Here is a 142,077-nt window from a genome sequence, read left to right on the forward strand (position 1 = left end):
ACAAAAATTACAAAGACAACAATGAAACCGAACTTAACGAATAACCTGACAAGTACAGAATCAAGTCTCTTTCAGGAATTTGGATCCAATCCTTATGATAGAGCCATCTTTCCACCCATTTTTCTCGCAACACTTTATCTCTTGGTTGGTTCCGTCGTCTACCAGTTTCGCATTGGGAAGAGTTCAAAAACAATCAAACTGACCAACATCATGCTTTCGACAACCATTGTCACTATTCTTATAAGCGAAACTTGTGTGGCTGTAAACCTATACTTCAGTGGTTTAGGCTACCTCTGGTGTGTGATTTACTATGCGCTTCAGACGATTATTTTCATCCTCCCCAACCTGTTTCTGTTTTATGCGGTTTGGTTGCGCCAAGCTTCTCTCAACAAGGACATCAAATTTGAGAAACCTTGTGTGATGAAAACGATAACTGTGATCAGATACGCATCTCTGACGTTGGTTACAGCCAGTCAAATATTTACCATTGTTGTCTCCCTAACAGGAGTGCACATTGCTTCAAATGGTACTTGTGATTATGTGGACACAAAATCGGGTATTTTTATTTTTTTCTCCGCTGTAACATACAGTCTGTGTCAATTGTTGATCTTGGCTCTTTGCATAGCTCCCCTTACTAGACGAATCGAGGATCCGAAAGTACGAAGAACTGTTGTCCGAATCAGTGTGTGTACAGCCATGGTAATTTTCTCCAGAATTCTTTCACTTCCCATCTTTATTATGAATGCAGCTCAATTCAACAACTGGGCATCTTTATCTTTTAAAAGTCTCGTTTACAACGGCAACAAGCTCATCAATGTCCTCTTTCTGATTTTGTCATTTTGTGATTATCGCAAACGTCTCTTCCCGAGTCGAAGCGCGTTTCTGAAAGTTGCACCGATGAAAAGGGAAGAACAAAGTACGTCGATTCCCCGCCAAAATCTCGCAATTTCACCTGCACAAAGGGAAAAGAAAATTGACTCCGGACAGAACAGCAAAAAGGTTTAATCTTTGTCAGTGTGTGAATGACACTTTGATGCCCTACTTGAATTTAGTTTATCGCTGCATGATTGTTTTACACAGCCGTGTTTTTCGAAAAAATACGAAACGATTTTTTAAATAAACTGTGCATATTGTACATATGATTTATCTTCTTGTCCGATCGTTGTGTTTCGTTTTCGTTTACGATTTGACATACACTTTCGTAAATATCTGCAGTTGTACAAGCAAATACAATACGGGAAAACAATTTTGAATACTGATTTGCTTTAAAAAAATGTTAAAAGTAGACATTGGTTAAAGTCAGTGCAGCAAGGTAAAAAAACCCGTTTCATACACAAGATCTCCAGAAGTTTACATCAGAATCAAAATTAAAAAAAAATCAATTTTTTTTTAAAATTCCGAATCAATGTTTTCTTTTTCCGAATTCAGTGTAAGTCGGTTCGGGGGTTGTGTAGAAAGCAAAAACGGGCTGAAATAAAAAACAAACAAACAAATAGGTGCTAAAAAACTTACTCTGGCCTTGAGCTGGACGTGGCAAACATTTGATCCAATCGTGTTACCGAGTTGACCATTTTTGCCACGAGTTTCTTGGAAACACAGTCACGCTTTTCCAACGCTCCCACGCGAAAAGATTTACTAACCGTGGCTCGTTTTACCAGCCACCATGCAATACCGCCCTCCCGTGGTTGTTGCACGCCCATGGAAGCAATCTGGACTCCAATTGGCTCTTGAAGCCCTGACATCCCAATATATCGATTAACATAAACCGATAATTGCATTAAAGCTTGGGAAGCATAAAAAGAACTTATGAAGCAAGTATAACGCGTTAATGTTGACGATACAAACCTTCCGGTAAAAGCCATGTTTTGAGGTGGAGACATGTTGCTATGTTAATCTGTTGATGTAAGTCTATCATATGTTCAAACGTAAGAAAAAATCAAAAATATTGATTGACTTGTGTCCTTTTGAACTTCCGGTTTTGTGTGTGGCAAGGTCATGTTTAAATAATTATGTTTTTTTCCAAATACAAGCATATCATTGTTTTCAAATGAATTGAAGCCAATATACATAAGCTTTCCAACGCACCCCAGTTGGAAAAAATATTCGCACTAGTATGAGTTTTATCGCTGTTTACAACGAGGCATGTCTCGATGAGTATTTATGCGCCCCGCAATTAAAGGGTAAAGTCAAATACCACAAAGTTACGGCTTTCATAACACAAAAGGATTAATGATTAACGTTTCTGAACATTGCTGGTTGGGTTGTTGTAAAGGTTGTTGAGTTGATCCAGTTAGTTGGCATTGTAGACAGGTAGCCTAAAAATCAGACAAGCAGAGGTTGTTTCTCTACCTTTTTCCGTTTGAAGTTAGTTCCTCCGTATTCAACCTATTTTGAAATTGCTTAATTTTAGAATACAGTTGATCCACGTTTATGTATATTGTGGGACAACGTTCATGATTTTTTTGGCTATTTGAACAGTGGTTAATTTAAAGTTACTAAAAATGAATATCCAAATAGGAGGAGAAGTTCATCACCACAACATTACAGGTAAAAGTTTGATGTTAAAAACGTTTTCGTAAATTAGGAAACATTTTTATGGGTTTGTAGTTGTACCACGATATTCTGTTGAGACATTCATAAATGACAAAATTCAAAATTGTTTTCCCCTTTTTAAGGGCTATCAAATAGAATTTTAATTGGGTTTTGCCGTACTATTTCAGTTTTAACCTGATTTTAATCGATCCTGCCTCGTATCGAAAATCCTAACCGTGTTTTTTTTAAGCTGAAGAAAATATTGCCCCCCGTACATCGATTGACAACGTCGGCCATGTTACACCACATTTCATCGAAAGCGAATCTTACCTAAAAGCCAAGAAACATTTGGAAGACAAGATAATTTCTGTTCTTCATCTCCACGGGATGCCTGGGTCAGGAAAATCAGAGATTGTTCGAAAGCTCGGGGCCGATTTTGCCAACACTGTTCTTCTTGTAAAATATCACATCCAGTGCTCCGATAAAAACCACAAGGTAAAAACACAACTGAAACAGCTTGTAAATTTAATGGTGAAGAAAGGGTTATTGGTGGCATCAGATGCCGCTGTAAGTTCTGCCACCGATAATATGAACGAAGGCAGTTGTAAAGAGTACGTCAACCTTCTTGCTTCAAGTAATTGTCCCATTCTTATCATTATTGAAGACCCGACTGGAGACAAGTTCCTAGAAGGCCTTCTGATGTCGGTCACAGGTATTAAGGACCGAAAACACAGGTTCCATATTTATATCACATCGCATATGAAGACCACTTGTACCTTACCAACGTCAAGCGCATTTTACATGCAAGAAGTTGCAGGATTTACAATTAGTGAAGGTTTTGACCTGCTTGAGGTCACTCAATCGTGCCAGGAGGAAGAACAAGTGGCGGCCAAACAAATAATATCAAGGTTAAGCGGGTCTCCATTGGGCTTGTGGGCTGTTAAAAAGGCGAGGCTACCACTGTCATACGTCGAGTATCTTAGACACATGGAAAGCAAACCTCTCTTTAATATAATGCTTGAACGCGAAAAGGAAAAACTTGAAATAAAACACCTTTACACCGCTATTCTTTTTTTGCTATCCCCAAAGGAGAACAAACCAATTTCCGTAAAACATTGGCAAGCAATCTGCGCACTAGCTTTTCTTCACAATGGCAACGTTCCTCAAATCCTCATAGGAAGGGTTATGCAGTACATAAGGGAAGATTGCTCCACTGAAGAGGACATCGACACTTCTCAGTCTTTGAATCGATGGGAATCGGAAGATTTTATACAAAGGCTTCTGGATTACGGGCTTTGCAAAGTAGATGGCACACTTTACATCGGTACCCGGGTAACATTTCATGCTGTAGTCTTTAGTGCTGTAAAGATTCATCTGCAAACAAAACCGGATATTTACAGTTCAGCAAGGGATTGTGTAACCAAATGTTTAACGGGCATCGTGCACAAGGATTTAAGGCTCACTCAAAACCATTTGTTTATGATTGAGATGGTTCCACACATTCGCTCTATTTTGGAAGAAGAATGGAACGGGGATTGTAGTCTAATGATGCAATTCTGCTACGCACATCTCTATGAAGTTAGAGGGGCAGTTCTTGCTAAGCAACCGAAAAAAGCTTTTGAGGCTGAAGAGTATCTGATCAAATCTGTGGGCATATGGATTACCGTTATTCGAAGTGTAAACAAAAGTGATATTTCCCTGGGACTTGTTACTATGAACATTAATGACACAACATTACAAAAACGTGTACAAGAAATCGTCGATGAAGGCGCAAATGCAGGAAGAAAGCTTATGGCCTGCAACTTTGACATCGAGCAGTACATTTCGTTGGTTTTGCAGCCAAAGTCCAATGAGCTTGACTTCTATCTAGAAAAATCGAACGAGGAAGTGAAAGCGTATCTTCAAAAAGCTCTAACAAGTAGCATCCCCCTACATCCATCCAAACTACGACAGTTTACCGACATGAAAATGCAGTTGTTTTTAGACAGAACAAAGTTGTTTGAAACTTATATTGCTGAGAGAATTACCTCTGTTCTGCACACAATAAGTCTCTTGATAAAAAATAACCGTGATCATATTACGGAAGAGGTAAGAAAGAAGAGTGAATTCTTTTCCAAGTTTGCTATTGCTATTTGCGATGAAGTACAAAAAAGATTCGAAATAGCACCACTTTTTATGCTGTTGTCTACTCGTGGCTCAGTCAGAATTAAGTTGACGACGACTAAGCTGTTTCAAGGCAGAGAGAGGCGAAATTTCGTCGTGGAAACAAAGAGGTTTATCCAAGAAAATCTAATGGAAAACAAAATCCGGCAAATGTTCTTCTACGAGCACGGCATCTGCAAGCAACCACAGGAAATTGACTACCTGCGTCACCAACATCAAGTCACTAGAATCAACACAAAGCTGATTGCTCTTGGTCCGGAAGAAGACCTCGACGTCGCAGAAGCAGATGAACAATGTGAGAGTTTGTATCATAGAGCCATGTCAAACAAAAAGTGGAGCATATGTATCAGATGCATTGTCTACTGCGGCAAATATTGGGCTTCTCGGGGCGACTTCGAAAAAGCTGTTAAGATATTTGATGAGGCTTTAGAATGTGACGGAATTCGTAGTCCATCTGAAGTTGTCAGATCATTTCCATGGGTTTGTTTCAACCACGCCAGGGCGGTGTTGGAAGGGAAAATGGTGAATCGGGCACTGAGAAGTAAGGAACTCTGCGAGGAAGCTCTGAAAATGTGGATGTCCTTTTTTCTTGATCTTAAAAGAAATTTGGAAAGGATTCTAACTAAACTTGATGAAATGATTTTGGCACATTCAGATAACATTCAGGTTGCAGAATAAACTTCAGAATGGTGCGACTTTTTAGTGACGCTATGCATACGTAGTACGTCTGTTGATTTTTCGTCCGTCATTGGTGTGTGGCAAGAGTTTGTCACAGTGCTCTTTGACCTGTATTACTCTTCCGCATCCTTTAGAACTAATTACATACCAGATTGCATTGATGTTAATTAGATTAATTGTCAGGCTCAACAAACTTTGCTAACTATTCTTTTTGCTTGTTGAACTCAAGCAATTAATTGCCTTGTTTCAAATGCTTGTGTTTTTTTATTTCAACAAACACTGCAGTAATATGTAAAAAGTAATTTGTTTAGGTTAACGTTTATCATGTGACATAAATATAACTTTGTAAATAAACTTTTCGTTTTTATGTATATTCTTCATTAGCATACTTTTTTAAATATTTTTGTTAGTTTTATTTTTCTTTATTTTTACCGAACTGTTAAAAGAACAGAAACTGACATAAATCTGCAGCTGCAGGACAATCCTCAAAATCCAGATTTGCTTTACAATTATAACCAATCTTTGGCACACGAAGCGATAACAACAAAAGTCTCACTGTATCCCACTATTTAAAAAAATCCCACTATTAAAATATGTTTGTATACAACAAGTAAGATAGCAAAACATTTGCACGCACATGGAGCGTGAGTACACCACTTTTACATATTTTACAAAACATACCACTGATTGATGCGCACAAAAAGTATTTGGAAAGCATAAATTTTACAAAAATGTTTAAACAACAACGATTTACAAGACATAATGTATACACAGAAACGACTTAGAAAAACATATTACTACACCTTAACTAATTTACAAAGCATAATGAAAACCATTAAAACTAGGTAGGTCACTCGTTTTTCAGAGTTTGATTAACTATCATATTAGCCAATTCCACAAGTACGTTTTCAATATCTTCTAAAAGCTTGTTGGAAATAGATCTCCGATTTTCTAAAGCCTTCTCGCATAATAGTTTACAGCGTTTTACACGACCGCACATCTTACCACGAACGACTGCTCTTGCGAGGTTGTAGCAAGCCCATGGGTATGACCTTGAAGCTTCAGGTCGACCTTGTGATTGCAAGCAGGCTATGGCCTCGTCAAAGATTTTCACAGCTTTGGCATATTGACCTCGAGAGGCCCAGTATTTTCCACAGTTGACAAGGCAGTTTGGGGAAATTTCCCATTCTTTGTTGTCAGTGGCTTTTTGATACAGGTCTTCGCACGCTAAGTCAGCTTCAATGATGTTAACGTGATCACCGGGGCCAAGGGATACCAGTTTTGTATTGATACGTACAATTGAAGATTTGTGCTTTAAACCCTCGACGGCATCTTTTTTTAACACCATTGAAATGCCGTGTTTGTAGACAAAATTCGGAACACCATTTATCTCGATGAGACTCTTTTCAATAAATGTTTTGGTTTCTAATAAAATGTCTCGACGTCTATCGGCATCACGGCGTTTCAGACTCTTAAGACTTAAAATAATCGATCGGTGTGCAGTAATTCACAAGAATATCAGAGTAATTCCACACCGTCTTTGTACTTCTTTGCAAATTGCCAAACCAAATGTCGCAAACTGTTTGAAACGTTGTCTAACCTCTAAGGCTTCAGAACCGTGATATGATTTTATTAGTCCACTCATGGTATGAAGGACTGATGCAATTCGCTCCACAAAGTAGGTTTCGTACAACTTGTTTCTTGCAAGAAACAGGTCCTCGTTTTTATCCCTTAACTGACGTAGCTTCATAGGATGTAGAAATACAGTGCAATCAATAATTTGTCTGAAAAATGTTTCATCTTCTGGGCTAGATTGTTGGCAGTAGTAGTCGATATTACTTTGGGTTAGTTGCAAGACAACACTGATGTATTTCTCGATGTCAAAGTCTTTTTCTTGCAGGTTTTGTCCCGCCTCAACGCATTCATCTACGATGTGTTTTGCCCGCACTTCCAAAGTTTCTTCAGCTGATGGTTCATAGACTATATTGTGGGAAATGTTGCTGTTGTTTATCGAACGTATTATTTCAAACCAAATCTCGATGGACTTCGTCAGTTGCCTCTCAGCTTCTATTGCGTTATCATCATCATCTGCTGATTGTTTTCTTATAGCTGCTCCAAAAACCTCGTAAAGATGAGCGCGACAGAATTGCAAGAAAAGGTCTGGGGAACAAATTGGCTGCTTCAACAAGGCGCGCATATGTGGCAACATGGATGTCATAAACTCATGAATTTGAGGTTTCCTTAAATCCTTATGTATGATGCTGGCTAAACATTGAGTCATTGTATTCTCAGCAGAAACAATTTGTTGTGTTCCTTTCAGGTAAAGTCTCTCAGCAGTAAAAACCACCTCATGAAATGTAATTTTTCTTTCCATATATTCCCTACCTGTCACTTCACACAATCCGTAATCCATAAATTTCTCAATAAAGTCATCGGATTCGGCTTTGTTGCCCATATTGCATTCCAGGGGGCTTTCTTCTTTCATTCTTAAGTGCAGCATGACTCTTCCTATGAGATGCTGTGGTATGTTGCCATGGTGAATAAGTGCAAGCGACGCAATTGCCGTCCATTGTTTCAAGGCATCCAGGTCATCACTATTAGGCTCCAAAGGAATTAAAATTGCTTTGTGTAGGTGAACTTTATTGCCTTGTAAAGATGTTCTTTGAAGGTGTTGTTCTTCTCTTTCGATGGCTCTTTGAACAAGGCTGTCGTCTTGTAAATTATCAAGATAATTTCTGAAGCTAAAAGAGAAATTTTTGGCCGCTTTGACTGCAGTTAACCCCAGTGGAGATCCACTTAATTTTCGGATAATTTGTGTTGCAGCGTCTATCTCTTCATCAGAACAGAGTTCGTTTACCTTTAATAGTTTTAGACCCTCTGGTATTGTGAGGCCATTGATCTGTTTCTTAACAAATCGGGTTGTATTCGGAAAGTTACAAATTTTCTTTGATTTGGAAGTTACATAAATGTGAAATTTTGTATTCGCCTTGGCTTGAATACTGTCGATGCACAAGAAGAAGTCCTCTAAAAAGGGTCGATCCTTTTCTTCTGGGTCTTCCAATACGATGAGAATAGAAAGATTGGTATAAACAAGAAGATCCACATACTGTTGACATCTATTAGCCATTAAATTATCAGTGGAGCATTTTAAAACAGCCTGTTTTTTCCGCAAAATTTCGTGATCGACCAAATCGTCCAGTAGTTTCTTTAGTTGTGTTTTAATATCATGGTTTTCATCGTTGCATTCGATATGCCATTTTACAAACACACGTTCTTGGCCAAAAGGGAAATCTTCAGCTAACTTTCGGACAATCGAAGACTTTCCGGATCCGGGAATCCCCTGGAGGTGCAGTACCGATACGTTTTTTTCCTGAATGTGATTTTTTGCCTCATGATAAGATTGGCACTCGATGAAGTTCGGGGTCACCTTGCCTACATTGTTGATTGAAATTCGGTTGTCCACCGCTGCAGTTTCTGCCATTGTAAGTATGATTTTATGGACATGCCAACTACGTTCGTTATGTAATCAAATTACGTTTGCTCTGGTACTAATTTTGGTTGCTTACTGTGATAATGGAATACGGTAAACACGGTTTAATTTAATAGCTTCACATAAAGCACATAAGTTGAGTCTGAAATTTACTTTTCGCTTCCTAATTTCAACGTTTGCTATGTTTTCGAGACATACTGTAATTAGTAAAGCACTTCGTTGCAATAAAATGAATTTTTTTTTACATAACGTTCGAATGCAAATCCACATACATTAACTGTGAATAAGTTTGATCTTAAAAAAATCAATGCTTATTCAAAAACATTTTTTTCTAAAACTATAATACAATTATATACATACCTGTATTTGTGGAGTTGGTTGAAGCATTGTCTTCCACCAAAATATTACCAATGTTTGAGTTGTAAATGTTCGTAATGTTTGTAACTTGCTTTGCGGTAGAATTATCTGCGGCAAACAGATTGTGAAACGACATAGCCTTTTCAAAAAGCTTTAGAGTAATCATGGGAAATACTGTGGTGTTTTTTTTACAGAAAAATGATGTTTAATGCTTCCACAACTATTTGCATATCATAATCGCGCAGACAATGCATGTAATGTCAAGACAAAGCTAAATCGCGGAAATTAACACGTCATGGTCACGTATTTTAGATCAGAAAGTTATTATTGTCGTTTGCTACTGGCTTGCTCAATAAAATTATGTTGGGGTCTTGATGTTTATCCCCTTCATTCATGGCTTAGTATTAGCGTATAAAAGCAAAACTGTTAGGTCAAAGTCTTGTAGATATATAACGATTTTTAAGTTGCACCTTAAACTATATGGCGTCCTGCGAATGTGTTTATCATACCGTGTAATAATATTAAATTAACAAAATAATTGCAACAAAAATTACAGACATTGGCAATGAGTGTCTGTACTTGTCACGATTTAAAGACGGTTCGCAGACAAGGTAGTGCGTCTACCACATAACATTTCTGATTGTTTCTTTATTGTTATTCATGGAAGCAAAACATCTTGAACAAGTGGGCCTAGTCAATTACATTCATAGTAAGACCAAAACGAAAACAGACATCGTTAATTGGAAAATATGCAAGATATTGTGATGTAATTCTGCAGACTGCATCTGGATTATTTTGCAAATTAAGAGAAACCGCACCATGCCTACGACTTTCCATCAGTATAAAAAACAATTTTCAAACATTGCAAAGATGCATATTACAAAGCACAAAGCTCTTACCATGATCCATGGTTACAAAACAAAGACATTTGTGCTGCTGTTTGAGCTGCAAATCAAGCTGTATAATAAGTACCTCTTACCGAACAAGTACACAATGATTAGCATTTTCTGTCTTTGAGCCAGCTATTTTTGTCAGTTCGTGCAAATCGCACAACCGTATATAAAGATCATACTTTTAAGAAAATACTGCAAAAGCAATATATTGGTAAGTGTTGGGTTACCGTATTTTTGTCATCTTAATTTGGTATACAACAAAATAAAGAACCAAGAATAAAGACTGAAGTTGTTCAAAACAAAACAAGACAAAGGCAGGGTATATCAAATGTTTTGTTACTGAGCACTTTATAGAACAACTTGTAACCCTATTTGAACATTTTAATATAGTTAACGTTGCTCAAATAAAAACAAATACTATGAAACAGCAGTTCCACTTCTAATTACACAAAGCAGGTAAAACAACGTGATCTATGTTGAGAAAATCATTGTAATTGTATCTTGTTTTGTGCAGCAATGTGGTTTGCTTTAGGAACATCTGCTTTTTCGGCCAGATATTTAAGTAAGCGTGCAAAATGCCTGACAGTAAAAATCATTTACAACTCATAAATTACTAAGCAAAGCAAAAACAAACGAAAACAGTAAAATAATGTTCTATTAAAGCAGCGGTTCTCAAACTTGGGTCTGCAGTCCCTTCGGGGTCCGCCAAGCGATTTCAGAAGGACTGCAAGGAGCAAAAAATACTTCTACATTGGTATGTAATTTCAGCTGTTGCAACAGTATGAGCGAAAATTTGACAAATAAATTACTGTCCCGTGACAAAGGATTTTTCACTTCATTTTCATGTAACAAAGAAAGCGTTTTTTTTTGCGTACAATTCTACTATTGTTTTAGTATTGTTTGTGACGTAATAAAATTTCCTTAAGTTATTCCCACGCGAGGTATTAACTAACGAGACTAAACACAATTCATCGTATATGTTAATATGATGTGGAAAAACTTCTTTAAGGAATAAATAAACTTTTAGTTGTCAATTCCAGGTTTAATTTTGCAAAAGCACGTTTAGTTTTACAAATATATTTAGCTTGGACCGCGAGTGCTCGAGAACATTGCAAAGGGACAGTTCTGACAAAAAAGTTAAAAGGTTTACCACAGTTTTAAGTAAAAAAGCGCCATTACATAGGTCATAACGCCATTACAATGGTGTTTAAGATTGCAGGGCACATTTAGTAACGTATGGTGCTTAGCAACGTATGGTACACACTGAAATAGTATTTGAACATTTTGAATATCCAATGGTAATTCAGTGGTTTTACAGTGCAACAGTACCACTTCTAGAACTTAAAAACCAAAATTACATTGATACACACAGGTAAACAAACGTGACCATTTGAGAAATCCATTATAATTTAAAAACCCGTTTTTGTTTTCTAAAATGTGCTGCAATTTGTTTCGCCACGTGGATGCACTCACACATATGGCCTATATTGCATTTATAATCGGGCAAACAAATCAAGTGTCTTATGGCCCTATTCTGGCATTGTGCTGGCAGTGGCCAACGTTTGATCCAATTGTGTGACCGAGTTTATCAATTTTTCCACTAGTTCCTTGGAAATGGAGTTACGCTTTTCCAAAGCCTTCTCACAAAAATATTTACTATCCACGGCTCGATTGACCAGTCGGCCGCACAATACCGCCCTCGCGTGGTTGTTGCAGGCCCATGGAAATGATCTGGTGGACTCTGATTGGCTCTTCATGCTCTCGCACCCCAAGGCATCGTCGAAACTTTTTACTGCTGCTTCATAATCCTTTTTGGAAGCCCAGTATTTTCCACAATAAACTAGGCACTTGGAAGAAATTCCCCACTCTTTGTTGGAAAGAGCACTGCGCTGTAAATCGTTGCAATTTCTGTCGGATTCAGGAAAAGGAAAATCTTCCTCTTCTTGGAGAAGTGCCACAAGTTTGGCGTTGATTTGAACAATGGAGCGCATGTGAGTTAAGTAATCAAACTCTTGTGTTATGACCTGTTTCAAAATGCCATGCTCGTAAAATGATATCTCATTGGGTAGCTGATTTTGACAACTTTTCTCGACAAAACTTTTTGTCTCCTCAAGGATACTCCGTTTTTCGCCAGAAGAAAAATGCTTCAATCCCTTGAGTCTAATACACACAGAGGCTGATGCGGTGATGCGTAAAAATATTGGGGCAAACTGGAATTTCTTTAGTATTTCTTTACACAGCGCCAGTGAGATTGTGGAAAACCATTCAAACTTTCTTCTGTGAACCAAGGTTATTTCGCCACTATAATAAATAGGCAAGCGGGTCATAGTATGCAAAACAGATGCTATTCGCTCAACAAAGTACGTTGTACATAGACTCTTTTTATCCAGAAATAATTTGTAATTTTTCTTTCGGAATAGCCCAAGCTTGTTTGGGGGCAAAGGGATGGATTTGTCTGCAGCCTTGCATAAAATGCTTTTTACTTGCTCGTCAGAATTTTCAAGGTAGTGTTGTGTTTCGCTTTTCTGGGGCTGAAGTACAATGGATATAAATGTTTCAATGTCAAATTCACTTTCGTTAATTAACTCCCCTGCTTTTGTAAATTCACGAATGATGGTTTCGACTTTTTCTGCAATTCTTTCTTTGATATCCTGTGGAGCAGTTACAGTTTCAACTGGAATATTACATCCAGTTAGGCTTCGGACGATACTAAGCCAAATTTTCAGAGATTTGAGCAGATGTTTTTCTGCTTTGGAAACAGTTTCGCCTGTTTGTTGCTGAGTGCTAAGAACTATTCCCAAGACATCATGAAGATGCCCAAAGCAAAACGGTAATAACTTTTTTTCTTTACATTCATGTTCGTATTCCAACACTGAACGAATGTGCGGAACCATGTTCCTCATGAACTCAGAGTTTTTAGGTGTTCTAAGATCCTTGTGTACAATACTTGCTAACGCTTTTACAGCAAGACAAATTGCTCCAGATTGTTCATCGTGTTTGCTAAGATGTAACCTTACGGCGATGAATATTACTTCATGGAAGGTTGCTGTAGTTTTCAGGTATTCAGTGCCATCCAACTTGCACAGACCTAGCTTTTGCAATTTGTCAAGAAAGTCGGTAGATTCGACTAAGTTTTTATAGGAACTATCTTCTTGACTCTCATCGCTGTCTCTAAAGTATTGCATGATTCTGCCAACGATCACCTTTGGGATGTTTCCATGATGCAACAATGCAAGAGAGCACATAACTTTCCACTGTGTTTTGCTGACGTTGTCGTTTTGCTGACGTAAAAGGAACAAGATTGCTTTGTGAAGGTGAACATTTTCAATGTTTTTTTCCTCACGTTCAATGACATTGTGAACCAGCGCCTTGTTTTGCAAATATTCGAGATACTCCTGAAATGACATAACATTTTTTCTCGCCCCTTTCACAGCCAAAAGTCCTAACGGAGAACCACTTAAGCGCTCAATAATTACTTTTGCAGCATCTTTTTCTTCATCACCTAAGCCAGTGCATCCAAGAAGTCTTAAGCCTTCTTCGATCGTGAGACCTTCTATCTGTTGCATGGCGAAACAAGACAAAATATCAAGTTCAGGGAACATCTTTGATTTTGAGGTGATGTAAACGTGAAACTTGTTTGTCGTTGTACCCATTTCAATAAGACTGTTGATGCAAGAAAGAAAATCTTGCAAAAAAGAACGACTCTTTTCATTTGGATCCTCTAGAATAATGAGGATTGGAATACCTGACGAAGCAAGAATTTTGACATATTGTATGCACCTGTCCTTTTCCATATTCGTGATAGAGTCTTCAATAACCTGTTCTCTCGATGCCAACATGTCATGAGCTACCATGTCTTTCATCAGCTGTTTCAGTTTCGCCTTTATGTCATGTGCTCTGTCGCTGCATTGGATATGCCACTTTACAAATAATGCTTCAGAGTTGTAGGGAAAATCGGCTCCTAGTTTTCTAGCTATTTCAGACTTTCCTGAACCGGGCATACCGTGCAAGTGCAACACAGATACAAGCTTGTCTTGTTGATGTTGTCTGGCTCTCAAGTACGACGCGCTCTCAGTGAAGAAAGGTGTTACTCGGCCGACGTTGTCGATTGAAGTAACTGGATCTGGTGTTTTATTGTTCACTGAAATAAAAAAAACATATGGTAGAAGGGGTTTTGTATCACTAGTTCCATGTCTGTTTTGTACCCCCTATATACAGTTAAAATATGACTATAATCCGTGCCTACGTTTGTTTTTGAGAATGCTGATATAGGATGTTTCACTGCATAAAAAAGGTATAAAGGTGATGTTTCACAGCTACTTCTGTCTGTACAGTCTAACAAACAGTGCCTAGGTTTGCTTTCTGCTAACTCTAAAAACAAACGTGTGTATCTTTGATGTAGGTATACATTACTGACAGCAACCCGATGAACTGCATTGTTTCGTCCGCATTCATTTAACAAATTATTTTCGATTACTATAAAGTATTAAGCATTACTTACCTTCACTTTGTGTAGGATATTCTGTGCTTTCAGTCCCAAAAGAGGTATAAGACATAGAACGGGTAGTAATATTGTATACATTGGGTGCTAAAAGAAAAAAAACAACAAAATATCACTGCATATTTTAAGCAACAATGATTAAAGAGGATAAGTATTGTTTTTCCCCGAAATGTTTTTGTTGCATATTACGCTACTATGGTAGTCTATTGAACTAACCAAATAAGATTCAGATAAATTTCATTACATTGTGTATTTCTTGAAAGTCGAAACGTTTGGAAAAAACAGAAACACAACAACGTAAGATATTCACTAACCTTACACAAATAGATAAAAGTAAATCGTTACCTGTAGACTGTTCCATTGCTCAAACTGTTGTGGTAACAACTGCCGAAACAAAAATAACAACTGCACACAACAAGTAGTAAACTTTGATATCAAAACGACGACTTATATTTCCTGTCCAAAAAACATCAGGCTGAAAATGATGATAAAATGACATTATCGTTTAAGGGTAACAAGCGCCTTTATAATGCAGATTAGGTCTACTCGTAGTAATTAACAGTAAATGCCTGTTTTTAGCAGTTAAATGTTTCTGAATCTGCCAGCATATTGTGGACTCAGCGACTATACTGTAAAAGACTTCTCGTTTTCAGTCAAGCAAGTGTACGTAAAAAAGGCGCAGAGATACGAGCCGGGCTACGGTAACTGCTGCACAACAACTTGGTTCTTTCCAGTCTACTGACTGTGAAACCGCACGGCGCGGGCCGAACCTCCTTTTAACACAAAGCATCACGAAAACTAACACACACGGGCACGTAATCATTAACGGAATGAATTGTCGAACTCGGTAACAGTAGCCTCGTAAATTGAACTAAGAGAATCACAGTCAATTAAACGTTCAACCCTAAACTGTTACATTTAATTGGCGAAGCGTTTAAAAATTAAGTCAAACAGCTCTGTGCTATGTTTAACACAAATATTGTTTTTGTCTCTGTTCATCCCAAGCTTTATTGTCTGACGGCATTGTCCATGGCCATGAACCGAAGCTTAAAGGGAAGTGTAAATTATTTGTTAATAAATGCATAAATCGCTCTAAATAGAACGAAACCAAAACATTATAAGCCGGTTTGGCATAATTGACATTTAGCATGCGTTTCAAAATACAGTTTTGACGAGAATTTTACAACTCATAACAATATTGACATTGGGCATGCCATGCGTAGCCAATCGTATTGTTGGGTTGAGTTAAGTTTATTTCGCCGGGTGGAACAAATAGTAGCTGTCATTGCACTAAACTATTTACCAAGCAAAAATATAACTATGAACCGTTAGGTTTGATGAACGCTTCACAAGCGGAAGGCACATTTGGGGATAAACGCGCAGCAGCTATTTTTTTGGAATCACAGGCAAATATACTTTTTATTAACCACACATTCACAGTAAGCAATAAAAATGAAGCACAAAGAGCGACTTTTTTTCATTTGCAAATTTGCATACAACTATTTCATTTTTATTTTATGTGTTAAATTATTCGATCCTTTTTAGAATGATGTATGGAACTAACAAATTGATCACCCAAATTTTATTTGTCCCTATTATGGTACCACAACTAATACTGGTAACATATCAATATAATATTACACTAGTAAAGAATTACAGATGTAAAAAATAAAACGTCTGTCCTAAAATTATTTGTGTTTTCATCCCATTGTGACCGTGCTGAATTGTGGGTCGTTTTCATACATCGGCAGTTCCTTTTTACTTCAGCTTTTCGCAACATCAATCTCAAATGTTTGATCGCATTGTCGATCATCACTCTGACTTCTGGTTGATAAGGATTTGCAATCTGGCGGGAATCTCTTTTCGCCGAGCCTTGAAGATCTTGACTCAAGCAAGCTAGTCGCTCATTCAAATTTTGAGGACGAAGAGCCGAATTGGGAACAAACTCAATTATCTGTTTAATGGTTGATATCGGATCCACTACCAAGTCTTCATAGTAGATAATAAGGAAGGGCTTTCCACTTTCAATCACTCTTTGTGGAACAAGTGTCCAATGATCAAGAAGTTTTCGAATCTTCTTACTTGTGAAAGCTGTTGAAGTAAATATACTAGGTTTGTTGTTTTGACGTAGGCGGCTTGGATAGGGAGTTTGAAGTAAATTTCCACTCTTGATATAGTTTAGGAACATTTGTAATCTTCTTAATGGTGAATGCTTAGATGCATATAAGTTAATATGTGAGCTAATCGCAGATGGTTAGAACACTTGAAAATAGAACCACCCAGCTAGTTTCTTGATCGATGAAGACTATATGGTATACCTTGTCTATTGATTCAAGCTCATGAAAAATACAAGAATTTAGGACGGTTAACTTATTGTTTTTCATTAATGTTAAACCGCGGATACTTGACGTAGAAAATGTTGTTATTCGCCTAAACTTAAAAGCGCACAGATGGCTTTAAATGATTGAATGAAGTTACTCTTTTGTGGATTAGTTAGGCTGAATTGTTGCACAGATTGTAGAATATGTTATGCATCATCATCATACAGTTGACTATCGGTTGCAGAAACATGTACAGTTTAATAGAAGTGGAGGTATGTAGTTCGACATTACAACCCAAATAATAGTTTTTCACAACTGACTTTTATTTGTATTAACTTTCCATATTTTTAATTGAATTTTAGGATAATTTTAGACTTGTTTTCGAAAGAAAAACTGCTACGGGTCAAACGTTGGGCAACAATTTGCAGTCTGCATATTCACTGAGGCTCTTTGGTGCCTCTTCAAGCCGAACAGTAATACAGAAAAAGAAGTTTGGGGTTTGTTTGAGATGCTATTCCTTTCGTTATTACAATTAAACTTACCCTTGGCAAAGACCTCTTGTGGTGCCATCCCGATATGTGGATTAGCAGTGGTGCTGTGAATTAAGTTAAAGTGGGATATAAATGCGTGGTATGGATTGCGAACCACAGCTACTGCAGACTTGCACATGTTTAATATGTCTGTATTGGCTTGAAAAAAGTGGTCTTTTGTAAGATCTGTGCGAGCTGAATTGACCAACATCTCTCCAAGAAAACCTACAAAGTAGAAAACAATTTAAAAATATACAAGTTCGTGATATTAACGTTTTTCGTTTCGAAACAAACCTACATTATGCAAAACTAAAAAAAAACATTTATTGTCTAAGCTATTCTAACCTTTGACACTGGCATAGTTACGCTTAGACGCTTGGTAATTAAAACTGCTTTGAACTACTTTGGTCATAACCCTTAAGGGAAGTTAACGGAAAAGCTTTGTAATGAAAACTATTTTTTAAATCTCTGATTGATTGCACACAAAAAAATCTTAATTAAAACCGTAAACAATAGATTCAAAACTCTATTTAAAAAGTTACGACTAAAACTCATACGTTACCGTTGTTTAGCAGCACCATGTCCCCATATATACTTCCTGTATAAAACCCTGTTGCTTTTTCCAGCATGAAACGTGTCCAGGTATTGCCTGAGCCAGGATAAGAAACGAGAGCAGTTTTAGGAAATTGATTTGGTGGCAAAAATCCGATGTTACCACATCTTAGATCTTCTACTGTTGTTTTGAAAACTTCCACGTTTGAACGGTTTTCACAGTTTATTACTTTGTGTGTCAAATTAAAACTGTAGATTGAAAGATTATGTAGTATATCATGATTCGCCATTGCCTTTGACAAACCGTTGGTAATTAAATTTGTTCATATAATTTAGACAATTTGATAAGGTTTTGAACAGATTTTTTATTTTGTACTATATTTTTTATTACTTATACTTACGATGCTAAAGTTAAGATGATAGAGATATTATATTCCATTTTTAAGTGGATTTGATGGTGATATCCGTTTTTTTCACTCATTGAAGATTATTATTGCTAAAAAATGGTAATAAATAATTATTTTGCAAAGCTATTTCTGTTGTACGCAATCATCCGTTTGTCCTGGGGTTCGCCTAAACTGCTAGATCTTCAATGAGACAAAATAAAGTTAGTAGGTATTTATTGGAAACCGTTATATATGAATTTTGCAGTCTCCGCGCCAGTTTAATTTTCTATTTCCTATTATCACTTGGTATGTTCTTACCTTTCAGACATGTTTCCACAAAAGCAATCATCAGATTTCCTGTACACTGCTATAGGATGGCGTTCGCGTTCGCAAGCCACAATGCAATCAGAGGTTAACCCAACGCGTTGGTATTGAACTAGATCGTGTTTTTCCGGAAGTTGAAAACAACCTTGGCTTTTCTGGGTGATGTACGAATCCGAAAAAGGTGCTGCACGCAAATATAAAATTCATGTATGACAATAATAAGAATTTTAGTTTTTTAACACATTTTATCGGAAATGTTCCGAGTTGTAAGCAGACCAGACATTCGGACCCGAATCGACCCAACGCCGCAAGGAAGTGCTTGACACCCGGGTCCTAGCTAAAAAAAAATTAAAGCCCAAACTAGGTCCGCGCTGGTACTAAATACCACATGATACCGCATGTTACCACATGACATTGCATGATACCGCATATGACAGCATGATACCGCAAGGTATACGGTTTAATAAGCAGTTTTGATGGACACACATGTACAGTATGTATATATACATATATATTACCGCAAAGATATATGTATACGTAGATAAATATATATACGCGTGGACTTTTGGAAGCGCTGACGGGTAGAGCTATTTGGGTTGGAGTGAGGGTTTCTAATTAAAATAACACTACAATCTGGTCTTATTTAATTTTGTTGGGACTTTTTCTCTCGTCCCTCAAACAAATCATGCAGCATACTATGTGGTATACCGCGTTTACCATGTTGTTTACCATGCGGTATATCATTTAGTACAACCCCTAGGCCCGTAGTTAGAATTAGAATTTCGGTCGCTATCAAGTTCGAGTGATTCAATCTAAACCCAAACCGGCAAAAACACATTTGAACCGGATAATCAGTTCAACTTGCGACATTGATATAGTCATTATAATTTTTGTCTCTAAAACACGAAAATAATGATTTCAAAACAGAGAATCAAAATTTTTGCACCTTGGATAAAGTCCTACAATATTTTGTCCTTGTTTGTATTTAAAACTTTAAAACGACAAACAAATCACAATTTTATCAAATACTTGCCTTGGGCGCATTGTCCCTTGATTAAGAAAACGTCAACTTTATATTTTCCCCCGCATCTTATTGTTTTATCCCCACCACAAATAAAATCACAGCCTGTCCACAAGTCCAAGGTCTTTGGTACGGCGACTTCAGTGAATTTCTCGCTGCATGTGCATGTTTTTCCCCGCTTGATGGCAGCAAACGAACAGTTGCATGAGTTTCCAACAATAAAATCAGCATAAGTTCCAACTGGGAGAGAGTCGGCAGGAAAATATTGTATTGTAGAATAGAGGACGGTGGCGTGGAAATGATAGACCTAGAAGCCTATGCAAAATCACTTCGTTTCTCCTGGATACGGAAACTGTTTGATGCTGACTATGTTTCTTATTGGAAAACAATTGAAACTAGTATTACTTCACTAAACGCCATGATCTGCATTGCAGCCACCAATTTAAAACTCTCGCACAAAGAGGTCACTAAACTAACTCCCCTCTCGACATTCTGGTCATCGATTGACCTATGGAAGGAATGTGTAACCCAATTTTGGAAGCAGAACACAGTTTATAACTACGGTATCTGGTTAAACAACAAAGTATTATTCAAACGAAAACCCATCGCCTTCGAAAGTTTTATAAACGCTGGTATACTAAAGTACCAACAAATTATAGACAACAATTTAGACTATCGCAGCTTCAAAAGCGTTTGCGAAAATTACCAATTGATAAACAACAATCAAAACCATGCAAACTACCAGTGCCTTATTGCGGCAATTCCAACAGCTTGGGAAGCATACACACCTGACAAACCAGACAGAGAAACAGTCCTGGACAAAATACGGACAGGAATAAAAGACAAATTATCCACAGCCAAAAATGCGTACGAGTTCTTTGCTTCGGGTAATAAACAGCAACCGATCAAGCAGCAACAAAAATGGGAACTAATTCTACAAGGGGCGCCCCTAAACTGGCCAGATATCTACAAAAACTTGCACGAATGTACAATGGAAACTAGACTGCGCTCCTTCCAAATTAAATTCAACTTAAGAGCCATTGTTCTAAACGATAGGCTTTATGGATTTGGGATTGCGGAGGCTGATGTGTGCACATTTTGTGGTGTGTGCAGAGAAACCATGTATCATTTATTTTGTGATTGTATTCATGTCCAGGTATACTGGGAAAGCGTAAGTGCCTGGATTGACAGTGCCATGTGTAATCGAATCGACCTTAACAATTGTATAAAACTCTTTGGAATCCACACTGAATGCTTTGAAAAAGGTTTTTTGAACTTGATTAACTGCTTGCTTTTGATTGCTAGATTTGTTATTTACAAAAGCAAGATTCAAAAACTGAGGCCAAAGGTGGAAATGTTTGTTTATGAGATGAAACGTTGTAAGTGCAATGAAAAATTTGTTTCTCGAAAAAATGATACTATGTGGAAATATAGAGTGAAGTGGAATGCCCACCTGCGCTAATGGCTATATGTGTTTGCTCGTTATAATCGTCTTTTTGTCGTGATGTTTATGCGCAATAAAAAAAAAAAAAAAAAAAAAAAAAAAAAATCAGCATAAGTTACAAAATCTAAAATGGGAGATGATTGTGTTTGTTATGTTACTTCATTTTTGGTTTTAGCAGATTAACTTTATCTAAAACAAACTTAAATTCCACTTTATTACAAAACTTTTACTAAAATGGTCATCATATAGGCAATAAACTATTCTGTACATATGTTGCCCTAACACAATGCAGAAAAACTCGATCGTACATTAAATACTACGACACTACTAAAACTCGGCTATAAAAAGGTACTACAGTGCCCCTTATTTCGTTATGCACTAAGTATAGGTTTTTAGTGTTTACTGTAGAGATATTTTTTTAAATAACCCTTCAGTTGTCTAGATAGGCAATATATCTCTGTTATTTACATTTTGCAAATGGGATACATTCTCCACCTGATAACAGAATATATCACTGTGGTTTCGTAAAAGAGTTATTTTTAGAAACAAAAGATGTATATTTTCCAGAAACTTACTTCGACTCACAAAACGCAACACACCAGTTGATTGTCATAAAGTTGTATTCCACAGTTAACGTTGATTCGAGAGGTGGGACATCGAAGCATCCCAAATGTGAGCCTGAAATAAAGTTACGTAGCAGCAGGGAAAAAATTTTAAAACTTTTTTTGCCAACAAGTTTGTTTCGAAACACGGTTGGATTTCAAACTGGAAGAGCACACGGGAAAAATCTAAGGAACAGTGCGATGGGTTGGCTGCGTTAATAGTACCCGGGCAGTCAATACTTTGAAATGAAACTTAACAGGTTTTTAGTACGACATGGAAGCTCGAAAGCTTTTATTTTTAAATGTTATTTATGGCGCCGTAGATTGTAACACGACTGTACTCACTTTCGCAGAACACTTCCACGTGATTTGAAATAGGAAACGTCTTCTTTCTAAAACCACAAAATATCAAAAAGAATATAGCAAACTTTTCAATCCTTTTTATTATTCTTACCTGCTGTCTTTGGGGACTTTGAAAACTCCATTAACAGCAGTTGGTGATGTGTAAAGTACGGTAGTCACAACGAAAAGTAGAAACACAAGGCAATAAAACTTCCCGTTTACAACGTACATGTCTGTATAGGATTACGCTGCCCAAAAAAAACATAATATTTATGCAACCTATCCCCACCCTAAATCAAGATATTGTTAATCCCATACCATAAACTGTCGTTCCACACCTATTTTCTGGTGACAAATAGTATACATAACTACTTTGTCAATTAATTGTATTTCGAAACAGCCGTAAAAAGATGTTTAGGGCCAGGAACGAGTATCAACCGAATAGGCATATGCGTTGACTTTTTGTGCGCCTATTGTGTTCAAACAATGACAAAACGCAGGCGCCACAAGCGTCACAATATGTATGATGCCTTCATAAGCAGTTAATACCGATCGCTATGCAGACTGTTCTGCTCGATCCGGTGGTGCGCCTACCATCAGTGGTGCGCGCGGAATTCCTGGTGGTACGCGAACACCTTTCCGTATTTTATTATTCCGTATTTTACACCCAAATCGCTTATTCTGACATGAAACGTTTGTTACTTAAAACACCGGGTGGGGTATCACTTGCTATGGCCTATGTCAGTGCGAAATTAGGACCCTATTAACTTTTTATGAGCACAATACTTTGTATTAAATTAAAATTGAACTATAGACAAAAACGATTATGCGCAAACCAATGAACTAGTTTTATTGAGGTGTACTACAAGTGCCAAAAATCGCATTGAGTGTATAATATTTTTTAATTCTTTTGGTACAATGTGGAAGCTAAAACATGACTTACTAAATATTGTGTCACGTCATGGTTTTTCTCGACCTAATTGCCTGATGGAAAACAAGCAGTTACAGATTGGGCATTAGTGCAGATTTGCGCACAAAGTTCTTCATAGTACTACATTTTAAAAAGTGAAATATCCCTTTAAGGGTGGTGTACACGGTGACCATACTTAACCCTAAAGTGGTACGCGACCACAGAATGGTTGGGAATCATTCCACAAAGGCCTGTGACCAACCGACGACGAACGAAACAGCAAAATACATGTTCTGTGTTCAACCTCACCCCATAGTTTTTTTATACTATTTTCTTGTTTTTTTGCATGTTACCGTCTCGTTCAGGACACAACAAATAATTTATCTAAAAAGCAAGCTACAAAATATACTAACACCTGCCGGTTAAGCTACTTAATGCTGATATTCGTGTTTTCTGAAAACAGCTTGCATAGAGATATCACTGGTTTTCTTTTTGAAAAAAACTCTGTATCAAGGCAACAACATTACATTGCACAACAGTTCGAAACGTCAACGCAGACATAAGCGTTGCTTTTTTACCAACGAATAAACAGACGGCACAGAAAGACCGGAACTATTCATCGCATTGTCAATTGTCTATCTGTGACATGTTAGGCGATCTTAATTAGCGGCAACAGTTGGTAACGGAGTGCGATTTGAAAACAGGTATCTAATGCTGTCTTTTATACTTAAAACAAAATGTGTTAAACAGTTTCCGAAAAAAATACCGTTTTCATATTTAGTGTTTATCATTGCATTAATAGAATCAATAACAATTCCATTACAAAGGCCATATGGGGCGGTAATAAACTTAACACTGGAAATATATGTCAAACCAGTGGTTCCTATCGTTAGGTTGAGAAGAACTAAGTTACATCAAATTTTCAAAAGGTGTTTCGAATTTAGGATTGGCACCGAAAAATTTCTGTTAAAGAAACGGTCACAACATATGTTGATAAATCTGGCGCCTCTATTATCACGCTTTTATTTATTGTGCTTGCTCACAGAGATTGTATTTAGTTAATGATTGCAGCGTATGGATTTTTGAATGGACGTGTTTATCAAGTCGGTGCATTCAAAAAGTTTAACTTTCAGGTGAGTTTTAGCTGCACAAAAATTGTGTTAATTGTCATACTGCTGGCTATGATTAAATAGTAAGCACATTTAACATGTGCTCAGAGCGTCAAACTTATATTTTATGGCTGAAGTTAATATTGTTGTTTATGTTCACCAATTGTTATTTTTACTGTTGATATTGTAACCCTTTTTTGTGAATGTAAATATTGCGGCTATCCAAGCAGGCTTATTTTTAGCTTTAAGGTTCGCTTTGCTACTGTAGTGGTTGTCATGCAAAAGCATTAGATTTAACATCATAAACTTCTAAAATGGCCCAAAGCCATTTGCATTTAAACGTATAGCGTCTTTTTGTGTGTCCTAAATTTCATGTTTGTGCGTTGGGGATTAGGCCGTCGCAATTTCCCTTTGTTACGGAGTCAGGAAGTTTGTGTTTCCAGCCGTGTGCCTGCAAATGTGATTTAGTGTTCCCTGCTGAATTTCGTACCACGTGTTTTGTGCTATATAAGGTTTTGCGTTTCGTTCAATAAAACACTCTAAACTCCGGAGTCTAAATACTCTAGACACTCTTCGTTCTGGAGTCACGACACTCTGTGCTTTGGAGTCTACACTCCGCACTCTACGCTCTGGAGTCAGAACTGGGAACACACTAGACCAGGAGCGGGCAACTTCTCCAGTCGGCGGGCCTGTTATGGGAAAATGAAGTACTTGGCGGGCCGGATTCCTGAATCGATACATTAATCGCGTATTTATCCAGTGATTTAAAACGGATTCTTGACCACCTAAACCAGGGTTTGCCAACCCGCGGCTCCGGAGCCGCATGCGGCTCTTTGGTTCCTCCATATCGGCTCAGGTTTTGAAATTACCGAATGTTTGAAACATTTGATTTTAAAATCTGTGACGGTTTTGCCGGACACACCGCGCTTCTAAAAAGAAGAAAGCTGGCGGCGCGCAAGTTCTTAAATACTGTTTTGGTTTGCAGTGTGTGTGCCCGCGCAATAACACCTGTTTGAAATTGTTATGACACAAACGTGTTAAACAAAGAAATAAAAATTAGCGTCTGAAGAAAACAGAACATTTAACGCTACATGGGGAGATTAATTTGCTTTCACTGCTGATAAGGCTGGTTTACCAATGTGCCCAATAATATGCAATTAAAAAACGCTTATGAAGTTGCATTTCATTTCATAACGACTTTGTGGCTCCTAGGGTTTTATTTACTATGTAAAACTGGTTCGAATGGCTCTTTGAGTGGTAAAGGTTGGCGACCCCTGACCTAAACCAAATACAATTAAGAACGTCACAATTACAATACAGTCCAAACAATCTAACTGATATAACATAAACTTATTCACCACAGCAAATTTAATGCATACACCACAGACTTAGGTACTGCCGAAACACTAACTGGGCTACACGTCAGGGTTGCCAGGTACTGTCGGCTGGATTCGGACAGTATTTGTCTGAAAATCGGACATTTTAGGACAAAAAAAAACGAGAGCGTAAAATTGCTAACAAGGTATCAATATCGAGGTGCCAACTGCCAGTTTTTGTGCGTTTACGCCGAGTTTTACACAAATGCAAAGTGACGGACGTAAAATATGACGTCACTTATACGTGCAACCACTAGAACTGAAATCCAAACTTGAAGCCCAACAAACTTCCCATGTTGGAAAAAAACGATATGTTTGAAATAATATTTAGTTGGCAATTGCAACACGTTGCTGTAGTGTTTATCATTGGTTTCGCACCGTTTAAAAATGTTTCGTCAACTTGTTGCTTCATGTCACCTTAGATAACCACAACAATGGCCAAACATTCACTGGCAGACAATTATGTATTTAATGTCATAAACAAGGTACCAAAACAATTTGCACTTTTAAACCACGTTTTGTCGTAAAAAAGGGTTTGCAACCTTCAAAAAATAGGAAGGAGACAAAAAGTTATTCAATCAGCAAAATTCGGACATATTAGGACAAAAAACTAAATGTCCTAATGATTTTTAGGCGTCGGACACAGCATGTGAAATTAGGCCAATTTATCGTTTTTTGTCCGATTTTTAGGCTACCTGGCAACCCTGGTACACGTGTGGAAACAAAGGAAACCGTGAAAGCAGGCCACACACATGGTTGGCAGTTATGTCGTAACAATGGACGTATGGTGCAATGGTAACAACGGCGGGAAAGTTTATTATTATTGGGGAGCGTTACTGTCCGTTACAACTATAATTTGACATAGTAAGCAAGTAGTGGGTGATTGTGGCAGACTGTGGCCGCGGGCCACATTATCATGTAAGATCGGAAACTGTCCGCGGGCCGCTGAAAACCCCGTCGCGGGCCGGATCCGGCCCGCGGGCCGTATGTTGCCCGCCCCTGCACTAGACAGTGTGGACTGGGAACACACACTGGCTTCAGTCCACCACAGTCGCGACGGGCCATGATGTCAACAAACTAAAGTCCCCCCCAACACTACCTACTAACCAAACAATGTCTAACTACCAACCATCAAAAGGCTGGGTTTCAATGCCCCCTTACAAGTTTTGGACAGCATTATTAATGCCAACACGCTAAAAGGATTGCACTACCGGTATTGCATTACTAGGTTATTGCAAAAATATGCCAATTCAAAGGTTTTTTGTGTCATTCATCAGTGACCATACTGAATTGTGGGTCGTTTTCATACATCGGCAATTCTCTTTTTACTCCAGCTTTTCTTAACATTAATCTCATATCCTTGATGACAATGTTGATCTTTATTCTAGCTACGGGTTGATAAGGATTTGAGATCTGGTGAGAATCTCTTTTTGCCGAGCCCTTAAGATCTTGACTCAAGCAAGCAAGTCGCTCATTTCAATTGTTTGGATGAAGAAAATGATTGGGAACAAATTCTACTATCTGTTTAATGGTTGACATCGGATCCGCTACCAATTGTTCATAGTAGATAATAAGGAAAGGCTTCTCACTTTCATCACTTTTTGTAAGATCCAGTAACCAATGATCAAGAAACTCTTGAATCTTTTCAGTGGTAAACGCTGACGAAGTAAATATATTTGCTCTGTTAGACGCAGACGCTTCGGAGGGGTGTTGAAAGTTAATTTCGGTCCCTGATGCAATTTAAGAACATGATTTCGGAATGCTTTGTGGTGCCAAGTTTTTAAAAATAACGTTGGGTCGAAAAAAAGTTTAGATTTGGATCATGGTGTTTAATCTTTTTAGCCAGTACCCCAACTAAACCACAGTGCCCCTATTTATTTCCCTTGGGTGGTGGTATGCTTGTTAGTTTTTAACGTGAGTTACGATACAACTTAAATCTGCTCCTTCAAAGTAGCATCAAATACGAAAAACGTTGGTTTAAATAAAAACCAGGACAATTTATAGAAAACGGTAACAGAATGTATGCAGTTTCGGCAAGAATGGGTAAAATATGCACAATTAATCTTTATAAATTAAACTGCCTACTTAGAAACAATGAAACTCACTCTTGGCCGGGACTCCCTCCGATGCTGTCGCAGTATGCGGTTCCTCGGTTTCGCCGTAAATTAAGTTAATATGAGAAATAAATGCTCGGTACGGGTTGCGAACTATGACTACAGCAGATTTGTAAACATCTAATAAGGATGAGTTGCCGTTAAACCTGTAAAGGACCCAAAAGTCAAGAAATTAAAGGTTGCTGTTGTTTACGATGGTGATGAATGAAAAACAGAATATTGCAGTTAAAACATAAACTTATTTCGCGAAAGCAAAGTTAAAAATCACCCTTCCAAAGTTTGTTGGCATCTTAAACTTATACCTTACATGCAATATTTTTAAGAAGAGCGACAGACGATTAGCGCAGTTTTTTTTAGTTCCGCCTTATTTGAATGGAAAGTTAAAGATTACACTGAAGCTGATCATCTGCCGCTCCTCATGGGTATTTTGAACACTTGAAATGTGAAGATAAATTCGTCGTTCACTACCCTGTAACACAGACTCCTATAGTCGATTATGACAATAAACTTAGGCCTTACCTTCATTTATGAGCGCTGGGTCCCTATACATACTTCCTGTGTAATACCCGTTTGCCTTTTCCAGCATAAAACGAGCCCATGTATTACCCGAACCGGGATACGAAACCAAAGCAGTCGTTGGATATGACTTTTGTGGCAAAAGTCCAACGTTGCCTCATCTTAGATCTTCTACTGTTGTTTTGAAAACTTCCACGTTTAAGTGATTGTCACAGTTCAATGCTTTGTGTGTTAAATTAAAACTGTGAATAAAACAATCCTATAGTACCGTTTTTTTCTTTTTCAATTTTTTTATGCTAAAACAAAATATGCCAGTAAACGGTATGTAAAGGGTGCAGATTCCGTGTTAAAAACCGTTTTCTCAAGCATTAGGTTTGTCGTGTATATAACTTATGTTCTCTAAACTGTATTTGAAGACCAATGATGACAACAATTTTTGGTGAAATAGTTTTTCTACAAAAGAATTTTTGTACCAGTTAAATCTGTTTTTCCCCGGTATGTATATAGACTACGCCGGGTTTTCAGGAAATCCATGTATCAAACCATCATGCTGTTTTGATATTTTATTTTGTACGTTTAAATTATTTGGTTATGGTCTTACCTTTCAGACATGTTTCCACAAAAGCAATTATTAGATTTTCTGAACACTGCGATAGGATGGCGTTCGCGTTCACAAATTAACATGCAATCTGAGACGGTACCAATGCCTCCGTATTTAACTAGGCCGTGTTTTTTCGGAAGTTGAAAGCAACCTTGGCTTTTCTGGTTGACGTACGACTCCGAAAAAGGTGCTGCATGCAACTTCATGTTGTGATTTATTTGTTTATGAAATAGTAAATACTTGCACCATTCACGATTTTTAGGTCACTAAGCTGACACATTTGTATGGCTATTCGTGTCCTAGTCATGTACGGAAATATGTGAATTGCTCTGTCTTTGTGTGTGGGTATGAAAGTTATTACGTATGATAACCAAAGTATTTAAAATGTAAATGCATTTTTGTCATTAGAATGTCACAAATAATATTGATAAAAATCTTTGAAAAACTCCAAGGTGTTAAAAAACGTCTACACATGTAAGGTTTATTTTAACAAACAGGATCGATTAATTAAAATTTACGCAAAATGCCAGTATGCCTAGATAAAAATCTTTCTTAAATAGCCTACTTACCTTCAACGCACTGCCCCTCAGAGTTGCAAGTCGGGCCGGGCTTTTCGGGCCGGGTTCGGGCCGGGTTCGGCCTTAGGTATTTGTCAGAAAACGGGCTCAAAACGGGCCTGACTTTACGTTCCGTTTCCGTCATTTTTTAGTAACAATTCTCTCGCTTTGATCGAATGCCCACCCTGGTCTAAAACGTATTGTTTACCCCATTGTCTACTATTGTTCATTGTGTTTGTTGTCTTTTCTCTTTTTTTCTTTCTCATACTTTGTTGCAAGGCTTTCGTGGATAGACCTGTCAATCAAAATTTCGGGCCTAAACGGGCTTCTCAAAAACGTTTCGGGTTCGGGTCGGACTTCGGGCTTATACTTTCGGGTTCGGGCCGGGTTCGGGCTCAGATTTCGGGCCCGCTTGCAACTCTGCTGCCCCTTGCTCAAGAAAACGTCTACTTTAAATGTTCCTCCACATGTCATAGCTTTATTCTCACCACAAGCGGAATTACAGCCAGATCGTATATTCGAGGTATTCGGAACTGCCAAGTTAGTGAATTCCGTGCAGCACATACACGTTTTTCCGCGCTGGATAGCAGCAAATATGCGATTGCTGGGGAAATATGTTGATCTTCGTTATCCATAGGTATAGCTTTATTGCTTTGCCCAATGGTCTGTAGAGGTTGGACCATATACTGACATAAAACTAAATAGAAAGCAACGTGCAACAAATTAACAGTTTCTTTTCTGGTTTACGGCTATTGGTTACACAACTGCCATAGTTTAGTTTCACCAATGTAAGTCAGTTCAGTGCTGCGGGATTGCAGATAACACAGTAGTAATAAATATTTTGCAACACATTGTAGGCCGCAAAGTGGGCATTGTCAACAAACACTTACTTGGTCTGACAAAACGAAACACACCAGTTAACTGTCATAAAGTTGTAATTAACAGTTAACTCCGGTTTGAAACGTGGCACATCGAAGCCATCAAGAAGTGTGCCTTTGTAACAATGGGTTGAACGGACTGGAGAAGTGCGCGGTAAAAATACAAAGCCTAAGGACGGTGTTGAATAATATTCATTCTATATATGCGACAATAAATTTGTACCACCGTTGTACTCACTTTCGCAGTAAATGTCCGACTGATTTGCTAAGGGAAAAGTTGTTTTTCTGAAACAAACAAATGTAGCAAAGAATGGACTATACATCTTTCTATTCATTATTCTTACCTTCTGTGAACGGGTGTTTTAAAAAATTTACTAACAGCAGCTGGTGATGAGTAAAGTAACACAGTCATGACAAAAAGCAGAAATACAATGCAATAGAATATCCTGCTCAAAACGTGCATGTCGATTGTACAATATTGAGCTGTTAAACCTGCTGGGCAGCCTTTCGCGTACGGCCTCTGCTAAAGCAAAAACAAGTATAATGGAAATTATATTTTCAACATTACTTAAAGCCTTACTTGGAAATGCAATATTTTTGTACTATAGCTTTATCCAGGGCGCAACTTTTTAAAATTGATTTTACAACTGAAAGATAAAGCTACAAACAACTCCTTGCTGCTCAAAAAATCTTTCTTGGAGATACTACAGTTACATGAAGAATACTGCTTGGTTTTACAAGTTAATTTCTTAGATAAGACACCACCCTTAATATTAGACGCTCAGTCACTAAATCGGTGACACTAACACAGAAACAAAACGTTTTGGCATAAATCGCTTTAATAGACCGCATTTGAGAAACGGAACTTCTTGACTCGACTGACTGCATTATGTCTATTGTTCTTTTGCGACGGGTTTCCAGATGTGAATTGTAGAACAAAAGTTGTGAATATGCCAACAACTTCAATGAGCAAAATATTTGAAAATACGTTATGGTTTTATGCATTTACAGCAGAATTGGCAAATTCAGTGATAAAACGTAAAACTTTTATATATTCGTTGTTGTTACCATTGTTACATTGAACAAAAAAACGAAGTTTGTAATCGTATGCTGTGTCATGCGTCCTGTGAATGATGCTAAATGTACTGGGTATAATTCGGTTCTGTCTTAAGATCACAACCGACAGCACCCGTATGCATTAGGCGGTTGCAAATCAGGTATCAAATTACCAGGCCTCAATCCAAACCACAATAAAATTCTACAGTGCTGGCATCAAATTGGTGCAGAAGTTTCCAGAATCAAACCAGTAGAATCCGGTTAAAAACATTAGAGCTGCCCACAGCATACAATCTCTCCCAAAAGTTTCGTGATAAGGATAAGTTTTAGAAGGTTGTCACATTGTCTATGTTACATTTATGTTTATTTTACAACATACTTGAGTGGATATAACAGGCCTATTGGACCAAGAACATTTTCAATATGTATTGGCACAATAAATGCACATAATGAGTTAGTGAAACCTATTAGTAAGCAGAAATTTTCATTGCAACACAGAATTAACTCCTTTCAAACCGACCTATATTGCTTACGCGTGCACCTTTTTATCTAAGTTGCCGTGAGAAATTGCACCACACAGGCCCTGTTACGTAACAAGGCCATCATTTAGTTCGAAAACAAAGGTCTTTGTCGCCGTTTTGTACTGCTGTCCTTTGAGTACTGTTTCTGTAAAGAAGTGGATATTTATTACATTTTTGGCGACTTGCAGCTGTTATATAGCATGTGGAACTCACTAGAAAAGATATCATCACAGGTAAGTTGCAGACATTTGTTTTGTGCGATGTCAACAATATTACATCCTATAGAGCAGTTTTGTTTTTAATGGCGGTGAAACCATATTTTCTCAATATGTGTGGTACTACATGTGCAAGTTTGCACGTACAATTGTTTTGGACATGTATATATTTTTGAGGTAATAAAATAGTACACAAAGTCATGACATTTTTAGTGACAAGCATTTTTAGTGACCAAGTACTACCTCATATTATTATATTACCATGTAACAATATTACCCGCATGTAATTTATTATCCAATGTCAGGTTTATAGGTATGGAACTTTCTGGAGCCAACTCTATTACGTACTGGTTTTTGTGTTTCGGATGATTATAGTCGTTACAATTGGAGCCAAAGGTTTGTACACATTGCAAAAGAAGCTATGAAATACCTAGTTTTGAGCTCAACTGTTTTGCCCTGAAATAACAGTAATACATAAAAGTATAACATTTCATCCAACAATGCTTGCCTCATGTTGAAATGAAAAACAGCGCAACATTTGAAGTGCATATTTAATTAAGTATTGTATATACATGCAGTATATGACGACGAACAATCTGCCTTCAAATGTAGTGTGAAAATTCCTGGCTGTGTGAATCTTTGCTACGACAAGTTCACCAACATATCGCACATGCGATTCTGGTCCTTCCAGGTAACGACGCGATATAATGCAGAGCTTTTCAACTTGCTTTTCAATGTTAGTAGAAAATGCTTTGGTTTCTTAACAGATGGTTGCTGTTATTTCACCGACAGTGTTGTTTTACGTCTATGCCACCTATGTGAATGGAGAAATTGAAAAGCTTAAAAAAACTGAAGCCCACCTGCGAATGATGGAAGACGGTGATATCGAGAAATTGCGACTGTCGGTGAGTCTGGCGCAGGCGCAAAATGCTTTAAAGTTTAAATGCTAAGTGCGCTTTTAATGCTCTGCTTCGTAAGTTAGGCAACCAAGGCACTTAACTGACACGAACACGTGTTAGAACATGGAAATACATTTGCACACTTTACGTGTGTGGGCTCGTGTAGCTTACAATACAACAAACTTGACTCATTTGTTGTTGTTTTTACTTAAAAAGAAAGTTAAGATATTTGAATTTCTTTCATTTTTTCAAATAACTAATTTTCGCTTTACTGTGGATAGGGTGACTCAGTTTGTGACAAAGACTTTCGCAAGTTGACTAAACGGAAGCAGACTATTGGAAATATCAAAGTTCGAAAAGTGTATTCCAACAATGAACTCATTGAGGTAAGCCGAGTCCGAAAAAAGTACAAGCCCTGAGATCCCGAGTTTTTTATAATAAAGCTCGAATTACGGGTACATCTAAAATATACAGGATCGCTTGGATCAGTTGGAGGCATCGTTATAACACAGGGGTCACCAAACTACGACCCGCGACCACATTTCATGGTTTACCAAATCGTATTGATAACTTTGTAAAATTCAATAATTAATCTACTCCTCACGAAAGTTTCCTGTCGCGACATGTAGAATTACACTACCTAACTTTATAGGATTAAAACACCCAGGATTGATCCAAAGTCAGTTTGTTACGTCACAGACAAGACTACAAGTGTGGATTGTGCGCAAACAATTGCCTTCTTTTGTTACTTGCGATACAAGTATTGCTCGTAAGATGTGAGGCGACCTATACAATTTGTGACGTAACACTTATAGACCTACACAAAGATTTTAAATGGGATTGTAGAAAGACCATATCTTAGAAAATACTAAGCAGGCGTTTCGTCCACCAGGTTGCATATTTAACAAATTTGTCGTTCAACTGGTGTAATGCTAAACAACATACTAGTTGTTGTTTCGAGAACTTGTATTTTTGCTAACGTTTCGCCCACCAGAACGGTAGGGCTTCTTCAGAGCTATGAATGATATTGCGAGCACAACAAGCGAAATGCACAAGCGCAGCGGGATATAACGAAAAATAATTACATCTTGGCGCAACTAGAAAAATCGCTTCGCGGGCAATGTAAACTATGCGGCCCGCGCGAATTATTTTTAAACTTATCCGGCCTGCAGTGAAAAAAGGACCCCTGATATAACACTTGGCGACCCTTTATATCGCTTGGTGGACCTTTATATCGCTTGGTGCATATTTATATCCCTTGGGAAAGGTGCACCTAGCATTATAAAGGTGCACCAAACGACATAGATGTATACCAAGCAATGTAAATGTGCACCAAGCGATCCTGTATATTTTAGATCCACCGCCGAAATACAGCCCTGACCCCGACATGGTTTTATAAATACAACTGGATACATTAGGTGGGTTTGGACGTATATGAAACGAAAATTTTGTGCTGAATTTTAGGTTTTGCCATTTTTAATATCTCTGCTGACCATCTTTAAAGGGAAAACCGCATTTAACATGAAAACATAAATTACAGAAAAAATGTTTATATAAACACCAAGACGCCGTTTTACCGACGATGTGGTCACTTGACTTGCAACCGTTAGATATTACATACAACATGACATATTATTTCTCAGGTACCGACAACCAACAAAGTTTACCTTGCATTCTACTGTTCGCTACTTCTAAGAATGGGAATCGAAGCACTGTTTATGTTTATCGGCTACCAGCTGTTCTTTGTCGAGGTGATTGGAACTGGTTTTGCCTTTGACAACACCATTTGACATAAACATGATATCATAGAAGATAAGTTTTAATTTAGAACACCAACCACTTTATCTAACACGATTGGTTAGCTCTTGTAGTGTATTGCAACTTCTCTATGGTCTTCAACGGTCAACCCAGTCGTGTTTACCCACAATGCGCCCTACATACCTTCTTTTTTAGCCTTACCTACTTTTTTGTAGTAGTATTCTTTTAAACATGCGCAGATGATTCTTTTCGGCACTCATCGGCATTTAGCACAATTTTGGCCAAACGTGCGTTATTGTGTTAATAAATTTTACGTGCGTTTGAACTTAGTCCACCAACTGTGTTCTACATATCCTGAAGCGAAGCTTTTTCCAAACTTAAACGAGTGGTTTAGCACGCCTGACCCATACACAGACATAAAAAACCCTTGTCCTCGGGAGTGTCCTGGGTTCGAATCCCGTAAAAATTTAAAAAAAAACTTGGTGATTCTTTTAGTGCATTTGTGTTGCTATATTTGCTTTCATCATCCGTAGGAAACTTAACCAAACTAAAATTACTCCATAATGCTTACAAATCTAACAGGACCCGATTTGCAAGATAAGCGGAACGTGCAGTACCCAAAATACATTCGTCCAGTTTATGTGGTTTAAAGTCAACAAATTTTACCACTGCAAAGGAGATGAGGGAGACGAAATTTGGGCAAACTGTCTCGCGCATTTTCATGACGAAGGAAAAAGTTACATTCCATGTTTTGTGTCAAGGCCTTCCGTAAGTTGAGTTGGATTTTTAAACTTAACGTAATGGTAGTTATGTTCTTTATTAGTCAGGTTTGGTTATAATTTCAAAGTGGTTAACTCTATTTGTTGCCAGTGTGACCACAGTACAAAATCATTCTGCTGCAAAAACGTTTTACTTGTTACCTTTTTTAAACCTGAACAGGGCTTCCCAAATGGCGGGTTGCAATAAACCTTTCGAAGACTCGGGTACAATAATTTAAACACTTAAGTCATTTGTATAAATGGTATTTTTTTAACTTTTCGCACACAAAAGTCAAAATCAGAGCAGCATGCAATCTTATGCTTGGCAAATCGCGAAAGCTTACAAATACAAGCAGATACTAAGCGTTTCAGTGACACTGACGAATTAATAATAACGGGGTCGCGAAAAATATTGTTAAAATGGAAGAGCTCGGTAGAGCTGCTAAGACAGGAACTCACAGACAGGCCTGCTAATTTTCAAAAGGTGGCGCAACGGAGCTTTGGCTTTTGTTTTGACAATAATTGCCGGCTCAGCATATTGCTGAGCGATTGCCATTGTAAAAGCATATGCTCCGTTGCGCCACCTTTTGGAAACTAGCAGGCCTGTCTGTGAGTTCCTGTGTTAGTAGATTTTCCGATAAACTTGCGAGTTTTGGAATACCTGGTATAGATAACAGCTATTTAAACAAAATGAATAATTGTGAGCGTCGCCCAACATGTGTATGAAATCAGCACCCTTACATCCACACTTCTATTCAGGAGAAAACTCTGTTGTTTCGATACATGAACATCCTCAGTGTTATCTGTTTTCTTGTCTCCGCCATTGAACTGATTGTTCTCACATTTCGTCCGGCCTGGAGAGGTCTAAAACCAAAACCTAAAGCGTAAGTTTATAGTTAATATCGGACTAAAGCAATGGTTCTCAAACTTTTTCATATTTTTATCGAAACGGTCCCTTTGCTATTATTTCAAGGGCTCGCGGTCCTTAAGCCTAAATGTGTATTTCAGAAATACGAAAGTTGATTGTGGGAATTTAGCTAGTTTTACAAAATTGCCCATAACAATGATCCAAAGAATGGAGTCGATTCTTAATTATACTTTGATTTTAACTGATTCAGTGTCACAAACCGACGCCAAAGAAGGTTATAAAAGTACCCCAGCCTTTTCGCCTTCCCCCCAAAATTGCCTCACAGACCTAAAGGACCGCGGACCCCAGTTTGAGAACCACTGGACTAAAGGGAGGTAACTTGAATACAGTCAGGGTCCTTTATTATTGGGGCTTCCAAGTCTAAAGTCTATGTATTTATATAATCGTATATATATGGAGGATCTAGAAAAATAGAGAGTGTCCAACACTTGTTGGGGAGTTTCCCAAATTCGTTGTTGACTGACGTTATATAATTCGATTAGGACATTTCCCCTTTCTAAAACGACATAGCCTTAAAAACGCCGATAGACTTATGCAGGCCTACCGAAAAAGCCGTCGGTTGCATGGTATCACTTTGTGAACTACACAGTGCTTATAATGGAATAAATGAATTTAGGGTAAGAGAAAAACTGCTTTACTGATATAGGCGCACAAAACATTATTTTTCAAGTCAAAAAAATAACCAAGTCACCGCCCTGACCGCTTGTGGGTGTTTACACACTAAATTCATCCATGATAATTATATAAGTTAGGCACCGTTCAAGGGGAACTGCAGTTCTTTTTATGTTGCTTGTTTGTCACAGAAGAAACACGAATTATCCAAAAGTGGAACCTTTTTACCCTTCTGAACCTTACGCAATGGCTGACTGCTCCAAACTGTACGTGCCAATTAAGATGACAGACCGTAAGTAAGTTTACAACAGGACTTTTTCAACTTGAGCAGCAGTACACGGTCTTCTTTAAAAAGCACTTCTAATAATGAAACGAATTTAGAAAGGTGGGGCTATTAAGGTTTGGGTAGGGGGTTTGTACAATAACATTATTGATTGAACTTAAATACACATTTTGAGCGTAATATTACCGTTGATATGTGGTTCAAACAGCACCACCCCCAAAAATGTGGAAAAATGCACATACAGTGGTTCTGATTGGTTAGGGTCTGGAACAAATTGCATCGATTGGCATATTATTGTGGCAAACTCCGTTAGTTCTATGATTTAAATGATAAAAGTAGCTTAGAAAAGTCCGCAGCGCACCATCTCGTTTGTAAAAGAATGTGGGCAGATCATGCAAAGGGGTAAAAATCCATTATTGGTAAAAAATAGGGCACTTGTGGGCGATTCAGTCGAGGATGAGATGCCCTGGTCAAGAGTTAACTTACATCAGAAACTCATGCGCCAGATTTTCATTTAAAAATGATTTTTGTGGTGAAATTAGCAGCCTTAACGAAAACCTACTTGTTTCAGTTTTTAAAGCCAGTTATATCTAATCTACTTTAGCCCAAGTCAATTCACAATCAAACTGTTGCTTTTCTCAGATAAAAAGCACGTTCGGCTGAACGACGAGGGACAAATATCTGACACAGCATCCAACAAAAGCTATATATAACCGTTTATGGAGGCCAAACAATCAAGCAGTAATACAAGGAAGATAAAATACACTCAATTTTGACACGCCATGTAAATAGTTGTTTTTGTTTGACATTCAATAAGTTCCTAAATCGCAGTACTGACCTCTGTGCCATTAATGACCTCTGAGGTCGTGGCTAAACAAGTGTAAAGAATCATGTGCGATTTAGTGCACTCTTTTTGAAGGTGATTTCAGAAGTGTACAAAATATATAGTTTAATAAAATGACAAAGCAGATTTTGAAATGGATGAGATATTCGTCAAGTGGGAATTTGGCATTCACATTTCAAACTAGGTTTTGTGTTTCAAGCTAAGTAACTTGTATTTAGCACCAAGACTTTATATTTAGTTGACAACAGTTTTCGGATATTTTTTAATCTCTTTTTGACTTTAGAAAAGAGCACATTTGTATGTTGGCATGTGTTTTACTGCCAAAATAGGGGATTTTAGTGACCTCTAGTTTATTTTACACAAAAGGCACTACTTCTATCAGCCAATGCTTTCCACAGTCCGAATTATTACTTTTGATGTGACTGGGACTCTTATGGGACACAATGATGCAGTAGGAGAGCAATATGCAACTAACCACCCGTGTTAGGGAAAGAGGGCGGGGTTCGACAGGAAAAGAAACCACCGAAAGAAAACCTGCCGGATAGTTTTAAGCGCCGGAAGAAAGAGCACACACACAAAGTACATATTCATGCTATTAGTAGACTTTGAACTAATATTAAGTTATCCAGGCAATTAATTTGAAAGAAAATAATAACTAATCTATTGAATAACTTAGATATTAATGACAAAAATAAAATGATGAAAAGCAAGAAAAAAGTAGTACAATAAAAATAAAAGATGAATAAAAAAACTGCTAGCCAAACATATTATCGGCAGATTGCGTCAGCATTAAATTTATTGCTTAAGTAAACACTTACTTAATTGTATCACTGCTAAGATTTATTTATCTTTATTGAAAACCAAAACGTAACACAACTATTGTGCTATAACGCAAAAAAATATGTACAAATTGCATCGCTTATTTTTAAAATTATTTCGTATGTAATGAAAATAAGAAAATACGGCCCAAATAGATGTACAAAGCGACATGGTTTATTGTTCAACACTAATTTGGAAGCTATAATCACCATTCAATGGTGTTTTTCTGCGTCAAACTATATTTTGAAGCAAATCAGCAATAAATATTGCTTTCCAGTTTTGCCCAAGTATTTACTTGTATTACTGCCCTTTAGGCAAATTTAAGAAAAAACTTTTTGAAAATTATAACGAAACGATCGGCCAAGAAGGTAAAAAAGTATGTACGATATGCACAAAAACACAGCTCAAAACTATCATGCAACGATAAAGGGCTTTAGATTTGTCATTCACAGACTGATAGACATTAACCTGTTCAACTGCTTTGACCAGAATCAATTTTCACTTGGAGCAGGTGAAGTTGCTAGATTTTGGAGTGGAATTGCTGTACTTGGATCTATCTTTTTTTATCGGCGCGACCTTTAAAAATGCGCTTCGACACGGTAAGAGACGTTTGCGATAATCGCAAAATGACTAGATCAGGCAGAAGACACTAAATAGTTGCATGCCGTTGTAAATGAGAGTTTGAAATGATAACGATGCCCAGTTGTTGAGTTGAGCTGCATCAATAGTAAAGAGGGGAAGTGAAATGATTCGGGAGAAAATTACCATGGCTGTACACACACTGATTCGGATAACAGTCCTTCTTACTTTCGGATCCTCGATTCGTCTAGTAAGGGGAGCTATGCAAAGAGCCAAGATCAACAACTTACACAGATTGTATGTTACCCCAGAAAAAAAAACATCAAAATACGCCAATCCTTGTCCACGTACTGACATGTACCATTTGAAACATCGTGCTCCCTTGTTAATGAAGTCCCTGTTATGAGTAGCTGACTGACTGTAACAAATGTAAGGGACGCATATCTGATAACAGTTATCGTTTTCATCACCCAAGGTTTCTTAAATGTGATGTCCTGGTTAAGAGAAGCTTGGCGCAACCAAATCGCCACGAACAGAAGCAGATTGGGCAGGATGAAAACAATCGGCTGAAGTGTAAAGTAAATCACACACCAGAGCCAGCCTAGACCACTGAAGTATATGTTTACAGCCACACAAATTTCGCTGGTGTGAATAGTGACAATGGTCGTCGAGAGTATAATGTTGGTCAGGTTCGAACCTAGGAACCTCAGCATTTTTTTTTTCTTCACCGGGTTCGTACCCAGGACCCTCCCGGGGACGAATCCCGATCAAGGTTTTTTTGTATGTCTGTATGTGGGTCAGGCGCGCCAGACCATTCGGCCAAGTTCCTGCCCAATTTTTACACAAACTGAATTTAAAATATTTCCGTTGCGCCACCTAACGGAAATTAGCAAATCTGTGGTGTGGTGCCTGTGTTAGTAGCTCCACCTTTCCTTACATGTCTGCACAGCAAACCGTGCAGGTTGCCTTTTTAATTACTCGTATTATGCGACGTATTCGTACTGTGGTAATCTAGAACAGTGCTCTTCAACCGGGTATACTGTATACCCAAGTGTATACCGCATCAAAATTAGGGTATACGACCGAAGAAAGGTATACGGAGGGAATACAGCTGAGGTCAGTGTTACTAAAGGTCACTATTGTGTTTTTATGAGCATCGTGACCTATGTGAGACTGACCTGCTTGTTGTAAAAATTATTGCGTCAGTTTGGGATTGTTGCGTCAATAATAATGGAAATTATGAAGCAATAAGCACATATCACATGGGTGCACAACCTTTTCGCTGTAACGGCCGCATCGTACATTCTTTTTAATAGTGCCTGATAGCCAATTTAATTTCTAAGTTGTTCCGTAGAATCTAGAATCTAGATTATGCTGAACAGTCTAAGGATCAAACTTTACTGTTTATGACGTCGCCATCTAAATTGTGACGCCAATGATGCCCGTTTTTGCATTGTTTACCCATAATAGGCTTACAAAACGTCTTAACGTAAGCATGCGGCTTTTGGGCTGTTAGTATTTTTCCAGACCATCAAACTAGTTTTGCAATCACAATATGTACGGGCGCCAGTACATGCATTTAAGTTTACATGTTTCAGCCACAGGTTATGTACCCCTGACTTAGTATCACAATAATTCACGTGAACAGCCAAGTAACTATTAGTTGACTGTTTTACTATCTGTGCATAATTTAATTTTTTTGCTATGTATAGGGTATACAAAGTTGCTTGAAAATTGTAAAAGGTATACAACAGGAAAAAAGGTTGAAGAGCACTGATCTAGAATCTAAAAATCTAAACTTTAGATGTAGCCTACCGTACAAAAACGGTATTTACGACAAAAATCGCAAATTCGAAGAAAGCTATAGACCAGTGGTTCCCAAACTTTTTCATATTTTTTCAAAACGGTCCCTTTGCCATTATTTCGAGGGCTCGCGGTCCTTAAGCCTAAATGTGTAATTTATAAAAACGAAAGTTGATTGCAGGATTTTAGCTAGTTATGCAAAATTGCGCATAACAATCATCCAAAGACAGCATATGACATCGCAAACAGGACAAAAACATTACGATTGTGCGCGAACAATTGCATTTTTGATAGTTGCCATTCAATAAAGGCCATTGTTTAGCAAAGGAGACAGTCGATTCTCAATTCTACTTTGATTTAAACTTATTTAGAGGCACAAACTGACGCCAAATAAGATTATAGAATTACTTTAACCGCTTCGCGGTCCCCCCAAAATTGCCCCACGGACCCCTAAAGGACCGCGGACCCCAGTTTGGGAACCGCTGCTATAGACATTAGCATTAGCCTAAGCCACGTAGGCTTACGTAGAGAATGCACCTCAGCCCCGAGTTTGATTTCAGAAAGAGGCGGCAGAGTTCGCTCTTAAAAGCATAACGGAAGATCAGAGGCATTACTATTTGATTGTTTTACCTGTAAATCAAGACACAGCAATTCGACCTCCAAAAAAAAACACTAAACGACAAGTACAAGGCAATCAAGACAGGACTGGTAAACATTTTTGTTATACGCGCTTACAAAGGGGCATGTATAGTTACTTCACATGCCTCCTTTGCGACAAAATTCCATTTGCTTTAATGGATGACACGCCTACAATACTTGGTTATAGAAAATGATGCTTTGTCCTTTGCTATAAAACTGTTTTTGGAGCGACTGTCGTAATATATACACATACGCCTGAGCGGGAATAAAACTGGCGATGCTGCGGTTCTTGGACGGCAAAGCTGACGCAATGTGGCCAGGGAAACCGACACCCACGGAGTCGGAATTAGCACTTTCCAAACCAACGTACGGCGCCACAAGCTTTACCTCGGCCCGCCGTGAAAAAGTTTGGTGACCACCGCCAAGGGCACGAAGTCTCTTTTCAATACAGAGAATCTAGGTAATGAGCGACAGTTGCACTACCGTCAAATGTGCATACCAGTGTTACTAGGTTGCGCTTTTGTCGCCGAATTGGGCTACTTTTGATATCGAGTTGCGGGTTGCGCCTTTTTGGGCGGGTTTGCAAATGACATTTACTACCGTATGACGAGTAATGATTGCATAATTATTGTGACGTCAAAACGTTGTAAGTTGAATTTTGACAAAAGAAGTAATGAAACTGCCCAGAGCGTCGGGGATTTAACATCCAGCTGAGCAAAAGAATGCTTTTAGTCCATGCAATGCAACGTTCATATCTTTTGTTGTTCCATGTTACACTGTTCTTTTCTTACATAACTTTCAAAAGGTTAAAAACATAACAATTTTACTGCCAAATATTTAGTTAATTCTTTTCTTAATGTAGGAAATTACAGCATTAAGATCAGTTATATGATGTGAAGGAAGGCCATTGGAATGTTGTTGCTTGTCGTTGTCAATCAGTAAAGCTTGTGCACCACATTTTATGGCACCGAGGTAGTCTTTTTCATGGCTGTCACCAATATGTAACAAATGTTTGATAAATACATTGGATTGATTTGGGTTTTTCAAATTATTTGCATGATCGATTGCTTGTTGAAATATTTTTGGATCAGGTTTTTCATATCCTGCTTCATGAGAGGTTATAACAAAGTCAATGAATTTTGCAAGACCTGAAACAGCAAAACAAAGAAATATAAATAATCTGCAGTTTAGAATTTTTTACATACATATTTTGTAAATATAGAACATAAATTTGCTAAAGCAATTCTGGTTAATGACAAGTTCTGTTGTAAAAAAGATTTGCACTTGATTGAATGGAAAGCTTACTAAATTTGAGTGACCATTCACAAGAACCATTCTTTTCGCACTTGCTAGTTGAGTTTACAGGACAAAAGATACCTACTTCTTATGTTCTGGGTACATAAACCTATTGTTTTTTCCTAAGCATGTAAATATTTTTTAGCATTGTTTCAAAACAGTATACAAGCACATGGTAGTGATTAATTGTGCAGTAACCTTTACTGTACAACACAAAATTGAAGCAACAGTTTTACTGAACTACAAACTAAGTGTGAAATCACAAAACAATACTGTGCATTTCATTTAGTTAAAGTACACTTGCATCCATCTTTTGAATTTGGCATTTAAGACACCCGAAAATCCCCTGAGATGACTCTTGTGGGCTTATCAAAATAAAACATGTTAAAATGTTTTTAATACTAAATAAGCAAATTTCATTATTTGTATTGTCGTGCTTTTTAATTTTGTTCTGTCATTACCACTGAGAAGAACCCAATTAATTGCATTTCAACTTTAATGTCATGGGACAAAACTAGTAAATCTAATATCTTCTAAAAGTATTAAATTCCCTCATTTGGGATAGTTACCCCAGGTTAAGAACCAATGCTTTAATCCCACAACCTATTTAAATTTCGCTTGTATTTATCACAAACGATATGAAGACATATGGTACTTAGTTGATAAAAGTGATCCATATAAATGTTAAATTGACACATGTAGACTTTATGAGTTCAAAAGTTGGTTTGTTGAATTCTGCAAAGCTGGGAATCAATTTCTTTGATTAACATTTAATAGATGTTTGGCATATTGTTTTTTATGCTTACCTGCGTTCTTTAAAATCATTGAAATCCGATCATCATTGTTTGAAATTGCTCCAACGGCTACAATTTTTCGTTCCTTTACTTTGTATTCATCATAAATCAGTTTCAAAACTTCATGTGCATGTGGTAGTGCTTCCCATTGAAAATTGAAATAAATATCATTGAAAGCTTTCTCCAGTTGCGAAGTTCTGCTTGAAGTTTTAGAATCGAGTGCTAAGAAAGGTCTCTCAATTCTTTGGTGATAAACATACTTTAACCTAGATTCAGGTATTACATCTGTGGCTAACAAGGTTCCATAAAACACAGATGCCCACCACTGCTTGGCCGATATTCCATGATTTGAGCCAAACAGTGGGCTGAGTTTGACATGTTCTTTGTAGGTTTTTCTAAACGCTTTGTCAAGAACATTTTCACTGCAGTTTACATTGAAATACTTATAAATCACGGTTGCATATTGCTCTCCTACTGTACCAGTGTGTCGCATCAGAGTCCCAGTAACATCAAAGGTAATAATTCGGACTGTAGAAAGCATTGGCTGATAGATGTAGCTCGACCGACTGTATGCGTAACTGTAAAATAAGTTGTGAAGATCACTAAAATTGGGAAATCCCCTATTTTGGCTGTAAAACACATGCCAACAAACAAATGTGCTCTATTCTGATGTAAAAAAGAGATAAAAAGCATGTGAATGCTGTTGTTAAATAAATATAAAGCCTTGGTGCTAAATATAAGCTACTTAGTTTGAAACACAACATCTAGTGTGATTGCCAAATTCCCACTTGACGAATATCTCATCCATTTCAAAATCTGCTTTGTCATTTTCTTGAACTATATATTTTATACATTTTTTACACTTTTAGAACCATTTAAAACAAAGAGTGCACTAATTCGAACATGCTTCTTTGCATTTGATTAGACACGATTAGCTAGTGGCACAGAGGTCGTATCTGCGATTTAGGAACTTATTGAATGTGAAACAAAAACAACTATTTACATGGCTGTGCTTTTACAGAAATCGTCCTGAACCAACGTGCGCTCAATACAGATGATTCAAGTTACGGATAATCATCACTTAGTAACTGAAGCTTTCAGTACACCTAAATCAATCTGTTTTTTTCTTGTTGCAATGTATTGTAAACAAATAATATCGATTTCGCCGATATAATGACATCCTCAGTTCTAAGCAAGAAATAAAATAAAGTTATTTAGGCAATAAAAGATGTAAAAATAATAAAAAAGACTGCTACAAAGACAACACACTACTCGACAGCTAAATCAAACGTTAAAACGGATACAACATAACGACACGAAGAACAAAAAAGCGACGTGGTGGAAAAGGCGATAAGACAAACGCGTGACCGAAAAAAGTGCCTTCCGCAAGCAACCATGCAGAGTTGTTATCTAACCTGTGGTAGGATCATTTTTGCGACGTTTATAGTGGCTTTGATTTTACCATACCACTTATCTTCACATACGTCCAACATGCACATGGCAGGTTGTTCTAAAAATGTGACGCGAAAGCATTGTTCGATGCCTGGTCTTTTGTCTAGAAGCGTCGGGTGAAGTTGGTGATAATGGTGAAGCATTGCCGCCTGTTCTTTTGCACTGGAAAGATCACATGCTTTCCATATGGCTCTGTGCGCGTTCCATCTGGTTGAAAACTTGTTTTTCGTTTGTCCAACATAGTTTTCTTGACAAGTTGAGCATGTTGCAACATAAACTCCATAATTTTTGCACGTTAGGTTTTGCCGAAGTTTGAAAACTCGTTTGTTTGTCTTAAACGTGGTAGTGGGAAACACCATCGATTTATGATTTTTGAAGCAACCACATAAAGCGCAACCTCCGCACGGTTTTGATGTTCCATTTTCTGTGGTAGTTAGCGCCAGGGCGATTTTCCGGTGGGTTGTTAACATGCCACCAAGAGTTAAGGGTCGTTTGTAAACTACTTTGGCATTAGGCTTTAGACCCTGATTTGCTTTAACCAGGTTGGGAAAACCTGTTGCCCAAACCACCGTTTGTGCGGTCTTTATAGAGGGAGTCTGTCTTGGAACACGTTGATCCCATTTCGCAGCGAGGTTGATGACGTCGGTTGTCATCGTGTCAGAAAAATCTGATTTTCGGCACTTTTGGCGTAATCTTACAAGGCTACTGGTGTAGTCTGAAGCACGTTCGTTTAATCTCCTCATTCGAGTAGCTTCAGAAACCACAATTGATTTGAAAACATGTGGCGGGTGGTGCGATAAACCGTTGAGATAAAGCCGGTTTGTAGCGGTTGGCTTTTGATGATCTGTAGTAAAGAAGCCTGGACTTTCGCTACAAGCAACATGAGAAACATCTAAGAATTCTAGTTTTTCACCTACGCAGGTGGTGTTTAAACATCGGAAGGTTAGTGCCAGATTTCTTGAGCCGAAAGATTTTAAAAGATGCGATTTCACACAATTTGTGTTTCTCTCGCCGAAAGATATCCAAATAATATCGTCAATGAAACGTTTAAAAAGGCCAGTTCGTGTCAGCAGCAACCGTTCTTGGTCTTTGACAATAAAATGAACTGCAATATTGGCGATGGACACCGAATGGTTATCACCAGTGACGATACCCTTGTCTTGTGAGTAAAAACTTTGCTGGTACTGTGTTACTACACTTTGTAACGTAAAAGAGATTAGGCTAACCAAAGTTCTGCGGATTGCGGCATTAAAGCTAGACTCATTTTCCAGGGCGTGACATAACGCCTTTTCGACCAGATTGCGGTTAAGATTAGGGTAAAGACTCGTCACGTCTGCCGCCACAAGATACAAAGTCTTGCCTACCTTGCGTTGGTGATTGTTTTTCCATTCCTCAAGCTGTAACAAGTATTCTTTACTGTCTCTGCAGTATTCATTCACCCCAGATTGACAGTACCTGACGCTTATTGGTTTAAGTAGATGTTCCAGAAATGCCGTAACTCTTGATGTGGCAATGTTGCCAGCCGACTGCAATAACCTAACTGGAATGTCCGTAATGTTTGTTGCTTTGATGGTTTCAGGTGCAAGTTTGTGCGTTTTAAACAGTGGATATGCGTACGCAGGGCGCGAACCAGCAAAAAACTTTGCCAACGTACCATGCACGTGGTGGTAATTTCCTTTTTCTTTCTTTATACCAACTGTTCTAAGCAACATTTCGTCATCGATTGCAGCAAAAGCATGCAGAGAAGACATGTAGTTATCGCACTTTTTGCGAATATCATTCAAATGCTTGTCAATGGTATCAAATTTACATGGCGTGTCAAAATTTGGTTCAATTTTTCTTCCTTGCATTACTGCTTGGTGATTTTCATCATGAACGGTTATATATAACTTTTGTTGGATGCTGTGTCAGATATTTGTTCTTCGTCATTCAGCCGAACGTGCTTTTTATCTGAGAAAAACAACAGTTTAATTATGAATTGACTTCTGCTAACATAGATGAAATATAACCGGCTTTAAAAACTAAAACGTTTTTTTTTAGACTGCTAGTTTCACTACGAAAATCATTTATAGACGAAATTCTGGATTTTTTGATACTATTGTTTCTTAATACGTCTTTCTTTTGTTAAATAGTAATCTGTTAGTTACGTTGATAACTGTGCCCAACAGAACGTATATCGACGTATAATCTGTACATGCATACATGATTTGAACCCCAAATAAGGACACCGAATGGTTATCACCAGTGACGATACCCTTGTCTTGTGAGTAAAAACTTTGCTGGTACTGTGTTACTACACTTTGTAACGTAAAAGAGATTAGGCTAACCAAAGTTCTGCGGATTGCGGCATTAAAGCTAGACTCATTTTCCAGGGCGTGACATAACGCCTTTTCGACCAGATTGCGGTTAAGATTAGGGTAAAGACTCGTCACGTCTGCCGCCACAAGATACAAAGTCTTGCCTACCTTGCGTTGGTGATTGTTTTTCCATTCCTCAAGCTGTAACAAGTATTCTTTACTGTCTCTGCAGTATTCATTCACCCCAGATTGACAGTACCTGACGCTTATTGGTTTAAGTAGATGTTCCAGAAATGCCGTAACTCTTGATGTGGCAATGTTGCCAGCCGACTGCAATAACCTAACTGGAATGTCCGTAATGTTTGTTGCTTTGATGGTTTCAGGTGCAAGTTTGTGCGTTTTAAACAGTGGATATGCGTACGCAGGGCGCGAACCAGCAAAAAACTTTGCCAACGTACCATGCACGTGGTGGTAATTTCCTTTTTCTTTCTTTATACCAACTGTTCTAAGCAACATTTCGTCATCGATTGCAGCAAAAGCATGCAGAGAAGACATGTAGTTATCGCACTTTTTGCGAATATCATTCAAATGCTTGTCAATGGTATCAAATTTACATGGCGTGTCAAAATTTGGTTCAATTTTTCTTCCTTGCATTACTGCTTGGTGATTTTCATCATGAACGGTTATATATAACTTTTGTTGGATGCTGTGTCAGATATTTGTTCTTCGTCATTCAGCCGAACGTGCTTTTTATCTGAGAAAAACAACAGTTTAATTATGAATTGACTTCTGCTAACATAGATGAAATATAACCGGCTTTAAAAACTAAAACGTTTTTTTTTAGACTGCTAGTTTCACTACGAAAATCATTTATAGACGAAATTCTGGATTTTTTGATACTATTGTTTCTTAATACGTCTTTCTTTTGTTAAATAGTAATCTGTTAGTTACGTTGATAACTGTGCCCAACAGAACGTATATCGACGTATAATCTGTACATGCATACATGATTTGAACCCCAAATAAGTTAAAATGTTGGAGTGTAGAAATAATTTGTGTATAAAATTAAAATGTAGGGGAGAGTGGGGTAAGTTGTTACAGGGGCGGGTTGTTACAACGCGAATAACTTCGGCAATGTTTTCATGAAACCGCTGGAATTACGCATGTCGATTGGTACATCCGGGACGGCCAGCGCGACAAAATTTGGTTAAATTTGTGCGGGTATTCGCTGACTTCTCAAATTTTGCTATTTTGAGGTGTCTAAAGTAAATTTTTGGACTTAAGCTAAATCGACTCTCCTAAAGCACACAATTTAAAAAATTCTATCATGCAAGTTTTTTTGTCAAGTGATAGTGATATGTTAGTAACTTGTAAAAGAATAAAGTTGCAAACTTTAGTTAATTTTAAGTTCAGATTGGTTTAAGTTGCACCATGCTGGTGGGGTGAGTTGTTACAAGGTGTCCCACATCTGGAACAATGATTAACATATGGGCCTGAGAAAGGTAATACTTAACTTTTGTAAATAAATAATGTGCTTAAAATGTTGTTTGGTGACAATATGTTGTTATTGCAAGCTCTTTACTTTCTAAAAAGTTAATTATGTGTGTAAAATCCAGGTTTTGGACCAAGTTTGAAAACTTACTACTATATCGAGGACAAGAAACTGTAAGGAATATAGGATGTCATTCATTCCATGGTTAAAGTTATGTCAAAAGTTGAAGTTTGTGAATTCATTGACATAAAGTACTTTAAAAATGAATTTGATTGTAAACTGTGTTGTGTTCGTTCTATAAACCCTTTGATCTGTTTTGTTATTTTAATAAACAACATGATTTGTGACATACAATGATACTTGATATTACAATACTCACACTGTACATGCAAGCTTGTGATGTGACTTCTATTTTATGAAATAAACTTAAATGTTGGTGCAAAACAAAATACTTGATATTGCTACCATTCCAAAAAGTTTACTTTTGGACTCTAAACAACTGTTTTGTTCACTTTAGAAACAAAGATGTCACCAATTTAGCAAATTTGGATTGGAATTTCTGAATCGTGATGAACAAAATTGTATAAATTGATTATAACTCAAAATAAATAGTTAAGATGAGTAAAAGTGGTTTTATTATATTTATGTTACAAAACACACAATAAAAGAAATAAAAATTGTCACATTTGTGGATGTGGAAACCTCCCTAAAGTACTGTAACAACTCACCCCCACCATGGGGTGAGTTGTTACAACAGAGCATCAACCAGAAAACATGAAATATTTTTTTTTACAAGTACCAATTTATTTTGTTGGTAACATGTTTACTAGACTTGGGGGCATATCAAACTCCATACAAAAAATCAGGATGATCTGAATAATAATTCAACCCCAAAATTGCAGCGAAACAAATTTTGTAACAACCCACCCCACTCTCCCCTACGCCGCCCTCGATTGTAAGCCGCCCTCAATTGTAAGCCGCCCTCGATTATAAGCCGCACAAACGGCAGGTAAAAAAACAAACAATATAAGCCGCGGCTTACAATCGAGTAAATACGGAATATAGAATGAATATTATCTAAATCTAACACTGTACTTAGGTTTTGTATTTTTACCGCGCACTTCTCCAGTCCGTCCAACCCATTTTCACAAATGTGTTTCTGGAATGTTAAAGGTCTTTTATTTTAGGCACACTTCATTGATGCTTTGATGTGCCACGTTCTAACTAAACCAGTGGTTCTTATCCGGTGGGAAATTTCCCACTAGTGGGAAATTTCATGTTTTCGGAGGGAAATTATGTAAGCTTGAAAAGAGCAAACTCGCGCTCGAGGGTCGAATCCGGCTTTGAATTAACCATTGAAAGTTACTTTACTAAAAATTTTCTGCAACAACATGTATGATTAATTTTACTAAGGTTTACAAGACACATACAAATCCAATGGACGGGTGTTACATCACAGACAAGACTAAAACCATCAATGACTTTGCTATTGTGCGCGAATAAAAGCCTTTCCTTTGTTGATTGTGATGCAATAAATTAATAATGCAAGCAGAGCACACTCTTCAGTATTCCAAATAATTTAATCTCTCACAGAAGCACTATTTAAACTCAAAAAGATTGCAGTATACCTTTGGAGTTCCAGACCAAATCGCTCCACAAAATTATTTTATTTAAAAAATATTTTTTTGTTAACGTAGGGCACAAAACATGATTTAAAAAAAGGGGGGAAATTCGAAGTTGGTGATTGACGTTAGTGGGAAACCACACCAAAAAGGTTAAGAACCACTGAACTAAACCAATGTAAACAGTTAATTACAACTTCATGACAGTTAACTGGTGTGTTTCGTTTTTTCAGACCAAGTAAGTGTTTGTTGACAATGCCCACTTTGCGGGCCTACAATGTGTTGTAAAAAATATATTACCATTTTGTTGTCTGCATATTCCGCAGCACAAAACTGACTTACATTTGTAAAACTAACCAGTGATTTTCAACCGAGGCTCCCATGGTCGAATGCAACTCCCAACTACCTATTTTGCGGCTCACCAGGCCTCAGAAAATCACTAAAGATTATTATTACCATAAAAGCTGCCAAGTTTCCAAATTTGCTATTTTTAAAAGTTTTTAATACTGCATATTTCAACATTATTCAACCCATTCAATTTATTACCGATAATAATTACGTACAAATAATTTTTGGTGGTATTGTGTGTTATCAATCAGAATAAGTGAGCTTTTTGCAGCTATTCAAAGTTATGTTGTTAGCTGTTATCCTGCATTTTCATAATTCGTTTTTTGCGGCCCCTTCCTTTGAAAATATTTCCTTTTGTCCCCGACAATAAAAGAGGTTCAGAATAACTAAACTGAACTATGGCAGTGTGTAGCCAATAGCCGTAAACTACAGAAAAAGAACTGGTGATTTGCTTAACGTTACTTTTATTTAGAAAAAAATGTTTATGTCAGTATATGGGTCAAACTCTACAGACCATAGGGCAAAGCTATAAAGCTAAACCTACGTATAATGAAGATCAACATATTTTTACTAGCAATCGCATGTTTGCTGCTATCCAGCTCGGGAAAATATGTATGTGCAGCATGGTATTTACTAATTTGACAGTTCCGAATACCTCGAATATACGGTCTGGTTGTAATTCCGCTTGTGGGGGACATAAAGCTATAACGTGTGGAGGAACATATAAAATTGACGATTTGGGCAGGAACGTGGCCGAACGGTCCGGCGCGGCTGATCCTTTTACAGACATGAAAATCCCTGATCGAGATTCGTACCCGTGTCCTGGGTTTCGAAATACTGCAATACAAATGGTGCGATAATTTTAACGTATTGGCATTATATGTAAATGTGCTACCGTTCAAAATATGTCCTGATATGCATGTCCGATCTGCGTCAGACCAACTAGAGGTATTATAAATATTTTGATTTTTCTCAAGTTGTAAGGGGGCATATATTTAACCCTGGCCTTTTCATGGTTGGTAATTAGACATTGTTGGGTTAGTGGTAGCAAAGCGAGCCTTCAAGCTGCAATCATCAAATAACTACAATCCCTGTAAGCCAGCACAATAAAACCGTGATAAATGAGGCGCAATATTTATCAACATGTGTTGTAATCGTTTGTTCAACACAACTGTTTCGGTGCCGAATCTTGAATTCCAAACGCCTTTTAAAAGTTTGATGTTGTTGTTCTAAACCTAACGATAGGAACAACTGGTTTAACATACATTTCCAGTGTTTAGTTTATTAACGTCCTATGACCTTTGTCATCGAATTGCCATTTATTCTGTTTCCGTCTAATGCGGGGCTGCACAACTTGCGGCCGTGAAAATGTTTATCAAACTATGTATAATGGCGGCCGTGACGTATATAAAACTCGTTTGCTAAATATTTTGATTTTTCAACTTCTCTAAATAGATTTTGTGGGACTGGAATGAGCATTACCAGCCTAGTAGACATATGCTTTAGTTTTTTGTACGCCGTTGTATGCAAACAATGCGATGAAACAGGCGTCACTGCGTCACAATATAGATTATGACGTCATAAACAGTTAAGACTGATCTTCACACTGTGCAGCTCAATCTGTGCATCAAGTTAGAAATTGATCTGGGCTTTTTAAGCCCTATTACAGGGTATATATATGATTTAAACTTATCTCTTTAAATCAGAAATTTTGGAATAAAAACAAGCAGGTAAATTGGCGGCCGTTGAAATAAGGATCTGCGATGTGGCCGTCGTAGCGAAAAGGTTGTGCACCCCTGGTCTAATGATATTAAAACTAAATGCCAAAACGTTAATTTATCTCCGAAACTGTTTGACATATTTGTTTAAAGTATATAAGACTGCATTGTAAACCTTATTCCAAATCGTTTGCCGACTCTAGCTGTTGCTATTAATTCAGGGCCCCGAAAATGTCACAGATATACAATAGACAATGCGATGAATAGTTCCTGTCGTTAAATGCCGTCTATTGTTTCGTTGATAAACGCTTGTGTTTGCGTTGACGGTTCGACCTGTTGTGCAACGTAATGTTGCTGTCTTGACAAAGACTTTAATTCGAAAAGAAAACCGGTGATATTTCTATGCAAGCTGTTGTCAGAAAACACGAATATCAGCATTTATTAGCTTAGGCAGCTGTTAGTATTTTTACTAACTTGCCCTTTAGATAAATTTGTTGCGTTCTTTCGTTGTCGGCTGGTCACAGGACATAATGCAACGATTCCAAACCTTATCAAAATGTAGTACTACGAATAGCTCAGCAGTCAGCGCACTAATGCCCAATCTGTAACTCAGGGGTCTTCAACCTTTTTAGCTCAATCGCCCCCTTTCTAGGCACTGGCTCCTAATCGCCACCCTATGAGATTGTTATTTGTATAAAATTTCTGCCTTTTGAGCAGATGTGGGCGGTTAAATCTAGCACAACGAAAGCTTCAGTCAACACCTAATTTAATTGCAACACGCAAGGTCCATTTCACGCAATTCAAACGCATCTGAGAACAATTTGTTAAATCATAGACAAAACAATATTACGATTGTGCGCAAACAATCGCTTTCTTTTGTTGAAAACAATAGGGTATTACTCGGCAGAGGTGAATCCTAAATGATGCAAATACTTCGCGGTTTGGGAAGCGCTTTTAGGCCCATAGGTAGTGTATAAGCGAAAAAAGTTTGAGGTAAAGTTTGATACCGTTGTAAAAGTATGGCCTGTCACCATACATAGCCACAATAAAGTGTCCCCTGTGGCTGATTAAATGCCTAACCTTGGTTTCGAGATCACAATGTATTCAAATAGCAGCATGTTTAATTTGATGTGTCCATTGTCCCTGGTGTTTGTTTGCAAGACGAATTATATCTGCTTGTAAGTCAAAGTTAGCTGAGTCTCACAGTTATGGTACATATTTATACAATCAGTAATGTTGAAATCGCCCCCTTTTGAAGTCAAATCGCCCCCCAACTTCCAAAATTGTCACCATCGCCCCCTCGGAAGACGAAATCGCCCCCGTTGAATAACCCTGCTGTAACTGATTACTTCCATCAGGCAATTAATGCGAGGAAAAAACGTCGACACAATATTTCGCAAGCCATGTTTTAGCTTCGACATTGTATTAAATAAAATCAAAAATCTAATACATTCAATGCGATTTTTGGCATTTGCAGTACACCTCAACCAAAAACTAGTTTAATGGTTAGCGCATGATCGTTTTTGTATGTAGTTATGACTTTAATACCAAGCATTTTGCTTACAAAAGTTACTAGCGTACTAATTTTGCACCAACATAGGCCATAGCAAGTGATACACAACCCAGTGTTCTAAGTCAGGAGTCGGCAACCTTTTTTGCATTGCAGACCGTTTTTGAAACTAAAATTTTATCGCGGACCGGTCTTCAAAAAACTACAAATATTTAGCAATAAAAACGCCTAAATTAGTTTATCATCCCCGGTGTACGGGGGCAAAATGTTTTATAGCATTTAATCTCAAAAAATTATACGGCCCGGTAACGAACTCCTCGCGGACCGGTACCGGGCCGAGGACCGGCGGTTGCCGACCACTGTTCTAAGTAACAAACGTTTCACGTCAGAATAAGCGAGTTGTGTGTAAACATACGGAGTAAATAAAATAAGGTGTTTGCGTACCACCACTAATACAGGGGTGCACAACTTTTTAGCTATGACGGCCACATCGCAGAAACCTTATTTTACCGACGGCCGCAAAGCGTTTTAGCGTTTTTGCTGCAATATTACTTATGTGAAGAAATAGTTTTATCTTATATTTGTGTCGTCTAGTTGTGCCTTAAAAGCCCATAATAATTTCTAACTCGATGCATGGGTAAAAACTAGAGATGTACCGAATATTCGGTTTGCCGAATTTATTCGGCCGAATCGGCCACTTTTGCAAAGATTCGGTTTCGGCCTAATAATTTGTTGCGATTCGGCCGAAACCGAATCTGTTACGAACGCATATTTAAAGCGTTAAACGTGTCTTTTCTGCTTAGTACCAACGAAAATCGCGCCAATCATTATCTTTTTTTACACATTATCGTTTTTACCACTGCACACAAGTAATCAGTAATTCATTGTCGGGTTGGCAATCATGCTTGAGGCAATTTTAAACCCCACAGAACTAAAATAGGGACTAAACACAACCATTCTGCACTAATTGCCTGGTAGATAAACATATATTTTCATGTCAAACGCATAACGTACGACTTCGCGTGACGTCATAAATGATTCGGTTGATTCGGCCGAATTTATTCGGCAAAACCACCGAATATTCGGTTTCGGCCGAATCGAAATTTTGCCGATTCGGTACATCACTAGTAAAAACCACTATACCTTAATGTAAAAAAACGACTGTGCAGCAGAAAATATGTATGGAACGATAGTTTGATTAACATGATTCTGGTTTAGGGTAGAGATAGGTCGCACAAATATCATGTTTAATGAGCAGCCGGGTTCTATACATTAGACATGTATGTTATACACGGAAATTTTTATTGCCTAGTGTGTCTGCTTTTTGGTGTAACAACTGCTGTTAATGGAGTATTTAAGGTACCCATATACTCAATATGCGTCGGGCCTACTAGACACAAGTCTTTCTGTGCAGATCCTTGAATTCAAAACGAACTTTGTTAGTTTAATGTCGTGGTTCTCGACCATGCAAGGGTTTGTTCAGCCTCTCAGGTCAAAAATATTAAATTTAGTTTAGCTTTAGGTAAACTTCGTATAATAGACTATAGAGATTCGAAATACTAATAAATTACTAAAAGGGGTCCTAAGCTACCAGAACGTAGGGAACGTTTGCTTTATAATATATTGGCAGTGATAAATTTATTACCCCCCGATCTCTTTTGATATCGAATCGCCGTTTATTTTGTTATAGCGACAAGCAGGTAACATCGCTTCTGGTATTATCCGTCTGATGATATTAGAAGTAAATGTCAAAGGGTTAGTTTATTTCCGAAACAGAGCATAAATTTTGCTCGAAGTATATAAAACTGTGTAGATTGTGAACCTGTTTTTTAATCATTGACTGATTCCAGCTGTTACCACTTATTTCCAGTGATTCAAATTTTTGTCACCCGGTTCTATCACAAAAGTCATATTTTTCAGCCGGTTCTGTTACAAAAAGTCCATTGACCGTAACCAGTACTGTTACCCGGTTCGCTGATCTCATACAAATCGTGAGACGGTTCTATAGAACCGATGCGATTGGGGACATGTCGCAGATAGACAATAGACGGTGACAGGGAATAATTCCCGTCATTAAATGCGGCCGATTGTACCGTTGGATGAACACAACGCCTGTTTCTTCGATGACGGCTTGACCTGTTGTGCAGTGTTTAATGTTGCTGTCTTGATAAAGACTTTATTCTGAAAAGTAAAACAGTGTTGTTTCTATCTCTATGCATGCTGCTGTCAGAAATATCGGCAATTTTAAGCTCAATCGGCAGTTGCGAGTGTTTTTGGTAGCTTGCTTTTTAAGTATTTTTGAAATTTTGTAGTTTTAGAAAGAAGTCGTTTCCTATTGCAAATCACACGGAAGTTTTTTGTGAAAGTGAGTACAATCGTGTTATATTCTACCGTTCCTTTAATAATATTTAAAAATAAAGGTTTTCGCGCTTACATGTAGTACAAAAAAACTTGTTAAGTTGAGTTGGGTTGAGTTTATTTCGCTTGGTAAAAGACGACATAGCGACATAATTGCACTAAAACAATAACCAAGCCGGAAATAGCTGCGCAACGTTGAAACATTATGGAACGCATAAAAGTAGAAGGCACAACTAGTGGATGGGAGCCAAACGCTCTCCAGCTACACCGTCATTGAAGTTAAATTTCAAAGTATTGACTCGAGTTTGTTATCTAGCCGTGTTTCGGAACAAAATTCCGTTGGCAAAAGAGTTATGTAATTTCCCCCTACTGCTATGTAACTGTATTTCAGGCTCACATTTGGGATGCTTCGATGTCCCACTTCTCGAATCACCGTTAAGCGTGGAATACAACTTTATGACTGTTAGCTGGTGTGTTGCGTTTTGTCAGTCGAAGTAAGTTTCTGGAATATGTCAATCTTTTGTTTTTAGAGTAATTCTTTTACGAAACCAGAGTCATATATTCTGTTATTAGGTGGCTCCTGGAGAAGGTCTTTCATTTGCCAAATGTACATATTGCCTATTCAGACAACTGAAGGGTTATTTAAAAATTTGTCTGTACAGTAAACACTAAAAACGTATACCTAATGCTTCACGGAAAGGGGCACCGCAGTCCCTTTTCTATAGCCGAGTTTCGGTACTGTCTTAGTATTTAATGTGCGACTGATTTTTTTGCACTGTGTCTGGACATATGCACGGAACAGTTTATTGCCTATATTTTATGACGATTTTAGTAAACGTTTATAATAATGTCGATTTTAAGTTTGTTTCGGACAAGATTAATCTGCTTAACCGAAACATGAAACATGAAGTAGCATAACAAACACAATAATGACTAATTTTGATTTTGTAGATTGTGCTGGTTTCATTATTGGAAACTCATTAAAGTTATTTTCACAGCAACTGCTCGTTTGCTGCCATAAGGCGGGGGAAAAAGTGCTTGTGTAGCAAGCAATTCACTGAGGTCGCCGTACCAAAGACCGTGGACTTGTGGACAGGCTGTGATTTTATTTGTGGTGGGGATAAAACAACCAGATGCGGAGGAAAATCTAAAGCTGACGTTTTCTTGATCAAGGGAGAATGTGTCCAAGGCAAGTAATTGCTTGTGATTTGTTTTAATCGTTTCAAATTTTAAAATACAAACAAGGACGATGTAAGATAGGACCTTAGTTAAGGTGTAAACAGTTTTGCTGTGCGTTTTGAAATCATTATTTTCGTGTTTCAGACACTTTTAGAATTATAATGACGTTGAACCGGATATTCGGTTCATGTGTGTTTTTGCAGGTTTGGGTTTAGATTGAGTAACACAAACTTAATAGCGACCGATTTCTAATTGTAACTTCGGACTTGGGGTTTGTACAAAATGATATACCGCATGGTAAACTGTATGGTACACTTCTCGGCATACTATGATACATCATTTGTGGTACCAGAAAATATAGTCCCGACAAAGTTGAATAAGTCCAAAATGTAGTGTTATTTTAATTAGAAACCCATACACCAACCCGATACCTTGCGGCATCATGCGGCAACATGCGGCAACATGCAGTATCATGTGGTAACATGCGGTATCATGTGGTATTTAGTCGCGGTTTTTAAACAAATGTTTAGCTAGGACCCGTTTTTCAAGCATTTACTTTCGGGGTTGGGTTTAATCGGAGTTGAGTGTCTGTTTTACTTACAACCTTGAACATTTTCAATGGAATATATTGCAAAACTAAACGTCTTATTAGTTTTGTTTTTTATATTTGCGTGCAGAACCATTTTCGGATTCGTACATCACTCAGAAAAGCCAAGGCTGTTTTCAACTTCCGGAGAATCACGATCTAGTTAAATACCGACGCGTTGTTTCAACCTCTGATTGCATTGTGGCTTGCGAACGCGAACGTCATCCTATATCAGTGTACAGGAAACCTGATGTTTGCTTTTGTGGAAACATGTCTGAAAGGTAAGAACATTTTAAGTGATAATAGGGAATAGAAAGTTAAACTGGCGCGGAGACTGCAAAATTCATATATAACGGTTACCAATGAATACATACGTACTATACATTAAAGACCCAGTGTATGCGAAACACAGGCAAAACAAAATAAACCAGTACAGAAATAGATTTGCGGAATACGTATTTTACTAACCTTGTATTAAGATTATTAATCCATTTCAAATTCAATGGAAAAACGGCTATACCCAGCAAATGTATTCTTGTGATCGATTTAAACATAGAATATAATGTTTAGATCGGGTTTAACAGTAGCATCTTAAGTTTAAGTGATAGAAAATGTAGTATAATACTAAAAATCTAAAGTTTTACCTGTCTGTTTTAAAATTTAAAAAAGCAGCAAGAAAATACAATTACAAACTTAAAGAAAAAAATTTATCGAGATTTTTGACAAAGTAGCAAAATATACCACTAAATTTTTAATCTACAGTTTCAATTTGACTCACAAAGCTTTGAACTGTGAAAACCATTTAAACGTGGAAGTTTTCAAAACAACCATAGAAGATCTAAGATGTGGTAACATCGGATTTTTGCCACCACAACAGTTTCCCAAAACTGCTCTTGTTTCTTATCCTGGCTCAGGTAATACCTGGACTCGTTTTATGCTGGAAAAAGCAACAGGGTTTTATACAGGAAGTATATATGGGGACATGGTGCTGCTAAACAAAGGTAATGTATGTGTTTCAGTCGTAACTTTTTGAATATGGTTCAAATCCATTGTTTGCGGTTTTAATTAAGATTTTTTTGTAATTACCAAGCGATTTACGAATCAGTTTTTTAACCTTGGCATACTGTTCTCATTACAAAGCCTTTACGTTAAGTTCCCTAGGGGTTAAGACAAACGTAGTCCAAAACCGTTTTGTTACCAATTAAGGGTCCGAGCGCAACTATGCCAGTGTCACAGGTTAGGATAGCTTAGACCAGGGTTGCCTGTGTTACGCGAAGGATTTTTTTTATTAGGTGGTACGGGAGTAGTTTTCGTTTTTTTTTTCACAAAAAAACTGGATTCACAACTTCATATATTTTTCGACCAATTGGTGGACAAAAAACAAAAACAAAAATCTTATGAAATTTATGCTTTAGTGTGATTTTAATGGACCAATATTTTTCTTCTAAATAAAATATGATTCGACCAAATCAGTTGTTCTGCAAGAAGTGGTCCGAGATCGTAAAAAGGTTGGGAACCCCTGGCTTAGACAATAAATGCTTTTTTAGTTTAGCATAATGTAGGTTTTTTTCGGAACGCAAAAGTTTAATATCATGAACTTGTATATTTGTGATATGTTTTCTGCTTTATAGGTTTTCTTGGAGAGATGTTGGTCAATTCTGATCGCACAGATCTAACAAAAGACCACTTTTTTTACGCCAAAACAGGCATATTAAACATGTGCAAGTCTGCAGTAGCTGTGGTTCGCAACCCATACCACGCATTTATTTCCCACTTCAACCTAATTCACAGCACCACTGCTAATCCACATATCGGGATGGCACCACCTGACGTCTTTGCCAAGGGTAAGTTTGGTTAGCTCACATATTAACTTATTGTATCTGAGCATTCACTAAAAAGATTCGAAAAAAATATCCTAGATACGATATGTTCCTAAACTACAGCAAGGGGCTAAATTAACTTTAAACTCCCCTTGCGAACCGCCTGCTTTAAAATAACAAACCCAGTTAACTTGCTTCAATAGATTTCACAACTGAGAAGATTCGAAAACTTCTTGCTCATTGGACACTGGTCCCACAAAAAGTGATTGAAAGTGGGAAGCCTTTCCTTATTATCTACTATGAAGACTTGGTAGTGGATCCGATATCAACCATTAAACAGATAATTGAGTTTGTTCCCAATTCTGCTCTTCGTCCTCCAAATTTAAATGAGCGACTCGCTTGCTTGAGTCAAGATCTTCAGGGCTCGGCAAAACGAGATTCCCGCAAGATCGCAAATCCTTACCAACCAGCGGTCAGAATGATGATCAACAATGCCATCAAAGATTTGAGATTAATGTTAAGAAAAGCTGGAGTAAAAAGGGAACTACCGATGTATGAAAACGACCCACAATTCAGCACAGTCACAAATGGATAAAAACACAAACAATTTTACGACAGCCGTTTAATCTTTTACATTTTTATTTTAATACTAGTGCGATATTAAATTGATATGTTACCAGTATTACTGGTGCTGCCATAGACGGGACAATCTAAATTAGGGTGATCAATTTGTTAGTTCCATATAGCATTGTTAAAATGTTCGATTGATTTAACATCCAGAATTCAAACAAAATACTTATAAACGAAAATAAATGTTACAAATAATAAAATGTCGCTCTTTGTGCTCTAATTTTGTTGCCGACTGAGAATGTGGCGTTAATAAAGAAGTATATTTTCCTGTGGTTTTGGCTGATTGTGCAATAACACATAGTTTAGTCGTCATTCCGTGTTTCTCTTATTTCTCCGATACACAGTTTTAGGCACGGCGAATTCTATTGGTAGGCTGCACAGGCTGTATTTTTATTTTCGTAATATTTAAATAAGATCAACATTTTTGTGACTTGTCTGGTTTCAAAGAAATGGTCTGATAAAGCAGGGCCCAGTTGTCACACGATAGGCTGAAACAAAATTACCACTTACCTCTCTTGTAGTGTTGGTATGTACCTTGCTTTTGTCAGAAACCGAAGTGGTAGAGTTTATTAAACCAAGATATGTACTATATGCCATACTGTGACTAATAATCTAGAGTCTAGACCGGTGCTCTTTAACCGGTGTGCACGGTGCATCCCAGGGTGAACCAAAAAAGTACGAAGAGGTATACATGTGTGCATCACAAACTTTTAATAAACTATTATTATATAACTTTCAGGATATTAGAAAAGAGATGTACGTTTCAACTGATGTATAACCCAACTTTTTATGATACGAATCTTTTACCAAGAGAACTTTATTCGCAAATGTTCCTTTTTCTTCAACCAGAATCTTTTGAACTACAAAATAACTGAAATTGCGTCAACCACATTTTATTCAAACGCCACTTTGTGCAGAAGCACTCCATTGCATGCTCACAACAGGCCGTATAGAAACAAATGTTTCACAAATGTTTATCAAAATATTTTAGCAAACCAAATCAAACTAATATGGTTGAAAACAAAATACTGAACCAAAGTGAGGACGGTTGCAATGTACTTTGTTTCTTCTGTTTACATTAGGTTCGTTATGGTGGACACAAAATTACATGCAAAAGTGCAAAAATAGAACATGGCATGGTCCATTCCATGTAACGCATTACCAAGGAATATGTACAGATGACACCACTTGGGAGACACAAGTGTGCAAAAATTTGAAAACGAGCTTTGGCTCCAGGAAGCATGCTTTGGCAAATCATATCAAAAATAACAAAGGTTATCCAAACTTAGCAATGAGCAAAACCGGATGAAAGAGAGGAGCTGGTAGCAAAAAAACTCGCAGAGACCTGAAATGTTTTATGTATTATTACAGACGGTTCGGTTCATTTAGATTTGATTCAAATGCTGGTAATTTATTTTCGGTGAAATTGTCGTATTTTTTATATGTTTACACTACCCCACTTAAACCATTTTGGAACCAATGTATACATATCAGGCTGCCGCAGGGCTAAAAATAGTTGTCACCTTCAAAGAGAGTTAATTATTAGTTAAGCCGTTATTTTCTCTTCTCGTGCAGTTTTGGGTCTGCGTAAAGTACGTATTGACAACATGACTTGGGGTTAATTTTTAACGATGCTAGCAAAGAATTATTATTGCGTTTTTATATTTGTCTTAATTTTCTGTAAATGATTAATTAAGGAGCAAATGCTTCTGACTCAAAATGAGTAGACACTGTGTTGGTATATTCGAGATATATATTTCACCTAAATATATATCTCGAATATACCAACACAGTGTCTACTGATTTTGAGTCAGAAGCATTTGCTCCTTAATTAATCATTTACTGAAAGAATTTTGACTCAGTGATCGTGGATATTAACATGCCTACTATTAGAGGGACAGATCCTGTGAATAGCATTTATCTTAATTTTCTGTGGTTTTATGTTACGCAATTGTTTATTATTTGTGTTACAATAATCAAACATGTATGTATTTCAACGATACGATTGCATGTTGTTTTTACGGACAGTACAGAAAAAATAGGCCTAAGGTTAAACTATAGGTATAGCCTGTAGAGTTGTTTCGTGTAAAACGTCAAAGGGTTTTTCGTTTCTCTGTGCCAATTCATGTGCGAAGTATAAATGAAAGTGGAGGGGTAATGCGATCATCTGGTGAAAAATATTGTGCTTAAATTGTGTTTGCATGAAGCGCAATCACGGTTACAAGTATGTGACATAGCATGTGAGCCAGTAAAACCTTTCAAAGGCGTTTCGAGATTGCGCAAAGCACAGTTGTTTCAGTTAATATTTGCGACGTAGTTTCATAGTTGCAATTGGTATTGCAAAAGAATGTACGGGGTCGAAAAATTATTCTTTTGATTTTGTGTGTGTGATAATTGCATGTCATGTATAATAGGTTACAATGCTGTTACAATGCAGAAATGTTTTTTAGCACTTATTGCGTTTTATTGTCTTTTGATTTGTCATTTAAAGTCTTTAGCAAGCTTTGTTTTATTTAGAACCAAAGGTTTAGCCAACGTTTTTATGAGCTGTAATTTTCCCGCATCCACTTTTGAGAAAATCATTGTAGTTTACCGTAAATTAAGTCGAATTCTATAGTAGAAGTTTGATATAATGTTACTAAAACATTTCGGCGGGTCTAAAAACCTACCTACTTAATTCGTAAACGGCCCGAACCCTGAAATAACAGTTTACCACTTGAGCAAAAGATACCGAACACTGGTTTAATTTATGGGCGCGGAAATATTTAATACCGTATAAAAATCACGCAGCGTACAACAAATAACCGGGCACTGTTACACGGCGTCCATCAATCACATTTAATCGAAGGTGCCACAACAAACAATAATTAGGGTACCACAACGAAAGGGTATAAAAACCTAGACGTGGCGGTGACATGACAAGAAAACAAACATATACATGTATAGAAATATCGCCACAAAATCAATATGTCTTTTTACAAAGGTTGTGAACATACATGTGAAATGACTTATTTTTCGTGCTTTGTTTGTACAGCGACACTTTAAATTAAACCAAGATCATGAAAGTTGTACTTTTGAATAGGATGTTTCTAACCACTTATCTTCTAGCAAAATATGGATGACAAAATTCCTTGCAAAAATGAGCTATGGAATGGACGCTATTTTACTTTTAGGCTCGTATAGGAGTGTGGTATATTCCCGGGTGGTATACCTTAAATGAGCCCCGAAAGTGATTTACCAATTCATATTCCATTTGTTAGCCATATAACAAGAGGCCTTAGTTTTGTATCATTAAGTGTGTATGAGAAGTTGCGACAACAAGTGATATCAAGAGCTATTAAATCAGCTTTTTATGGATCGTAATGATCAACCCACAAAACACCAGATTTAGACCAGTGACGTGGTTGGTTTAACTTTAAACAGGTTACACAGTAATTGGTGCAATGCGTTTCATTAGTTGAATAAAACATTTAGGAATAACAACGAAGTCTGCTATTGGTAAAAACTACATAAAGGCGAAATAACTTGTGAGGTAATTCAAAACCCCCGAAAGCAGAATGCTATCAGTCGCCGAATGCGTCAATATTTGACTGTGTAACCAAATGCAGCGAGGTGTTTATTCGAGGTACATCGTAATAGAACGACACAACTTGCGAATACGCCGCATAAGACGAGAGTCAGAGAAAGAAGGCAATCTGTCCGGTTCGCTGTAGTATGAACGCACACGATAACGGTAGTGAGAGAGGCCGCTACAGGCCTACATTTATCATACAGATCTTACAAAAGATCATTTTTATAACGGCAACTCATCGTTGTTAGATGTTTGCCAATCTGCTGTAGTCGTGGTTAGCAACCCGTACCGCGCTTTTATTTCCCATTTTAATTTAATTTACGGCGAAACCGAGGAACCGCATACTGCGACAGCATCGGAGGGAGTCCCGACCAAGAGTGAGTTTCATTGTTTCTAAGTAGGCAGTTTAATTTATAAAGATTAATTGTGCATATTTTATCTATTCTTGCCGAAACTGCATACATTCTGTTACCGTTTTCTATAAATTGTCCTGGTTTTTATTTAAACCAACGTTTTTCGTATTGGATGCTACTTTGAAGGAGCAGATTTAAGTTGTATCGTAACTCACGTTAAAAACTAACAAACATACCACCACTCATGGGTAATAGATAGGGGCACTGTGATTTAGTTGGGGTATCAAAAAAGGTCAAAAAGGTGACCCAACGTTATTTTTTTAAAATTTGGCATTACAAAGCATTCCGAAATCTGGTCTTCTATAGGTACGATATGTTCTTAAATTGCATCAGGGACCGAAATTAACTTTCAACGCCCCTCCGAAGCGTCTGCGTCCAACAGAGCAAATATAATTACTTTGTCAGCGTTTACCACTGAAAAGATTCAAGAGCTTCTCGATCATTGGTTACTGATAACACAAAAAGTGATTGAAAGTACTATGAACAATTGGTAGCGGATCCGATATCAACTACTAAACAGATAATTGAATTTGTTCCCAATCCGTTTCTTCACCCAAACAATTTTAATGAGCGACTTGCTTGCTTGAGTCAAGATCTTAAGGGCTTGGCAAAAAGAGATTCTCACCAGATCGCAAATCCTTATCAACCCGAAGCTAGAATAAAGATCAACAATGTCATCAAGGATATGAGATTAATGTTAAGAAAAGCTGGAGTAAAAAGAGAATTGCCGATGTATGAAAACGACCCACAATTCAGTATGGTCACTGATGAATGACACAAAAAACCTTTGAATTGGCATATTTTTTGCAATAACCTAGTAATGCAACACTATTATATTAGTGCAATACCGGTAGTGCAATCCTTTTAGCGTGTTGGCATTAATAATGCTGTCCAAAACTTGTAAGGGGGCATTGAAACCCAGCCTTTTGATGGTTGGTAGTTAGACATTGTTTGGTTAGTAGGTAGTGTTGGGGGGGACGTTAGTTTGTTGACATCATGGCCCGTCGCGACTGTGGTGGACTGAAACCAGTGTGTGTTCCCAGTCCACACTGTCCAGTGTGTTCCCAGTTCTGACTCCAAAGCGTAGAGTGCGGAGTGTAGACTCCAAAGCACAGAGTGTCGTGACTCCAGAACGAAGAGTGTCTAGAGTATTTAGACTCCGGAGTTTAGAGTGTTTTATTGAACGAAACGCAAAACCTTATATAGCACAAAACACGTGGTACGAAATTCAGCAGGGAACAATAAATCACATTTGCAGGCGCACGGCTGGAAACACAAACTTCCTGACTCCGTAACAAAGGGAAATTGCGACGGCCTAATCCCCAACGCACAAACATGAAATTTAGGACACACAAAAAGACGCTATACGTTTAAATGCAAATGGCTTTGGGCCATTTTAGAAGTTTATGATGTTAAATCTAATGCTTTTGCATGACAACCACTACAGTAGCAAAGCGAACCTTAAAGCTAAAAATAAGCCTGCTTGGATAGCTGCAATATTTACATTCACAAAAAAGGGTTACAATATCAACAGTAAAAATAACAATTGGTGAACATAAACACCAATACTAACTTCAGCCATAAAATATAAGTTTGACGCTCTGAGCACATGTTATATGTGCTTACTATTTAATCATAGCCAGCAGTATGACAATTAACACAATTTTTGTGCAGCTAAAACTCACCTGAAAGTCAAACTTTTTGAATGCACCGACTTGATAAACACGTCCATTCAAAAATCCATACGCTGCAATCATTAAATAAATACAATCCCTGTGAGCAAGCACAATAAATAAAAGCGTGATAATAGAGGCGCCAGATTTATCAACATATGTTGTGACCGTTTCTTTAACAGAAATTTTTCGGTGCCAATCCTAAATTCGAAACACCTTTTGAAAATTTGATGTAGTTCTTCTCAACCTAACGATAGGAACCACTGGGTTTTTTTTTTTTTTTTAAACGTTTGAGAACCGCTGCCTTGGACCAACCCTAGTAGCCCTAACCGTCAGTTTTTTTTTTTTTTTCACGGGGTTCGAACCCAGGACACTCCCGGGGACGAATCCCGATCAAGGTTTTTTAATGTCTGTATATGGGTCAGGCGCGCCAGGCCATTCGGCCAAGTTCCTGCCCAGGAACCACTGGTTTGACATATATTTCCAGTGTTAAGTTTATTACCGCTCCATATGGCCTTTGTAATGGAATTGTTATTTATTCTATTAATGCAATGATAAACACTAAATATGAAAACGGTATTTTTTTCGGAAACTGTTTAACACATTTTGTTTTAAGTATAAAAGACAGCATTAGATACCTGTTTTCAAATCGTACTCTGTTACCAACTGTTGCCGCTAATTAAGGTCGCCTAACATGTCACAGATAGACAATTGACCATGCGATGAATAGTTCCGGTCTTTCTGTGCCGTCTGTTTTTTCGTTGGTAAAAAAACAACGCTTATGTCTGCGTTGACGTTTCGAACTGTTGTGCAATGTAATGTTGTTGCCTTGATGCAGACTTTTTTTCATATTTCTATGCAAGTTGTTGTCAGAAAAAATGAATATCAGCATTAAGTAGCTTAACCGGCAGCTGTTAGTATATTTAGTAGCTTGCTTTTGAGATAAATTATTTGTTGTGTCCTGAACGAGACTGTAACATGCAAAAAAACAAGAAAATAGTATAAAGAACCAATAGCTTAAGATTGCAGACAAAACATGCATTTTGCTGTTTCGTTTGTCGTCGGTTGGTCACAGGCCTTTGTGAAATGATTCCCAACCATTCTAGGGTTAAGTATGGTTGCCGTGTACACCACCCTTAAAGGGATATTTCACTTTTTAAAATGTAGTACTATGAAGAATTTAGCAGTCAGCGCACAAATGCGTAATCTGTAACTGCTTGTTTTCCATCAGGCAATTAAGTCGAGAAAAAACATCACGTGACACAATATTTCGTAAGTCATGTTTTAGCTTCCACATTGTACCAAAAGAATTAAAAAATATTATACACTCAATGCGATTTTTGGCACTTGTAGTACACCTCAATGAAACTAGTTCATTTGTTTGCGCATAATCGTTTTTGTGTATAGTTCAATTTTAATTTAATACAAAGTATTGTGCTTACAAAAAGTTAATAGGGTCCTATTTTCGCACTGACATAGGCCATAGCAAGTGATACCCCACCCGGTGTTTTAAGTAACAAACGTTTCATGTCAGAATAAGCGATTTGGGTGTAAAATACGGAATAATAAAATACGGAAAGGTGTTCGCGTACCACCAGGAATTCCGCGCGCACCACTGATGGTAGGCGCACCACCGGGTAAAAAAACACAGTAAAAAAAAACGACTGTACAGCAGAAAATATGTATGGAACGATAGTTTGAGCCTTTAAGGTATGAGATTAACATGATTCTGATTTAGGGTAGAGATAGGTTGCACAAATATCATGTTTTATGAGCAGCCGGGTTCTATACATTAGACATGTACGTTATACACGGAAATTTTTATTGCCTTGTGTGTCTGCTTTTTGAGGTAATAACTGCTGTTAATGGAGTATTTAAGGTACCCAGTATACTCGATATGCGTCGGGCCTACTAGACACAAGTCTTTCTGTGTAGATCCTTGAATTCAAAACGAACTTTGTTAGTTTAATGTCGTGGTTCTCGACCATGCAAGGGTTTGTTCAGCCTCTCAGGTCAAAAATATTAAATTTAGTTCAGCTTTAGGTAAACTTCGTATAGACTATAGAGATTCGAAATACTAATAAATTACTTAAAAGGGTCCGAAGCTACCAGAACGTAGGGAACGTTTGCTTTATAATATAATGGCAGTGATAAATTTATTACCCCCCCGATCTCTTTTTATATTGAATCGCCGTTTATTTTGTTATAGCGACAAGCAAGCAACATCGCTTCTGGTATTATCCGTCTGATGATATTAGAAGTAAATGTCAAAGGGTTAGTTTATTTCCGAAACTGAGGAATAAATTTTGCTCGAAGTATATAAAACTGTGTAGATTGTGAACCTGTTTTTTAATCATTGACTGATTCCAGCTGTTACCACTTATTTCCAGTGATTCAAATTTTTGTCACCCGGTTCTATCACAAAAGTCATATTTTTCAGCCGGTTCTGTTACAAAAAGTCCATTGACCGTAACCAGTACTGTTACCCGGTTCGCTGATCTCATACAAATCGTGAGACGGTTCTATAGAACCGATGCGATTGGGGACATGTCGCAGATAGACAATAGACGGTGACAGGGAATAATTCCCGTCATTAAATGCGGCCGATTGTACCGTTGGATGAACACAACGCCTGTTTCTTCGATGACGGCTTGACCTGTTGTGCAGTGTTTAATGTTGCTGTCTTGATAAAGACTTTATTCTGAAAAGTAAAACGGTGTTGTTTCTATCTCTATGCATGCTGCTGTCAGAAATATCGGCAATTTTAAGCTCAATCGGCAGTTGCGAGTGTTTTTGGTAGCTTGCTTTTTAAGTAAAATATCTGTTGCGCACTGAACGAGACTGTAGATGTGAAAAAAGAAGCCACAGTATACGAGTACAGACACAACATACAATTTGCCGTTCCTTCCGTTATCGGTCAGAGAGGTTATAGTGAAAACGTTGTGCAGAAAAAGTGTAAAACGGTTTGGTACGCCTATTGGGTAGAGAAAGAATGCATTAACATTATGTTGTTTGATAAGCAGAAACCTAAAACAGGCATGCGCGTTTTGAACAGGATTTTTTATTGCCTTGTGATACTGCTTTTGGTTGTGACTACGATACTTTACACAGTTTTCAAAGCACCAAAAGACAGCAGGTAGGAATAATAAAAAGTGTTAAAAAGTCTGCTATGTTATTTTTGATATTTTGTAGTTTTAGAAAGAGGTCGTTTCCTATTGCAAATCACACGGAAGTTTTCTGCAAAAGTGAGTACAATCGTGTTATATTCTACCGTTCCTTTAATAATATTTAAAAATAAAGGTTTTCGCGCTTACATGTAGTACAAAAAAACTTGTTAAGTTGAGTTGGGTTGAGTTTATTTCGCTTGGTAAAAGACGACATAGCGACATAATTGCACTAAAACAATAACCAAGCCGGAAATAGCTGCGCAACGTTGAAACATTATGGAACGCATAAAAGTAGAAGGCACAACTAGTGGATGGGAGCCAAACGCTCTCCAGCTACACCGTCATTGAAGTTAAATTTCAAAGTATTGACTCGAGTTTGTTATCTAGCCGTGTTTCGGAACAAAAATCCGTTGGCAAAAGAGTTATGTAATTTCCCCCTACTGCTATGTAACTGTATTTCAGGCTCACATTTGGGATGCTTCGATGTCCCACTTCTCGAATCACCGTTAAGCGTGGAATACAACTTTATGACTGTTAGCTGGTGTGTTGCGTTTTGTCAGTCGAAGTAAGTTTCTGGAATATGTCAATCTTTTGTTTTTAGAGTAATTCTTTTACGAAACCAGAGTCATATATTCTGTTATTAGGTGGCTCCTGGAGAAGGTCTTTCATTTGCCAAATGTACATATTGCCTATTCAGACAACTGAAGGGTTATTTAAAAATTTGTCTGTACAGTAAACACTAAAAACGTATACCTAATGCTTCACGGAAAGGGGCACCGCAGTCCCTTTTCTATAGCCGAGTTTCGGTACTGTCTTAGTATTTAATGTGCGACTGATTTTTTTTGCACTGTGTCTGGGCATATGCACGGAACAGTTTATTGCCTGTATTTTATGACGATTTTAGTAAACGTTTATAATAATGTCGATTTTAAGTTTGTTTCGGACAAGATTAATCTGCTTAACCGAAACATGAAACATGAAGTAGCATAAAAAACACAATGTCAATTTTTGATTTTCTGGATTGTGCTGGTTTCATTATTGGAAACTCATTAAAGTTATTTTCACAGCAACTGCTCGTTTGCTGCCATAAGGCGGGGGAAAAAGTGCTTGTGTAGCAAGCAATTCACTGAGGTCGCCGTACCAAAGACCGTGGACTTGTGGACAGGCTGTGATTTTATTTGTGCTGGGGATAAAACAACCAGATGCGGAGGAAAATCTAAAGCTGACGTTTTCTTGATCAAGGGAGAATGTGTCCAAGGCAAGTAATTGCTTGTGATTTGTTTTAATCGTTTCAAATTTTAAAATACAAACAAGGACGATGTAAGATAGGACCTTAGTTAAGGTGTAAACAGTTTTGCTGTGCGTTTTGAAATCATTATTTTCGTGTTTCAGACACTTTTAGAATTATAATGACGTTGAACCGGATATTCGGTTCATGTGTGTTTTTGCAGGTTTGGGTTTAGATTGAGTAACACAAACTTAATAGCGATCGATTTCTAATTGTAACTTCGGACTTGGGATTTGTACAAAAGGATATACCACATGGTAAACTGTATGGTACACTTCTCGGCATAGTATGATACATCATTTGTGGTACCAGAAAATATAGTCCCGACAAAGTTGAATAAGTCCAAAATGTAGTGTTATTTTAATTAGAAACCCATACACCAACCCGATACCTTGCGGCATCATGTGGCATCATGCGGCAACATACAGTATCATGTGGTAACATGCGGTATCATTTGGTATTTAGTCGCGGTTTTTTAGCTAGGACCCGTTTTTCAAGCATTTACTTTCGGGGTTGGGTTTAATCGGAGTTGAGTGTCTGTTTTACTTACAACCTTGAACATTTTCAATGGAATATATTGCAAAACTAAACGTCTTATTAGTTTTGTTTTTTTATATTTGCGTGCAGCACCATTTTCGGATTCGTACATCACTCAGAAAAGCCAAGGCTGTTTTCAACTTCCGGAGAATCACGATCTAGTTAAATACCGACGCGTTGTTTCAACCTCTGATTGCATTGTGGCTTGCGAACGCGAACGTCATCCTATATCAGTGTACAGGAAACCTGATGTTTGCTTTTGTGGAAACATGTCTGAAAGGTAAGAACATTTTAAGTGATAATAGGGAATAGAAAGTTAAACTGGCGCGGAGACTGCAAAATTCATATATAACGGTTACCAATAAATACATACGTACTATACATTAAAGACTCAGTGTATGCGAAACACAGGCAAAACAAAATAAACCAGTACAGAAATAGATTTGCGGAATACGTATTTTACTAACCTTGTATTAAGATTATTAATCCATTTCAAATTCAATGGAAAAACGGCTATACCCAGCAAATGTATTCTTGTGATCGATTTAAACATAGAATATAATGTTTAGATCGGGTTTAACAGTAGCATCTTAAGTTTAAGTGATAGAAAATGTAGTATATTACTAAAAATCTAAAGTTTTACCTGTCTGTTTTAAAATTTAAAAACGCAGCAAGAAAATACAATTACAAACTTAAAGAAAAAAATTTATCGAGATTTTTGACAAAGTAGCAAAATATACCACTAAATTTTTAATCTACAGTTTCAATTTGACTCACAAAGCTTTGAACTGTGAAAACCATTTAAACGTGGAAGTTTTCAAAACAACAGTAGAAGATCTAAGATGTGGTAACATCGGATTTTTGCCACCACAACAGTTTCCCAAAACTGCTCTTGTTTCTTATCCTGGCTCAGGTAATACCTGGACTCGTTTTATGCTGGAAAAAGCAACAGGGTTTTATACAGGAAGTATATATGGGGACATGGTGCTGCTAAACAAAGGTAATGTATGTGTTTCAGTCGTAACTTTTTGAATATGGTTCAAATCCATTGTTTGCGGTTTTAATTAAGATTTTTTTTGTAATTACCAAGCGATTTACGAATCAGTTTTTTAACCTTGGCATACTGTTCTCATTACAAAGCCTTTACGTTAAGTTCCCTAGGGGTTAAGACAAACGTAGTCCAAAACCGTTTTGTTACCAATTAAGGGTCCGAGCGCAACTATGCCAGTGTCACAGGTTAGAATAGCTTAGACCAGGGTTGCCTGTGTTACGCGAAGGATTTTTTTTATTAGGTGGTACGGGAGTTGTTTTCGTTTTTTTTTTCACAAAAAAACTGGATTCACAACTTCATATATTTTTCGACCAATTGGTGGACAAAAAACAAAAACAAAAATCTTATGAAATTTATGCTTTAGTGTTATTTTAATGGACCAATATTATTCTTCTAAATAAAATATGATTCGACCAAATCAGTTGTTCTGCAAGAAGTGGTCCGAGATCGTAAAAAGGTTGGGAACCCCTGGCTTAGACAATAAATGCTTTTTTAGTTTAGCATAATGTAGGTTTTTTTCGGAACGCAAAAGTTTAATATCATGAACTTGTATATTTGTGATATGTTTTCTGCTTTATAGGTTTTCTTGGAGAGATGTTGGTCAATTCTGATCGCACAGATCTAACAAAAGACCACTTTTTTTACGCCAAAACAGGCATATTAAACATGTGCAAGTCTGCAGTAGCTGTGGTTCGCAACCCATACCACGCATTTATTTCCCACTTCAACCTAATTCACAGCACCACTACTAATCCACATATCGGGATGGCACCACCTGACGTCTTTGCCAAGGGTAAGTTTGGTTAGCTCACATATTAACTTATTGTATCTGATCATTCACTAAAAAGATTCGAAAAAAATATCCTAGATACGATATGTTCCTAAACTACAGCAAGGGGCTAAATTAACTTTAAACTCCCCTTGCAAACCGCCTGCTTTAAAATAACAAACCCAGTTAACTTGCTTCAATAGATTTCACAACTGAGAAGATTCGAAAACTTCTTGCTCATTGGACACTGGTCCCACAAAAAGTGATTGAAAGTGGGAAGCCTTTCCTTATTATCTACTATGAAGACTTGGTAGTGGATCCGATATCAACCATTAAACAGATAATTGAGTTTGTTCCCAATTCTGCTCTTCGTCCTCCAAATTTAAATGAGCGACTCGCTTGCTTGAGTCAAGATCTTCAGGGCTCGGCAAAACGAGATTCCCGCAAGATCGCAAATCCTTACCAACCAGCGGTCAGAATGATGATCAACAATGCCATCAAAGATTTGAGATTAATGTTAAGAAAAGCTGGAGTAAAAAGGGAACTACCGATGTATGAAAACGACCCACAATTCAGCACAGTCACAAATGGATAAAAACACAAACAATTTTACGACAGCCGTTTAATCTTTTACATTTTTATTTTAATACTAGTGCGATATTAAATTGATATGTTACCAGTATTACTGGTGCTGCCATAGACGGGACAATCTAAATTAGGGTGATCAATTTGTTAGTTCCATATAGCATTGTTAAAATGTTCGATTGATTTAACATCCAGAATTCAAACAAAATACTTATAAACGAAAATAAATGTTACAAATAATAAAATGTCGCTCTTTGTGCTCTAATTTTGTTGCCGACTGAGAATGTGGCGTTAATAAAGAAGTATATTTTCCTGTGGTTTTGGCTGATTGTGCAATAACACATAGTTTAGTCGTCATTCCGTGTTTCTCTTATTTCTCCGATACACAGTTTTAGGCACGGCGAATTCTATTGGTAGGCTGCACAGGCTGTATTTTTATTTTCGTAATATTTAAATAAGATCAACATTTTTGTGACTTGTCTGGTTTCAAAGAAATGGTCTGATAAAGCAGGGCCCAGTTGTCACACGATAGGCTGAAACAAAATTACCACTTACCTCTCTTGTAGTGTTGGTATGTACCTTGCTTTTGTCAGAAACCGAAGTGGTAGAGTTTATTAAACCAAGATATGTACTATATGCCATACTGTGACTAATAATCTAGAGTCTAGACCGGTGCTCTTTAACCGGTGTGCACGGTGCATCCCAGGGTGAACCAAAAAAGTACGAAGAGGTATACATGTGTGCATCACAAACTTTTAATAAACTATTATTATATAACTTTCAGGATATTAGAAAAGAGATGTACGTTTCAACTGATGTATAACCCAACTTTTTATGATACGAATCTTTTACCAAGAGAACTTTATTCGCAAATGTTCCTTTTTATTCAACCAGAATCTTTTGAACTTACAAAATAACTGAAATTGCGTCAACCACATTTTTTTCAAACGCCACTTTGTGCAGAAGCACTCCATTGCATGCTCACAACAGGCCGTATAGAAACAAATGTTTCACAAATGTTTATCAAAATATTTTAGCAAACCCAATCAAACTAATATGGTTGAAAACAAAATACTGAACCAAAGTGAGGACGGTTGCAATGTACTTTGTTTCTTCTGTTTACATTAGGTTCGTTATGGTGGACACAAAATTACATGCAAAAGTGCAAAAATAGAACATGGCAGTGTCCATTCCATGTAACGCATTACCAAGGAATATGTACAGATGACACCACTTGGGAGACACAAGTGTGCAAAAATTTGAAAACGAGCTTTGGCTCCAGGAAGCATGCTTTGGCAAATCATATCAAAAATAACAAAGGTTATCCAAACTTAGCAATGAGCAAAACCGGATGAAAGAGAGGAGCTGGTAGCAAAAAAACTCGCAGAGACCTGAAATGTTTTATGTATTATTACAGACGGTTCGGTTCATTTAGATTTGATTCAAATGCTGGTAATTTATTTTCGGTGAAATTGTCGTATTTTTTATATGTTTACACTACCCCACTTAAACCATTTTGGAACCAATGTATACATATCAGGCTGCCGCAGGGCTAAAAATAGTTGTCACCTTCAAAGAGAGTTAATTATTAATTAAGCCGTTATTTTCTCTTCTCGTGCAGTTTTGGGTCTGCGTAAAGTACGTATTGACAACATGACTTGGGGTTAATTTTTAACGATGCTAGCAAAGAATTATTATTGCGTTTTTATATTTGTCTTAATTTTCTGTGGTTTTATGTTACGCAATTGTTTATTATTTGTGTTACAATAATCAAACATGTATGTATTTCAACGATACGATTGCATGTTGTTTTTACGGACAGTACAGAAAAAATAGGCCTAAGGTTAAACTATAGGTATAGCCTGTAGAGTTGTTTCGTGTAAAACGTCAAAGGGTTTTTCGTTTCTCTGTGCCAATTCATGTGCGAAGTATAAATGAAAGTGGAGGGGTAATGCGATCATCTGGTGAAAAATATTGTGCTTAAATTGTGTTTGCATGAAGCGCAATCACGGTTACAAGTATGTGACATAGCATGTGAGCCAGTAAAACCTTTCAAAGGCGTTTCGAGATTGCGCAAAGCACAGTTGTTTCAGTTAATATTTGCGACGTAGTTTCATAGTTGCAATTGGTATTGCAAAAGAATGTACGGGGTCGAAAAATTATTCTTTTGATTTTGTGTGTGTGATAATTGCATGTCATGTATAATAGGTTACAATGCTGTTACAATGCAGAAATGTTTTTTAGCACTTATTGCGTTTTATTGTCTTTTGATTTGTCATTTAAAGTCTTTAGCAAGCTTTGTTTTATTTAGAACCAAAGGTTTAGCCAACGTTTTTATGAGCTGTAATTTTCCCGCATCCACTTTTGAGAAAATCATTGTAGTTTACCGTAAATTAAGTCGAATTCTATAGTAGAAGTTTGATATAATGTTACTAAAACATTTCGGCGGGTCTAAAAACCTACCTACTTAATTCGTAAACGGCCCGAACCCTGAAATAACAGTTTACCACTTGAGCAAAAGATACCGAACACTGGTTTAATTTATGGGCGCGGAAATATTTAATACCGTATAAAAATCACGCAGCGTACAACAAATAACCGGGCACTGTTACACGGCGTCCATCAATCACATTTAATCGAAGGTGCCACAACAAACAATAATTAGGGTACCACAACGAAAGGGTATAAAAATCTAGACGTGGCGGTGACATGACAAGAAAACAAACATATACATGTATAGAAATATCGCCACAAAATCAATATGTCTTTTTACAAAGGTTGTGAACATACATGTGAAATGACTTATTTTTCGTGCTTTGTTTGTACAGCGACACTTTAAATTAAACCAAGATCATGAAAGTTGTACTTTTGAATAGGATGTTTCTAACCACTTATCTTCTAGCAAAATATGGATGACAAAATTCCTTGCAAAAATGAGCTATGGAATGGACGCTATTTTACTTTTAGGCTCGTATAGGAGTGTGGTATATTCCCGGGTGGTATACCTTAAATGAGCCCCGAAAGTGATTTACCAATTCATATTCCATTTGTTAGCCATATAACAAGAGGCCTTAATTTTGTATCATAACTTGTGAGGTAATTCAAAACCCCCGAAAGCAGAATGCTATCAGTCGCCGAATGCGTCAATATTTGACTGTGTAACCAAATGCAGCGAGGTGTTTATTCGAGGTACATCGTAATAGAACGACACAACTTGCGAATACGCCGCATAAGACGAGAGTCGGAGAAAGAAGGCAATCTGTCCGGTTCGCTGTAGTATGAACGCACACGATAACGGTAGTGAGAGAGGCCGCTACAGGCCTACATTTATCATACAGATCTTACAAAAGATCATTTTTATAACGGCAACTCATCGTTGTTAGATGTTTGCCAATCTGCTGTAGTCGTGGTTAGCAACCCGTACCGCGCTTTTATTTCCCATTTTAATTTAATTTACGGCGAAACCGAGGAACCGCATACTGCGACAGCATCGGAGGGAGTCCCGACCAAGAGTGAGTTTCATTGTTTCTAAGTAGGCAGTTTAATTTATAAAGATTAATTGTGCATATTTTATCTATTCTTGCCGAAACTGCATACATTCTGTTACCGTTTTCTATAAATTGTCCTGGTTTTTATTTAAACCAACGTTTTTCGTATTGGATGCTACTTTGAAGGAGCAGATTTAAGTTGTATCGTAACTCACGTTAAAAACTAACAAACATACCACCACTCATGGGTAATAGATAGGGGCACTGTGATTTAGTTGGGGTATCAAAAAAGGTCAAAAAGGTGACCCAACGTTATTTTTTTAAAATTTGGCATTACAAAGCATTCCGAAATCTGGTCTTCTATAGGTACGATAAGTTCTTAAATTGCATCAGGGACCGAAATTAACTTCCAACGCCCCTCCGAAGCGTCTGCGTCCAACAGAGCAAATATAATTACTTTGTCAGCGTTTACCACTGAAAAGATTCAAGAGCTTCTCGATCATTGGTTACTGATAACACAAAAAGTGATTGAAAGTACTATGAACAATTGGTAGCGGATCCGATATCAACTACTAAACAGATAATTGAATTTGTTCCCAATCCGTTTCTTCACCCAAACAATTTTAATGAGCGACTTGCTTGCTTGAGTCAAGATCTTAAGGGCTTGGCAAAAAGAGATTCTCACCAGATCGCAAATCCTTATCAACCCGAAGCTAGAATAAAGATCAACAATGTCATCAAGGATATGAGATTAATGTTAAGAAAAGCTGGAGTAAAAAGAGAATTGCCGATGTATGAAAACGACCCACAATTCAGTATGGTCACTGATGAATGACACAAAAAACCTTTGAATTGGCATATTTTTTGCAATAACCTAGTAATGCAACACTATTATATTAGTGCAATACCGGTAGTGCAATCCTTTTAGCGTGTTGGCATTAATAATGCTGTCCAAAACTTGTAAGGGGGCATTGAAACCCAGCCTTTTGATGGTTGGTAGTTAGACATTGTTTGGTTAGTAGGTAGTGTTGGGGGGGACGTTAGTTTGTTGACATCATGGCCCGTCGCGACTGTGGTGGACTGAAACCAGTGTGTGTTCCCAGTCCACACTGTCCAGTGTGTTCCCAGTTCTGACTCCAAAGCGTAGAGTGCGGAGTGTAGACTCCAAAGCACAGAGTGTCGTGACTCCAGAACGAAGAGTGTCTAGAGTATTTAGACTCCGGAGTTTAGAGTGTTTTATTGAACGAAACGCAAAACCTTATATAGCACAAAACACGTGGTACGAAATTCAGCAGGGAACAATAAATCACATTTGCAGGCGCACGGCTGGAAACACAAACTTCCTGACTCCGTAACAAAGGGAAATTGCGACGGCCTAATCCCCAACGCACAAACATGAAATTTAGGACACACAAAAAGACGCTATACGTTTAAATGCAAATGGCTTTGGGCCATTTTAGAAGTTTATGATGTTAAATCTAATGCTTTTGCATGACAACCACTACAGTAGCAAAGCGAACCTTAAAGCTAAAAATAAGCCTGCTTGGATAGCTGCAATATTTACATTCACAAAAAAGGGTTACAATATCAACAGTAAAAATAACAATTGGTGAACATAAACACCAATACTAACTTCAGCCATAAAATATAAGTTTGACGCTCTGAGCACATGTTATATGTGCTTACTATTTAATCATAGCCAGCAGTATGACAATTAACACAATTTTTGTGCAGCTAAAACTCACCTGAAAGTCAAACTTTTTGAATGCACCGACTTGATAAACACGTCCATTCAAAAATCCATACGCTGCAATCATTAAATAAATAACTTACAATCCCTGTGAGCAAGCACAATAAATAAAAGCGTGATAATAGAGGCGCCAGATTTATCAACATATGTTGTGACCGTTTCTTTAACAGAAATATTTCGGTGCCAATCCTAAATTCGAAACACCTTTTGAAAATTTGATGTAGTTCTTCTCAACCTAACGATAGGAACCACTGGTTTTTTTTTTTTTTTTAAAACGTTTGAGAACCGCTGCCTTGGACCAACCCTAGTAGCCCTAACCGTCAGTTTTTTTTTTTTTTTTCACGGGGTTCGAACCCAGGACACTCCCGGGGACGAATCCCGATCAAGGTTTTTTAATGTCTGTATATGGGTCAGGCGCGCCAGGCCATTCGGCCAAGTTCCTGCCCAGGAACCACTGGTTTGACATATATTTCCAGTGTTAAGTTTATTACCGCTCCATATGGCCTTTGTAATGGAATTGTTATTTATTCTATTAATGCAATAATAAACACTAAATATGAAAACGGTATTTTTTTCGGAAACTGTTTAACACATTTTGTTTTAAGTATAAAAGACAGCATTAGATACCTGTTTTCAAATCGTACTCTGTTACCAACTGTTGCCGCTAATTAAGGTCGCCTAACATGTCACAGATAGACAATTGACCATGCGATGAATAGTTCCGGTCTTTCTGTGCCGTCTGTTTTTTCGTTGGTAAAAAAACAACGCTTATGTCTGCGTTGACGTTTCGAACTGTTGTGCAATGTAATGTTGTTGCCTTGATGCAGACTTTTTTTCATATTTCTATGCAAGTTGTTGTCAGAAAAAATGAATATCAGCATTAAGTAGCTTAACCGGCAGCTGTTAGTATATTTAGTAGCTTGCTTTTGAGATAAATTATTTGTTGTGTCCTGAACGAGACTGTAACATGCAAAAAAACAAGAAAATAGTATAAAGAACCAATAGCTTAAGATTGCAGACAAAACATGCATTTTGCTGTTTCGTTTGTCGTCGGTTGGTCACAGGCCTTTGTGAAATGATTCCCAACCATTCTAGGGTTAAGTATGGTTGCCGTGTACACCACCCTTAAAGGGATATTTCACTTTTTAAAATGTAGTACTATGAAGAATTTAGCAGTCAGCGCACAAATGCGTAATCTGTAACTGCTTGTTTTCCATCAGGCAATTAAGTCGAGAAAAAACATCACGTGACACAATATTTCGTAAGTCATGTTTTAGCTTCCACATTGTACCAAAAGAATTAAAAAATATTATACACTCAATGCGATTTTTGGCACTTGTAGTACACCTCAATGAAACTAGTTCATTTGTTTGCGCATAATCGTTTTTGTGTATAGTTCAATTTTAATTTAATACAAAGTATTGTGCTTACAAAAAGTTAATAGGGTCCTATTTTCGCACTGACATAGGCCATAGCAAGTGATACCCCACCCGGTGTTTTAAGTAACAAACGTTTCATGTCAGAATAAGCGATTTGGGTGTAAAATACGGAATAATAAAATACGGAAAGGTGTTCGCGTACCACCAGGAATTCCGCGCGCACCACTGATGGTAGGCGCACCACCGGGTAAAAAACACAGTAAAAAAAACGACTGTACAGCAGAAAATATGTATGGAACGATAGTTTGAGCCTTTAAGGTATGAGATTAACATGATTCTGATTTAGGGTAGAGATAGGTCGCACAAATATCATGTTTTATGAGCAGCCGGGTTCTATACATTAGACATGTACGTTATACACGGAAATTTTTATTGCCTTGTGTGTCTGCTTTTTGAGGTAATAACTGCTGTTAATGGAGTATTTAAGGTACCCAGTATACTCGATATGCGTCGGGCCTACTAGACACAAGTCTTTCTGTGTAGATCCTTGAATTCAAAACGAACTTTGTTAGTTTAATGTCGTGGTTCTCGACCATGCAAGGGTTTGTTCAGCCTCTCAGGTCAAAAATATTAAATTTAGTTCAGCTTTAGGTAAACTTCGTATAGACTATAGAGATTCGAAATACTAATAAATTACTTAAAAGGGTCCGAAGCTACCAGAACGTAGGGAACGTTTGCTTTATAATATATTGGCAGTGATAAATTTATTACCCCCCCCGATCTCTTTTTATATTGAATCGCCGTTTATTTTGTTATAGCGACAAGCAAGTAACATCGCTTCTGGTATTATCCGTCTGATGATATTAGAAGTAAATGTCAAAGGGTTAGTTTATTTCCGAAACTGAGGAATAAATTTTGCTCGAAGTATATAAAACTGTGTAGATTGTGAACCTGTTTTTTAATCATTGACTGATTCCAGCTGTAACCACTTATTTCCAGTGATTCAAATTTTTGTCACCCGGTTCTATCACAAAAGTCATATTTTTCAGCCGGTTCTGTTACAAAAAGTCCATTGACCGTAACCAGTACTGTTACCCGGTTCGCTGATCTCATACAAATCGTGAGACGGTTCTATAGAACCGATGCGATTGGGGACATGTCGCAGATAGACAATAGACGGTGACAGGGAATAATTCCCGTCATTAAATGCGGCCGATTGTACCGTTGGATGAACACAACGCCTGTTTCTTCGATGACGGCTTGACCTGTTGTGCAGTGTTTAATGTTGCTGTCTTGATAAAGACTTTATTCTGAAAAGTAAAACGGTGTTGTTTCTATCTCTATGCATGCTGCTGTCAGAAATATCGGCAATTTTAAGCTCAATCGGCAGTTGCGAGTGTTTTTGGTAGCTTGCTTTTTAAGTAAAATATCTGTTGCGCACTGAACGAGACTGTAGATGTGAAAAAAGAAGCCACAGTATACGAGTACAGACACAACATACAATTTGCCGTTCCTTCCGTTATCGGTCAGAGAGGTTATAGTGAAAACGTTGTGCAGAAAAAGTGTAAAACGGTTTGGTACGCCTATTGGGTAGAGAAAGAATGCATTAACATTATGTTGTTTGATAAGCAGAAACCTAAAACAGGCATGCGCGTTTTGAACAGGATTTTTTATTGCCTTGTGATACTGCTTTTGGTTGTGACTACGATACTTTACACAGTTTTCAAAGCACCAAAAGACAGCAGGTAGGAATAATAAAAAGTGTTAAAAAGTTTGCTATGTTATTTTTGACATTTTGTAGTTTTAGAAAGAAGTCGTTTCCTATTGCAAATCACACGGAAGTTTACTGCGAAAGTGAGTACAATCGTGTTATATTCTACCGTTCCTTTAATAATATTTAAAAATAAAGGTTCTCGCGCTTACATGTAGTACAAAAAAACTTGTTAAGTTGCGTTGGGTTGAGTTTATTTCGCTTGGTAAAAGACGACATAGCGACATAATTGCACTAAAACAATAACCAAGTCGGAAATAGCTGCGCAACGTTGAAACATTATGGAACGCATTAAAGTAGAGGGCACAACTAGTGGATGGGAGCCAAACGCTCTCCAGCTACACCGTCATTGAAGTTAAATTTCAAAGTATTGACTCGAGTTTGTTATCTAGCCGTGTTTCGGAACAAAATTCCGTTGGCAAAAGAGTTATGCCATTTCCCCCTACTGCTATGTAACTGTATTTCAGGCTCACATTTGGGATGCTTCGATGTCCCACTTCTCGAATCACCGTTAAGCGTGGAATACAACTTTATGACTGTTAGCTGGTGTGTTGCGTTTTGTCAGTCGAAGTAAGTTTCTGGAATATGTCAATCTTTTGTTTTTAGAGTAATTCTTTTACGAAACCAGAGTCATATATTCTGTTATTAGGTGGCTCCTGGAGAAGGTCTTGCATTTGCCAATTGTACATACCATAGATATATTGCCTATTCAGACAACTGAAGGGTTATTTAAAAATTTGTCTGTACAGTAAACACTAAAAACGTATACCTAATGCTTCACGGAAAGGGGCACCGCAGTCCCTTTTCTATAGCCGAGTTTCGGTACTGTCTTAGTATTTAATGTGCGACTGATTTTTTTTGCACTGTGTCTGGGCATATGCACGGAACAGTTTATTGCCTGTATTTTATGACGATTTTAGTAAACGTTTATAATAATGTCGATTTTAAGTTTGTTTCGGACAAGATTAATCTGCTTAACCGAAACATGAAACATGAAGTAGCATAAAAAACACAATGTCAATTTTTGATTTTCTGGATTGTGCTGGTTTCATTATTGGAAACTCATTAAAGTTATTTTCACAGCAACTGCTCGTTTGCTGCCATAAGGCGGGGGAAAAAGTGCTTGTGTAGCAAGCAATTCACTGAGGTCGCCGTACCAAAGACCGTGGACTTGTGGACAGGCTGTGATTTTATTTGTGCTGGGGATAAAACAACCAGATGCGGAGGAAAATCTAAAGCTGACGTTTTCTTGATCAAGGGAGAATGTGTCCAAGGCAAGTAATTGCTTGTGATTTGTTTTAATCGTTTCAAATTTTAAAATACAAACAAGGACGATGTAAGATAGGACCTTAGTTAAGGTGTAAACAGTTTTGCTGTGCGTTTTGAAATCATTATTTTCGTGTTTCAGACACTTTTAGAATTATAATGACGTTGAACCGGATATTCGGTTCATGTGTGTTTTTGCAGGTTTGGGTTTAGATTGAGTAACACAAACTTAATAGCGACCGATTTCTAATTGTAACTTCGGACTTGGGGTTTGTACAAAATGATATACCGCATGGTAAACTGTATGGTACACTTCTCGGCATAGTATGATACATCATTTGTGGTACCAGAAAATATAGTCCCGACAAAGTTGAATAAGTCCAAAATGTAGTGTTATTTTAATTAGAAACCCATACACCAACCCGATACCTTGCGCCATCATGTGGCATCATGCGGCAACATGCAGTATCTTGTGGTAACATGCGGTATCATGTGGTATTTAGTCGCGGTTTTTAAACAAATGTTTAGCTAGGACCCGTTTTTCAAGCATTTACTTTCGGGGTTGGTTTAATCGGAGTTGAGTGTCTGTTTTACTTACAACCTTGAACATTTTCAATGGAATATATTGCAAAACTAAACGTCTTATTAGTTTTGTTTTTTATATTTGCGTGCAGCACCATTTTCGGATTCGTACATCACTCAGAAAAGCCAAGGCTGTTTTCAACTTCCGGAGAATCACGATCTAGTTAAATACCGACGCGTTGTTTCAACCTCTGATTGCATTGTGGCTTGCGAACGCGAACGTCATCCTATATCAGTGTACAGGAAACCTGATGTTTGCTTTTGTGGAAACATGTCTGAAAGGTAAGAACATTTTAAGTGATAATAGGGAATAGAAAGTTAAACTGGCGCGGAGACTGCAAAATTCATATATAACGGTTACCAATAAATACATACGTACTATACATTAAAGACCCAGTGTATGCGAAACACAGGCAAAACAAAATAAACCAGTACAGAAATAGATTTGCGGAATACGTATTTTACTAACCTTGTATTAAGATTATTAATCCATTTCAAATTCAATGGAAAAACGGCTATACCCAGCAAATGTATTCTTGTGATCGATTTAAACATAGAATATAATGTTTAGATCGGGTTTAACAGTAGCATCTTAAGTTTAAGTGATAGAAAATGTAGTATAATACTAAAAATCTAAAGTTTTACCTGTCTGTTTTAAAATTTAAAAAAGCAGCAAGAAAATACAATTACAAACTTAAAGAAAAAAATTTATCGAGATTTAGCAAAATATACCACTAAATTTTTAATCTACAGTTTCAATTTGACTCACAAAGCTTTGAACTGTGAAAACCATTTAAACGTGGAAGTTTTCAAAACAACAGTAGAAGATCTAAGATGTGGTAACATCGGATTTTTGCCACCACAACAGTTTCCCAAAACTGCTCTTGTTTCTTATCCTGGCTCAGGTAATACCTGGACTCGTTTTATGCTGGAAAAAGCAACAGGGTTTTATACAGGAAGTATATATGGGGACATGGTGCTGCTAAACAAAGGTAATGTATGTGTTTCAGTCGTAACTTTTTGAATATGGTTCAAATCCATTGTTTGCGGTTTTAATTAAGATTTTTTTGTAATTACCAAGCGATTTACGAATCAGTTTTTTAACCTTGGCATACTGTTCTCATTACAAAGCCTTTACGTTAAGTTCCCTAGGGGTTAAGACAAACGTAGTCCAAAACCGTTTTGTTACCAATTAAGGGTCCGAGCGCAACTATGCCAGTGTCACAGGTTAGGATAGCTTAGACCAGGGTTGCCTGTGTTACGCGAAGGATTTTTTTTATTAGGTGGTACGGGAGTTGTTTTCGTTTTTTTTTCACAAAAAAACTGGATTCACAACTTCATATATTTTTCGACCAATTGGTGGACAAAAAACAAAAACAAAAATCTTATGAAATTTATGCTTTAGTGTTATTTTAATGGACCAATATTATTCTTCTAAATAAAATATGATTCGACCAAATCAGTTGTTCTGCAAGAAGTGGTCCGAGATCGTAAAAAGGTTGGGAACCCCTGGCTTAGACAATAAATGCTTTTTTAGTTTAGCATAATGTAGGTTTTTTTCGGAACGCAAAAGTTTAATATCATGAACTTGTATATTTGTGATATGTTTTCTGCTTTATAGGTTTTCTTGGAGAGATGTTGGTCAATTCTGATCGCACAGATCTAACAAAAGACCACTTTTTTTACGCCAAAACAGGCATATTAAACATGTGCAAGTCTGCAGTAGCTGTGGTTCGCAACCCATACCACGCATTTATTTCCCACTTCAACCTAATTCACAGCACCACTACTAATCCACATATCGGGATGGCACCACCTGACGTCTTTGCCAAGGGTAAGTTTGGTTAGCTCACATATTAACTTATTGTATCTGATCATTCAATAAAAAGATTCGAAAAAAATATCCTAGATACGATATGTTCCTAAACTACAGCAAGGGGCTAAATTAACTTTAAACTCCCCTTGCAAACCGCCTGCTTTAAAATAACAAACCCAGTTAACTTGCTTCAATAGATTTCACAACTGAGAAGATTCGAAAACTTCTTGCTCATTGGACACTGGTCCCACAAAAAGTGATTGAAAGTGGGAAGCCTTTCCTTATTATCTACTATGAAGACTTGGTAGTGGATCCGATATCAACCATTAAACAGATAATTGAGTTTGTTCCCAATTCTGCTCTTCGTCCTCCAAATTTAAATGAGCGACTCGCTTGCTTGAGTCAAGATCTTCAGGGCTCGGCAAAACGAGATTCCCGCAAGATCGCAAATCCTTACCAACCAGCGGTCAGAATGATGATCAACAATGCCATCAAAGATTTGAGATTAATGTTAAGAAAAGCTGGAGTAAAAAGGGAACTACCGATGTATGAAAACGACCCACAATTCAGCACAGTCACAAATGGATAAAAACACAAACAATTTTACGACAGCCGTTTAATCTTTTACATTTTTATTTTAATACTAGTGCGATATTAAATTGATATGTTACCAGTATTACTGGTGCTGCCATAGACGGGACAATCTAAATTAGGGTGATCAATTTGTTAGTTGCATATAGCATTGTTAAAATTATCGATTGATTTAACATCCAGAATTCAAATAAAATACTTATAAAAGAAAATAAATGTTACAAATAATAAAATGTCGCTCTTTGTGCTCTAATTTTGTTGCCGACTGAGAATGTGGCGTTAATAAAGAAGTATATTTTCCTGTGGTTTTGGCTGATTGTGCAATAACACATAGTTTAGTCGTCATTCCGTGTTTCTCTTATTTCTCCGATACACAGTTTTAGGCACGGCGAATTCTATTGGTAGGCTGCACAGGCTGTATTTTTATTTTCGTAATATTTAAATAAGATCAACATTTTTGTGACTTGTCTGGTTTCAAAGAAATGGTCTGATAAAGCAGGGCCCAGTTGTCACACGATAGGCTGAAACAAAATTATCACTTACCTCTCTTGTAGTGTTGGTATGTACCTTGCTTTTGTCAGAAACCGAAGTGGTAGAGTTTATTAAACCAAGATATGTACTATATGCCATACTGTGACTAATAATCTAGAGTCTAGACCGGTGCTCTTTAACCGGTGTGCACGGTGCATCCCAGGGTGAACCAAAAAAGTACGAGGAGGTATACATGTGTGCATCACAAACTTTTAATGAACTATTAATATATAACTTTCAGGATATTAGAAAAGAGATGTACGTTTCAACTGATGTATAACCCAACTTTTTATGATACGAATCTTTTACCAAGAGAACTTTATTCGCAAATGTTCCTTTTTCTTCAACCAGAATCTTTTGAACTACAAAATAACTGAAATTGCGTCAACCACATTTTTTTCAAACGCCACTTTGTGCAGAAGCACTCCATTGCATGCTCACAACAGGCCGTATAGAAACAAATGTTTCACAAATTTTTATCAAAATATTTTAGCAAACCAAATCAAACTAATATGGTTGAAAACAAAATACTGAACCAAAGTGAGGACGGTTGCAATGTACTTTGTTTCTTCTGTTTACATTAGGTTCGTTATGGTGGACACAAAATTACATGCAAAAGTGCAAAAATAGAACATGGCATGGTCCATTCCATGTAACGCATTACCAAGGAATATGTACAGATGACACCACTTGGGTGACACAAGTGTGCAAAAATTTGAAAACGAGCTTTGGCTCCAGGAAGCATGCTTTGGCAAATCATATCAAAAATAACAAAGGTTATCCAAACTTAGCAATGAGCAAAACCGGATGAAAGAGAGGAGCTGGTAGCAAAAAAACTCGCAGAGACCTGAAATGTTTTATGTATTATTACAGACGGTTCGGTTCATTTAGATTTGATTCAAATGCTGGTAATTTATTTTCGGTGAAATTGTCGTATTTTTTATATGTTTACACTACCCCACTTAAACCATTTTGGAACCAATGTATACATATCAGGCTGCCGCAGGGCTAAAAATAGTTGTCACCTTCAAAGAGAGTTAATTATTAATTAAGCCGTTATTTTCTCTTCTCGTGCAGTTTTGGGTCTGCGTAAAGTACGTATTGACAACATGACTTGGGGTTAATTTTTAACGATGCTAGCAAAGAATTATTATTGCGTTTTTATATTTGTCTCAATTTTCTGTGGTTTTATGTTACGCAATTGTTTATTATTTGTGTTACAATAATCAAACATGTATGTATTTCAACGATACGATTGCATGTTGTTTTCACGGACAGTACAGAAAATATAGGCCTAAGGTTAAATTAGGTATAGCCTGTAGAGTTGTTTCGTGTAAAACGTCAAAGGGTTTTTCGTTTCTCTGTGCCAATTCATGTGCGAAGTATAAATGAAAGTGGAGTGGTAATGCGATCATCTGGTGTAAAATATTGTGCTTAAATTGTGTTTGCATAAAGCGCAATCACGGTTACAAGTATGTGACATAGCATGTGAGCCAGTAAAACCTTTCAAAGGCGTTTCGAGATTGCGCAAAGCACAGTTGTTTCAGTTAATATTAGCGACGTAGTTTCATAGTTACAATTGGTATTGTAAAAGAATGTACGGGGTCGAAAAATTATTCTTTTGATTTTGTGAGTGTGATAATTGCATGTCATGTATAATAGGTTACAATGATGTTACAATGCAGAAATGTTTTTTAGCACTTATTGCGTTTTATTGTCTTTTGATTTGTCATTTAAAGTCTTTAGCAAGCTTTGTTTTATTTAGAACCAAAGGTTTAGCCAACGTTTATATGAGCTGTAATTTTCCCGCATCCACTTTTGAGAAAATCATTGTAGTTTACCGTAAATTAAGTCGAATTCTATAGTAGAAGGTTTGATATAATGTTACTAAAACATTTCGGCGGGTCTAAAAACCTACCTACTTAATTCGTAAACGGCCCGAACCCTGAAATAACAGTTTACCACTTGAGCAAAAGATACCGAACACTGGTTTAATTTATGGGCGCGGAAATATTTAATACCGTATAAAAATCACGCAACGTACAACAAATAACCGGGCACTGTTACACGGCGTCCATCAATCACATTTAATCGAAGGTGCCACAACAAACAATAATTAGGGTACCACAACGAAAGGGTATAAAAACCTAGACGTGGCGGTGACATGGCAAGAAAACAAACATATACATGTATAGAAATATCGCCACAAAATCAATATGTGTTTTTACAAAGGTTGTGAACATACATGTGAAATGACTTATTTTTCGTGCTTTGTTTGTACAGCGACACTTTAAATTAAACCAAGATCATGAAAGTTGTACTTTTGAATAGGATGTTTCTAACCACTTATCTTCTAGCAAAATATGGATGACAAAATTCCTTGCAAAAATGAGCTATGGAATGGACGCTATTTTACTTTTAGGCTGGTATAGGAGTGTGGTATATTCCCGGGTGGTATACCTTAAATGAGCCCCGAAAGTGATTTACCAATTCATATTCCATTTGTTAGCCATATAACAAGAGGCCTTATATAGTTTTGTATCATTAAGTGTATATGAGAAGTTGCGACAACAAGTGATATCAAGAGCTATTAAATCAGCTTTTTATGGATCGTAATGATCAACCCACAAAACACCAGATTTAGACCAGTGACGTGGTTGGTTTAACTTTAAACAGGTTACACAGTAATTGGTGCAATGCGTTTCATTAGTTGAATAAAACATTTAGGAATAACAACGAAGTCTACTATTGGTAAAAACTACATAAAGGCGAAAATACTTGTGAGGTAATTCAAAACCCCCGAAAGCAGAATGCTATCAGTCGCCGAATGCGTCAATATTTGACTGTGTAACCAAATGTAGCGAGGTGTTTATTCGAGGTACATCGTAATAGAACGACACAACTTGCGAATACGCCGCATAAGACGAGAGTCAGAGAAAGAAGGCAATCTGTCCGGTTCGCTGTAGTATGAACGCACACGATAACGGTAGTGAGAGAGGCCGCTACAGGCCTACATTTATCATACAGATCTTACAAAAGATCATTTTTATAACGGCAAATCATCGTTGTTAGATGTTTGCCAATCTGCTGTAGTCGTGGTTAGCAACCCGTACCGCGCTTTTATTTCCCATTTTAATTTAATTTACGGCGAAACCGAGGAACCGCATACTGCGACAGCATCGGAGGGAGTCCCGGCCAAGAGTGAGTTTCATTGTTTCTAAGTAGGCAGTTTAATTTGTAAAGATTAATTGTGCATATTTTATCTATTCTTGCCGAAACTGCGTACATTCTGTTACCGTTTTCTATAAATTGTCCTGGTTTTTATTTAAACCAACGTTTTTCGTATTGGATGCTACTTTGAAGGAGCAGATTTAAGTTGTATCGTAACTCACGTTAAAAACTAACAAACATACCACCACTCATGGGTAATAGATAGGGGCACTGTGATTTAGTTGGGGTATCAAAAAAGGTCAAAAAGGTGACCCAACGTTATTTTTTTAAAATTTGGCATTACAAAGCATTCCGAAATCTGGTCTTCTATAGGTACGATATGTTCTTAAATTGCATCAGGGACCGAAATTAACTTCCAACGCCCCTCCGAAGCGTCTGCGTCTAACAGAGCAAATATAATTACTTTGTCAGCGTTTACCACTGAAAAGATTCAAGAGCTTCTCGATCATTGGTTACTGATAACACAAAAAGTGATTGAAAGTGGGAAGCCCTTCCATATTATCTACTATGAACAATTGGTAGCGGATCCGATATCAACTACTAAACAGATAATTGAATTTGTTCCCAATCCGTTTCTTCACCCAAACAATTTTAATGAGCGACTTGCTTGCTTGAGTCAAGATCTTAAGGGCTTGGCAAAAAGAGATTCTCACCAGATCGCAAATCCTTATCAACCCGAAGCTAGAATAAAGATCAACAATGTCATCAAGGATATGAGATTAATGTTAAGAAAAGCTGGAGTAAAAAGAGAATTGCCGATGTATGAAAACGACCCACAATTCAGTATGGTCACTGATGAATGACACAAAAAACCTTTGAATTGGCATATTTTTTGCAATAACCTAGTAATGCAACACTATTATATTAGTGCAATACCGGTAGTGCAATCCTTTTAGCGTGTTGGCATTAATAATGCTGTCCAAAACTTGTAAGGGGGCATTGAAACCCAGCCTTTTGATGGTTGGTAGTTAGACATTGTTTGGTTAGTAGGTAGTGTTGGGGGGGGACGTTAGTTTGTTGACATCATGGCCCGTCGCGACTGTGGTGGACTGAAACCAGTGTGTGTTCCCAGTCCACACTGTCCAGTGTGTTCCCAGTTCTGACTCCAAAGCGTAGAGTGCGGAGTGTAGACTCCAAAGCACAGAGTGTCGTGACTCCAGAACGAAGAGTGTCTAGAGTATTTAGACTCCGGAGTTTAGAGTGTTTTATTGAACGAAACGCAAAACCTTATATAGCACAAAACACGTGGTACGAAATTCAGCAGGGAACAATAAATCACATTTGCAGGCGCACGGCTGGAAACACAAACTTCCTGACTCCGTAACAAAGGGAAATTGCGACGGCCTAATCCCCAACGCACAAACATGAAATTTAGGACACACAAAAAGACGCTATACGTTTAAATGCAAATGGCTTTGGGCCATTTTAGAAGTTTATGATGTTAAATCTAATGCTTTTGCATGACAACCACTACAGTAGCAAAGCGAACCTTAAAGCTAAAAATAAGCCTGCTTGGATAGCTGCAATATTTACATTCACAAAAAAGGGTTACAATATCAACAGTAAAAATAACAATTGGTGAACATAAACACCAATACTAACTTCAGCCATAAAATATAAGTTTGACGCTCTGAGCACATGTTAAATGTGCTTACTATTTAATCATAGCCAGCAGTATGACAATTAACACAATTTTTGTGCAGCTAAAACTCACCTGAAAGTCAAACTTTTTGAATGCACCGACTTGATAAACACGTCCATTCAAAAATCCATACGCTGCAATCATTAAATAAATAACTTACAATCCCTGTGAGCAAGCACAATAAATAAAAGCGTGATAATAGAGGCGCCAGATTTATCAACATATGTTGTTACCGTTTCTTTAACAGAAATTTTTTGGTGCCAATCCTAAATTCGAAACACCTTTTGAAAATTTGATGTAGTTCTTCTCAACCTAACGATAGGAACCACTGGTTTTTTTTTTTTTTTTTAAACGTTTGAGAACCGCTGCCTTGGACCAACCCTAGTAGCCCTAACCGTCAGTTATTTTTTTTTTTTTTTTTTTTTTTTCACGGGGTTCGAACCCAGGACACTCCCGGGGACGAATCCCGATCAAGGTTTTTTAATGTCTGTATATGGGTCAGGCGCGCCAGGCCATTCGGCCAAGTTCCTGCCCAGGAACCACTGGTTTGACATATATTTCCAGTGTTAAGTTTATTACCGCTCCATATGGCCTTTGTAATGGAATTGTTATTTATTCTATTAATGCAATGATAAACACTAAATATGAAAACGGTATTTTTTTCGGAAACTGTTTAACACATTTTGTTTTAAGTATAAAAGACAGCATTAGATACCTGTTTTCAAATCGTACTCTGTTACCAACTGTTGCCGCTAATTAAGGTCGCCTAACATGTCACAGATAGACAATTGACAATGCGATGAATAATTCCGGTCTTTCTGTGCCGTCTGTTTTTTCGTTGGTAAAAAAACAACGCTTATGTCTGCGTTGACGTTTCGAACTGTTGTGCAATGTAATGTTGTTGCCTTGATGCAGACTTTTTTTCATATTTCTATGCAAGTTGTTGTCAGAAAAAATGAATATCAGCATTAAGTAGCTTAACCGGCAGCTGTTAGTATACTTAGTAGTTTGCTTTTGAGATAAATTATTTGTTGTGTCCTGAACGAGACTGTAACATGCAAAAAAACAAGAAAATAGTATAAAGAACCAATAGCTTAAGATTGCAGACGAAACATGCATTTTGCTGTTTCGTTTGTCGTCGGTTGGTCACAGGCCTTTGTGAAATGATTCCCAACCATTCTAGGGTTAAGTATGGTTGCCGTGTACACCACCCTTAAAGGGATATTTCACTTTTTAAAATGTAGTACTATGAAGAATTTAGCAGTCAGCGCACAAATGCGCAATCTGTAACTGCTTGTTTTCCATCAGGCAATTAAGTCGAGAAAAAACATCACGTGACACAATATTTCGTAAGTCATGTTTTAGCTTCCACATTGTACCAAAAGAATTAAAAAATATTATACACTCAATGCGATTTTTGGCACTTGTACAACACCTCAATGAAACTAGTTCATTTGTTTGCGCATAATCGTTTTTGTGTATAGTTCAATTTTAATTTAATACAAAGTATTGTGCTTACAAAAAGTTAATAGGGTCCTATTTTCGCACTGACATAGGCCATAGCAAGTGATACCCCACCCGGTGTTTTAAGTAACAAACGTTTCATGTCAGAATAAGCGATTTGGGTGTAAAATACGGAATAATAAAATACGGAAAGGTGTTCGCGTACCACCAGGAATTCCGCGCGCACCACTGATGGTAGGCGCACCACCGGGTAAAAAACACAGTAAAAAAACGACTGTACAGCAGAAAATATGTATGGAACGATAGTTTGAGCCTTTAAGGTATGAGATTAACATGATTCTGATTTAGGGTAGAGATAGGTCGCACAAATATAATGTTTTATGAGCAGCCGGGTTCTATACATTAGACATGTACGTTATACACGGAAATTTTTATTGCCTTGTGTGTCTGCTTTTTGGTGTAACAACTGCTGTTAATGGAGTATTTAAGGTACCCATATACTCAATATGCGTCGGGCCTACTAGACACAAGTCTTTCTGTGCAAATCCTTGAATTTAAAACGAACTTTGTTAGTTTAATGTCGTGGTTCTCGACCATGCAAGGGTTTGTTCAGCCTCTCAGGTCAAAAATATTAAATTTAGTTTAGCTTTAGGTAAACTTCGTATAGACTATAGAGATTCGAGATACTAATAAATTACTAAAAGGGATCCTAAGCTACCATAACATCCCAATCAGAAATCTATCACTACCCCAAGTTTGATTTATCCATAAATTATCGATAAGTCATACATGGGCAGTTGTTATAGTCCATGGATAAAATTGGGTTAGACACTTGTTTATACCCCTGAAATTTGACATCGGCGGTTTGATGGCCCACACGTGCATTATGCACTGCGCAAGTACGATAACACTTGGGTGTTCTAAACATAAATATGTTAAAATTATGATAACCCTCACATGTCCCAAGCCTAAACACGAGAAAATTATATACTTCTTTACCTCGGCGCATCGCAAAAATGACACAACATATTTATTTCGTACACTTTGTATTAAAAAGAACATTTCGCTTTTAATCAATGCTGCCAGTGATGCCCGTAGTGCACGTCCATATTCTATTCTCCAGCTCTTGCTCACCGTGTGATAAAACATATGTAATGACAATGACTGCAAGTTAGTTCAGACTTCTGAAACTTACACATGTGATGAGAAAAATAAAAAGCTAAACCGATTTGCTGAAAAGTAGACGCCCTAATTCTGCAACTTATTACACACATAAAACTATTTGAGTCTATTTTGTTTCAACACAGTTAGTTAAAGGAACATACAAACCAAGAACTTACCACTTATAACGACGATGTACATCACGCTTTCCCAAACCTATGCTGATACGTTTTTTGATTGAAGATTCTAAATAATTCCATTAATATTACAGACTACACTCTTCGCCATTGTTGTATAGCAAACGACGACTCCATTCAAGCTATCTGAAAAGTTGATGACAAGGTTTAAAAACAGTCATAACAGTGACACTGCAACACCTCTCTCTCTCTCTCTCTCTCTCTCTCTCTCTCTCTCTCTCTCTCTCTCTCTCTCTCTCACTGCCACACTTTGTAACTAATCAACACGAGGCACAAGTCACAAATACTTAGCCTATCATATTCAAATACATACTCACGTGATTTAGTTAACCAATTACACAATAGGACGTTGTTTGACGTCACAAAGGAACGATTTGGACAAGACTGTGGTTGCACACAAAGTTTTTCAAAGTCTCCAAACAACACCTAGGTGCTGTTTTTTATTTGATAAACTGTACAGTCTATTTAAATTTGTTTCAACGTTACCCGACAGCTTTCAAAAAACATTGCGCGTTACGTCACACGAAAGTTAGTTGCTGCTGTAGCTTGAACTAAATAATGATATATTTTCACCAAAAAACGACGCCATTTTAACGCACTACATTTTGAATTATTCGTCACATGCAGACTATGAGTTGTCTTATGATCGAACTGAAACGAACCCAGGTTGTTTTAATAATCATTACATGCATTTTGCCAAGCGTTTCAAAACCAACACCAAGTTTAAACGCAGGTTAAATTGAACACTGGTGAAATTTAAGACAAAATAAAAAAACGTGCATTTTTCCCCAAATCAATAAATCTGGCCATGCTTAAAAAATACAGGTGGCCACGCATAACAAACCAAGCTTAAAACCGCCTAAATTATCTTCGATAGTGGTCAAATTAGGACCACTTGGCCGAGTGTGGTATAATCCAGGCATAAACTGGTCAAATTAACAGGTGGCCGGAGATACGCCGACTTAAATTTTTGATTGGGATAGGAAACGCTTGATAATATATTGGCAGTGACAAGTTTATTACCCCCCGATCTCTTTTGATATCGAATCGCCGTTTATTTTGTTGTTATAGCGACAAGCAGGTAACAGCGCTTCTGGTATTATCCGTCTGATGATATTAGCAGTAAATGTCAAAGGGTTAGTTTATTTCCGAAGCTGAGGAATAAATTTTGCTCGAGGTATATAAAACTGTGTAGATTGTAAACCTGTTTTTTAATCATTGACTGATTCCAGCTGTTACCACTTATTTCCAGTGATTCACATTTTTGTCACCCAGTTCTATCACAAAAGTCATATTTTTCAGTCGGTTCTGCTACAAAAAGTCCATTGACCGTAACCAGTACTGTTACCCGGTTCGCTGATCTCATACAAATCGTGAGACGGTTCTATAGAACCGATACGATTGGGGACATGTCGCAGATAGACAATAGACGGTGACAGGGAATAATTCCGGTCATTAAATTCGGCCGATTGTACCGTTGGATGAACACAACGCCTGTTTCTTCGATGACGGCTTGACCTGTTGTGCAGTGTTTAATGTTGCTGTCTTGATAAAGACTTTATTCTCTAAAGTAAAACAGTGATGTTTCTATGCATGCTGCTGTCAGAAATATCGGCAATTTTAAGCTTAATCGGCAGTTGCGAGTGTTTTTGGTAGCTTGTTTTTTAAGTAAAATATCTGTTGCGCACTGAACGAGACTGTAGATGTGAAAAAAGAAGCCACAGTATACGAGTACAGACACAACATACAATTTTCCGTTCCTTCCGTTATCGGTTCGTCAGAGAGGTTATAGTGAAAACATTTTGCAGAAAAAGTGTAAAACGGTTTGGTACGCCTATTGGGTAGAGAAATAATGCATTAACATTATGTTGTTTGATAAGCAGAAACCTAAAACAGGCATGCACGTTTTGAACAGGATTTTTTATTGCCTTGTGATACTGATTTTGGTTGTGACTACGATACTTTACACACCACCAACTGCAGTTAATGGAGTTTTTAAAGCACCAAAAGACAGCAGGTAGGAATAATAAAAAGTGTTAAAAAGTTTGCTATGTTATTTTTGACATTTTGTAGTTTTAGAAAGAGGTCGTTTCCTATTGCAAATCACACGGAAGTTTTCTGCAAAAGTGAGTACAATCGTGTTATATTCTACCGTTCCTTTAATAATATTTAAAAATAAAGGTTCTCGCGCTTACATGTAGTACAAAAAAACTTGTTAAATTGAGTTGGGTTGAGTTTATTTCGCTTGGTAAAAGACGACATAGCGACATAATTGCACTAAAACAATAACCAAGCCGGAAATAGCTGCGCAACGTTGAAACAATACGGAGCGCATAAAAGTGGAGGGCACAACTAGTGGATGAGAGCCAAACGCTCTCCAGCTACACCGTCATTGAAGTTAAATTTCAAAGTATTGACTGCCAGGTTACTGTTGACGCAGTTAATCCATAGTACTTCTCCTCTATAGGCTTGTTGATTTTTACAGTAAGCTCCTCGAGTTTGTAATCCAGCCGTGTTGCGGAACAAAATTCCGTTGGCAAAAGAGTTATGCCATTTCCCCCCTACTGCTATATAACTGTATTTCAGGCTCACATTTGGGATGCTTCGATGTCCCACTTCTCGAATCACCGTTAAGCGTGGAATACAACTTTATGACAGTTAGCTGGTGTGTTGCGTTTTGTCAGTCGAAGTAAGTTTCTGGAATATGTCACTATTTCATTTCTAGAAGTAATTCTTTTACGAAACCAGAGTCATATATTCTGTAATCAGGTGGCTCTTGGAGAAGGTCTTGAATTTGCAAAATGTAAATAACATAGATGTATTGCAGTTTTAAATAGTTATTTATAAAGCTTATCTGTACAGTAAGCACTAAAAACGTATACTTAGTTTTTCATAGTCGAGTTTCAGTATATAAGCTATTGTTGCCAGGCATAGTATCAAGTTTAAAGAGCTCTTCTGGCAAATGTAATTTTATTCCGACGTTTCGACGTCCTATACGTGCTTGCGTTCTCCTTTGTTTATCGTACACTGTACTAGTCGCATTCAGTGTTATTTACCCTGATAAAGACGACCTGTATAGGACGTCGAAACGTCGGAATAAAAATTACATTTGCCAGAAGAGCTCTTTAAACCTAAGTTTCAGTACACTGAAAGACACTGTAGTGTCTTAGTGTTTAATGTACGACCAAGTTTTTCTGCATTGTATTTGGGTAACATATGCACGTAACAGTTTATTGCCTATATGATGACGATTTTAGTAAACGTTTATAATAATATCGATATTAAGTTTGTTTCGAACAGTATTAATCTGCTTAAACGAAACATGAAACATGAAGTAGCATAACAAACACAATAATGACTAATTTTGATTTTGTAGATTGTGCTGGTTTCATTATTGGAAACTCATTAAAGTTATTTTCACAGCAACTGCTCGTTTGCTGCCATAAGGCGGGGGAAAAAGTGCTTGTGTAGCAAGCAATTCACTGAGGTCGCCGTACCAAAGACCGTGGACTTGTGGACAGGCTGTGATTTTATTTGTGGTGGGGATAAAACAACCAGATGCGGAGGAGAATCTAAAGCTGACGTTTTCTTGATCAAGGGAGAATGTGTCCAAGGCAAGTAATTGCTTGTGATTTGTTTTAATCGTTTCAAATTTTAAAATACAAACAAGGACGATGTAAGATAGGACCTTAGTTAAGGTGTAAACAGTTTTGCTGTGCGTTTTGAAATCATTATTTTCGTGTTTCAGACACTTTTAGAATTATAATGACGTTGAACCGGATATTCGGTTCATGTGTGTTTTTGCAGGTTTGGGTTTAAATTGAGTAACACAAACTTAATAGCGACCGATTTCTAATTGTAACTTCGGACTTAGGGTTTGTACAAAATGATATACCACATGGTAAACTGTATGGTACACTTCTCGGCATAGTATGGTACATCATTTGTGGTACCAGAAAATATAGTCCCGACAAAGTTGTATAAGTCCAAAATGTAGTGTTATTTTAATTAGAAACCCATACACCAACCCGATACCTTGCGGCATCATGCGGCAACATGCAGTATCATGTGGTAACATGCGGGATCATGTGGTATTTAGTCGCGGTTTTTAAACAAATGTTTAGCTAGGACCCGGTTTTCAAGCATTTACTTTCGGGGTTGGGTTTAATCGGAGTTGAATGTCTGTTTTACTTACAACCTTGAACATTTTCAATGGAATATATTGCAAAACTAAACGTCTTATTAGTTTTGTTTTTTATATTTGCGTGCAGCACCATTTTCGGATTCGTACATCACCCAGAAAAGCCAAGGTTGTTTTCAACTTCCGGGGAACCACGATCTAGTTGAATACCGACGCGTTGTTTCAACCTCTGATTGCATTGTGGCTTGCGAACGCGAACGTCATCCTATATCAGTGTACAGGAAACCTGATGTTTGCTTTTGTGGAAACATGTCTGAAAGGTAAGAACATTTTAAGTGATAATAGGGAATGGAAAGTTAAACTGGCGCGGAGACTGCAAAATTCATATATAACGGTTACCAATAAATACATACGTACTATACATTAAAGACCCAGTGTATGCGAAACACAGGCAAAACAAAATAAACCAGTACAGAAATAGATTTGCGGAATACGTATTTTACTAACCTTGTATTAAGATTATTAATCCATTTCAAATTCAATGGAAAAACGGCTATACCCAGCAAATGTATTCTTGTGATCGATTTAAACATAGAATATAATGTTTAGATCGGGTTTAACAGTAGCATCTTAAGTTTAAGTGATAGAAAATGTAGTATAATACTAAAAATCTAAAGTTTTACCTGTCTGTTTTAAAATTTAAAAAAGCAGCAAGAAAATACAATTACAAACTTAAAGAAAAAAATTTATCGAGATTTTTGACAAAGTAGCAAAATATACCACTAAATTTTTAATCTACAGTTTCAATTTGACTCACAAAGCTTTGAACTGTGAAAACCATTTAAACGTGGAAGTTTTCAAAACAACCGTAGAAGATCTAAGATGTGGTAACATCGGATTTTTGCCACCACAACAGTTTCCCAAAACTGCTCTTGTTTCTTATCCTGGCTCAGGTAATACCTGGACTCGTTTTATGCTGGAAAAAGCAACAGGGTTTTATACAGGAAGTATATATGGGGACATGGTGCTGCTAAACAAAGGTAATGTATGTGTTTCAGTCGTAACTTTTTGAATATGGTTCAAATCCATTGTTTGCGGTTTTAATTAAGATTTTTTTGTAATTACCAAGCGATTTACGAATCAGTTTTTTAACCTTGGCATACTGTTCTCATTACAAATCTTTTACGTTAAGTTCCCTAGGGGTTAAGACAAACGTAGTCCAAAACCGTTTTGTTACCAATTAAGGGTCCGAGCGCAACTATGCCAGTGTCACAGGTTAGAATAGCTAAGACCAGGGTTTCCTGTGGTACGCGAAGGATTTTTTAGGTGGTACGGGAGCAGTTTTCGTTTTTTTTTCACAAAAAATCTGGATTCACAACTTCATATATTTTTCGACCAATTGGTGGACAAAAAACAAAAACAAAAACCTTATGAAATTTATGCTTTAGTGTTATTTTAATGGGCCAATATTATTCTTCTAAATAAAATATGATTCGACCAAATCAGTTGTTCTGCAAGAAGTGGTCCGAGATCGTAAAAAGGTTGGGAACCCCTGGCTTAGACAATAAATTCTTTTTTAGTTTAGCATAATGTAGGTTTTTTTCGGAACGCAAAAGTTTAATATCATGAACTTGTATATTTGTGATATGTTTTCTGCTTTATAGGTTTTCTTGGAGAGATGTTGGTCAATTCTGATCGCACAGATCTAACAAAAGACCACTTTTTTCACGCCAAAACAGGCATATTAAACATGTGCAAGTCTGCAGTAGCTGTGGTTCGCAACCCATACCACGCATTTATTTCCCACTTCAACCTAATTCACAGCACCACTGCTAATCCACATATCGGGTTGGCACCACCTGATGTCTTTGCCAAGGGTAAGTTTTTTTTATAACGAAACGAATAAACATATCAAACCAACTCCAAATATCAGTTAACGCGTCTCTGTCTGTATTACTGCTTGACTTGAAGAGGCACAAAAATATGTTTCAAGCCTGAGTTGTAAGCAGACGGAGAAGTGTCAACTAGTGCAGTGCTCTTCAACCTTTTCCCCGTTGTATACCTTTTACAATTTTTGAGCAACTTTGTATACCCTACACATACCAATTTATAAATGTGCATAGAAAGTAACAGTCTACCAATAGGTACTTGCCTGGTCGCGTGAATTATTGTTATACAAGGCCAGGAGTACACAACCTGTGGCCGTGAACATGTAAACTGAAATATATGGATTTGCAAAACTAGTTAGAGGGGCTCGAAAAAATATTAACAGCCCAGAAGCCGCATGTTTGAGACTTTTTGTAAGCCTATTATGGATAAACAATGGGAAAACAGGCATTATTAGCGTCACAATTTTGATCAGGGGTGGGCAAACTTTTCAGTGCAAGGGCCGCATTCAAGAGTTTATAATCTTATCGGGCCGCATAGTATTTCACCAACGGCCGCCAATTGCCTGCTTGTTTTTTTTGTTTTAAAACAACTGATGCAAAGAATAAGGTTTGTATCATATATATACCATTTAAAGTCGCCCAAAATGCTCTGATTAACAATTTCTAACTTGTGCATAAGTTTAGCTGAACGGAGCTAACTGTTTATGACGTCATAAACAGTATTGTGACGATTGCAGGGGCTGTTTTTTCGCATTGTTTGCACATAATAAGCGGATAAAGAGCCTGGCACATATGGTTGCTAATCTTTTTTCCAGTCCCACGAAATCTGTTTTAGCAGTTTAAAAATCAAAATATTTAGCAAAATAGATTGCGGCCGCAGGTTGTGCACCCCTGTGCAAATTTATTACATAGTATATTTTCAGCTTTATGCAAATACGTTTGTTCATGACTGTACAAACATTGGTTGAAACGCTACAATCGTAATTGTTTCAAAAAAACAAGCGTTTGTTGCAACAAAGGCTGAACCACGTTTTTTGTTAATAAAGTCCGAGTGCCAACATTAAACAAAAAGTACTGCAACGACCTAAACATGATCCAAAGTGGCCAAAGTTTGGGCGTCAACAGTGAAAAGTGGGCTGTATTTGAAAACGTGAATCGCTTTTACTTTTATCGAACGAAGAAATTGTGTCAAGTGACGATTTGCATAATAACGTGGCAACAACAACAGGCTAAAGCACGTAAAAAGTATCTGTGTATAGTTCCAAAGTATCGAACGGGTACAGATACTGCATATGGCATTGGTATCGGCAAGTCGCACCCCCAGTATTTTTAAAACTCTGCGCCTGTGCTCATAGTACTATTCAGCGTTACTCGGAAACATTTGGCGGGCCGCATAAACTCCTTTGGCGGGCCGCATGCGGCCCGCGGGCCGTAGTTTGCCCACCCCTGATTTAGATGGTGACGTTATAAACAGTAAAGTCTGATCCCTAGACTGTTCTCCGTAACAAGCTAGAAATTAAATTGGCTATCGGGCACTGTTAATAAAGATTTACGATGCGGCCGTCACACCGGAAAGGTTGTGCACCTCGCTACATCCAGGAAATTTAGCATACAAAAGTGTGTAAACGTAAGAAGTTGATTTAATGGCTGGCTTGTTGCTGCATTCTTTCAGCGATTTCGACATGTGGTGTGGTGTTGACTTGTTCTCATGTGGTGTGGTGTTGACGTGTTCTCAATTTTTAGTATTCGCAAACCTTTACTCCAGGAATATTAAAAGTAAAATTTCAGAAAGTACATTCTTCAACCTTAACAGATACTCCAGGTATGTGCTTATTTGCTTCATAATTCACATTATTGACGCAGCAACCACAACCTGACGCAATAATATTTACAACAAGCAGGTCAGTCTCACATAGGTCACCATGCTATGTCTTCCTGCATTTCATAAAAATAGCGACGTTTAGTAACACTGACCTCAGCTGTATTCCCTTCGTATACCTTTCTTCAGTCGTATACCCTATTTTTAATGTGGTATACACTTGGGTATACGGTATACCCGGTTGAAGAGCACTGAACTAGTGTTATTGGAAATTGTTGCCCAAAGGTCGCCGCGAAATAGATTTTTTAAAAGCAAGTGCAAAATAATCCCGAAAGTTAAAGTAAAAATGTAAAAAGATAATACAAATGTGGTGAAGTGTAAAGTGAGATCTGAATCAAGCCCGTTTCAAGTCAATCATTTTTCGGTTGTTATGTCGCGCACACCTCCACTTCTATTACACTGTACAAGAATCCCAAACCAATAACTGTATGATCATGATGGTGTAGCACATACCCTAAATTCCTAAAATCTGCGCAACAATTCAGCTTAAATAAACGCAAAAGAGCAATTGCATTCGATCATCTAAATTCTAAAGTCATCATTTGCATATGCTTCAAGTTTAGGCTAATAAACAACATTTTTAATGTCAACTATCTGCGATTTAACGTTAATGAAAAACGATAAGTTAACCCTCCTAAAATCTTAGTTTTTTGTAAACTTGAATCAATAGACAAGGTCTACCATAGCCTTCATCAATCAGGAAACTAGCTGGGCGGTTCAATTTCCAAGTATTCTAACCATCTGTGGTTAGCTCATATATTATCTTATTTGCATCTTTCACAAGTTCACCACAAGTTTTGAAAAAACATATTCTAGAGACAATATGTTCCTAAACTGCATCATAGGGCTGAATTAACTTCAAACTCCCCATCCAAACCGTCTGCATTAAAATAACAAACCCAGTTAACTTGCTTCAACAGCTTTCACAATTAAGAAGATTCAAAAACTTCTCGATCATTGGACTCTTGTTCCGCAAAAAGTAATTGAAAGTGGAAAGCCCTTCCTTATCATCTACTATGAAGACTTGGTAGCGGATCCGATTTCAACCATTAAACAGATAATTGAGTTTGTTCCCAATTCTGCTCTTCGCCCTCATAATTTAAATGAGCGACTCGCTTGCTTGAGTCAAGATCTTCAGGGCTCGGCGAAAAGAGATGCCCGCAAGATCGCAAATCCTTATCAGCCAGAAGTCAAAGTGATGATTGACAATGCCATCAGCTATTTGCGATTGATGTTAAGAAAAGCTGGAGTAAAAAAGGAACTGCCGAAGTACGACAACGACCCACAATTTAACACGTTCACAAATGGTTGAAAACACAAATAATTTTAGGTCAGACGGTATATGTTTTACATTTATAATTCTTTACTAGTGCAATATTATAATAATATGTTAACAGTATTCGTTGTAAGCTGCAGACAGTGCACACTGTTTCGACCTATAAGGTCTCTTCAGTGCAGCTGGTGACTTTTACTTTAGTATTCGTTGTGCTATCATAGACGGGGCAATCTTAGTTAGGACGATCAATTTGTTAGTTCCATACAGCTCTTTTAAAATTGTCTATGAATTTAACAGCCAGAATTTAAATAATATAGTTATAAACGGAAAAAATGTTACAAATAAGGAAATGTCGCTCTTTGTGCTTTAATTTTGTTGCCGGATGTGATTGTGTTGTTAATAGAAAAGTATATTTGCCTGTGATTTTTTACAAGCTTTTAGCTGATATAGCATTAACACATAGTTTAGTTATTCGCCCGTTTTTGTTTTTTTTCTTCTTATTGCTCCGATACACCGTTTTACGCACGGTTAATTTGATAAGGTTGGCTGCACAGGCTGCATTTTTATTTTCGTAATATTTAAAAAGATTAACATTTTTGACTTGTCTGGATCCAAAGAAACGGTCTGATAATTTTTCGATATGCAAATGTCCTCCTTGAGCACTGCGGGGCCCAGTTGTCACACTATAGGCTGAAACAAAGTTATCACTTACCTCTCTTGTAGTTTTGGTATGTAAGCTTACTTTTGTCAGAAAGCGACATAGTAGAATTTATTATACCAAGATATGTACTATTTCCCTGACTCTAAGTAATATTTTAGAGTCTAGACTGGATCTAGGAAACATGCTTTGGCCAATCTTATTAAAAAATGTAAAGATAATCCTGAACCTTGCAATTCGGATATGTGGTCAGATGAATTGAGATGTGTGCAATAAAACTTGTATTATTATTACATGTAAGTTATGATCAATTTTATTTTAAACTTGATCAAGCACCACATCTTGACTATTGTGTGGGTATTTTTAAATCACAAGCTGTTATGTTCTTTAAACTATATGTTGTATTTTTATGATGTACTCTTTCTTTTGAAGTTTACACGGTTTTAATTGAGGGTTTACCTGCAATCAATCAAATGTCACTTTATGCACATACACGACCGACTTTGGGGCCATTTCAAGCCATATTGGATGTATAAAACACATTGCTTGGATTATTACTTTATCATCACCATGTTCTTGCTTTTCTTTTTTTGTGTGTGTCATGTAGGCTACTTGTATACTATTTATGTGTTCACTGGTTGTTCATCTTCTTTTCTTTTGATTAATAAATCAAATTTTGGTTATGCCGCCCAACTGTTTCTAATAGCAAAGACTTGCCCAGGGGCAAACCTATAATTACTTGATCATGTTGCATAATTGGTTGATTCCAAAACAAATCTCTTTACATTTGTACGTAGATAACCACCATTAGGCTGCGTCCGGCTTTTCTTTGTATGATCTGTTGTTTTACGAATGATTTCGATCTGTGTATATATTTTAATTTGGTTTATACAACAGCTGTTGAGTAAAACCATTAAAAGAGATTTTAGGAGATGCTTTCGGTTGTCGCAGGCTGCACTGTTTTATACCGGAACGGAACGAAACCAAATAACGCTATTCGTTCGGAGCAAATCATTTATTTCGTTATTTCGTTCTGGAACAATATTTTTATTCCGTTCCGGTCCGACCGAAATAAATTTATAACAGTATTTCGTTCCGTTCCAGTATTTTGACTATTGTTTATTTCCGTACTTCGTTCCGGTATTTGAGCCAAAAATTATTTATTTCGTTCCGGTATAACGTTCCGTTCCGTTCCGGTATGAAACATTGGTTGCAGCACAACCAAGAAAGCTGTCTTTAAGCATTACTTTATATTTGGCTTTTTTAGACTGTTACAAACAATATCAACTCAATTGAATTTATTTTTCTGATTGCGAATCATTGTGAAATATTTTTTTTAAATATATGTGCTTCCATTTCACACATACAAATCTTGCAGAACAGTCAAAAATACTGAACTGGTGATACAGGGTCAGCAATCATTAAGTCACATTTTTGTACCATTTATTTAAAACAAAACCAGGTGTAAGTACTTAAACAAAAATTTGTCACAGATTACTCTCCCACTTGGCTTTATTGCATGGCGCAGGCCAACCCCTGCTAATGCCATCCAGAATTAGATTGGCCAATGCGTGCTTTATTGCACCTCTTTTTGATTCCAGATTTTTGCATTTTCTACTTGAGCCCTTGTCATCCCGGCACGTTCCATGAAACACTACTTCTATACCTCTCCATTTCCGTTCATAGCTACACTGTATTTTATGCGCTCCGTAATGAAACTGAAAAAAATGGCAAAAATTCGGTTGAAACAAGCTTATACATATATATCGACTTATACAAGTTTTCAGTCTGTTAAAATAGAATTGTCCGGGAACTTTTATTTTTATTATTGTGTTTGAGAAGTTAGTTTTTTGACACTTGAAACAGTTATATATAGTAATATAAATTTAGTTTATTTGTTTACATTTCGTTGTGATTTTGGAGCGTATTCGAGTAGAATACTGCTAAAAGTTAAATTGTCCTTAGGGTTTTAAAAAGTTAAGAAACACTGGCTGTCACCAAAACTCCGCCAACTCCGCCATCTGTTCGTCCAATATGTTCTCTTGTGACCCGCAAAAGTTTAGTCGTAGATTGCTGGATTGTTAATTTAAACTAATTAGGTGTACAAATTCTTATTTCCTATTTGAAATATTCGCTTACATTGCCTTAGAATCAATGCTCTTACCGATTTTTCGCCACTTTCTATTTGATTATCCAATATCTTCCAGTCAATCGTATGACATTCCGGCCCTGCAGTGCAAGGTGGACATTCGCAAACTGGAAATTCATGAGACCACTGCTGTGAGGCTAGACAAGTCACTTGATCGGGCCCCTATGAAGAAAATGTTTGGTTATTGTTTTTTTTTTGCAAAAAAAATCCGAACTGTTTTTTATCCGTTCTGTGGATTACCTTTAATTTGTGGGGAGGTTTGCAAGAAAATGAGCAGATTGAACCAGCAGAATATCCCCTTTCACATTCAACTTCTCCATATTTCAAAATAGGTACAGGCTTGCATCCTGCGATAAACGTTGCTTAAAAAATGCACTTTTATTCCCTGTTGGTTAAATTTTAACCGCTAAGATCTTTATTTGTCTGATGTACAAATCATTTTTGTTAAATGTTAAACTTAATATTTTGCAGTTGTTCCTCAAGTGACAGTTACTTTGGCGTTATTCAAAATTTAAACTTACTGCCCGGTACCTTTTTTAGGATCTATCCTGAGTTTTGGCGTCATAGTGTCATCGGCTTGGCAAACAGTCGAGTTGGCTGGATTGATTGCCTGTTTATTGCCCAGCTGCTGACGTGTTGCCGTTTGGTGCTGCATGGCTAAATACAAATAAAATAGCATTAAGTTTTTCGAACTTCAATTTGCTGAGATGAAATACATTCATAATCGGATTAGCTCTGGAGCATCGATGCAGACCAGCGATCACGGCATACTAACCACACAGCTCAGTGGTGAACCCACCGAAATTCGAATCACAAGCACCGTTGTCAGTCAGCTTTGTAGTAGGGTATTTTTTAGTAATTACAGAATTACAGATACACAATGTAAATTACGCCAGGCCCCTAAAAGACGGGCCTTCTTTATGATCGCTGGTCTGCATCGACGCTCCGATCTGACCCCAGTATAAACAATTTCATATTAGCTGATATGGTCGAACTGGCGATTCCTTGCTACGAAATGGATATGTGCAGCATGCAAGGCAGGCAACGGTGCTTCTGATTCAACTTTCGGTGGGTTCACCACATACCCTATGTAGCTTAGGGTTCGAATCCCACCGCAAGCTGGATTTTTCTAGTCTGTGCCTTGCCATATTGGAATGCTTGGGAGACCGGTTTGATTCAGTATCACGACTTTACTGGGTCTGGTGTACTATGGTTCAAATTAGCTGCATTCGTCAATTGTTCGAGAAACAGGCCAAGCGTGGGGGTGTTCAAATGTGCAATCACTTGGACTATGGAATTTCATTTAATATTTATAGAAAGTTGACTGCCCAACGAACCTTAACCAGCCTGCACTTACAGAGTAGCATAAGTGCAACACTTTTTGTTTGTGGTGACCGGCATCATGTAAAAATGCGCATGCTAACAGAGTTAATATTGGGCTTTGAAGTCAAGCAATACCTTTGTATTGAAATATCTACCAGTTTTTTTCAATACCATCCAACATTACCTCAAAATAGTGCATAAACAAGTTTTCAAAACCAAACAATAGGAAATAAAGTAAAAAAATACAATAAAATTGAAATGTGGTTTCTAGTATAAGTGTATTTATTATTACCGATCATGTTGTTCTCGGCAATGTGAAATGCAATCATTGAAGACAAAATCATCACAAATGCCACCATGTGTCGAACTCGTACTTCATTATTTACTTCACACGAATCGAGTGTGTGTTGGTTGGATTCTGGATTTCTCCTCGTTCCTAAGTTAAAAACAAACAAACAAATAAATATAATTTTATCATAAGAGTTTGCCTTCTACTCCTGTCGCGGACACTTTTTTCCTAAAAAGAACTTAATCGACGTTGTTCCAACCTAAAGGAACCCGATGGCTTAAGGTTTAAACTAACTTAGACTTAAAATGACGAAAAAAAATCGAATCAAGAAGAATTCAACATACTGTACTTGAAATAAAACAGAAATACTGTAAGCAAAAAGCATCCAGACGTTGTCCACTCACCAAGAAAAAAAAATGAAATTAACAAATAAAACAAACAATCAAAAACTTCTAACATTTCTCAACACTGCATTGTATTTTTCGTATTCATCCATATCTTGGTTATCTTAGATTCAAAAGAAAATGTTCTATTACCTGGCCCGTTATTATCTCCAAAAACAAAGTTTAAAACTGGGTGTAGCATAAAATTGTGGCTAAAGGCTTGGCTGTTTGTCGTGTCAGATTTGTTGCTTGGTCCTGGTTGATCAGTTTTCTCCGGTTGGTTTCCCCTTGCACCTATTTTTTAAAAAGTCTTTTTATAGTAATGTAATGTTACTCCTATGGTTTTGATAAAAACATAATCTAGACGTGACAGTATGTCAAAAATGTTACTGAATTTTAGATAAAAAAACAGTCTTGTATTTAAATATACAATCTTCTTTTTCATAGCTTTAATTTTTTATTACCTCCGTTGTTGTTTTGTCCCTCAATGTTAACATTGGTGTTCTGGATGACATTGCCTGTAAAATTTGCAGTTACTTTGTGGTTTTCATCCATGCTGTCGATCAAAAAAAAATCTACAACAAACTGAAACCAAACCAACTGATCCTACGAGAAGAACGCTGTTGTTATTATTTGATAGGTAAAGTGCCCAAAACCCGACATGAGCTTAGTCATTTCGTAGGCAAATACTGTTTGAGACCAGAAATGTGACTCTACGAGGTGAAACTTCTTGCTCTAACGTACATCTGTGCCAATTTATAGAAAAATATTAGGCTCGGATAGTCTTTTTATTTCTTTCGTAACATTGGCTTAGCGATGTATGCATTTGTATATGTGCGACCTACGTAAACAAGTGTCGGTTAAAGTCATTTCGTTGGCAAATACTGTTTGAGACCAGAAATGTGACTTTACAAACTGAAACTTCTTGCTCTAACGTACATCTGTGCCAATTTATAGAAAAATATTAGGCTCGGAATGTATTTTTATTTGATCGTAACATTGGATTAGCGATGTATGCATTTGTATATGTGCGACTTATGTAAACAAGTATCGGTTAAAGTCATTTCATTGGCATATACTGTTTGAGACCAGAAATGTGACTTTACAAGCTGAAACGTTTTCTCACATACCTCAAAATGTCGATTTGTACGTACCTTGACCACTCTCTATGGTTTAAAAAAAATAAAAATGAAAAATTTTTTTTGGAAACTGTACGCAGTGGTGCGTATATAATGCTTATTAACAATTTTCGCACTTACCATTTCGGCGAAATGATTATGGTGCTTTTAAATAGGACAAAAACAAGATCCTAAACAAAGCACTCTTTAGAAATCAACAAAGATCGGGGTATTGTGCTCCTACGTTCGGGTTGATTCATGCATATATATATATATATATATATTGATCTAATTGGTCGGTACGCGTTTGATCACTTGATTGGGATGGGGAAAAATAGTCTGATTTGAAAGAGTCAGTTTTGAATTGGATTAGAAAAAGTTTTCAAATTACCGAATCAGAAATTGTCTGGCGCATGAAACACCAACCTCCCTGGAGCCTGTTGGGCGGCAAGTATGGTGTCTCAAGGGAATAGATAGATTGATAACGCAAGACTCGTCTTCGTTAGGACGTGACCACAATGGCCTTGAAGGTGCTGCGTGCGTTAGAGCGATCCAATTGAGTTGTTCACGGTTGACCCGTTGATAGAATCTCACAGCTTTACTTAGTATGGCTGGGTTGTCGCCAAAACTAGCCTGATCGAAATCTGTGCTTGCGATTAAGCCTTGGAAGATTTCGCACCTTATCTCCTGCAAACGACGTCGTAGTCCTTCGGCTAGAAATTGATCACTGTCGCCTATGAATTCGGTTAGAGAAATCTCTTCTTCCAAAGCACAAGGCTTGAACTTCAAGCTAAACTCTCCAAAATTAGAATTCCAGACAAAGGTTGGAACTGCGTTCTGAACCACAGTCAAACGATTTATCTCACGCTTAGCGACAGCAGAAAGTTGCAGTGTACGCCTGTGGGCACGGTTAATTTCTTCCTCTTCCTCCTCTCGGTTTATAGCTTGTCTGTAATGTCTGGAATAGTTAAAAAGTCTTGCGAACCTGATGGACCTACGTCGAATTGATCCTCTTATATTAGCGCGGTTCATTGCACTATCTCAAATATTAGGCACACACAGAGTTGATTAACACTCTGTATTTCTTGAATATTTGCTTTAGGCGATATCGTTAGGTTAGCTCTTGACCAGCTAACAACAGCAGTGAGATAAAAACCACAATTAGAATCCACAAATAGAACGGCGAAAACATCAAAGTCTACGCTTATATAACAATGTGAAACATTGGCCGGTGTACGAATTCTTTTTCTCATATTACTTATATTATTTATTTTAAGGTAGCCATGTAATTTATAGTGCCATAGCGCCTTTTGGTGAACACCATATGCTTTTTCACAGGGTGGAAACGACGCGTTCTAATACGAAACACAACTGCGGAAACATTGCAAATACCAACGGAAATATGTGTCATAAGGGAATAAACACTATGTTTACTGTTAGATCTTTCTGGAACCCGAAAAATGGCTGAAAATAACTTATGACTACCATAGAAACGGAAATATAAACATTAGTCTCTGCAGAAACGTTATTGCGAAAATACAAAAACGTTATTGTGAAACGTTATTGCGAAATAACATGCAATCGTTTTCATAAACATTGCACAATAGTGTTGCAACCGTTACACGCACTACACCTTTCACCACATTTCATGTTTGTCAAAAACGTCTTGTGCAAACTGGGCCTCAGTTGCTATCTGCTGTCTGGTATTGTTTCAATGAGTGTCATCAGGGGTCTCAAACTGAAACGGCTTTGGGGGTCAAATAAAACAAACTTTTAAGTAAGTCGAGGGCAGCACTATCGATATCGAACAAAAATATTGCAAGATGAAAAAGTAAAATGCTCATTTATGCCATTAGCTACATTGAAAAACAATATGGTAATAAATAACAAACAGGTACACAGTGTGGCAAAGTGTAAGTCAACTGTACTGTATTGCTTTGTGTAGAAACAATGGTCTATGACTCTATAATGACGCAACAATGTATAAAATATGACGCAACAATTTCAAATGCTGATTCTAAAAACAGGCTAGTTCGATGATCCTGTAAAAACGTGGCATATATACCACTAGTAGAGAATGATTGTATTATACAAACTCACTACTCTAGTCAAAAAGGGTATAATTGTTTACTTTAGATACAAAGAAATGGTCTGACAATTTTCCGATTTGCAAATGCCCACCTTGCTGGGCCGGATTGTTACACGATAGACTGGGAAAAAGTTATCACCTTCCTTGAATATTCGCAGACGGTTAGTGAAAAGTCAGTATACAAACAAAACAACGACTGTAGTCTAAGCCTTAGACTTAGACTCTAAGGAACCAGATGTTGTCCGCCTTGTCACTTCAAAGATTTACTTGTTTTGTGTTTGTTTTGCATTAAGTAGTAGACACACAAAAAAGACAAGCGTGAACTGCTTTTTAAATATTTCGTTGTTTGAACAAAAACATTACGAAACCAATTTGTTAAATCTATTCACACTGATATGGGTGAAAACGAACCGCTGATTGAAAGCAAAGGAAGAATTAATCGGTAAAATGGCTACAAACACAAGCACACATATAATGTACTTGTTTTGTGTATGAACAGAATCTTTATGGTGGACACAAAATAATCTGCAAAACTGAGGGACAAGAAAGAAAGTGGAATGAAATCAAACCGCTTTACAAAGGAACATGTATAGAAGCCCACACAAAATTTAAAGAATAATCCTGAATCTTGCAATTCGGATAAGCACCAGATCTTTCCGATTGTGTGGTTTTTTTTAAATCACCTGCTTTTTTGTTCTTTTACCTGTGTTGTAGATTTTTATATGTAATCTTTCTTTTAAAGTTTAAACGTTTTATTTCTGTATTTTTGTATCATATCCATCTTCTTTTCTTCTAATTTGTAAGTCGAATTGTTGTGATACCGCTTAACTGTAGCAAAGAGCAAAGATTTGCCGTCGAGGCCCCACTGCAATTACTTGCTCATGGTGCGTAATTGGTTAAGCCAAAACGCAACAAATACCTTTGTACGTAGATACCCACCATTCGGCTGTTTCCTGCTTTGCTTTGTATGTGATTGTTGGACGACGGATTTTGATCATTGTTTCGATTTTACTTTGCTTAATGCAACAGCTGTTAAGTAAATCAATTTAAAGAGATGTTAATAGATGTTTCCGGTTGTTGCAGCAGAACCGAGAAAACACTACCAAGGCCTAAGATTAAACTAACTTGGGTTGTTTGCCCTTTGAATAACTTAGAAAGTTCACCCACTGCCAGCATTACTTAATATATCTCTATTATGAGGCTGTTTCAAACTACATTAACTCAAACAAATGTATTTTAGTGATTTTAAACTACTGTGATGTTGTTTTGTATAAATTGTGTTTCCGTACATAAAAATCATGCAGAAAAGTAGAAAACACTGAACTATGGTAATACAGAATCACGTAGCATCAAGTTCTATTTATTCAACATTTACTCAAAACAAAAACACAGAAATGCGTGATCGATTTAAAAACAAACAAACAAACATGGTTTGTCACTCGTAACTCTCCCATTTTAGTTCATTGCATGGCGCAGGCCAACCTCTGCTTATGCCATCCCGAATTAGATTCACCAATGCGTGCTTTATTGCACCTCTTGAAGATTGTAGATTATCGCATTTTCTGCTTGAGCCCGTGTCATCCCAGCTTGTTCCGTCATAGACCAACTTGAAACCCTTGAAGTGCCCTTTAGCGTTGCAGTGTATTGTATTCCCTCCGTAAGAAAACTAAGAAAATGGCAAAATTTTGGTTGAAACAATTTGCATGGATTTACACTCTTTGAATAAACTGCGAGTCGCTTTCAATCACACCTTGTTAGTTGGTGTGAATTTTGCCAAAACCACTAAAGGTCAGCAAATGATGAAGAAAACTAGGCATTTGTTTAAAGAAAATTGAAGCAGATTTGTTGATTTCAGATGCCTATTATTTCAGTTAATTAAGCATATATATGTGTGTGTATGCATATAATATATGTGTGTGTATGCATATAAATCTTAAAAACGATGCATGATTTCTGACATATTACAGTTTTCAGTATCTTGAAACAGAATTGTAAGAGAATTTTTATTCTTAATAAACTTATTAGATAGTTTTAAAAATTTGGAACGGTTATATAATAAAAAAAATAGTTTTTCACATCTTGTTGTGATTTTGAAGCGTGTTTAATTGGAATACTGGTTAAAGATAAATTGTCCTTAGAGTTTTTAAAAATTACTGGCTGTTACCGATTCTCGGCCTTTTTCTATCTGTTTGTCCAACATCACCCAGTCAATCGTACGACATTCAGGACCTTCAGTGCAAGATGGACATTTGCAAACCGGAAACACATCAGACCACTCCTCCGAGGTTTGACAAGTCGCGCGATCAGGCCCTTTGTGCAAAAAAGTGCAGGTTGAACTAACATAATACCCACTCTCGACTTTCCCTTATTTCGAAGAAGTTACATGTTTGCATTCTACAATAAATTTTGGTCTAAATAAGAATACAAAACTAAAACTGTTTGAACATGACAGCACAGGTTCAGAATTTTTGGATATTCAGACATAAATTATTTTCAGGTAAAAAGTTACCAATGTAGATGTTATCCCCAGCAATGTATAGCGATGAGTTTTGTATAGGACTTTCAATATTTAAATTTATCTTTCTCTGACCCATTTTATTTGGTACAAAATAATCTGCAATAAATTAAAACCGCTATTTGGTAAGTTACTTTTCTTAATAACCACGTTTTTACGGGTAATATACAAAAAATGAAGTTAAATTATCCTACAGTAGGGTGCGCAACCTTTTCGCTATGACGGCCGGATCGCCGATTCTTATTTCACCAACGGCCGCCAAAATTTTGTTTCAAAATTACTGATGTAAATTGTAAACAAACATGTTCAACTTACCTTGTACGTCAGTAATTCTTTCAGGGTTTAAATTGACTGTGCAAAAAAATTCGTAAAATTTCATACATTATATAAATATATATATGTTATGTATGTTTTGTATATAATTGTCTGTTAAACTTATGTTTCTCTGATTAGATTGGTTATAGGTCCAGGTTCATAAGTTTCTTCCAGTTGGTTCCTCTTGCATCTATTTTTTAATGTGAACTTTTAGTAATGTAATGCTCTTATTGTTTTGATAAAAAATAATTTTGACATGACAGCACGTTAAAAATGTGACTTAATTTCTACATAAAGACTGTCTTTAGGATATTTAAATACAAAAGTTTCTTTTGGGGCTTAAAACTGTCCTTACCTATGTAGATGTTATGTCCCGCAGTGTTCAAATTTGCGTTTGGCATAAGATTGCCTCTCAAATTTGGATTTGCTTTGTTGTTTTCATCCATGCTGATGATCAAAGAACAATCTGCAACAAACTAAAACCAAACCTTCAGACAACTGATCCTATGAGAACAACGCTGTTGTTATTATTTCATAGTGAAAGTGCCCAAAACCCGACATGAGCTTAAATTTAGGTTTGAAAGGTGCTTAAACACACAAATTACATGCAATGCAAAGTGCTTACCAATACAAGTACGTTCTAATCCCAAAATATATGAATAATTTTTAAAATATTTTTTAGACATTAAGATTAGAATCGCTCACAAGAATTAAAAAGGCTTTGAATGTACATCAGCTTGTCATGTAACTTATAGCTAATCGGTCAAGATCCAAAACACATACCAAAGTTCTTATACTGTGTTACAAGCCCGACTATTTCCGAAACGCCTGCCCATATGTATGCCAACTAATGTCGCCTGAAAAATCCGGGTCAATTACCAACTTCATGCACAGATCGAGTTGAACAGTCTGAAGATCAGCCTGTTTATGAGGTCATCATCTATATTGTGACGTTTGTGTTGCCTGTTTTTTCGTACTGTTTTCACACATTAAGCGTACGAAAAATGTTGGACGCGTATGGCTACTAGGCTAGAAATACTCTTTCCAGCCCACTAAATCTATTTAGAGCAGTTTTAAAAATCAAATATTTAGCAAAAGAGTATTAATTACGTCCCGGTTGCCAGTGCTAAAATACTTGTTACGGCCGCATGAACTCGTCTCTTGTCCACCCCTGTCCTACTGTAGAAGTATTCTTTTTCGCAAACTTAAACGGCATAAGCGAAAAAAATGTGATTTAAAGTTTGTAATGTCATGCAGACCTAAACTACAGCAAGTTTTCACCACTGTTTCTGACTGGAAAACAGCACAACAATCTTCCGAATGTTTTAACAATGAAGAAACGCACCGCAGCGGTATACTGTGCCCTAACTATTACATATATTTCTACATCAGGTCGATACACAGCATAAATCGTGCTACAATTCCTTTCACAGACAACTACTTGACTTGTAGTGCACGGTCAAACCGTATTTCTACGCCCCAAGTCAGTTTTTGTGCCCAGTCATTGCCAGTAGCATTTCATTATATGTACGTTGTTGCGGGCCTGTGTTTTGTTCTGTTGCCGTAATTTGAGACGCCAAGGGTTTCATACAAGTATCGGGTGTCGTTGTATGTAATTGCAATACAGCTTTCAAATAGGACAAAACAAGATCCTAAACAAAACACTTTTTAGAAATCAACAAAGATTGAGATATTGTGCTCCTACGTTCGAGTTTATTCATGTATATATATTGATCAGTTTTGAATTGGATTAGAAAAAGTTTTCAAATTCCCAAACCAGAAATTGTCTGGCGCACTACACCTTTCACCACATTCCATGTTTGCAAAAAAACGACTAGTGCAAACTGGGCCTCAGTTGCTATCAGCTGTCTGGTATTGTTTCAATGAGTGTCTACATAAGGGGTCTCAAACTCAAACGGTTTTGGGGGTCAAAAAAAAACAAACTTTTAATGGACTCCGGCAGCGACAATGTGACTTTTTCTACATTTTAGCTATTTAGAATTGCCATACTTTTCGGGGATTCCGTATCACTAATTTTTTTTGTCCTATGATTTGTCTAGAGATGTACCGAATATTCGGTTTGCCGAATTTATTCGGCCGAATCGGTCGTTTTTGCAAAGATTCGGTTTCGGCCGAATAATTTGTTGCGATTCGGCCGAAACCGAATCTTTTCCGAACACAAATTTAAAGCGTTAAACGTGTCTTTTCTGATTATTAAGGTACCACGCAATCTTTCAAAAGCCCAAACATAACGAAAATTGCGTCAATTTTATCTTTTTCAACACATTATGGTTTTTCCCACTGTGGTCAAAAATGTTTAATTCATTGGCAGGTTGCCAATCATGCTTGAGGCAATTTTAAACCCCACAGAACTAAAATGAGGACGAAATACAACAATTCTGCACTAGTTGCCTGGTACATAAACATTTTTTTCATGTCAAACGCATACTGTAAGAAGTCGCGTGACGTCATAAATGATTCGGTTGATTCGAAAAAAATCAAAATCAAAATTTAGCCGATTCGGTACAACACTAGATTTGTCGTTTTCGAGATATTCAATCAAACAATGAGCTCTCGAGCGACACCTTGGTTTAAAATGCAGCAGCGATTGTTACGCCACCTCGTACCAACTTCTAACAATGGCGTTGGTCAGCTGTTGTTTTTGTTGCTTGTTTTAGCTTTGATGCGTACATTTTTAACTGTTTACAACTGACAGAACCAACGTAAATTTGTAGTTGACAGTTAAGCATTAACTAACAACTGTTGGCTTAAAGATGTAGATGTTTTGTTGTTCATAAAAGGTATTTTTACCGTACCGTATAAAGTCTCCACACTAGAACAAAAATACTGACTATTTTAACCATGAGCTCAAGTGAATCAGAAGAAGATAGTTATGCTTTTGTGGATTAAGGAGATATTGTAGGCTATTCGTTTGAACCACAGTACCAAGAGATTGAACTAAGCGTGGACGAACCACAGTCAGCCAGCCTTCAAATGCAAATGGAGCACACAAATTGGTAACAGTCTTGCCTTGCTGAGCTAAGTTTAGTTTTAACAGTATTATTGTAGGTGTTTATGTATAAACTGTGTGATAATGAAGGAGAGAAATCATGTGTTTGTTACCATGAAATTAGTAAAGTGCAACAGCAGTTAGCCAAATTCAACGAATATTCTGAGTCGAATCTGCTTTGTATAACTCCCCATCCTGGATTTGTACCCATATGTCTCAATGCGTATGCATTAGAAACAGCATATTATTGATTTAAACGACAATTCGGAAGCCATGATGGGGGTAACACCCGAGTAAGTTTTACTGAACTAACTGAAGCACATACAACAAGCAACTGCTATATATTTAGGCGTTACAGATATACAGCCTACAGAGAATTTGTTGACTGGTGCTGGGGAAGACTTGGAAAAAACTTCAGGGTTACATTGCCAGCATGCGTCGTAATCAAAGTTTGCAGTACTTTTCCTTCTGACGAGTATGCTGAATTCAAGGGTCCGAAACTTGTATGATTTCGGTCAAAAATACATGCATAACGAGGCGTTGTAGTGTCACTCGTTTGTATTATTACAAAAAAAAATTATGTGTGCGGCAATCGAGGCCTGTTGGGTACAGTTATCAACGTAACTAACAGATATGAGCAAATAGTCATACCATATAACAACAGAAGAATGTATTAAGAAACAATCGTACCTAAAATTCCAGCGTGCGGCTTACAATCGAGCGCGGCTTACATTATTTTTTAACACCTCAACATGCGGCTCACAATCAAGGGTGGCTTATTAACAAGGGCGGTTTACAATCGAGTAAATACGGTATCTGTTTCATCTCGAATCGCAACCATACACAGAACGCACTGCAGGCATTTTTGCACCCTTGAGTCTAAAAATAAGAACAATTAAACACCAAAGTATTTTAACTGACCAACGTTATTGGCGTCACTGAACGTTAACAACCACCGACGACAAACACGCTCCAAAGTTCCAAACCAAGTTGTTACGAGGTGACGTCACATGACGTTTGGACAATGTGACGAAATATCCGCAAGGTGTCAGTAATTTGAGATTTTAAACGTAAATGTTTGACTAATAACATCGATTTTCATTCACGGTTGGCGCTCGTAGCGAGCGGACGCAATCAAGCAATGGATAAAGGTCCAAGTTTTGCGCAAGTCACGCAACAAAAGGGTGGGGGCTATTTAAAGAGGCCCACCTGTCTAAGTTTTAAAACGAGAAATCAAAGTAAAAGAGATGATATTTTGAATATCATAGAAAAAGAGAGTTTCCCTGTCCAAAAACTGATTGGAATCTCAGAAAGGAAAGGAAACCTAGTCGACATAACATGCACAACAAGAAAAGCTGTTTTAGAACTGTTTGAAAAACTGGTTCAGGTAGACACAATTTATTCGGTCCGACTCTACGAATCTGATAAGCTTAATGTGGCGGTAGGATGGGTGCCTATACCTTTCCCGAACGAAGAAATCAAAACAGAATTTCAAAAAAGATTCGGTGAAGTGAAGAATATCCAGCACCGAAAAGATAAGAATGGTTTACTAACTGGAATGAGAATTGTTACGCTAGACAAAGCTGATGTGGAAAAAAATCCAATACCTAGTTACGTGACATTACATGGTTATGAGTTTTATTGTACATACAACGGCCAGCAAATAACCTGCAAATATTGCTCAGAAGTTGGACATAAACAGCAAGACTGCCCAAAAAGTATACAAGACTACCCAAAACTCTCAGAAACAAGCAAAAAAGGTAAACCAAGAAGGCAAGGATTGCACCGCTTCTGATAAGAAACGAAACAACTTGGACGGCGCGGAGAAGATAAGGGCACCATTGACTCGAACGGGACAACAATAGATTTGGAAACCGTCCACACCCCAAGCGAAACAGCAGAAAAGGAGATAAGAAAACCCGAAACTAACTTGCCTGATGAACAGCTAATTAACGGATCGCTTTTGGAAAATAAAAATAGGTCATCAAGGAAACGGCACCAACGAAGCCCAACCGAAGGAAACCTACATCAAGCGAAATCGATAAGTCTAAGTGAACTAAATATACCAATTTCCTGCCCGAAATGTAAAGAAGAGAGCTACGTAACAGAAAAAAATTCAACATTCTTCTGCTGGAAATGTTCATCGGAGTTCAACATTGCTGCATCGTGCTGCAACGAAATTGATAGATTTTTGGTCCCGGATAGGGAGGTGAAAACTAACTGTGTCACATTCCACCACCCATGAGAAGGATGACGTGCTGCCACAAGTTTCAGCCGGAGTACCAAACAGATGAAAGAACTTTCGAATGCGTGGAATGCAGAAAGTATTCAATGTTTTGCATTTGTAAAACTGTTAACGCTATACCAAAACGGACAATGACTACTAACTGTGTGAATAATGCATGCAAATATACGCTTGTCCACTGTAGCTGTGGGAAAATAACATCTCAGTTAATGGGACCTAACAACCCGTACTTGTGCGATTGTGGCTTTGAATATGAATATGATATAGACATTTGTGTAGAACGTATTTAAATGCCTCTCACTGTAATAACCTACAACGTAGCAGGGTTGCGAAACACTAGGAAACGGCGAAGCGTTTTTCATTTTTTGAGACAAAAAAAGTTCGATATAATGTGCCTACAAGAAACGCACTCATCTGCATGAAATCTCAAGCAATGGGAGTTAGAATGGGGCGGGGAAATTGTAGTTTCGCACGGCACAACAAAAAGTAAAGGAGTGGCGGTTTTGTTTTCCAAACACCTTTCCTACCTGAAACACGACGTGACTATTGATAACCACGGGCGTTATATAATCATTGAGCTGGAAATAAATGACCAGCAGCGCATAACGCTGTGCAATCTCTACGGGCCTAACCAGGACAACCCGCAATTCTACGAAAACGTCTTTCGGGTTGTAGCTGATAAAAGCGCTAAAAGCGGAACCGAAAATATGGTTTTGGTTGGTGATTTTAACTGCGTACTCAATGACGAGCTAGACAAGACAGGAGGTAGAGCAATGCACACTAACCAACGCGCAAAAACTACCATCTTACAAGCTATGGAAAACCTTGAATTATATGAGGTTTTTCGTATCAAACATCCAAAAGCGAAACATTACACACGGCTAGTAGGCTCGATTTTGTGCTTGTCACAAACGAACTACTAAACAAGACAACCCATATTCAAATTGACCCAAGCACGCAATCGGACCACAGTATTGTTAAACTTACACTTAACCTTGATAAAATACCCAGGGGTAGAGGCTACTGGAAATTCAATACATCCTTATTAGAAGACCGGAAATTTGTAGAAAATACCAAAAAATGGATCGCTGAATTCATCAAAAATAATGACAACGGGGAAGTGTTTCCGCAAATCCTGTGGGAAGCACTAAAATGCAATCTTCGCGGTTGCGTTATAAAGTATGCAAGTGAAAAGAAACGAAAAGCTAAAGCAAAACAGACAGAGCTGGAAAATATACTTAATGAAATGCGAAAATTACCCGAACCCCATGATGAGCGCACAACCAGCGAAATCGCAGCTACACAAGAAAAATATGATGATATTATTGAAAGGCATACCAAAAGCGCAATAATACGAAGTAGAGCGCGATGGGCTGAATATGGAGGTAAAAATAATGCATACTTTCTAAACCTCGAAAAACGGAGAAATGGAAAGAAAACTTCGAAGATAGAAACGGACCAAAAGACAATTTTACGCACCCTTCAAGAGTATTTTGAAACGTTGTTCAGCGCGAACAAACACCCGTTGTGCACCACCAGCGAAATATACGATTATATTAATAATATAGCGTGCCCAACACTGTACGAGGAAAAAGCGCGTATGTGTAAGGGAAAATTGCCCTCAGGACAATGAAAAATAACAAATTCCCGGGACTAGACGGTTTGCCAGCGGAATTTTACAAAGCGTTCTGGGAAGAATTAAAACAGTTACTGGTTAGCGCACTCAACAACGCATTCGAGACAGGATCTTTTGGTGGACAAATGGCTTGGGGTGTAGTAACCTTAATTCCTAAACAAGAAAAAGATGTCCTATACGCGGAAAACTATCGTCCGATAACTTTACTGAACGCTGACTATAAGATAGCAGCCAAAACAATCAATAGCCGTATCAAAAATGTGCTTCCGACAATCATCGCCCCCGAACAGACGGGCTTTGTCAAGGGAAGATACATAGGAGATAACATAAGAACGCTTTTTAATATTCGGGATTACGTTGCCGAGCAAGGAACTTCGGGGGCCTTTTTGTTTATAGATATTTGTAAAGCGTTCGACTCTGTGAATTGGGACTTTCTTAATGCAGCGTGCTCAAAATTTGGTTTTGGAAACGACTTGTGCAGGTGGATAAAAACGTTTTATGCGGGCTCGAAATGCTTGATTATAAATAATAACCACATGCCAAATCCTATCAGGGTTGAAAGGGGTGTTCGTCAAGGTGACCCGCTGTCCCCTTCGCTTTTTGTACTCGCAATAGAATTTCTAGCCTTGGCAATTAAAAGGAACAAAAACGTGAAAGGAATCAGTATAGGAAAACAGGAAGTAAAAATTTCGCTATTTGCTGACGACGCCTTACTTTTTCTAGATGGGTCGGAAAGTAGCTTTCGCGCAGCATTTGATGAGGCAAATGTATTTGGTATGCACACTGGCTGCAATATAAATCTCGCAAAATCAAGTGCAATGCACATAGGCAAGGTAGAGACAAACCCAAAATACTACCTGAAATCAGAAGGTTTAACCTGGCCTAATACTTTCGTTAAGTACCTCGGAGTTAAAATTCCTACCACCAGATGCAGTGGTAACCTGTTTACACTAAACTTTGAATCTGTAAGTAAGGAAATTCAAGCTGTAACAAAACCTTGGTTGGCAAGGTCACTTTCCCTATTGGGTCGAGTGATTATTATCAAAACGTTGGCGATACCCAAGCTACTTTACAAGCTAAGTGTTTTGCCTGTAAATATACCTCGACCGTTTTTAAAAGAAATTAAAAGAAAACTTTTCACCTTTTTATGGGGCTCAAACTGGGAGAGAGTAGCAAGGAACAAACTGTGCTGTAAAATTGAAGAGGGAGGGATAAATATGATAGACGTGGAAGCCTACGTCGATACTGCTTACGTCTCGCTTTGGAAAAGCATCGAAACGAATATTACTTCTATACATACCATGATATGCATCGCAGCCACCAATCTAAAACCAACCCATAAACAAGTTAAAAAACTAACACCCCTCAGGACGTTTTGGTCATCGGTCGACCTTTGGAAAGATTGCGTAACCCAGTTTTGGCAGCAGCCCACTGTTTACAACAACTGCATGTGGTTAAATAGAAGTGTATTGTTCAAACGAAAACCAATCGCCTACGAGAATTTCGTTAACGCTGGGATACTTGAATACCACCAAATTATTGACAAAAAATCGGAATATCAAACTTTCAATAAACTTTGCGAAATTTACGATTTGGTAAACAACAGTAAAAATCATTCTGACTACCAGTGTCTAATCGCGGCTATTCCCACTACATGGGAAACACACACCTCAAGTAAAATTTACAGACAAACTTCCACTGAGCGGCCGACCAAGCAAGAAAATAAATGGGAGGAGATTTTACAATGGGAACCGCTCACCACTGAAAAATGGGGAGAAATGTACAAAATCTATACGATTGCACAGTGGAAACAAAACTACGCTCCTTCCAAATTAAGTTTAGTCCTAGGGCTATTGTTCTAAACGATACCCTTTATGGCTTCGGGATTGCTGATGCTGATGAGTGCACTTTTTGCGGCGTGTGCAAAGAAACTATGTTACATTTATGTTGTGAATGTGTATGTGTACAGGCATACTGAGAAAATGTTAGTTCATGAATCGACAGTGTTCTAGGCTACCGAATCGTTTTAAATAATGGTATAAAAACGTTTGGACTTCATAATGAAAAATTTGATCAATATTTTCTGAAACTTGTGAATTGCATGCTTTTAAATGCCAGATTTGTCATCTACAGATGTAATATACAAAAACTAAAACCAAGAGTAGACATGTTTGTGTACCAAGTGAAACGTTGCCAATGTAACGAAAAAATCATAGCAGTGAAAAATGATACTCTGTCTAAGTATAAATTAAAGTGGAATGCGCACTTGCGTTAATTGCCTTTGTGTTTGTTCGCTACTGTGTGTTCCTATGTTGTTATTTTGTCATTTTCATATTTTATCGCCAATAATAAAAAAAATAATAACATCGATTTTTGTAATTTTAAACCTGAAATCGTGTTTATCAGAATTCAACAAATAACATATTACAAAATAATTTTCCGGTGCCGGGGCTCTTTAAGTAAGTCAAGGGCAGCACTATCGATATCGAACAAAAAATATTGCAAGATGAAAAAGTAAAATGCTCATTTATGCCATTAGCTACATTGAAAAACAATTTTGTAATAAATAACAAACAGATACACAGTGTAGCAAAGTGTAAATCAACTGTACTTCATTGCTTTGTGTGGAAACAATGGCATACAATGACGCAACAATGTATAAAATATGACGCAACAGTTTCAAATGCTTATTCTAAAAATGGGTTAGTTCGACAATCCTGTAAAAACGTGGCATATATACCACTAGTATAGAGATGATTGTATTATACAAACTATCTAGTCTAGTCAAAAAGGGTATAATTGTTTACTTTAGATACAAAGAAATAGTCTGACAATTTTCCGATTTGCGCACCTTGCACTGCTGGGCCGGATTGTGACACGATAGATTGGGACAAATTATCACCGTCCTTGAATATTCACAGACGGTTAGTGAAAAGTCAGTAAAAGCAAAACAACGACTGTAGTCTAAGGAACCAGATGTTGTCCGCCTTGTCACTTCAAGTGATTTACTTGTTTTGTGTTTGTTTTGCAATTAGTAATAGACACTCAAAACGACAAGCGTGAACTGCTTTTTTTAATATTTCGTTGTTTGAACAAAAACATTACGAAACCAATTAGTTAAATCTATTCACACTGATATGGATGATAACAAACCGCTGATTGAAAGCAAAGGAAGAATTCATCAGTAAAATGGCTATAAACACAAGCACACATATAATGTACTTGTTTTGTGTATGAACAGAATCTTTATGGTGGACACAAAATAATCTGCAAAATTGAGGGACAAGAATGAAAGTGGAATGAAATCAAACCGCTTTACAAAGGAACATGTATAGAAGCCCACACAAAATTTAAAGAATAATCCTGAATCTTGCAATTCGGATAAGCACCAGATCTTTCCGATTGTGTGGTTTTTTTTTAAATCACCTGCTTTTTTGTTCTTTTACCTGTGTTGTAGATTTTTATATGTAATCTTTCTTTTAAAGTTTAAACGTTTTATTTCTGTATTTTTGTATCATGTAGGGAAGGTATTTTTTTCAGGCGTCGGTTATCCATCTTCTTTTCTTCTAATTTGTAAGTCGAATTGTTGTGATACCGCTTAACTGTAGCAAAGAGCAAAGATTTGCCGTCGAGGCCCCACTGCAATTACTTGCTCATGGTGCGTAATTGGTTAAGCCAAAACGCAACAAATACCTTTGTACGTAGATACCCACCATTCGGCTGTTTCCTGCTTTGCTTTGTATGTGATTGTTGGACGACGGATTTTGATCATTGTTTCGATTTTACTTTGCTTAATGCAACAGCTGTTAAGTAAATCAATTTAAAGAGATTTTAATAGATGTTTCCGGTTGTTGCAGCAGAACCGAGAAAACACTACCAAGGCCTAAGATTAAACTAACTTGGGTTGTTTGCGCTTTGAATAACTTAGAAAGTTCACCCACTGACAGCATTACTTAATATATCTCTATTATGAGGCTGTTTCAAACTACATTAACTCAAACAAATGTATTTTAGTGATTTTAAACTACTGTGATGTTGTTTTGTATAAATTGTGTTTCCGTACATAAAAATCATGCAGAAAAGTAGAAAACACTGAACTATAGTAATACAGAATCACGTAGCATCAAGTTCTATTTATTCAACATTTACTCAAAACAAAAACACAGAAATGCGTGATCGATTTAAAAACAAACAAACATGGTTTGTCACTCGTAACTCTCCCATTTTAGTTCATTGCATGGCGCAGGCCAACCTCTGCTTATGCCATCCCGAATTAGATTCACCAATGCGTGCTTCTTTGCACCTCGTGAAGATTGTAGATTATCGCATTTTCTGCTTGAGCCCGTGTCATCCCAGCTTGTTCCGTCATAGACCAGTTTTGATTTTAAACCTTTCCACTTGGGGCGCGGATCAGCGGATTTGCAGTGTATTATATGCCCGCCGTAAGAAAACTAAGAAAATGGCAAAATTTCGGTTGAAACAATTTGCATTTATTTCCACTCTTTGGATAAACTACGAGTCGCTTTCACTCATGCCCTGTTGGTTGGTGTGAATTTTGCCAAAACCACTAAAGCAATGGTTCGTCATTGCTTCCTAGTGGTCAGCAAATGATGAAGTAAAGTAGGCAATTGTTTAAAGAAAATTGAAGCAGATTTGTTGTTTTCAGATGCCTATTACTTCAGTAAATTAAGCATATATATATATACATACATATATATATGTATGCATATAAATCTTAATAACAATGCAATATTTCTGACTTATTAAAGTTTTCAGTATCTTGAAACAGAATTGTACGAGAATTTAGATTCTGAATATTAGGTAGTTTTTTTAAAAAAAATTGGAACAGTTATATACTTACAAAAATAGTTTTTCACATCTTGTTGTGATTTTGAAGCGTGTTTAATTGGAATACTGCAAGACAAATTGTCTCTAGAATTTTTTAAAATTACTGGCTGTTACCGATTCTCGGCCTTTTTTTATCTGTTTGTCCAACATCACCCAGTCAATCGTACGACATTCACGACCTTCAGTGCAAGATGTACATTTGCAAACCGGAAACACATCAGACCACTCCTCCGAAGTTCGTATCGCCGATTCTTATTTCACCAACGGCCACCAAAATTTTGTTTTAAAATTACTGATGTAAATTGTAAACAAACATGTTCAACTTACCTGGTACGTCAGTAATTCCTCCAAGGTTTAAATTCACTGTGCAAAAAAATTCGTAAAATTTCATACATTATATAAATATATATATGTTATGTATGTTTTGTATATAATTGTCTGTTAAACTTATGTTTCTCTGATTAGATTGGTTATAGGTCCAGGTTCATAAGTTTCTTCCAGTTGGTTCCTCTTGCATCTATTTTTTAATGTGAACTTTTAGTAATGTAATGCTCTTATTGTTTTGATAAAAAATAATTTTGACATGACAGCACGTTAAAAATGTGACTTAATTTCTACATAAAGACTGTCTTTAGGCTATTTAAATACAAAAGTTTCTTTTGGGGCTTAAAACTGTCCTTACCTATGTAGATGTTATGTCCCGCAGTGTTCAAATTTGCGTTTGGCATAAGATTGCCTCTCAAATTTGGATTTGCTTTGTTGTTTTCATCCATGCTGATGATCAAAGAACAATCTGCAACAAACTAAAACCAAACCTTCAGACAACTAATCCTATGAGAAGAACGCTGTTGTTATTTTATAGTTAAAGTGCCCAAAACCCGACATGAGCTTAAATTTAGGTTTGGAAGGTGCTTAAACACACGAATTACATGCAACGCTAACTGCTTACCAATAAGTTTCAATTTTTTTATCCAAAAAAAGTTTTAACCCAAAAATATATGAATAATTTTTGAATTTTTGTTGATACATTATGATTAGAATCGCTCACAAGAATTAGCAGCTTGTCATGTAAGCTGATCGGTCAAGATCCAAAGCACGTAACAAAGTACTTCTGCTGTGTAACAAGCCTGACTATTTCCGAAACGCATGCCTATATGTATACCAGCTAATGTCGCCTGAAACATCCGGGTCAATTACCAACTTCATGCACAGATCGAGCTAAACAGTTTGAGGATCAGCCCGTTTACGACAGGATCATCTATATTGTGACGTTTGTGGTGCCAGTTTTTCGTATTGTTTGCACACTTTGGGGGTACAAAAAGTTGGACGCATTAAGCTACTAGGCTGATAATACTCTTTTTAGTCCCACAAAATCTGTTTAGAGCAGTTTTGGAATTTAACCATTAAGCAAGAGGATTATTTACGTAACAGTCGCAAGTAAATCCTTTTTCAAAAATACATGTTCACGGCCGAGTAAACTTGTTTGTGTGGGCTGTGAACCTCTGTCCTACAGCTATGTGGAAAATGAATGTCGAACTAGATTTAGGACATGTACCCTTAAAACTATGCTGTAGCCTACGCTGATAACCACACGACAAGTTACGGTAAATTGATTCTAAAACGGATTCGTTTATGCATTTGGTGCAAAGGCATTACAATTAGCCGTATTCGTTTGTGAAAACATAAGCTACATGCGGGAAAAATATGAATAATAAGTTTGTAATATCATGCCGAACCAACAGCAAGTTTACTTACCACGGTTTCTAACGGTAAAACAGTACAACAAACTTTACCAAGTTTTATCAGAGGGAACACACCGCTGCGATATACTGTGTCCTAATTGCAGCACATCTATTCTTGCTCCTGGTCAATACACAGTACTAATGGTGCATCAATTCCTTTAACGTCCAACTACTTAACTAACTCTGTACAACCAAACTATTTTTTTACCTTCCCTAGTCAAAACACTTTCCTAGTAAAAACAGTTTTGCTCCGAAATGCCAGTAGCCTTTCATTACATGTACATTGTTGCGGGTCTGTGTTTTGTCTGTGGCCGTAATTTAAGACGCCAAGGATTTCATAAGAGTATCGATTGTCGTTGTATGTGATCGCAACGCAAAACCCTAAACAAAGCACACACCTGAAATCAGCAATAACAAAGTATTGTGCTCGTACGTCCCGTTTTTTTTTGTATCTACATTGACGACATTGATTGGTACGAATCTGGGAACTTGAATGGGATAGGTAAGAAAAAAGTCTGCAAAACTGATTGAAAAGTCAGTTTTGAATTGGATTGAAAAGTTTTTTAATTCCTAAAACGTAATTTCTTTGCCACACTACACCTTTCACCACACTTCGTGCTTGCAAAAACACGGCCTGGGCCTCAGTTGCTATCATCTGTCTGGTATTGTTTCAATGTGTGTCTGCTTGGTAAAAAGGGTAGCCAGTAGGCTAAACAGCATATTTCTTATTTCGTTGTTAATCTGCATTTGCTGCAAAGCTGTAACTAAAATCGCATGTGTTTTATTTGCTAGGAAAGTCTCCCTTTCTCTCCGCTTGACAGTGTACGGCAAGTGCTTTGACTTGTGTACATTATGGTTGGCTACATGCAGACAGGCGAAAAGCGTTCTGCTTCAAATAGCATGAAAACTTTTTTCAAATGACATGAAAACTTAAAGCGAACTAATTCACACTATTAAAAGTAGAAAACGAAATTGCAAGTGTATTTGGACTTATACCTTGGCTGAAGAGGGTTTAGATTTCGCCACTGCATTGGAAAGTCTCAAAATCTACGGCCCAATTTTCCACAAAAGGATGGTAAGCTAAAAATATGTTCAGTATTACCGTTAAGCTGATAAGCGTTACTGTTGGGATTAAATCATTGTGTTTATACCTGGGTTTCATAATAAGAGTTTGATTCATGGGTTTCAAAATAAGAGTTTCATTCATGGGTTATCAAATCATTATTTTAATCAACCTCAATGCTAAAGTACTCACAGCCAATGACAAGACTTGTGCTAATATGATATACCCTTCACGATTTTGGCACTACGAAGAATAACGTCTGGACGTAAATAGCCTAGCTTAAAACAGCGGCTTGCTTAATTACGAGGACTAAGCAGTGTACCATCTAATCAAGAAAACGATAATAGTGCGCTTCAGGGCAAATTTAACTCAAACAGGGGATACAATCTGACAAAAGTTTTGTTCTCTATGTTGTTGTTCCAGCCCTAACGGATCGAGCGAGGCAAGCAATAGACTCTGTGCAATTATTTGACTTCAGGAACTATGGCAAGGCAATCAATAGGTTCGGTTCAATTTTTCCACTTAATGAGCTAGCAACGAGAGAAATAAGTTCAGTGGTTTACTACGACCTGTACTGTTTTAGAATTTCACCACAATGTTACACCAGTTTTTTCCAAATTTATTGGCTTGGCTTAAAACTCTTTAGGATTTAACCAGCGAGAATTTGCATGAATTCGTGACTTTTATGTCGCAAACAGAGCCTAATGTTCTGTGGGAAGTCGTTTGCGGTTTGCAGTATCGCGGGGTATCGAGGCAGTTATGTAATTTGCTTGCACGATTGTACTGTTGTTGTTTATAACAAGAACTGAGGACTTTGCGCACAATACTTACATCAACAGGCACTTTATAACGACGTTGAGTGATAAACATGTTATGTTTGCAGTTAAACTGGGTAAACTGACTTGAGTCGCCCTTTGAGTTAGGTACAAATCAAATTTTGACTTTAGTGTAAAAAGCAAGCGCCTAAAAGTGTGTTAAAATACTGAACATGCGTTTTGTCACCAGGCAGCATATTTAACAAATATTGTTGTTAAACTGGTGTAATGCTAAAAATACCAGTAGTTTGAAAAGAACTTGTAACTTTGCTGACGTTTTGCCCACCAGAACTGTAGGGCTTCTTCAGAGCATTGAAGTGGAATATTCGAACACACAAGCAAAAACACACAAGAGCAGTGGAATATGATAAAATTACCACATTCTTATTTGTTAAATTTTGCTTATTATTGAAGAGGTTGTCAACTCATAAAGATTTTGTCAGTATAAGTCAACTCAGATTGGCAGAAGTAACTAAAATATGCTTTTGGAATAATAGAACTGCTTGAGGGAGCTAGATAACGCCATTAGAAGTCGATGTTCGTTAATATGTAACAAAGTCAACGTTGTCTGGCATTGTCCCAATGAAAAATCCCTACGTGGTAAAAAGGTAGCTAGTGGGCTTTAACAGTATACGAAAGCAGAACCTTGTCAGTCGATTACCTCATTGCGTCAACAGTTTGTTTGCATAGTTTCCTGCCTTTTAAACAGACCCAGAGCAAAGGTTCATTGCTGTCAGGCTAAGCTGTTCCGCTCTATGTGGAATTAGAGGCGATGGGTGCTTGTGCAAGGGTGTACCTTTTTTAGTTTCTTTTTAGTTTGTGTAGTTATTGAATGATGTATGTTTTTTAGATCAAAATAGGTACAAATGGAAGCACCCAATGTAGTAATTAATACTGTTTATACGCAATTAAGCGTGGAGAGTGAAAGCAGCAACACTGCGGGTAAGAGTCAACAAATGCAAAACATAACTAAATAAGCAAAAGAAGTCATGTAGCTTCTGTATTAAGTTTAATATACTATTAGTTAAGAAGTAAAGAGTGCACATTGTATAACTTGAATACTCTAACAGCACAGTTTGGTTAATCCATAATTTGCACGAGTAATCCATCACTTACAGCAGGGGTGCTTAATTATAGCATGATGAATTAATGAACAATTACACTTTTAAAAGTATAATATGTCAATTTTATTATATTATGCAGGTTCAAGCTATACGAGCAAAAAAGCTTAAGGGCCACACTAACTTAAATTTGTTGTAAATTAACTAATTTTGTCATATAGCAACGTCTATGACTAAAAGCAATATTGGGGTTTAAACAGAAAATTGCGCAATCTGACTCTACTAAAAATAACTGAACACGACTTTGAAGAATACGTCTGCCCAAAACAACTAGAGACAGCGTTCGTAAACGATAGACTAACGTTACAATTAACGTGGAAGTGAACGTAGGTAAGAACGTCTCTAGTCTTATTGTCAGTGTAACTGTCTGTTCTTGCTACTCCTTTTAGGTTTATTAAACGCGAATATATAGTCAAGTGACCACGTCGAACTATAATTCGGGGCAAAGTGTCGCTCCAAACCAAACAATAAAAGTGGGGTTAAGATAAAGTTTTATGATGGCGAAACTGTTAGGGCGTAAGGTTTTACAACTAGTAAACGCGAGACAGGTAAACTTTTAAAGTAAACATGAAATTACTAAAGTGTCTGATGTGCCGTAAAACTAAATTACACACAGAATAACAAACACAAAAATGTAAGTCCGGCTGCTTCCAACTAACACCACATTACCAAAATAATACCCGTGAATTATTAACGCATCTTTTTCACATGACAGGAACTTCGGCGGGTCATGTACAAAACCACATGTATTCTATCAACAATGTTGGTAAGGTGACCCCTCGTTTCATCGAGTGCGAATCTTACCTGGATGCAAAACATCATCTGAGGGAGAAAGACGTATCGGTACTCCACCTCCAGGGGATTCCCGGATCAGGAAAGTCTTCGATTGTCCGAAAATTAGCTGAAGATTTTCCGTACAGCGCCGAAAGGGTGTGCGTGAAATGGCATATCGAATGCAACAATGTAAACCATGACATAAAAACACAACTGAAGAAACTTCTGGATCAAATGGCACACCATGAAATGTTGTTACGAACGAATGAAGCTGTTTTAAAATGTTCAGTTGATAATTTAATGGCTGGCAGATGCCAACAGTATGTTGATGTTCTTGTTTCTTCCAATCTTTCAACTCTTATTATCATTGAAGATCCAGGAAAAGATGACAAAACTTTCCTCTGTGATTTTATTACGTGCATCGACAAAATTCAAGTCAGTGAGAACAGAAAGTTTCACGTTTATGTAACTTCAAAATCCAAGAAAATTTGCGACTTTCCTAATTCAACCTGTTTTGCTAGGAAACAGATCGGCGGCCTCACCATAACAGAAGGCCTGAAACTGTTGGAAGTAACGGAATTGGATGGTGACCAGGAGAAAGAGGCCGCTACACAAATTATCCGAAAGTTAAGTGGATCTCCGTTGGGATTAATAGCTGTCAAAGCCGCAAAAAAGTTTTCTCTTAGCTTTAAAGGTTACCTTGAGCATTTAGAAGATGACAGTCTTATCCACAAAATCATTCAACGAGAAGAACAAAATCTTGAAAACCCTCCTCATCTTCACAAAGCAATATTGATTCTTTTGGAGCCCAATAGTGATAGCCCGAAAGCCTTGAAACAATGGAAAGCAATCGCGTCGCTTTCACTCATTCACCATGGCAACATACCACAACAGCTCATAGGAAGAGTCATGCAGCACTTAAGAATGAACGAAGAAAGCACTAAAGAATGCAGCATGCAAAACAAGGCAGATTCCGATGATTTTATTGACAAGTTCAATGATTACGGATTGTGCGAAGTGACAGGTCGGGAATATATGGAAAGAAAACTCACATTTCATGAGGTGGTTTTAACTGCTGTGAGACTTTATCTGAAAGGAACAGAAGAAATGGTTACTGCTGAGCACATAATGACTCTATGCTTGGCCAGCATTGTACATAAGGATTTAAGGAAACCTCAAATTCATGAGTTTATGACATCCATGTTGCCACATATACGCGCCTTGTTGAAGCGGCAAGTTTGTTCCCGAGACCTTTTCTTGCAATTCTGTCGTGCTCATCTTTACGAGGTTTTCGGAGCAGTTACAAGAAAGCAATTTGCAGGTGATGATAACCTAAAGGAAGCTGAGACGCAACTGACAAAGTCCGTCGAGATTTGGTTTGAAACAATACGTTCCATAAACAACAGCAACATTTCCCACGATACAGCTCTTGAACCATTAGCAGAAGAAACTTTGAAAGCCCGGGCAAAACGCATTGTAGATGAATGCGTTCAGGCAGGACAAAAGCTGCGAGACAGCAATAATTTCGACATCGAGAAATACATCAGTGTTGTTTTGCAACTAAAACCGAGTGAAATACGCCACTACTTTCAACAGTCTAGCCCAGAAGATGAAACTTTTTTTGAAGAAATTGTTGACTGTAGGATATCCGTTCACCCCTTGAAGCTATATGAGTTAAGACACAAGCACGAGGGTCTGTTTCTTGCAAGAAACAAGCTGTACGAAACTTACCTTGCGGAAAGAATAGCGTCAGTCCTTCATACCATGAGCGGGCTCATTAAGTCATACCACGGTGCTGAGGCGTTGGAGGTTAGACCTCGTTTCAAACTGTTTGCAACAATTGGTTTGAAAATTTGTGAAGAAGTGCAGAGACGGTATGAGTTTGCTCCAATATTCATACGTCTAACTGCTCATCGGTTGATCCGCATAAAATTAAAGAGTCTGACCCGTCTGCATACTGATAATCGCCGTGAAATCCTGGTTGAAACAAAAACCTTTATTCTTGAAAATCTTATGGGAGAAATCAATCGTCAAACTTTGGTCTTCGAGCACGGTATGTCAAAAGTGATTGATAAAGATGCTTTTGATTGCCTAAAACACGAATCTTCCGTCGTACGCATCAATGCAAAAGTCGTGTCTCTTGGTCCTGGTGATCACATTAACATCAACGAAGCTGACGCAGCGTGCGACGAACTCTACACAAAGGCCACCGACAATAAAGAATGGGAAATCTCTCCAAAGTGCCTTGTGTACTGTGGAAAGTACTGGGCCTCTCGAGGCCAATATTCCAAAGCTATAGATCATTTTGATAAGGCCCTGCGCTTTATAGATTTTCAAGGTCGAACCGAGACCTCAAGGTCGTATCCATGGGCTTGCTTTAACCATGCAAGGGCAGTTGTACGTGGCAGGCTGGCGAATCGTGCGGCAAGAAGCAAAACTCTTTGTGAAAGGGTTCTGGAAAATCGGAGATCTATATCACGAAAGCTTGTAGAAAACATTGAAACTCTGCTTCCAGAGTTGGTAAATTTGTCAAGCTAGACATGGTTCCGTTTAGCACAAGGCGTGACCGTACTGAAAAAGATTGTAACATGGTCTAGTTAAATCGCGTATTGAGTGTAACGGTTAGCTTTGGCTTTGCTTGTCAGTAAGTCATCCTAATTTTATTTTGAACAGAATTGTCAACATTAAAAGACTGCTGGCTTTGCCTATTAATTATTAACACTTGATTCAACAGGCGTTGGTTATAATTGTATTACGTTGATTTTTAGATATGAAACAACCAAGGGTGTAGTTCTGCTTGTTGTATGATTAGTAAATTTTTTTATTATTATTCGTGCAATCATTTATTTACCGAATTTAGCTGTGACTCCAAGCTATAGTCGTTTTGTGTCTCTTTGCTTTGCTGTAGTTCAAACACCATTGCGGCCGGCCATTTAAATCGCTTTTAAAGTGATGTGTTTGCTGCTGTCTGCACAGTTTGTAGTCAACCTTAAATATTTACTTGTGTGACATATAAAACTATCAATCATTCGTAAACTTGTGTTTAGTACGTTTTACCTTGATCATCGGTTGCTTCGCAGCAACCCGATCGATTTTTTGAAATGATGGTTGATGTGAAAGGGGGGGGGGGGGGGGGGGGGGGGGGCTAATACGTTCTTAGGAGAACAAAACATAATGTATGGGACCTTCTATGAGGTGAAAAGTCATGCAATGTAGTCGTGTAATGGTTTATCTAAAAACAGATTTTTTTGTAAAAGCATATAGAGCCAATAAATGATGAGCTGCAGACAGTGCACACTGTTTCGACCTATTTTTTGTGTTGGGTAGTAAGACTGTAAGAGTAAACATTTTAAAATCACATAGATTTGGATGGGCAATTAAAACTGTACAAATTTGGTTAACTAGGCTTGATTTTCTGTCCGTTATGTACAAGGATTAGAAAGGACATTTAATCCTCATTTATATTTGCTATAATTGGATTATAAGAGTTGCTTGCTGATTGCTGATATATATTCAAAGAACGGTTGCTGCCAGTAACTGTTTGCCTAGCCATCTGTCTGTTTGCCTAAATCACATACAACGAAGGTTTACGAGAGGTAGGATTTACGGTTTTGCCCTTAGGCAAAATATGAAAGCGTTTTTATGTATAATATGTCCTATAACATGTTCATTTGTTTGAATCTATTTGACCATCTCATGGGTTACGATAAAAATGTAAACGACAAAGCATTACACAGAAGTATGCACTTTAGAGGTTTTTTATATGAGACGATTTTGTACAGAAATAAGGCATAACCATATTGACGCATGGAAATCGACAACGTTGATCTCTTCTATTATGTGATCCGAAGCACTTTGGGCCAGCGTGTATGGAAAACCCTCTCCCTCCACGTTTAGTATCGACAAAGCACCAGCATTGCGGTGCTTATCACCTGGTCGTCTGTCTCTTGTGAGAGCACACATCCCACAGCTGTATCCGGGGCGTCTGTGTCAACGATGAAATGTTTCCTGAAGTCAGCAAGATTGGAGAAGTTAGCAGATGCGCCTTTAGAAGTGAAAAAGCCTGCTGGCACTTCTCGCCTAATCAGAAACGCTTCTCCTTTCCCGTCAGACGGGGAGTGGGGTAGCGATCAAAACAATTGGGCTACTCCAGGGAGATTTCGACGGCCGTATCAAACATTGGCTCGTCATGTCTCTCAGTACCTCCCCGACTTTTTCTTTTTTGTGGTGGGGCATCCTTCGAAGAGGTTGCCTAACGGTTGGTGGTTTCCCGTGTCAATGTGATGAAGCACGACTTCAGTCCGACTAAGAGTTTCTTTCGACGCGGCAAACGCATCTCTTTGTTCTCGTAACAGTTGGTCCAAATCGGGCCGTTGGTTATCTCGTTAAAAGGGGAAACTTCGATATCCTCTATGAGGCAATCATCAGCCGCACTCAGGTCTGGCATGGGTGAACTGAGCAAAGGCACTTTTGCTTCACCGGCGGATATGATATATGGAATGATAGCATATCCTGCATTGATGACCTTGCAAATGGTCCAAACCTAATATGACGTAGTGCTTTGATAGTTTACAACGTATACATCTGCTTAAATCGCGCAGGACCTGGGGGTAAAGACGAACGGGAGTTTACAGGCTTGTTCACGCCGACTGGTCGAATCTGTTGTTCCCAGGCCCGAGATAGTGTCGTTTTCTGTCGTTTACTTTGCGTAAGGTCCGCGTGTCTAGAAATGGACATTCACGTTTTTAGTGTCCTGTTCTGTCGTATTCGAAGCATCTGCATCCCAATAACCCTGCCAATCTGATCTATTCCCCGAGACTGTCTCCCCAATTCTGTAAACGTTACAGAATCCTGGAATAACGGCTTACCTCGAAAGTCCGATCTAACTAACATTGGTTTTTGCTAAAAGGGCATCACATGTTATTACATTATTTCTGGCACATCCGGGCTTGAAATTAGAGCCCGCACCCAAAAGTACAAGTCCGAAACCCGGCCCGAACCTGAAACGTTTTCAAGAAGCCCTTTTAGGTCTGAAAGTTTGATTGACAGGCCTATACAATAAAGCCACAGGAAAGAACAAGACATCAAACAATTGGTCTTGAACAAGGCGTTTAGGGCTGTTTGACATAAGGTCAGGTTCAACTGCTAGCCACTTAGCTAGTTAAATTTATTCATAAAAATACTGACACAGAGTGTAATGTCAGGCCCGAATCAGGCCCGTTTTTTGAAGAAACCTAAGCCCGAAAAGCCCGGCCCGACTTTTAAATCTGCGTCTAAATGTTAAGTTAAGATTTTTATATCGCGGTACTGGTTAGTAATTTTTGAACTAAATGTTTGTAGGTGGCGAAAATACACCTACAGGGTAAGAACTATAAGTTGGGAAGGATACTGAAAATGCCCTCCAGACGAATCACATTCAACAGACGAATCAAATCCACCAAATCGGTGTTTAAGTCAAGGGATGGTGGGAAGCACTGTTGGTGGTAGAGGGGAAAATTGGTGCCACCAAAGTTATAGTACAGTTTTGCATGTTAACGTTAAACAAGCCATTCTTTCCAACCTCCAAAGTTAAATCCATCTCCGAAATTCGGAGGTAAATTTTCGGTCGGGAAAGGAACCAGTTCATGGGATTGATGTTTCTAGAACTGGTTCGAGAGTGGTTGTTGCTTCTGGAACCAGTTCAGGTGTTGTTGTTTCTGGTGGAACCAAAGGTGTCTGCACGAACGGCCAACCTAACAGGAAGAAAATTAAGAAATGCATATACAACTCCAGTCAGAGTTTTGACCTGCTATGACAAATACTTTATATTGCGCAATTAGAGCTTAATCTACAAGACTCCAAATGGGAAAGGTTGTATTCTAAATTTAAGAGTAGAAAATGCATAGACTACAGGTTTAGTTTGTCGACTCAGAAATTAGCATCAACGCGAGCTTTGTACAGATCTGCTAGACCTAAAAAAGACGCCATTGAAAATCGAGCCTTGGATTGTTTTCTGTCGTGGGTTCGAGTCCCACCGCGGACTGGATTTTCCAGCCAATGCCTTGCCACAAAGGAATGCTTGGGCGACCAGCTTGATTAGGAATCACTGCTTCAATAGACCTGGCGTATTCTGATTTATATATGAGTGTGTCGTAGCCGCTGGTCTTCATGATCCCGTTATGATTTTTTCCTACTTGGTGGTTTTTGGCTTTTACACAAACCCAAAAGAGTGGCTGTGGTATGCAAACGGGAGGATAACTTTTACGTAAGTTCACGATAAACAAAGGAAAAAAATAAAAAATATACTTGACAGAAGAGCTCTACAAACTTGTTGTAATTCTCTGAAATTATGTAATAATATTTCTACAAATCGCGGCAGGAAAACTTTCGTTAGAAGTAGATTGATTTTTGAATATTACGAAGTTATTAGTACGATTTGGCAAACCAAAAAAGCAGACCGGATCAAATGACTTCGAGGACCGGTTCCGGCCTGCGGGCCGTAGTGACCCCTGTCCTAGATGATGAACCCATAACTATTATCGATATCTGTAAACAATGCAGGCACCACATGATACAGAATGGTACCGCACAGGACCACATGTTATTACAACGTACGCAGTTTTAATTGACAAATAAACTATAAATAAACGAAGATTTTTGTGTTCTGATCAACAAATATTTGACACAAGAAGAACAGTCATAACGACACAAAGTTCGTGAGCCGGTTTTTGGGTAAGGTTAGGGCTTTAGTTCGCAGAAAGGAATTAATTTAGGCCTGACTTTACACTTGGCCTTATTTGTGCCGCAATTTCACTGACTATCGGGTCTAAAACGGTCCTTGATTTACCAAAAATTTCACGATTATATTGCTGCTTTTTCAAACTACAAAAAAACACGTCGCTTGAACTTAACTTACATAAGAAACAAGACTTAAACCTGTTTGTCCGGACGTTTTTTCGACCGCGTTAAGTTGCTGTTTACAGATATGGTTAGCTTTGCAGGAACTTGCGCAATGCTGTAACTTGGCCGAATGGTATGCTTTATTTTTTCAAAAACAGCAGTTTCAGTAATGGATCAAAACTATCAACAGCAAGGCTTAAACTGACGATCACTGTTTGCCTTTTTCGACTATAAAACAGCAAAACCAATAGACGGTAAAATTCTTGGTTTAAACAAAATCAGTTAGTTTCATATGTGAAATATACTGTCTGATTTTGTTTAGAGTTTAGAAAAAGGATTTTATCGTCTATTGGTTTTACTGCTTTTTTTTAGTTTAATATTCGAGCGACTGTATTAAATATTAACTTTCTACCGTTTACTTGTGTTGGTATGGAACAATTGTAATCTAATTTGTTTAATTATATGATGCAATGTCACTTTGTTGGGGTACAAGCTGGCATTTTATGATCTTAAAACCAACAACATAAATCTTTTGTTGATTCCATATTTCAAAACAAATCACAAAACAATATGTTCACCAGTTTGTTTTCCTGTGTCACATCAGCAAATGACACATATGACTAGGAACAGCCAATCAGCGATCTTTTTCCCATGTCCAGGTCATTCCTGACAAAGTCATTTGTCTTGTGGTGTTTGCGGCGTTCGGAGGTGGAAAGATCGTGAAGCAACAAGGTAAATCCAAGTTCGGCTTTTATTGACTTTACCACATAGTCAGAAGTATTAGGAAAACATTGTAAATCATTCAGGTATTTGAACCGGAGTGCAATAAACGTTCTAATTGTTAACAAGATTATTTAAAATAGAGTGGCGTTGCATGTTTAAACTGCATCATGAATGTATATCAAGATGTTAGTTAGTCAGCGTTAAATGCGTTTTAACGTAAATATATTAAATAAACATATTTATAAATCATTTCTTCTTTTGTTATGCTGGGGTTACAAACCTAACTCAACCAGCAACTATAAAAGCCAGATAAACAGTTCACTTCATTAGGCAATTGCAACGTGCTTTGGGCATTGTGACGTTACAAATGCTGGAGCGCTTTTAGAAATCGGCGCCGATTTTGGAACCTGCAACGCGCTTTTATGCTTAAGGCTTTTGGCTTCAACTGTGTTTTAGATTTATAATTGCAATTGGTAGCACAATGTACACTGTACTTAACATGTAACTTTGTTTACAGAATCCGAAGTTCTTCTACTCTGCGAACCCGTCAGCCTTCATTCATCACCATTTGTCATCAACTTCAAATATTAATTTGTATGTAAACATAGGAGCCTGTCGTGGGTCAACCGGAATTGCGGAACTGTTAGGCCTAACTTAGTTTAACTGGCGCTAGGGATGAGTGACCTATTCTTTGTTCGAGTTGGACCCGTAAAGGAAGTCTTCCTCGATCAAAGAAAGGCCCAAGTCTTCAGGAGTGCTTCTATGTCAGAAAGTTGGCGCTAGGGCTAGAAATACAGGGGCACTCAATAACTAAGGTTAGGCTAGGTAACATAGGTAGGGTATGTTTGGGGTTCGCGCGCCACATAGGGACTTTAGCTTAGATCGATTTCTAGCTAGGTGTGGCACGTTGCTAAATGGCTTTAGCTCAAATAAGGTGCGTATAGAAACACGGCCTGGGCATGGCCTCGACCGCATTGCATTGGCCGCGGTGTAGGCAGGACCAAGTACGGACACCGCTACTTTCAATGAAGACTCAGGCACTTTCGAGGGGGCCGGCTTTGCATGTAGCCCGAAAAGTCCTGTGAACCACCCTGATAGGGCGCAAACTGATGTTAGTTTTTCCCCTATCCCTGCGTTTGCGTAAAATACTTGGGCCCTTAAGGGGGGACTCGTGGGACAAGGGCAGTGACGCAGTGTTGTTGAGTTATACGCCTTAAAACGTCACTGTCTCTTTCAAACAAACCTTTGCGCCTATGCTAACTGTAAAATTAGGGATGTTGTGGATTTTTTTCGGGTTTTGACCAGCTTTTTTTATCCATGCTTGTACATCCGTTTCAAAGTTTTCCTCACTAAGAAGAGACTGCAAATTGGATATCAAACAAGTGATTTAATAACTTCTGTAAATCGCCATGTAGTTTTTACAATAACTAAAATTTTCGCGGAATGAAAAGCTCCAAATTTCCCATTTTGCTGGTCAAGCCTATTTTTTGTGTGGATTTAAGTTTATTTATTACACATACTTACTCCAGTTCCGTTTTCCTGCTTGACCCGGCCATCTAGTCAGTATGGGGCAATGGCATCTTGGATGGTTGTAAAACACGACAGACTCGCTTTCTACTTTTCTAGGCTAATTTGCGGCGGTTGTATGCAGAGCAGTTAGTTGAGGCAAGTTTGTGTACTTATACGTTGGCCGCGCGGGGACGATGGCGGTTCGAACTTTGTTTCAGGTTGTTATTCAACAAATCAGACGAACAATCTGTTTGTGCCTAAAATAAACGACTATTCTACGGCTTTTGTGGCAATTCCTACTCAAGATTAGTGTTTTTTGAACTGCAATTACGTTTCTCGTCGTTTTCTTTCGTTCATCCACAAAACTGTGTGCGGGTCCACTTTTTCTATCCTTTCAATTCCTATTAAGTAGACCAGTTCTTGTTGGGGGTGTTGTGCCTTTTACATCAGCCGACAGATTCTTTATTGTATTACTGGGTATTTTTATCGCTCGTCGCTCGCTCTAACCGCGCGAACCGCCATCGTCAAGTGATAGAACGTGAAAAAGTTTAGTTGTCAGGTTTTGCTGTTGTTCCCTTCCAAGTCGACTGATGTTAAATTGTAAGTTTCTAGTTTTTTTCTTGTTAATATCTAGAGTCTAGTTGTGTTTTTGTTTTTCAGGATTGGAGTCAAAATATCAGTTTGTATGTATTAAAAATATAGAAAAATGTAAAACAACTTTTACAAAACCATGCAATGCAATTTAGAATTTA

At 37.5% G+C, this 142,077-nt stretch overlaps 11 protein-coding genes, 7 long non-coding RNA genes and 1 pseudogene across 23 annotated transcripts; 9 read left to right on the top strand and 10 right to left on the bottom strand.

The window, feature by feature from the left end:
- Positions 1–10,647: 10,647 nt before the first annotated feature.
- Positions 10,648–14,975, bottom strand: LOC145234452 (uncharacterized). Its single transcript, XM_080099181.1, has 3 exons — positions 14,960–14,975; positions 14,615–14,701; positions 10,648–14,254 (listed from the first exon to the last, which is right to left on the bottom strand). The coding sequence occupies exons 1-3, from the start codon at positions 14,973–14,975 to the stop codon at positions 11,643–11,645; spliced, it is 2,715 nt and encodes a 904-aa protein (XP_079955307.1). The 3' UTR covers positions 10,648–11,642.
- Positions 14,976–15,741: 766 nt separating this feature from the next.
- Positions 15,742–18,795, bottom strand: LOC145233622 (sialate:O-sulfotransferase 1-like). Its single transcript, XM_080098385.1, has 5 exons — positions 18,722–18,795; positions 18,419–18,513; positions 18,028–18,266; positions 17,478–17,690; positions 15,742–16,705 (listed from the first exon to the last, which is right to left on the bottom strand). The coding sequence occupies exons 2-5, from the start codon at positions 18,496–18,498 to the stop codon at positions 16,257–16,259; spliced, it is 981 nt and encodes a 326-aa protein (XP_079954511.1). The 5' UTR covers positions 18,499–18,513; positions 18,722–18,795; the 3' UTR covers positions 15,742–16,256.
- A 1,349-nt stretch (positions 18,796–20,144) lies between these two features.
- On the bottom strand, positions 20,145–23,710 carry LOC145233623 (uncharacterized). Its single transcript, XR_013861143.1, has 4 exons — positions 22,249–23,710; positions 22,140–22,186; positions 21,768–21,870; positions 20,145–21,316 (listed from the first exon to the last, which is right to left on the bottom strand). It is a non-coding gene; the product is annotated as an uncharacterized LOC145233623 (long non-coding RNA).
- Positions 23,711–31,847: 8,137 nt separating this feature from the next.
- Positions 31,848–37,244, top strand: LOC145234453 (gap junction alpha-4 protein-like). The gene is made up of 9 exons (XM_080099182.1): positions 31,848–32,007; positions 32,295–32,385; positions 32,568–32,680; positions 32,757–32,894; positions 33,170–33,274; positions 34,532–34,639; positions 35,229–35,414; positions 36,164–36,288; positions 37,136–37,244. The coding sequence occupies exons 1-9, from the start codon at positions 31,975–31,977 to the stop codon at positions 37,242–37,244; spliced, it is 1,008 nt and encodes a 335-aa protein (XP_079955308.1). The 5' UTR covers positions 31,848–31,974.
- A 1,394-nt stretch (positions 37,245–38,638) lies between these two features.
- Positions 38,639–41,144, bottom strand: LOC145233333 (uncharacterized). The gene is made up of 2 exons (XR_013861065.1): positions 39,831–41,144; positions 38,639–39,729 (listed from the first exon to the last, which is right to left on the bottom strand). It is a non-coding gene; the product is annotated as an uncharacterized LOC145233333 (long non-coding RNA).
- A 1,371-nt stretch (positions 41,145–42,515) lies between these two features.
- LOC145233332 (rhythmically expressed gene 2 protein-like) lies at positions 42,516–45,183 on the bottom strand. The gene is made up of 3 exons (XM_080098041.1): positions 45,005–45,183; positions 44,014–44,579; positions 42,516–43,059 (listed from the first exon to the last, which is right to left on the bottom strand). The coding sequence occupies exons 2-3, from the start codon at positions 44,540–44,542 to the stop codon at positions 42,749–42,751; spliced, it is 840 nt and encodes a 279-aa protein (XP_079954167.1). The 5' UTR covers positions 44,543–44,579; positions 45,005–45,183; the 3' UTR covers positions 42,516–42,748.
- Positions 45,184–48,824: 3,641 nt separating this feature from the next.
- LOC145233030 (uncharacterized) lies at positions 48,825–49,923 on the top strand. 2 transcript variants are annotated; one of them, XR_013860997.1, is made up of 3 exons: positions 48,833–49,252; positions 49,367–49,493; positions 49,760–49,923. It is a non-coding gene; the product is annotated as an uncharacterized LOC145233030 (long non-coding RNA). The 2 variants fall into 2 exon arrangements; XR_013860996.1 differs by having other exon boundaries at positions 48,825–49,252; positions 49,367–49,923.
- A 5,160-nt stretch (positions 49,924–55,083) lies between these two features.
- LOC145233771 (uncharacterized) lies at positions 55,084–58,632 on the top strand. Its single transcript, XR_013861176.1, has 3 exons — positions 55,084–56,805; positions 57,190–57,292; positions 57,797–58,632. It is a non-coding gene; the product is annotated as an uncharacterized LOC145233771 (long non-coding RNA).
- A 26-nt stretch (positions 58,633–58,658) lies between these two features.
- On the top strand, positions 58,659–61,285 carry LOC145233770 (sialate:O-sulfotransferase 1-like). The gene is made up of 4 exons (XM_080098552.1): positions 58,659–58,844; positions 59,326–59,564; positions 60,195–60,407; positions 60,587–61,285. The coding sequence occupies exons 1-4, from the start codon at positions 58,834–58,836 to the stop codon at positions 60,976–60,978; spliced, it is 855 nt and encodes a 284-aa protein (XP_079954678.1). The 5' UTR covers positions 58,659–58,833; the 3' UTR covers positions 60,979–61,285.
- A 4,150-nt stretch (positions 61,286–65,435) lies between these two features.
- On the bottom strand, positions 65,436–66,662 carry LOC145233111 (uncharacterized). The gene is made up of 2 exons (XR_013861024.1): positions 65,846–66,662; positions 65,436–65,650 (listed from the first exon to the last, which is right to left on the bottom strand). It is a non-coding gene; the product is annotated as an uncharacterized LOC145233111 (long non-coding RNA).
- Positions 66,663–67,558: 896 nt separating this feature from the next.
- LOC145233110 (sialate:O-sulfotransferase 1-like) lies at positions 67,559–74,384 on the top strand. 2 transcript variants are annotated; one of them, XM_080097770.1, is made up of 8 exons: positions 67,559–69,806; positions 69,863–69,915; positions 70,300–70,402; positions 70,905–71,095; positions 71,753–71,942; positions 72,424–72,662; positions 73,294–73,506; positions 73,686–74,384. In XM_080097770.1, the coding sequence occupies exons 1-8, from the start codon at positions 69,676–69,678 to the stop codon at positions 74,075–74,077; spliced, it is 1,512 nt and encodes a 503-aa protein (XP_079953896.1). In that variant the 5' UTR covers positions 67,559–69,675; the 3' UTR covers positions 74,078–74,384. The 2 variants fall into 2 exon arrangements, with proteins under 2 accessions (XP_079953896.1, XP_079953897.1); XM_080097771.1 differs by having other exon boundaries at positions 69,869–69,915.
- Positions 74,385–76,586: 2,202 nt separating this feature from the next.
- On the bottom strand, positions 76,587–79,280 carry LOC145234611 (uncharacterized). Its single transcript, XR_013861306.1, has 2 exons — positions 78,464–79,280; positions 76,587–78,268 (listed from the first exon to the last, which is right to left on the bottom strand). It is a non-coding gene; the product is annotated as an uncharacterized LOC145234611 (long non-coding RNA).
- A 2,190-nt stretch (positions 79,281–81,470) lies between these two features.
- On the top strand, positions 81,471–87,015 carry LOC145233568 (sialate:O-sulfotransferase 1-like). 2 transcript variants are annotated; one of them, XM_080098322.1, is made up of 8 exons: positions 81,471–82,429; positions 82,486–82,538; positions 82,923–83,025; positions 83,539–83,729; positions 84,396–84,585; positions 85,057–85,295; positions 85,925–86,137; positions 86,317–87,015. In XM_080098322.1, the coding sequence occupies exons 1-8, from the start codon at positions 82,299–82,301 to the stop codon at positions 86,706–86,708; spliced, it is 1,512 nt and encodes a 503-aa protein (XP_079954448.1). In that variant the 5' UTR covers positions 81,471–82,298; the 3' UTR covers positions 86,709–87,015. The 2 variants fall into 2 exon arrangements, with proteins under 2 accessions (XP_079954448.1, XP_079954449.1); XM_080098323.1 differs by having other exon boundaries at positions 82,492–82,538.
- A 3,972-nt stretch (positions 87,016–90,987) lies between these two features.
- Positions 90,988–92,168, bottom strand: LOC145233942 (uncharacterized). The gene is made up of 2 exons (XR_013861221.1): positions 91,349–92,168; positions 90,988–91,153 (listed from the first exon to the last, which is right to left on the bottom strand). It is a non-coding gene; the product is annotated as an uncharacterized LOC145233942 (long non-coding RNA).
- A 4,596-nt stretch (positions 92,169–96,764) lies between these two features.
- LOC145232743 (sialate:O-sulfotransferase 1-like) lies at positions 96,765–105,462 on the top strand. Of its 2 annotated transcripts, none has more exons than XM_080097414.1 (8): positions 96,765–96,953; positions 97,010–97,062; positions 97,523–97,625; positions 98,360–98,550; positions 99,208–99,397; positions 99,879–100,117; positions 100,742–100,954; positions 103,766–105,462. In XM_080097414.1, exons 1-8 carry the CDS (start codon positions 96,802–96,804, stop codon positions 104,155–104,157), a joined length of 1,533 nt encoding a protein of 510 aa, XP_079953540.1. In that variant the 5' UTR covers positions 96,765–96,801; the 3' UTR covers positions 104,158–105,462. The 2 variants fall into 2 exon arrangements, with proteins under 2 accessions (XP_079953540.1, XP_079953541.1); XM_080097415.1 differs by having other exon boundaries at positions 97,016–97,062.
- Positions 105,463–106,205: 743 nt separating this feature from the next.
- On the bottom strand, positions 106,206–110,193 carry LOC145232744 (P-selectin-like). The gene is made up of 9 exons (XM_080097416.1): positions 110,183–110,193; positions 109,388–109,441; positions 109,077–109,217; positions 108,544–108,687; positions 107,460–107,585; positions 107,169–107,275; positions 106,944–107,090; positions 106,778–106,852; positions 106,206–106,497 (listed from the first exon to the last, which is right to left on the bottom strand). The coding sequence occupies exons 3-9, from the start codon at positions 109,123–109,125 to the stop codon at positions 106,267–106,269; spliced, it is 879 nt and encodes a 292-aa protein (XP_079953542.1). The 5' UTR covers positions 109,126–109,217; positions 109,388–109,441; positions 110,183–110,193; the 3' UTR covers positions 106,206–106,266.
- A 3,299-nt stretch (positions 110,194–113,492) lies between these two features.
- On the bottom strand, positions 113,493–115,442 carry LOC145234079 (uncharacterized). The gene is made up of 4 exons (XM_080098859.1): positions 115,316–115,442; positions 114,961–114,996; positions 114,295–114,440; positions 113,493–113,796 (listed from the first exon to the last, which is right to left on the bottom strand). Exons 1-4 carry the CDS (start codon positions 115,404–115,406, stop codon positions 113,566–113,568), a joined length of 504 nt encoding a protein of 167 aa, XP_079954985.1. The 5' UTR covers positions 115,407–115,442; the 3' UTR covers positions 113,493–113,565.
- Positions 115,443–119,072: 3,630 nt separating this feature from the next.
- LOC145232943 (uncharacterized) lies at positions 119,073–121,045 on the top strand (annotated as a pseudogene).
- Positions 121,046–131,174: 10,129 nt separating this feature from the next.
- LOC145234076 (uncharacterized) lies at positions 131,175–135,333 on the top strand. Of its 2 annotated transcripts, none has more exons than XM_080098854.1 (2): positions 131,175–131,261; positions 132,156–135,333. In XM_080098854.1, the coding sequence occupies exons 1-2, from the start codon at positions 131,186–131,188 to the stop codon at positions 134,750–134,752; spliced, it is 2,673 nt and encodes an 890-aa protein (XP_079954980.1). In that variant the 5' UTR covers positions 131,175–131,185; the 3' UTR covers positions 134,753–135,333. The 2 variants fall into 2 exon arrangements, with proteins under 2 accessions (XP_079954980.1, XP_079954982.1); XM_080098856.1 differs by lacking the exon at positions 131,175–131,261 and adding an exon at positions 131,555–131,770.
- Positions 135,334–142,077: the final 6,744 nt, after the last annotated feature.

This window comes from Phallusia mammillata, chromosome 6, assembly GCF_965637545.1.
Source record: "Phallusia mammillata chromosome 6, kaPhaMamm4.hap1.1, whole genome shotgun sequence".
In the NCBI taxonomy this organism is placed as follows: Eukaryota; Metazoa; Chordata; class Ascidiacea; order Phlebobranchia; family Ascidiidae; genus Phallusia; species Phallusia mammillata.

Coding starts and splice junctions, on each gene's coding strand:
- LOC145234452 (XM_080099181.1), bottom strand. Junction 14,255..14,614: donor ATATCCTACACAAAGTGAAG/GTAAGTAATGCT, acceptor TTTTTATTTCAG/TGAACAATAAAACACCAGAT.
- LOC145233622 (XM_080098385.1), bottom strand. CDS start 18,498: ATGAGTGAAAAAAACGGATATCACCATCAAATCCACTTAAAAATGGAA. Junction 18,267..18,418: donor ATCATCTTAACTTTAGCATC/GTAAGTATAAGT, acceptor TTCAATCTACAG/TTTTAATTTGACACACAAAG. Junction 17,691..18,027: donor CATGGTGCTGCTAAACAACG/GTAACGTATGAG, acceptor TCTACTTTGTAG/GTTTTCTTGGAGAGATGTTG.
- LOC145234453 (XM_080099182.1), top strand. CDS start 31,975: ATGTGGAACTCACTAGAAAAGATATCATCACAG. Junction 32,008..32,294: donor TAGAAAAGATATCATCACAG/GTAAGTTGCAGA, acceptor ATCCAATGTCAG/GTTTATAGGTATGGAACTTT. Junction 32,386..32,567: donor CGTTACAATTGGAGCCAAAG/GTTTGTACACAT, acceptor ATATACATGCAG/TATATGACGACGAACAATCT.
- LOC145233332 (XM_080098041.1), bottom strand. CDS start 44,542: ATGCTTTCTACAGTCCGAATTATTACCTTTGATGTTACTGGGACTCTG. Junction 43,060..44,013: donor AATGATTTTAAAGAACGCAG/GTAAGCATAAAA, acceptor TTGCTGTTTCAG/GTCTTGCAAAATTCATTGAC.
- LOC145233770 (XM_080098552.1), top strand. Junction 59,565..60,194: donor CATGGTGCTGCTAAACAAAG/GTAATGTATGTG, acceptor TCTGCTTTATAG/GTTTTCTTGGAGAGATGTTG. Junction 60,408..60,586: donor ACCTGACGTCTTTGCCAAGG/GTAAGTTTGGTT, acceptor TTGCTTCAATAG/ATTTCACAACTGAGAAGATT.
- LOC145233110 (XM_080097770.1), top strand. CDS start 69,676: ATGTTGTTTGATAAGCAGAAACCTAAAACAGGCATGCGCGTTTTGAAC. Junction 69,916..70,299: donor CACGGAAGTTTTCTGCAAAA/GTGAGTACAATC, acceptor ACTGTATTTCAG/GCTCACATTTGGGATGCTTC. Junction 72,663..73,293: donor CATGGTGCTGCTAAACAAAG/GTAATGTATGTG, acceptor TCTGCTTTATAG/GTTTTCTTGGAGAGATGTTG.
- LOC145233568 (XM_080098322.1), top strand. CDS start 82,299: ATGTTGTTTGATAAGCAGAAACCTAAAACAGGCATGCGCGTTTTGAAC. Junction 82,430..82,485: donor AAAGCACCAAAAGACAGCAG/GTAGGAATAATA, acceptor GACATTTTGTAG/TTTTAGAAAGAAGTCGTTTC. Junction 85,296..85,924: donor CATGGTGCTGCTAAACAAAG/GTAATGTATGTG, acceptor TCTGCTTTATAG/GTTTTCTTGGAGAGATGTTG.
- LOC145232743 (XM_080097414.1), top strand. CDS start 96,802: ATGTTGTTTGATAAGCAGAAACCTAAAACAGGCATGCACGTTTTGAAC. Junction 100,118..100,741: donor CATGGTGCTGCTAAACAAAG/GTAATGTATGTG, acceptor TCTGCTTTATAG/GTTTTCTTGGAGAGATGTTG. Junction 100,955..103,765: donor ACCTGATGTCTTTGCCAAGG/GTAAGTTTTTTT, acceptor TTGCTTCAACAG/CTTTCACAATTAAGAAGATT.
- LOC145232744 (XM_080097416.1), bottom strand. CDS start 109,125: ATGCTACACCCAGTTTTAAACTTTGTTTTTGGAGATAATAACGGGCCA. Junction 106,853..106,943: donor TAGAAAGTGGCGAAAAATCG/GTAAGAGCATTG, acceptor TTAACAATCCAG/CAATCTACGACTAAACTTTT. Junction 106,498..106,777: donor GCGGAGTTGGCGGAGTTTTG/GTGACAGCCAGT, acceptor CATTTTTTTCAG/TTTCATTACGGAGCGCATAA.
- LOC145234079 (XM_080098859.1), bottom strand. CDS start 115,406: ATGGATGAAAACAACAAAGCAAATCCAAATTTGAGAGGCAATCTTATG. Junction 114,997..115,315: donor GGGACATAACATCTACATAG/GTAAGGACAGTT, acceptor TTTTTTGCACAG/TCAATTTAAACCCTGAAAGA. Junction 114,441..114,960: donor AAGAATTACTGACGTACAAG/GTAAGTTGAACA, acceptor TTTTGCACAAAG/GGCCTGATCGCGCGACTTGT.
- LOC145234076 (XM_080098854.1), top strand. CDS start 131,186: ATGGAAGCACCCAATGTAGTAATTAATACTGTTTATACGCAATTAAGC. Junction 131,262..132,155: donor TGAAAGCAGCAACACTGCGG/GTAAGAGTCAAC, acceptor TTCACATGACAG/GAACTTCGGCGGGTCATGTA.